Source organism: Somniosus microcephalus, chromosome 2 (assembly GCF_052327205.1).
Source record: "Somniosus microcephalus isolate GS21.2 chromosome 2, FLI_Smic_1.0, whole genome shotgun sequence".
NCBI classification, from domain to species: Eukaryota; Metazoa; Chordata; class Chondrichthyes; order Squaliformes; family Somniosidae; genus Somniosus; species Somniosus microcephalus.
Window position 1 is genome coordinate 336,149,173 of NC_140988.1, and position 114,350 is coordinate 336,263,522.

The following is a 114,350-nucleotide window of genomic DNA, read 5'->3' on the forward strand; positions in this document are numbered from 1 at the left end:
CTGCGTTGCAACTTTTAGTAATTTGTGTATTTGTACTCCTAGATCCCTTTGTTCCTCTACCCCACCTAGACTCGCACCCTCCAAGTGATAAGTGACCTCCCTATTCTTCCTACAAAAATGTAATACCTCACATTTATCTGTGTTGAACTTCATTTGTCAATTATATGCCCATTCTGCAAGTTTATTAATGTCCTCCTGTAAGTTGTTGCAGTCCTCATCAGTATTGACTATCTCCCCCCCCCCCCCCCCCCCCAAAAAAAAATTTTTTTTGGTGTAATCCGCAAATTTAGAAATTGTGTTTTTGATTCCCAAGCCTAAATCGTTAATGTAAATTGTGAACAGCAGTGGTCCCAGCACTGATCCTTGTGGAACACCACTACCCACCTTCTGCCACTGTGAATAGCTACCCTTTACCCCTACTCTCTTCTTTCTGTCTTGAAGCCAGCCAGCAATCCATTCTGCTATTTGTCCACTAACTCTGCATTCTCTGACCTTATTCTTCAGTATTATGGGGTACTTTATTGAAGGCCTTTTGAAAATCCAGATAAATTACATCTACTGCATTACCATTGTCTACTCTCTCTGTTACCTCTTCAAAAAATTCAATAAGGTTAGTCAAGCAAGACTTTGTTTTGAAATCCATGTTGACTATTCATTATATTTTTGGTTTCTAGATGTTCTTCTATTTTCTCCTTTGGTAGGGATTCCATTATTTTTCCTACCACCGATGTTAAGTTGACTGGTCTATAATTCCCTGGACATGTTCTATCCCCCTTCTTAAATATTGGTATTATGTTAATAAACGTACGTGAAGTTAAATTTATTGAATGCCTTCTGAAAATACAAATACAGGAATGACATATGAGGAGAGATTGGGTCGACTGGGTTTGTACTCACTGGAGTTTAGAAGAATGAGAGGGGATCTCATTGAAACTTATAAAATTCTAACGGGACTAGACAGACTAGATGCAGGAAGGATGTTCCCGATGGTCGGGGAGTCCAGAACCAGGGGTCACAGTCTAAGGATAAGGGGTAAGCCATTTAGGACAGAAATGAGGAGGAATTTCTTCACCGAGAGTGGTGAACCTGTGGCATTCTCTACCACAGAAGGCAGTAGAGGCCAATACATTAAATATATTCAAGAAGGAGTTGGATATATTTCTTAAGGCTAAAGGGATCAAGGGGTATGGGGAGAAAGCAGGGACAGGATACTGAGTTTGGATGATCAGCCATGATCACATTGAATGGCGGAGCAGGCTCGAGGGGCCGAATGGCCTACTCCTGCTCCTATCTTCTATGTTTCTATCCATTGGTTTCCCCCTTATCTATTCTGCTAGTTACAACCTCAAAAAACTTGTAACAGATTCGTCAAACACGATTTCCCTTTCATAAATCCTTGTTGACTCTGCCCAATCCTATTAATATTTTCTAGGTGCCCTGTTACCACATCCTTAATAATAGATTCTAGCATTTTCCCTACTACTGATGTCAGGCTAACTGGTCTGTAGTCCCCTGTTTTCTCTCTCTCTTAAATAGTGGGGTTACATTTGCCACCTTCCAATCCATGGGAACTGTTCTAGAATCTATGAATATATTGGAAATGCATCCACTATCTCTTTGGCCACCTCTTTCAAAACCCTAGGATGCAGGCCATCGGGTCCAGGAGATTTATCTCCTTTCAGTCCATTTATTTCTCCAGTACTTTTTTTACTAATACTAATTTCTTTCAGTTCCTCATTCTCGCTAGAGCCTTGGTTTTCCACTACTTCCGGGAAGTTTTTTGTGTCTTCCGTGAAGACAGGCACACAATGTATTTGTTTAATTTCTCTGCCATTTCCTTATTCCCCATTATAATTTCTCCTGTCTCAGCCTCTAAGGGACCCACATTTACTTTCAATAATCTTTTCCTTTTTACATACCTATAGAAGCTTTTACAGTTTGTTTTAATGTCTGTCGCTAGTTTACTCTGATTCTATTGTCCCTTTCTTTATCAATTTCTTGGTTCTCCTTTGCTGAATTCTAAAATCCTCAGGCTTACTATTTTTGGCAACATTATAAGCCTCTTCCTTTGATCTAATACTATCTTTAACTTCTCTTGTTAGCCAGGGTTGGACCATTTTTCCTGTGGGTTTTTGTGCCTTAAAGGGATGTATATTTGTTGTAAATTATCTATTCTTTAAATGCTACATTGCTTCTCTACCATCATACCTTTTAATGTAGTTTCCCAATCTACCTTAGCCAACTCGCCCCTCATACCTACGTAGTTTGCTTTGTTTAGATTTAAGACCCTAGTTTCAGATTTAAGTAAATCACTTTCAAACTCAATATAAAATTCTATTATATTATGGTCACTCTTCCCTAAAGGCCCCTTTACAACAAGGTTATTAATTAACCCTTTCTCGTTGCACAATGCTAGATCTAAAATAGCCTGTTCCCATGTTGGTTCCTCAACATACTGATCTAAAAAACTATCTTCCGTACATTCCATGAATTCGTCCTCCACACTATTACTGCAAATTTAGTTTGCCCAGTCTATATATAGATTAAAATCCCCCATGGTTACTGTATTACCCTTGTTATGTGCGCCTCCAATTTCTTGATTTATACTCTGCCCTACATTACTATTGTTTGGGGGCCTATAAACAACTCCCACCAATGTTTTCTGCCTCTTGCTGTTTCTTGGCTCCACCCAAACTGATTCTACTTGATTTTTCGAAGCTAAGATCCTTTCTCTCTCCTGTCTTTATCCCATCCTTTATTATCAGGGCTACCCCTCCTCCTTTTCCATTTTGCCTATCTCTTCTAAAAGTTAAGTATCCTGAAATATATAGTTCCCAACCTTGGCCACATTGCAACCATGTCTCCATTATGGCTATTAGATCATACCTATTCATTTCTATCATGCGCTATTCATCTATTTTGTTGTAAATGCTTTGCACATTCCGATATAGTGCCTTTATCTTTGACTTCTTTCTATTTTTCCCTGATGTCACCTTAGTCACTGATGCCTTATTACCTTTGTTACTCTCTCTGTCCCTTCCTGGCCCACTCTGCTGTACCTGAAACTCTGCTCTAGAGCCTTGACAGTTCTTTTGCTGCTTTTAAATTTACTCTTTCCTGAATCCTCCACCCCCTCCCCTCATTAGTTTAAAGCCCTGTCTACTGAGCAGAACCTCGTTCCTAGTTCTACCTATGTCGTTGGTCCTACATCGACCACGACAACTGGCTCCTTCCCCTCCCACTCCAAGTTCTCCTCCAGCCTCGCGATGACTTTAACCCTGGCACCCGGCAGGCAACACAACCTTCGGAACTCTCGGACTCAGCTGCAGAGAACAGTATCTATACTGTCCCTACCACAACTACATTCTCTTTCACTTCCCCCACTTGAATGGTCTCCTACACCATGGTGCCATGGTCAGCTTGCTCATCCACCCTGCAGGCCTTTCCCTCATCCACACAGGCAGCAAGAATCTTATACCTGTTGGACAAGGGCAGAGGTTCCTCCAGCATTGCACCTGGGGTCCCTTTACCTGCCTGAGTTGCAGTCACACCCTCCTGTCCCTGACCACTAACCAGACCTGTACCATTACCTAACCTAAGGGGTATGATTACCCCCTGATGCCCCGCAATGTCTACACCTCAGACTCCAGCTCAACAACTCTGGGCTAAAGTTCCTCAAGATGCAGGCATTTACTGCAAACCTGGTTGTCCGGAATCACAATGCTCTCCATAAACTCCCACATGCTGCAGTTGCGGCACACCACCTGCACTGCAATCCCTATATGACCCTGTTTTATTTAATTAAATTTGTAATTAGGTAACTTAGTTTACAGTGTAGTTTCTTGACTACTCACTTGATCTAGATTAAGTTATGGGTACTGAAATTAAACATCTACCTGTAACAAAGCACTACAAGTTGTGTAGGCAAAAAGCAGCAACTCCTTCCCCCTCTTCTCCGAATTCCCGCTCTTTCCAAATTCCAAAATAAAACATTCTGTTTAAGTACACTCCGTTTTTTAATCCCGCTCTGCAGACCTGTTTACTCTTAGAGGAGTGAGAGTGCACCATGGTCACAATCATAGAGGATGTCATTTGGGACTTTGATTAGGTCTGTTTCAGTGCTGTGACGGGCAGAAACCACAGATTGGGAGAGATTCAAATATGGAGTTGCTGGGAAAAATATGCACAGATTTGGGAGATGACAACGTAGTCAAAGACTTTGGAGAGGTTCGGGAGGCTGGAATTGGGTGATAGTTTGCAGGGACAGTAGGAGGAGGAGCCAGAAGGAACGGGAGCAGAGTAGGATAAAAGCGGCGCCAGCTAAGAGGCCCGAGACCAGAAGGAGTGGGAGCGGAGTAAGATAAAAGTGGTGGCAGCAAGGAGACAGACAACCGCCAGCAAAAGCAACTACTGCAAAACCGCTATAATGACGTCACAACCAGGGAATGAGTTGATTGGTGAGTAGCTGGTAAGTGTTTCTAGTTAATAGTCTACAAAGTAAAGGCATGGCAGGGCAGCTCAGCCCTGATAAATGCACATCCTGTTCTATGTGGGAAGGCCTGGACGCTTCTCACGGCCTGGACGACCACATGTGCAGGAAGTGTCGCCAGCTACAGCAGCTTGAGCTCGGGTTTCGGAGCTGGAGCCACTGCAACGCATCTGCGAGGCTGAGAACTTCGTGGATAGCACGTTTCAGAAGATGGTCACCCTGCAGCTTAAGATTGTGCAGGCAGAGAGGGAATTGGTGACTGCCAGACAGAGGAGAAGGACCAGGCAGGTAGGGCAGGAATCCCCTGAGTGCATCTCGCTCGCTAACTGGTTTTCAGTTCTGAATACTGGTGGGGGCGATGGTTCTTCTGGGGAGTGCAGCCAGAGCCAAGTCCATGGCACCATGGGTGGCTCAGCTGCACAGTGGGGGGGGGGGGGGGGGGGAGGAGGAAGAAGAGCGGAAGAGCAATAGTCATAGGGGATTCGATAGTTAGGGGAGCAGACAGGTGTTTCTGCGGCTGCAGACGTGACTCCAGCATGGTATGTTGCCACCCCGGTGCCAGGGTCAAGGATGTCAGAGTGGCTGCAGGACATTGAGGGGGGGAGGGTGAACAGCCAGAGGTCGTGGTCCATATCGGTACCAATGACATAGGTAGAAAGAGGGATGAGGTCCTGCAGGCTGATTTTAGGGAGCTAGGAAAGAGATTAAAAAGCAGGACCTCAAAGGTGGTGGTAATCTCTGGATTACTTCCAGTGCCACGTGCTAGTAAGTACAGAAATAGGAGGATAGAGCAGATGAATGCGTGGCTGGAGAGATGGTGCAGGAGGGAGGGCTTTAGATTCCTGAGGCATTGGGACCGTTTCTGAGGAAGGTGGGACCTGTATAAGCCGGATGGGTTGCACCTCAACAGGACCGGGACCAATATCCTCGTGGGGAGGGTTTAAACTAGCTTGATGGGGATGGGAACCTGATAGTAGATTCAGATGGGAAAGAAGCAAAGCTGGAAATGGAAAGCAGAAAACTAGTAAGCGAGTTTGGAAGGCAGAGGAAACAAAGGCTAGAAAATAGACAACAAGGGAGTTTGGCAGTGCTAAATGTATATACTTCAACGCAAGGAGTCTAGGGAATAAAACAGATGAGCTGAGGGCAGATAGACACGTGGGAGTATGATACTATCGCTATTACTGAGACATGGCTGAAAAAAAGGCAGGAATGGCAGCTCGACATTCTTGGTTACAGGGTTTTCAGACGAGATAGAGAGGGGGATAAAAAGGAGGGGGGTCGCAATATTGAGGAGGGATGATATGTTAGAAGGATCATCCAATGAGGCCTTATGGGTTCAACTGAAAAACAAAGAAGTGGCAATCACACTGCTGGGAGTGTACTATAGACCCCCAAACAGTCAGAGGGAGATATAAGAGCAAATTTCTGAGACGTGCAAAAATAGGGCAGTAATAGAGGATTTCAACTTCCCTAATATTAACTAGGATAAAATTAGTGTGAAAGGTATAGAGGGAGCAGAATTCTTAAAATGCATTCAGGAGAATTGTTTTAGCCAGTACGTAGCAAGCCCAACAAGAGAGGGCACGGTTCTGGACCTAGTTTTAGGGAATAAGAACATAACAAGAAATAGGAGCAGGAGTAGGCCAATCGGCCCCTCGAGCCTGCTCCGCCATTCAATAAGATCATGGCTGATCTGATCCTAACTGCCAATCTACTATCACAGAACCATCTCCTGAATCTAACAGAATTAGACACACGAAATAGGAGCAGGATCAGGCTACACGGCCCCTGGGCCCGCTCCGCTACCCACAGGGCCATGACCGATCCGAACCTAGACTCATGTCCAAATTCCTGCCCGCTCCCCATAACCCTTTATTGCTGGGCTGGGCAGGTATCAGAGGGAGAGGGAGAAAGCTGGGCAGGTATCAGAGGGAGAGCATATTGGTGGTAGTGATCATAATTCAGTTAGATTTAGGGTAGTTATGAAAAAGGACAAGGATAGACCAGGAATAAAAGTTCTCAATTGGGGAAAAGCTAATTTTGCTAAGCTGAGATGTGATTTAGCTGAAGTGGACTAGAGACAGAAACTTGAAGGTAAATCCGTGTCGGAGCAGTGGGAGGCATTCATAGAAACATAGAAGATAGGAGTAGGCCATTCGGCCCTTTGAGCCTGCTCTGCCATTCAATGAGATCATGGCTGATCATTGAAATTCAGTACCCTGTCCCTGCCTTCTCCCCATATCCCTTGATCCCTTTAGCCTTAAGAAATATATCCAACTCTTTTATGAATATATTTAATGAACTGGCCTCCACTGCCCTCTGTGGCAGAGAATTCCACAGGTTCACCGCTCTCTGGGTGAAGAAATTCCTCCTCATTTCAGTCCTAAATGTCCTACCCCTTATCCTTAGACTGTGACCCCTGGTTCTGGACTCCCCGACCATCGGGAACATCCTTCCAGCATCTAGTCTGTCCAGGCCTGACAGAATTTTATAGGTTTCAATGAGATCCCCTCTCAATCTTCTAAACTCCAGTGAGTATAAGCCCAATCGACACAATCTCTCCTCATACGTCATTCCTGCCATCCCAGGTATCAGCCTGGTGAATTTTCGCTGCACTCCTTCCATGGCAAGAACGTCCTTCCTCCGATAAGGCGACCAAAACTGCACACAATACTCAAGGTGCGGTCTCACCAAGGCCCTGTACAACTGTAGCAAGACATCCTTGTTCCTGTACTCGAACCCTCTTGCTATGAAGGCCAACATACCATTTGCCTTCTTAACCACCTGCTGCACCTGCATGCTTACCTTCAGCGACTGGTGCACAAGAACACCCAGGTCTCTTTGCACTTCCCCTTCTCCCAATCTATTGCCATTCAAATAATAATGTGCCTTCCTGTTTTTGCCCCCAAAGTGGATAACCTTACATTTATCCACATTATAGTGCATTTGCCATGTTTCTGCCCAATCACCTAACCTGTCTAAATCGTACTGGAGTTTCATGACATCCTCCTCGCAGCATACCCTCCCACCTAGCTTTGTGTCGTCTGCAAATTTGGAGATATTACATCCAATTCCCTCGTCCAGATCATCATGAATATATATTGTGAACAGCTGGGGTCCAAGGACCGATCCTTGTGGTACCCCACTAGTCACTGCCTGCCACTCGGAAAACGACCCGTTTATTCCAACTCTTTGCTTTCTGTCCGCCAACCCGTTCTCTATCCAAGTCAATACCTTGCCCCCAATCCCATGTGCCTTAATTTTGCATGCTAATCTCTTATGCAGGAGATCGTGAGGGTTCAGAGCAAGTATGTTTCCCTTAAAGAAAAAGGGTGGGACTAACAAATCTAGAGCTCCCTGGATGTCAAGGGGTATACAGGTTAGGATAAAGAAAAAAAGGGAAGCTTATGACAGATACCGAGGGTTCAATACTGCAGAAACCCTAGAGGAGTATAGAAAGTGCAGGGGTGAAATTACAAAGGAAATTAAGAAAGCAAAGAGAGGGCATGGAAAAAATATTGGCAAGTAAAATCAAGGAAAACCCAAAGATGTTTTATAAATACATTAAGAGCAAGAGGATAACTAAAGTAAGAGTAGCCCTATTAGGGACCAATTCTATTCAATTTCAATTTATTTTATTTGCCATATGAACCAGTACAAGTACAATGGAATACTTACTCCCCGTAGGGACACGTCAGCTATTCTTACAGCGCCGTGTTCAGAAAGTCAGTTCAATGGCTTCCAGTGGCAGTGGGAGCACGATGTCCCTCAGCCGCTCCGTCCTCCTCGTCACCGCGGCCTCCTCCTCACTGTCGCCAGCTCCACGGTCCGACGGCCCGGGGCCTGCTTCTCCCGCTCACGGTCCGGCCTCTGGCCGCCATGCTCGGCTCCCCTCCTCCCAGTCGGATTGCCTTCCCGCCGAGGAGCTGCCGGCCGACGTGCTCCAGCGGGTCGTCGTGGCTGCTGCTGCTGCTCACCGCGCTGCGCTGCCTCCGCCCGACTCGCTGAACACTTCGCTCCGGTTGCGGGAGCGAGCGACGAGAGCGGGCCGCCCGAAGCAGGGAGAGCGCGCTAGCACCGGACCATCTCGGCCGCCATCTTGACTCTCAGGTAACCATAAAGGTAACCTGTGAGTGAAGGCAGAAGACATCAGTATGGTTCTTAATGAATACTTTGCATCTGTTTTCACAAGAGAGGGGCAATGCAGACATTCCAATCGGAGGAGGAATATGAAATATTAGATGCAATAAACATAGTGAAAGAGTAAGTATTAAAGGGTTTAGCATCTTTGGAAGTGGATAAATTCCCAGGCCCGGATGAAATGTATCCCAAACTGTTAAGAGAAGTAAGAAAGGAAATAGCAGAGGCTCTGACCATCATTTTCCAATCCTCTCTGGCTACAGGTGTGGAACTGGAGGACTGCTAATGTGGTACCGTTGTTTAAAAAGGGAGAAAGAGATAGACCGAGTAATTACAGGCCAGTCAGCCTAACCTTGGTGGTGGGAAAATTATTGGAAACATTTCTGATGGACAGGATAAATCTTCATTTAGAAAGACACATATTAATCGGGGACAGTCAGCATGGATTTGTTAAGGGAAGGTCATGTCTGACTAACTTGATTGAATTTTTTGAGGAGGTAACAAGGAGGGTCGATGAGGGTAGTGTGTTTGATGTAGTTTATATGGATTTTAGCAAGGGTTTTGATAAGGTCCCGCATGGCAGACTGGTCATGAAAGTAAAAGCCCATGGGATCCAAGACAAAGTGGCAAGTTGGATCCAAAATTGGCTCAGAGGCAGGAAACAAAGGGTAACGGTCGAAGGGTGTTTTTGTGACTGGAAGGCTGTTTCCAGTGGGGTTTTGCAGGGCTCCGTACTGGGTCCTTTGCTTTTTGTGGTGTATATATCAATGATTTGGACTTGAATGTAGGAAATATGATTAAGAAGTTTGCAGATGATACAAAAATTGGCCGTGTGGTTGATAATGAAATAGAAAGCTGTATACTGCAGGAAGATATCAATGGACTAGTCTGGTGGGCAGAACAGTGGCAAATGAAATTAAATCCGGAGAAGTGAGAGGTAATGCATTTGGAGAGGACTAACGAGGCAAAAAAAGAAAGACTTGCATTTATATAGCGCCTTTCACTGCCACTGGACGTCCCAAAGCACTTTAGAGCCAATGAAGTACTATTTGAAGTGTAGTCACTGTTGTAATGTGGGAAATGCAGCAGCCAATTTGCGCACAGCAAGGTCCCACAAACAGCAGTGTGATAATGACCAGATAATCTGTTTTTGTTATGTTGGTTGAGAGATGAATATTGGCCAGGATACCGGGGATAACTCCCCTACTCTTCTTTGCAGTAGTGCCATGGGATCTTTTACGCCCACCTGAAAGAGCAGACGGAGCCTCGGTTTAACGTCTCATCCGAAAGAAGGCACCTCCGACAGTGCAGCACTTTTGAGTGTCAGCCTAGCTTTATGTGCTCAAGTCCCTGGAGTGGGACTTGAACCCACAACCTTCTGACTCAGAGGCGAGTGTGCCAGCAACTGGGAAGTTCCTCCCTGCCAAGGGAATGCACAATAAATGGTAGGACACTGAGAAGTGCAGACGATCAGAGGGACCTTCGGAGTGCATGTCCACAGATCTCTGAATTTAGCAGGTCATGTAGATAAGGTGGTTAAGAAGGCATACGGGATACTTACCTTTATTAGCGGAGGCATAGAATATAAGAGCAGGGAGGTTATGCTTGAAATAACAACAGAAAATGCTGGAAAAACTCAGCAGGCCAGGCAGCATCCGCGGAGACAGAAATAGAGTCAACGTTTCAGGTCGAAACCCTTCGTCAGGACTGAGAGAAAACACAGGCAATGAAACAGATTAAAAGGCCAGTTTTATGCTTGAACTGTATAAAACACTAGTTAGGCCGCAGCTAGAATACTGCGTGCAGTTCTGGTCGTCACATTACAGGAAGGATGTGATTGCACTAGAGAGGGTGCAGAGGAGATTTACGAGGATTACTATCAAGAAATATAAAAGCAGATTTTAAGAGTTTCTACAAGTATGTAAAAAGGAAGAGTAGCAAAAGCAAAAGTAAACGTTGGTCCATTAGAGACTGAGACAGGAGAAATTATTATGGGTGTAAGGGGTTTTCTCCGATACCGGTTCCCTGTTACAGTTCTTGGATATCAGGATTTATAAGAACAAAATACACATGGCACAGGGATTTGGCTCAACCTTTGATTCATTTGTTTATTGAACACACACACACAATTACTTCCCCAGTAGAAATCCCTACGATTTATATCAGGCTAACAACCCCAAAATACAAACCCCTACGCAAGGGTCATTTGCTTCGACACAATATGACACAGTTAAACCCGTCCGCGATTTGACTGTTACATATAAAGTTACCCAGACTCGATCATAAAAGCCCCCTCTATGATTTGGCTGAAACCTACAATCACCACTCCCGATCGGCTGTCTCTCGGAGTTGATTGTAGGCCTGAATCTTTCTGTTCGCTGTTCTGCCGTCGGCTTCCACACGCTGTTTTCGAAGTGATCTTACTTTAAACCAAAACCAACCTTCAGTATTTCCTGGCCCCTTCCTGAGCATATGATGGCCATATCAAAATGTGTGAATTGTTCCTGGTATTGTCCATTGATTTGAGAGATCTTTTTAACAATGCAACCCTCCCAAAGTGACTGCATGTGCGAAGTTGTTGGTTTCTGTTAGCATTCGTATTCAAAAGATTCAAGGCCCGGCCCATTGTCTAGGCCTGCACTGAAACTCGTTATTCGGGGGCCATAGTCTAAGGTGGACAACGTAACCCCTTAAGGCACATGAATATGCGGATGTTCTCGGTCAGACTTTAGATTCGCATATTAGATTGTCTGTGATCCAGTCTCTTGAAGGTTCATAGTTTCAGCTGCAATGTTTGAATTAACCCTTTATTGCCCAGCTCTTTTTGCGGGCTGTGCACTTCTGGGTTTTTATCTTTCATGGTCCAATATTTTTACCGTTGGGAGGAATTGATCCTACATGGGTAATAAGGAAATGGCAGAAATGTTAAACAAATATTTTGTATCTGTCTTCACAGTAGAAGACACAAAATGCATACTAAAAATGGTGAGGAACCAAGGATCTAATGAGGGCGAGGAACTTAACATAATTAATATAAGTAGAGAAAAAGTACTGGAGAAACTAATGGGACTAAAAGCTGACAAATCTCCTGGACCTGAAGGCCTACATCCTAGGGTTCTAAAAGAGGTGGTTGAAGAGATAGTGGATGCATTGGTTTTGATCTTCCAAAATTTCCTAGATTCTGGAATGGTCCCAGCGGATTGGAAGGTCGCAAATGTAACACCGCTTTTCAAGAAAGGAGGGAGAGAAAAAACAGGGAACTACAGGCCAGTTAGTCTGACATCAGTCGTCGGGGAAAATGCTGGAATCCATTGTTAAGGAAGTGGAATCAAGTCACTTAGAAAATCATAACATGATTAGGCAGAGTCAACATGGTTTTATGAAAGGGAAATAGTGTTTGATAAATTTATTAGAGTTTTTTGAGGATGTAACTAGCAGGGTAGATAAAGGGGAACCAGTAGTATATTTGGATTTCCAAAAGGCATTCGATAAGGTGCCACGTAAAAGGTTATTACACAAGATTAGGGCTCACGGAGTTGGGGGTAATATAGTAGCATGGATAGAGGATTGGTTAACGGAGAGAAATTTGAAAATGTACCTTTTAAAACTGAATATAGTTACATGTGCCCCTTTTTGACAAACAAAATGGTGTCCCGGTCCTCCCAGAAGCCTCTGCAGAAATGTCCTCTTCCTTCCTTAAACATGTTAACCTTGACTAAACACTGTAAACCGTTGCTTATCTGCGTTGTAAACAAAGACCATTTACATGAGTAAAGGGAACCTTATGCAAGCCACCTGGCCAGAGGCTTGGCCACCAGATAACAGAAGAAACATACTGTATGAAGTATCTACATTCCAAACAGTACTGATAGTCTTAATAAAATAGTCTAGAATAAATAACTACCCATTGTATTATCAATAGTCTTTCGCTACGCCAGACTTTAGAAATATGTAGAAACTTAGTTAAGGATTGAAGAACTCTTTGTCCCTTTGTCTGACTTGAAAGACACATGATGAAACCATAACTTGTTTACTTTACTGTATAAATATGTTAATCTGTAATTCTGGAGAGAGTCTCTGCTTAGCCCTTGACTCAGCGGGACGCTCTCCTTGCGGCAAGTAAAAGTTTATTAAAAGAACATCTACCGGAGCTGATCGTTTCAGAGTCACATTGAGAGTCGAGATTTCGACAGTTACTTCTTGGAGGTTCCACCGAGATCGCTTACTCTCTAGTCTGTGAGTGAACAGATGCCAGCATAGTGCCTCTTCAGTGAAGGGCTTAACTGGCCGGAATAAGGTGAGCCTTTTTGCTCACAAAGAGTCTCTTTACTGTTGAACCGCATATGTAATCTGTTGTCCGCAGCGGAGGTACTGCGATCTATGAGACTCGAAATCTAAGATCTAAAGTTATTTTTGTAATCATTTCCTTTTCAGCCTATAGGCAGAAGGGATCTGATCCTGAAAATATCCAGTCTTGAAACAGCCCGGGGAGATTTTCATTAGTAGAAGGTAAGAAGAGCGCTATAGAAATCGATTGATTATCCTTGTGTGATAGGATAATTATCCTTGTGTGATAGGATAAGACAAGTCCGTGAAGGGACAGGATCCTTGTTTGATAGGATCATAGAGATGAATAAGATTTTTTAATAAATTAGGATAAGTTAAGGACTTGGTCTGTAGTGGCGTACAACGCAGACTGAGAATTGACTCTTTGTTTAGATAGAGTTTAAGGCTATAATTTGTATACCCGCGTGGATGTTGTTTGTCCTAGTTGTCCTTGTTATACTGTTGTGTTCAATACTTTTGCGTGACATTGCAATTTAAGAAACGGGAAGAGTCACTAGGGAAAATTGTGATTCGGAAAAATATTCTTTGATTGAGAAAGGAAACAGTGCCTAATTGATCGACTATGGTTGGTTCGTGTCAACATATCTCACACCCAGACTGAGCCTGAATTAAGAGCCTTTTTAGGCCACGTGACGGCCAGTAGAAGTGGGCGTAGAGAACTCAGTTGACCGAAAAGGATTGAGAGATCAGAAACTGTAAAAACTCTCAATCAATCAGAATGGGTGCCGGAGCAAGCAAAACACCACCAAAGGGCACGCCAGCCTATTTTGTGCTCCGGAATTGTGGTCAGTCTTCAACTGACCACTTACAAAATTGGACAAAATGGACTAAGGATGGAAACAGGCCATTTCCACCTGATGGTTCCTTTAATTTAGAAAGAATAACATGTCTAGAGGAGTGTTTTATAGACAGAGACCCAGGCAGAAGAGGTAAAAAGAAAGTAAATTGGTCAGCATTTGGGGATTGGAAAAGGGAAGCTGAAAAACGACATGAGAAAAGCCTACAGGTCAGCAAGCAGTGTACTAAAGGGAAAAAGCAAGCAAATAAACGAACAGAGCAGGTAAATTGTCCTAGACATGGTAAAAACCCATTTATGATGGTTGCTAAAGAAACAAAAGGACATCCTCCAAATGCCCCTAAGGATCGGGAAAAAGATGAGGATGAGGATTGGGATGAGAATTGGACTCCCTACGGCAGGCCACCACCATATGTTCAGCATGCTCCAGACCAAAATGAAGGTGATCAGGCCGTTCCACCTGTAGTTCAAGCAGAGCCTGTACTTCAGGCTCTTGCACCTCCGGCTGGCCCACAAAACGGCGCAGTAGCAGGAGCACCTGTCACTCCTGACAATGATAATACAAATCGATTCCACGAAGGTCCGGCAGGGTATACACGGAGTCGGACAGAACAAAGGGAACGCAGTGAAAATAATACAGGATCTGATCCTCCACCCGCTCTTATAATGCCAGTGAGACTTTTTCCCAATCCAACTCCGAACGGAGATCCAGTTGGTGTTTATCAACCATGGTCACCAAGTGAGTTAAGAACAATTGTGGAAGGATTAGCAGACCCCAAAACCAGTCTTGAAAAGGCCATAGACCAATTAAAAGTAATCGTCATGTGCCTTGAGCCCAGCCAAATTCTGCTAAAAGCATGGTTAAAAGACACCAAGTTTGCCGAATTCGAGATGAAATTCCAAGATTTTAAAACACATCGTGAAACTGTCGGTGCCGCTCCTGGCGCCAGACCGCCCAATGACTAATTCTGGGGAAGGTGCTGGGAAGCCTTACACAAGGTGTTCCCAAAGAAAACAAATTGGTCTAAAATTATGGAAACCACACAAAGAAAGGATGAGGATGTTGAGGATTACATTGAGAGGGTGCGAGAAATTATGAGCCAATGTTCAGGCATGAAAACAGAGGAATTGGATTCTCCCATGCTCAGCACCGTTGTAAACGGACTACGACCTGAACTCAGGGATCCCTTTAAATTAGTTTGTTTCGGATGGCGACAGGAACCGCTATCCAAGGTTGTTTCTATGTTAAAAGACATACAAGATCGAAATAGAGAAACTAAAAGCAAGGTTACCGTGTTCATGGAGCGAGCAGCTCCAACGGCACCAGCCCCAACAACACCCACCTATTACCCACAACGTGGTAGGGGAAGAGGACCGGGTGGGGGAAGAGGAAATTTTAGGGGTGGAGGTGTAGGACGAGGACAGTTTCGGGGTGGAGGCGGTGGAGGTGTAGGACGAGGACAGTTTAGGGGTAGAGGCGGTGGAGGTGTAGGACGAGGACAATCCGGTGCCTGTTACAATTGTGGCCAGACTGGGCACTGGGCTAAAAATTGCCCATCAAAACAGCAGCAACCAAATTATAACTGGACTCAACAGGCTGGTAACGGGCCACCTCCTCCACCTCCAGAACCCAATCCGTATGTGACCCGAGCCCAGGTACATGCTAGACCTCAAACAAAATTTTCTGTTCAAAATCCATTTGGACCACAAAATCAAAATTCAAATCAATTCAGCCAAGGATTCAATTGTCCGTATAATCAATGACTAGTTGCTCCATATCCAAGTGCTGCAAGCAAACAATTACCTGTTGTTTCATTAAATGCCACAAGCGAGCCTGAAGTAAAAATACGAATACAGGGAAGGGATATTCCATTTCTATTGGATACTGGTGCCACCTTTTCGATCCTTACGAAACAGGATACACAGGGAATTCCTATTTCCACCAATCAAACCTCAGTAACTGGACTATCTGAGACAGCTCATCAAATGGTTTTCTCCAATTCAATGATTATGAAGACAGTCATTCATTCCTACTATCTAATGAAGTCCCACTGAACTTGTGTGGGCGGGACTTATTGTGTAAAATGAATGCCACTATCCTCTGTTCTCCAACCGGTATGGAAGTACGAATCCCCACGGATAAGTGTGGAGCCTATCCACTACTCCAATCAAGAACACCTATATTTTATGCCTGGGAAAATTCGGATCCCACACTAAGCAAAGCCCTAGCCTGTCTGGTCAGCTCATGTTGGTGTGTGACAAGATTAATTACAGACTACCTCAAATCTTTAAATATAGGAAACTGGCACGAAACGTTACACTGTACTGCATGCTATGACGAAACTGGATTAGATGCTATAACCCAAAATTTTTACCAACCATTCTTGCACCGGAAATATCGATTGAAGGTTGAACACATTTTTATCGGACCTGAAGGAATCGCGGCAGGAGTAGAATTATCCTCCCATAGCCAGACCTTGTTTAAGGTTAAAAGTAGTGTTCCACACTGCACCCTTGTGGTTGCAGACACACATAAACCCCAGGATCTAGGTCCAATGGTTAAAAGAATGCAAGGATATTTAGTGCAAAGGGAATGGCAGACATCTGGTGGAACTCTGGGTAGATATGACTGGGAGGAAGGCTTCTCTATCAAAATGGATAGGGAAATATGTTCCGATGCTGTCTTGGCAGAAAAGATACTTTCGGTCACCAGTTTTCTATTGCAACGCGAAACAGAAGAACTTCTTGCTAAAGTCCCAGAGCAGCTATGGTCTACTCACCCTAATGAAATAGGGAAAATGCTTACCGCACAACCATATAAGGTAGCGATCAATTCAACTGTACCACTTCCTACGAAACCCCAATATCCCTTGTCTCTAGCTGTAGAACAGGGTATCGAGTCAGTAATTACTTTGCTGCTGGCCCAAGGGATAATAGTCCCAACTAAAAGCCCTTGTAACACACCAATCTTTCTGGTCCAGAAACCCAATAGTGACAAATGGAGATTTGTTCAAGACCTACGAGCTGTGAATGAAGCTGTGTTTCCCAACTTATCCGGTCGTGCCCAATCCTGCGACTATACTTACCAGTATTCCAGTAAACTCAACGTATTATATGGTGATCGATCTATGTTCAGCATTTTTCTCAATACCCATTCACCCAGAGTCTCAATTCCTTTTTGCCTTCATGTATAAAGGACGCCAATATACGTGGACAAGACTCCCACAGGGATTTACCGAAAGTCCTACTATATTCTCAGTGTTTAAAGAAGGATCTAGAGGATGTGATTTTACCAGCAAGTTCTACACTCATACAGTATGTTGATGATTTATTGCTCGCCTCACCCTCCAAATCAGCCTGTGAAACAGATTCTCTTGTGCTGTTAAAAGCTTTAGCCTCGAAAGGACACAAAGTGTCAAAGGCGAAATTACAATTGGTCTCAGAAAGGGTTCAGTATCTAGGACATGAATTGGTACGAGATACAAGACAATTGACACAAAACAGAGTAAAAGCAATCTGCTCTGCTCCACTACCAATAACCAAGAGAGAAATGAAACATTTCCTTGGCATGTCAGGATATTGCAGACAATGGATTATGAATTATTCTGAAATAATTAGGAATTTGGAAAATTCACGGGTACCTGACCTCTTCAGGAACCACCATTAAGAATGCGGAACAGGTAGAAAATCTTCTGCGAGCCATTCAATGTCCTTTAAAACTTGCCATTATTAAATGCCAAGCACATACAGGCCACTTGGATGAGGTAGCACTTGGAAATGCCAGAGCTGACAATGCAGCTAAATCAGCAGCTCTGTCAGACAAAGGGGAACAAGTATCAGCGTTCCCAGTAAGGGAAAATAATTCCACAGATCAACCGCCCACTATTAATGTGCTGGCCTTTCAGTCACAGGCCAGTACGGATGAGGTATTAACCTGGGCAAGGGATCAATGTTGTAAAACTCAAGAAGGAAAATGGGTTTACCATGACGGCCGCATGGCGGCACCCAAATCCTTACTTCCATGGATTGCCCGATGTATTCATACATTCACACATGCGGGCAAAGGGGGGACGGCGGATTATATTTTGGCAACTTGGTATGCACCAGGTATTTCGGCAATTGCAAAACAAATTTGTGAAAATTGTGTTACCTGTCAGACAATGAATCCGGGTAAGACGGAAAAGGTAAAACCTGCCTCCCACCCAAACCCAACGGGACCTTTTGTACATTTACAAATGGATTTTATTGAATTACCTATGTGTATGGGATTTAAGTATGTATTAGTTATTGTAGATGTGTTTTCTAGATGGATTGAAGCTTTTCCTTGTAAAAAGGCCGATGCCACTACTGTTGCTAAATATTTGTTGAAAGAAATCGTGCCGTGCTTCGGAATTCCTGTTAAACTTTCAAGTGATAATGGGTCTCATTTTACTGGAACTGTTATAAAAGAAATGTGTAAAGCCTTACAGATTAACCAACATTTCCATTGCAGTTATCATCCACAATCAGCTGGACTTGTTGAGAGATATAATGGAATGCTTAAAAACAAACTGGTGAAACTATGCAATGACACTGGACTAAAATGGGTAGAACTGCTGCCTTTAGCCTTAATGCGATCTGCAACTAACAGAACAACAGGCCTGTCACCGCATGAGATAGTTATGGGACATCCCCAACGGCTACCTTTTACAGCACCGTTTACTGCAAAACAAATGGACATCCATAAAATGGAAGAAAATATGTTGAATTATTGTATTGCACTAACCAAATGTATTTCCAGCTTTCATTCACAGGTAAAAGAAGCTCAAGTCGAACCAGCAGAAGGGAAGTACCATAACCTGGAGCCCGGAGAATTCATTTACATCAAGATTTTTAAACGAAAAAGCAGTCTACAACCCAGATTTGAAGGACCATACCAGGTTTTGCTGACAACTAATACGGCAATCAAGATAAAAAGAAAGACCAACATGGATCCACGCGTCCCATTGCAAAAAAAGCACCCGATCCGGAGGAAAAGGAGAAGGAACCAGAGGGAGAGATAAAGATTTCCACAGACTATGGGGACTGACAGTACTCTGCTTAACAGGATTATGCTTTGTGTTACTGATAGCACCAGAGGTACAGACACGTGAACAAAGGGAACTACATATAAATGTATTCATGGCACTGAGTCATGAGTATGCACAAGAAAGAGATTTATCCAACTGTTGGGCATGTGCACATGTGCCCATTCACTCGAAAGGAGGCATCCCTCTAAGACCCATTCCCTTTAATGAATCAGACATGGCTGAGTGGATAATCAGTCAGAACGATACGCGCGGTAGTACTGCCCAGAAAAGGCGCACATCCTATAGGGGCACTACTAGTACAGAGGATTGGAGGTCGGAATGGGAATCAGCAGGCTATAATCTCACTGCCTTCCAGGGGTGGTACCAACCCAAATATAATTGGACTCGGCAGCCCCCATTCCTAGTTCTTACTAATACCTCAGGTATAGGGGCCCCAATGGGTAAAATATGTTTAGTAAGGAACATGGCAGGGGGCGAGAGCATGGGTAAAAGCAAATGTGCCCAGAATTTTACCATAACTCGACCCCACAACTGGCGCGATGTGGGTCGGTTTAACATGACAAATGTCCGTAATAAGACGAGTGGGGGTACCTGGACCGGTTCCAACCCTATGATGACAAAGAAGAAGTTGCAATTCACTTCTTATAATGGAACCTATTTTATCTGTGGTCATAAGGCCTACCCCTGGTTACCACAATCATGGACGGGATCCTGTTACTTAGGATATGTGATACCCTTTATTAGAACAACAAAGACCCTGAGGGACGCCTATGAAAGCCATCGACCTAAACGGGATTTGACATGGTTGAATGGAATGTTCAAGGTAATGATACCACCCTATGGGACAATGTCAAATGAGTGGGAAATACGGGAACTGGCTAAATTAGTAGAATCAGTAGCCAACGCAACCTCACAAACCTTCGAAAGGGTAAATGACGAAATGGTAGCCAGTCGGACAGTGGCTCTTCAAAATCGTATGGCCCTAGATTATCTCCTAGCCAAGGAAGGAGGGACAGGTGCTTTGATTGGTGAGGAATGCTGTACGTATGATGCGCTATCAATTACTCATAAAAGACTGTGAGTTAAGAGAGTAACACAAGGCTTTTATTAACAAAAGAATGAAGGTCTGCCTCGAGTGGTCGACCGGTCCAGAAATACAAAGGGCTGGGGAGCAGTCACCTTTATACTAGGACTTGTGGGAGGAGTCAGTCGAGGCATGTCCAGGCATGTACACAGTGGAATACAAACAGTGGTTTACCACAACGTACATCCCGGACCACTCAGAAAAGATCAGCAGTCTGGCAGAACTTATGAGAGAGAAGGTAATAGAGTACAAACAAATTACTGGCCTAGGCGGTACCACTTTGTGGGGTTGGGCATCCGGATGGCTAGGATCCCTGGGAAAATCCCTGGTACAGGGCCTGATCATATTCTTGCTGATAATCTTTTCCCTATACCTTCTGTTTGTATCAATCAAGTGCTGCTGTGTCAGAGTGGGAAAAACAGTGTTACCAACAGCAACCACTACTAAGGTTATGGTAGCAACAACTACTGAAGGATTCTGCGCGGAAATGGAAATAGAAAGACTAAGCAGGATTGGAATGGATTAAGTTGTCCTTGTGAAGGACAAAAGGGGGGAATGTGGAAATGTACCTTTTAAAACTGAATATAGTTACATGTGCCCCTTTTTGACAAACAAAATGGAGTCCTGGTCCTCCCAGAAGCCTCTGCAGAAATGTCCTCTATTCCTTCCTTAAACATGTTAACCTTGACTAAACACTGTAAACCGTTGCTTATCTGCGTTGTAAACAAAGACCATTTACATGAGTAAAGGGAACCTTACGCAAGCCACCTGGCCAGAGGCTTGGCCACCAGATAACAGAAGAAACATACTGTATGAGTGTATCTACATTCCAAACAGTACTGATAGTCTTAATTAAATAGTCTAATGTAGGAATAGGTGTATTCCTAACAAATAACGGAGATTGACTCGGAAGAACAACAAACAGGATTTTAATGTTGAATTAGATGAAGTACAGCAAACAACGTAGAACGATGCAGGAGAGTCGTGGAACAGGTCTTTCCCCAGTGGGGATGCCACGAGGACTGACTAGGCAGTCCGGAGGTTTGCACGATGACGTCATCGCGTTTGCGTCGTGGCGTCATTGCGTTGCTCGCGTTTTCCCGCGCGTGGGGCGTCACGTGACTTGCGACATCATCGCGTTTGCCCGCGCTTGGGGTGGTCACGTGAATTGCGTGATGACGTTTACCCGGCACCCAGCATTGGAGCTGGCCGTTGCGGCCGAAGTCGCGGGAGCGGGAAGCCGAGCTGGGCCAGCGATTGCCGCGGGAGCGAGAGGCCGAGCTGACCCGGCTTGCGTTTGCCCGCGTCATTGTGTTAGGTCGCGTTCTTAAAGGGGCAACGCCCCGTACAGGTAAACTATATATATACATCGTTAAGTTAAAGGGAATTATGTATAATAAGTAAGGGACACGTGGTGGTACCGCTACATGCGCTCCCCCCCCCCCCCCCCAGAATTCGCTTTAATGGACGTCAAAAGATGAGGTGGTCTGACGAGCCTGTCCGAACGGCTCCTGCAGTCTCGAGACGGAGACTGCTGGGTGGCTGGCGGTCCGGTGGCCGATCGTGCCTGGCCTGCCGTAACGACGATGGGTGTCCGATGGTCTCGGCGGTCGTGCTGTCTCGACTTGGCGGGTGAGGTCTAAAGGTGCTGCTCGTGAGCGGATCCTTGCGTGCGTCATGGCGGATAAAACGTATCCAGCCTTGCGAAGGACCGTGGCATCATGGCGAATAAAACGTATTCAGCCATGCGAAGGACCATGGAGAAGTGTGACCTCTACAGCCCGTGGTTCGAAGCGGGCGCTAGGGCGAAACACCTGGCCGCGTCATAGTGACTGGCAGGTTGGGCAGACGCAGACCATGGCTCCGTCATTGTTGGAAGAAGGTCCTCAGTCTGACGAAATCTGCAGGAACGCCGAATGGGCGATCCAGGAGGAAATAACGTGGGTCCTGGCAGGTCGGTGAACTCGCCGACAGGCGAGCGAACTCTTCGGCAGTCGGGAACGCATGGAACGGTGCATGCCGTTGTGCTACTACGGTAACACAGAAGTGAGTGAACCGTTGCTGCGTTGATCAGTGATCGGTGATGACAGCAACTTTCGCGTGGCCGATCGCGGCCGCGGGATGCCCGTTGGACTCGTCCTCGATGTTTGTAGCGTCAGTAGATGTTTGCGTTTGTTGAGGAAAACACTGTAGAGAGGGCGGCAACGCTTCTAGTTGTCGGTTTAGGGGAAAAACTGCCGGGAGGGCGGCAACGCTTCTAGTTATTGTTGATTGAGAGGGAAAACTGCCGGGAGGGTGGCAACGCTTAGCTTTCGCGCTGAAAAGCATGGTAGAAAACACAACCAGCAGGCTGACGGGCTGGTGCGTCATCGGCGGGGAATGAGTCTTCATGTTTCATGAAGGATGGGTCCTCATGGTTCGCGAGGGGTGCGTCCTCGTGGTTCGTGAGGAGCGAGTCCTCGTGGCATCTCCGCGGGGGCGCGCGCCGATCTTGTGGGCCCAAAAACCTGTGGAACCCGCGCTTGGAGGGATGTATACTTACTGTTGCGTTGGGAGATGTCGTGGAGGCGGACGATCCGTAAGGCAGTAGAGCTGACGAATACGGAGACCACGTTGGTCTGCGCCGCATCGATGTTCTTGGCGAACGGGGCTTCTACCTGAAGAAAGCACGAGGGCGGTTGCTGCTCCCTGAATTGCGGTAGGGCCAGCGAAATGGCTGATGCTTCCATGGCGTGCTTCTTTTGTGAAAATCGTTCACAAAAATCGGGGTCCGGCTGCGTTACGTTAGTGAAAAACGGGATCACCTCCAGGCTGCGCTTCCTTTGCAAATACGTTTGCAAAGACGGGGCCGCCATCCATCGTTGGTCAGCAATTGTAGGAATTGGTGTTCGTCGGTTGTTGCTTGTCAGATGTTGTTCGCCGTGCTCTTCCTCTGTGAAATCGTTCACAGAGATGGGGTTCAGGCTGTGCGCTTCGTCCGTGAAAAACGTTCACGGAGACGGGGTCACCAATGTAGGTTTTGATGAATTCCCGTCCTCACGTCGTTGGGTCACCAATGTAGGAATAGGTGTATTCCTAACAAATAACGGAGCTTGACTCGGAAGAACAACAAACAGGATTTTAATGTTGAATTAGATGAGGTACAGCAAACAACGTAGAACGATGCAGGAGAGTCGTGGAACAGGTCTTTTCCCCAGTGGGGACGCCACGAGGACTGACTAGGCAGTCCGGAGGTTTGCGCGATGACGTCATCGTGTTTGCGTCGTGACGTCATCGCGTTGCTCGCGTTTTCCCATGCTTGGAGCGTCATGTGACTCGTGACGTCATCGCGTTTACCCGGCACCCGGCATTGGAGCTGGCCGTTGCGGCCGAAGTCGCGGGAGGCCGAGCTGTGCCGGCGACTGCCGCGGGAGCGGGAGGCCGAGCTGTGCTGGCGATTGCCGCGGGAGGCCGAGCTGACCCGGCTCACGTTTACCCGCGTCATGTCGCGTTCTTAAAGGGGCAATGCCCCGTACAGGTAAACTATATATATATACATTGATAAATTATAGGGAATTATGTATAATAAGTAAGGGACACTCGGTGGTACCGCTGCACTAGAATAAATAACTACCCATTGTATTATCAAGAGTTTCGCTATGCCAGACTTTAGAAATATGTAGAAACTTAGTTAAGGATTGAAGAACTCTTTGTCCCTTTGTCTGACTTGAAAGACACATGATGAAACCATAACCTGTTTACTTTACTGTATAAATATGTTGTTAATCTGTAATTCTGGAGAGAGTCTCTGCTTAGCCCTTGACTCAGCGGGACGCTCTCCTTGCGGCAAGTAAAAGTTTATTAAAAGAACATCTACCGGAGCTGATCGTTTCAGAGTCACATTGAGAGTCGAGATTTCGACAGAAAACAGAGTAAGGATAAATGGATCTTTTTCAGGTTGGCAGGCTGTAACTAGTGGGGTGCCGCAAGGATCAGTGTTGGGGCCTCAGTTATTTACAATTTATATTAATGACCTAGATGAAGCGACCGAGTGTAATGTATCCAAGTTTGCTGATGATACAAAGCTAGGTGGGACAGTAAGCTGTGAGGAGAACACAAGGAGTCTGCAAAGGGATATAGATAGACTAAGTGAGTGGGCAGTAAGGTGGCAGATGGAGTATAATGTGAGGTTATTCACTTTGGTAGGAAGAATAGAAAAACAGAATATTTTTTAAATGGTGAGAAACTTTCAAATGTTGATGTTCAGAGATTTGGGTGTCCTCGTGCAAGAAACACAGAAAGCTAGCATGCAGGCACAGCAAGCAATAAGGAAGGCAAATGGCATGTTGGCCTTTATTGCAAGGGGGTTGCAGTATAAGAGTAAGGAAGTCTTGCTACAATTGTACAGGGCCTTGGTGAGACCACACCTGGAGTACTGTGCTCAGTTTTGGTCTCCTTATCTAAGGAAGGATATACAGGAAACTTTGTGCTATCCGGAGGTGAGCTATCTGGCAATCTGGAGCCACCGACAAAAATCAGCAGCCGTTTTTTATTCTTTTTGTTTGTTTTTTTTGCTTTGTTTGAACAGTCAAGCTGTGCAAGGTCTGTAGCTATAGCAACAGCTTCAGCTACAGAGCTTTAGGGCCACACCCGAGTGTTTAGAAGCTGTTGCTAAGCAACAGTGTTGTCAAATACGGAGATAAGAATCTCCGTATCTCTCAACATTAACTCTGGAGAGTACGGCAGTTTTGAGGCAACGGCAGCAGCTCGGTCCCGTGGGTGCCGGATAGCACAAAGTTTCCTGTACTTGCCTTGGAGGTGGTGCAACGAAGGTTCTCACTAAATTGATTTCTGGGATGAGGGCTGTCCTATGATGAGAGATTGTGTAGAATGGGTCTATACTCTCTGGAGTTTAGAAGAATGAGAGGTAATCTCATTGAAACATACAAGATTCTGAAGGGGATTGACAGGGTAGATGCTCCCTGGCTGGAGTGTCTAGAACTAGGGGGCATAGTCTCAGGATAAGGGGTAGGCTATTTAAGACTGAGATGATGAGGAATTTCTTCACTCAGAGGGTTGTGAATCTTTGTAATTCTCTGCCCCAGAGGGCTGTGAATGCTGACTCTTTGAGTATATTCAAGGCTGAGATAGATTTTTGGACTCTAGGGGAATCAAGGGATATGGAGATCGGGCGGGAAAGTGGAGTTGAGGTTGTCGAAATCTCGACTCCGAGTAAGACTCTAAAACACAAGCAGTACCGTCAGATTGTTAGTTTATTTTTACTTGCACAAGGGGAGTGTTGCCTTGTCAAAGGCTAGGCCAACAACTCCAAAGAACATCAGCGAATGCAGCATATTTATACACTCAAACAAGCAAGCGTTCCATATATCACGTGTAATGGTATTGTATCAGTTTGCACGAAGTAAGAGTTTGCACAAGGATAATCAAAAGGTCAGCAGGACAGAAATATCTCCAGACAAGGTTATTTAATCATATATCTTGTCAGGAGGTTCTGTCTGAATCTTGTTACCAAAATGATCAACTTACTCATGTCTGAATCTTGTTATCAAAATGATCAGCTTACTCAATAGTTTTGCTTCTTTGTCTAGCGACAATCATTAATAGTTTATCTATTCTATAGCCTTATGCCTCCCTTGTGCTAGTGAGTCAATACAGCTGTTATCACATCATCAATGTGGGTGGGTATTTTGAAAGGTCTCTTGGTCCTAGACACGTTGTGACACATTTGCTTCTATGCTTTAACTACAACCTAAGCAAGTTTGTTCTTTTAACCCCCTGATAGCTTATTTTTACTTGGTCATTTTATTCTACCCAGCATGCTAAGTATAATGTCAATTTCCACAAGGTCGATGATCAGCCATGATGTTGTTGAATGGCGGAGCAGGTTCGAGGGGCCGTATGGCCTACTCTTATTTCTTATGTTGCCTGGGCTGGGGAATTTTAGCTATGAGGAAAGATTGGATAGGCTGGGATTGTTTTCTTTGGAACAGAGGAGGCTGAGGGGAGACATAATTGAGGTGTATAAAATTATGAGGGGCCTAGATAGAGTGGATAGGAAGGACCTATTTCCCTTAGCAGAAGGTTCAATAAACAGGGGGCATAGATTTAAAGTAATTGGCAGGAAGTTTGGAGGGGATTTGAGGAGAAGTGTTTTCACCGAAGGTGGTGGGGGTCTGGAACTCACTGCCTGAAAGGGTGGTAGAGGCAGAAACCCTCAGCACATTTAAAAAGTACTTGGATATGCACTTGAAGTGCCGTAACTTACAAGGATACGGACCAAGAGCTGGAAAGTGGGATTAGGGTGGATAGCTCTTTGTTGGCCGGCACGGACAAGATGGGCCGAATGGCCTCCTTCTGTGCTGTAAATTTCTGTGATTCTATGAGTACCTGAGGCGAGGGAACTATTTCTAGTGTTAGCTAGCATGGGGCCAGAAAGGGAAGTTGGGTGGTCAGCAGGGAATAGGGTCAAGAGTGCTGGAAGTGGGTTACATGGACAAGATGAGTTTTAAGACAGTATGAGGGGAGATAGAAAAGAAACTGGAGAAAGACCTTGGGGGAGATTTGGCTTGGTGGCCAAGAGGAAGAGGGGACGAAGTAAAAGAGGCAACTGAATGGACGATCTCAGTCTTAGTGACAAAGAAATCCTCGCACTTGTTGGAGGTGAGGGTGGAGAGCAACGTTCCTGCTAAGCTAGCAATCACGACTCGTACCTCACAATCATAGCTTCACTTCACCTTCACACACTTACCACTGCTGCAAGCCTCACATCCATATCTTGCACACAATGCCAGCTATTCAGCTATGACCGGCACATCACCCAAACATTGCACCACATTCACTGACACATTTCCCTTTCTCTTGCAGGCCAAGGTGGCTCACAAGCGGTGGGGGCAAGCATGGCTGCAGAACCTGACCCAGCTGGAGGAGTCTGTGCTGGAGATAATTGGAGGGGCCGTCACTGAGGCCGTGGCAATCGACAAGGCTGAAAGCATTGATGATAACGGTATGCTCATACCTAATCCTTCTCACATCCCACTTCCCCCTCATCCCACAATCTCTTCTCACTTGCAAGCTGCTGATTGTGTAAGCATGCATAGCTTGCTTTCCCCCCCCTTCCCCTCACCACCCTGGTGCCTTTCACCTTTCAGATTCCCAAGAACTGCCACCAGTCCAGCCTGTGCAGGAAGAAGTAGAGGAGGAGAGTTATGGAGAATAAGAGACACCGTCGCTCAACCGGACACTCCCAGGCACCAGCTCAGAAAATGGCACTGCGCGAACTTTAGAGAGTAGTATAGAGGCGGGATCTGCATGTGGTGAGTCACTGGGCACAAGTGGGCTGCAGCCAGGCCAGGGGGAAAGGGTAGTGCAGGTGCCAGCTCCCCAGAGGGCGAGGTTGCACACAAGTTCTGCTGCAGAGCACTTGGATGAGGACTTCGATGGGGCAGCCTTCAGAAGGAAAGTGATGGGCATGCACACACAAGAGCTTGGTGCAATGGCAGGTCTGCCAGAGAGAGAGCGCTTCTTGTCACTGTCAAGGAGCGTGGAGGAGTCTGGCTCCAACATTGTACAGGGCTTTGTGCGGAGCTTGGAGCCCATGATTTCCAGGATGGAAGTGATGGCCAACTCCATTAGAGCACTTGTGGACCCAGCCATGAAGCTGGGTGCGATGGGCGATGTCACAGCTTCCATTGCAGCATAAGCGAAAGTGACCCAACATTTGAGTGCTGCCACACAAGCTCCGACTTCTCCCATGCAAGCTCAGCTTGCTGCCACGCACAAGATCAGACTGTTGCCATTGTGGCTGGGTTTATGAGTGTGGAAAAAGGCTTGCAAGGTCTCGCAGCAGTCCAGCAATCTGTCCTCCAACAGATGGCTAGGAATGCTGAGGCCCTGCCCCGGGGGAGTGACAATGGCTCTGTGGAGCACGAACCTGCTGTCCTCTCTCACTGCTGCCGCCCATGCTGAGGTGATGCAGACTACAGCCGAGCCTTCTAGGCCCAGAGCTGCTTGAGGTCGTCCTGCGAGGCCACCTGCAGCGTCCCCCATGGAAAGTCAGCAACCTTCCACCCGCCATGCTGCAGCGACCGGGTCGCACTTCGTAGGAGCACTAGAATAGGCAAAGGAACACGAAAGACAGACACTAAGGGTTTGCACAAGAGTGATTAGTTGACTTTCTTACGTAATATTGGATTTTTTTCTTATTCGTTCCTGGGATGTGGGCGTCACTGGCAAGGCCAGCATTTATTGGCCATCCCTAATTGCCCTTGCGAAGGTGGTGGTGAGCTGCCGCCTTGAACCGCTGCAGTCAGTGTGGTGAAGGTACTCCCACAGTGCTGTTAGGTAGGGAGTTCCAGGATTTTGACCCAGTGACTATGAAGGAATGGCGATATATTTCCAAGTCAGGATGGTGTGTGACTTGGAGGTGATGGTGTTCCCATGCGCTTGCTGCCCTTGTCCTTCTAGGTGGTAGCGGTTGCGGGTTTGGGAGGTGCTGTCGAAGAAGCCTTGGCGAGTTACTGCAGTGCATCTTGTAGATTATACGCACTGCAGCCACAGTGCGCCGGTGGTGGAGGGAGTGAATGTTTAAGGTGGTAGATGGGGTGCCAATCAAGTGGGCTGTTTTGTCCTGGATGGTGTTGAGCTTCTTGAGTGTTGTTGGAGCTGCACTCATCCAGGCAAGTGGAGAGTATTCCATCACACTCCTTACTTGTGCCTTGTAGATGGTGGCAAGGCTTTGGGGAGTCAGGAGGTGAGACACTCGCCGCAGAATACCCAGCTTCTGACCTGCTCTTGTTGCCACAGTATTTATGTGGCTGGTCCAGTTAAGTTTCTGGTCAATGGCGAGCCCCAGGATGTTGATGCTGGGGCATTCGGCAATGGTAATGCTGTTGAATGTCAAGAGACGGTGGTTAGATTCTCTCTTGTTGGAGATAGTCATTGCCTGGCACTTGTGTGGCGCAAATGTTACTTGCCACTTATCAGCCCAAGCCTGAATGTTGTCCAGGTCTTGTTACATGCGGGCATAGACTGCTTCATTATCTGAGGAGTTGCAAATGGAACTGAACACTGTGCAGTCACCAGCGAACATCCCCACTTCTGACTTTATGATGGAGGGAAGTTCATTGATGAAGCAGCTGAAGATGGTTGGGCCTAGGACACTGCCCGACGAACTCCTGCAGCGAAGTCCTGGGGCTGAGATGATTGGCCTCCAACAACCATAACCATCTTCCTTTGTGCTAGGTATGACTCCAGCCAATGGAGAGTCTTTCCCCTGATTCCCATTGACTTCAATTTTACTAGGGTTCCTTGATGCCACCACTCAGTCAAATGCTGCCTTGATGTCAAGGGCTGTCACTCTCACCTCACCTTTGGAATTCAGCTCTTTTGTCCATGTTTGGACCAAGGCTGAAATGAGGTCTGGAGCTGAGTGGTCCTGGCAGAACCCAAACTGACCATCAGTGAGCAGGTTATTGGTGAGTAAGTGCAGCTTGATAGCACTGTTGATGACACCTTCCATCACTTTGCTGATGATTGAGAGTAGACTAATGGGGCGGTAATTGGCCGGATTGGATTTATCCATTTACTGATGAGACCATTTAACCTATAGAGGTTCCCCTAAAAGCTCAGTGCCCAATGGCACGTCAAGTTCGTTTGTCTCAATTCTTAGGTAAAAACCCTCCCTCAAAGGGGTCTCGTGTCCTTTGCCAATTTATCTTTCCTGCTTTTACATTTTGAAGGTTCCTCCATTGGAATTCCTCTTATCTCTGTTTGTCCCTATCCTCCCTGGCACAGCAAGTACCTTGTACCCTCTCCATCAAGAGGCCCACGTCAGCGTTGTTTTGCTCATCCTGCCGTTGTCCAAACTATCGCCATTTAATCTAACAGACTGTTCCAACTTGAGATGGATAACTTAACCTCCCCTAAATTCCTTTTATTCTATGTGTTTTATACTAATTAACTTTTAATTATCTTCGCAAGCCGTTCTATTAAGCTAACTCTGATTCCAACCTTAGTATTATAACATGGTTATTAGTAATGATAGAAGAAACGTAGGCATTGGGCCTTAGTTGGTCAAATTAGAGATATATAAACAAAGTTGAAATCCTAACTGGAGAACAGCAGATAGCTAGCTTGATAGCAAGATTATTTATGTCCGTCACAGTGCAAAATGTTATAACATCCGCAGGGAACCAAAGCACAAGCAGATTCTAAGCATCTATCCAATTTATTCTAATACTAGTCTGAAGAGATTTTTTGTCTCCAGTACTAATACAATCATGTAAACACAGCATTATTCGTGTCACAATTTTATTAACATAACCATATACATTTTGGACACCACTAATTTCTAACATGACTGGATGTGGCGGGACTGCAGAGCTTTGATCTGATCAGTTAGTTGTGGGATCATTAGCTCTGTCTATAGCAGGCTGCTTCCACTTTTTAGCATGCATGTAGTCCTGTGTTGCAGCTTTCCCAGGTTGGTAATGTGCTCATGATCACCTAAACATTATGGTAATGCGTTTGCAATCATGGTAATGCGTTTTCTGATCGCCTATTGTCTGTATAACTTCTGCACACTGACTTATATTGTTCCTAACAGCAAGGTGTGACATTTGTGGGCGCCAGCCATATTAGCAGCCAAAGATCAGTTTAGCCTTTTTATTTTACTTCTTGCTGCCTTTGCAGTTTCTGGTTTCTATTTCCTTGACCTTGGTATTCTCACTGGCATACTCTTCTACATTCCTCATTGAATCAGGGTTGGTCGCCTGGCTTGATGGTAATGGTAGAGCGAGGGATATGCCGGGCCGTGAGGTTTCAGATTATGGTAGAATACAATTCTGCTGCTGCTGATGATCCACAGTGCCTCATGGATGCCCATTTTTGAGCTGCTAGATCTGTTCTGAATATATCCCATTTAGCACGTTGGTAGTGCCACGCGATAGAGGGTAACCTCAGTGTGAAGATGGGAATTCTTCTCCACAAGGACTTTGCGATGGTCACCGCTACCAATACTGTCATGGACAGATGCATCTACAACAGATAGATTGGTGAGGATGAGGTCAAGTAGGTTTTTCCCCTCGTGTTGATTCTCTCACCACCTGTCGCAGGCCCAAACTAGCAGCTCTGTCCTTCAGGACTCGGCCAGCTCAGTCAGTAATGGTGCTACCGAGCCACTCTTGGTGATGGATATTGAAGTCCCCCACCCAGAGTACATTCTGTACCCTTGCTACCCTCCGTGCTTCTTCCAAGTGGTGTTCAACATGGAGGAGTACTGATTCATCAGCTGAGGGAGGGCAGTAGGTGGTAATCAGCAGGAGGTTTCCTTGCCCAAGTTTGACCTGATGCCATGAGACATCATGGGGTCCAGAGTCAATGTTGAGGACTGACCCAGGGCCACTCCCTCCCGACGATATACCACATGTGCTGCCACCTCTGGTGGGTCTGTCCTGCCAGTGGGACAGGACCTACCCAGGGATTGTGATGGAGGAGTCTGGGTCATTGGCTGATGGGTATGATTCTGTGAGTATGACTGTGTCAGGCTATTGCTTGATTAGTCTGTGTGACAGCTCTCCCAATTTTGACACATGTCCCCAGATGTTAGTGAGGAGGACTTTGCAGGTTCTACTGGGCTGGATGTGTCATTGTCGTGTCTGAAGCTGGTGTCGATGCCGAGTGATCCATCCGGTTTTATTATTATTCTTGTTTCTTGTAGTGGTTTCTTACAACTGAGTGACTTGCTAGGCCATTTCTATAGTAATCTGGGATGTTATGATTAAGGTTATCCACCAGGTGGTGCTGTAGCCAATGCTGCTACTAAGGTCAGAGGTTTGCTTCCTGTATAGGTCAGCACATGGTGGAATGCCAGGATGCTGATGCAGGCTGTCTGTAAACGTGTTTCCCAGTTGTTAATAAAGTACTCGTGTTAATTCTACAATATCGCCTCTGAGTCCTTGTTCCACTTGATGGATTTATCACAATTTCAGAGGGCAGTTAAGAGTCAACCACATTGCTGTGGGTCTGAAGTCACATGTGGGCCAGACCAGGTAAGGACAGCAGATTTCCTTCCCTAAAGGACATTAAATTAATCATTTATCTATATATATAAAAGGATACTTCTGTCTGTCATTCCATCTGTCTGTCTGTCTTGAATTAACTCGAAAGTTATAGAGCGTACCTACACGTGCGTTACGTCGAAAGAAAGCTGACGATTCCAGAACCATCCTAAGCGTATTTACGTTTCGGCTGGACAAAAATTGCACCCGCGGTATCCAAAAAACGTTCAACATTCCGCTCATTATCCGCTCATTGGTCGACCTCGACGTCACTCGATGCTAATCGTACGGCGGGTTCCTGGCGCGTGCAGCCGGGCCCTCCTACGGTCGAGTGATGGGACGATTGACCAATCCTACGCTTCGATGACCTGACGGTCCACCAACCGGTGCCTGTGTGGGCAGGCCTTATCGTTCTGAACCGAGGTGAGTCGCCGCCATCTTGATTCCAAACTTTTCATTTCTTTTTCCCGCTTTCTGCGTGTTTCTTTTCAAATCTACATTTCCAGCAAAAAAAAAAGTTGCTTTTAAAAGACAAGGGCCTAGAAATTCATTATAGCCACTTTTGGGGCGGTAAAGTTGGGCGGCCGCTAAAGTTTGCGCCCGGCGCAAATTCGAGGCCACTTCGCCGATATTCATTAGCTTCGCCTTAAGAGTTTGCTCGCGCGCTAAAACTGGCGATGCACGGCTCTCTTTAGGCGCTAAGCTGGAGGTGCTGAGCGATACCGCCGAGGCCGGGCGCAGCACAGGTGCGGCCATTTCTTGATTGACAGCAGACACCCTGGCGCCGGCCAGCTCTTAAGGGGGAAGGGTCGACTTGGTCTGCTGCCACGCCCTGCACACTGGAGCCCTCCAGCTAGGCCTGAACACTGCTGGACCTATATAGCGCCTCAAAGTATGGAGAAGGCCCGTGAATGAGCGCAGCGCTTCTCAGAGCTTGATCTGAGGGTGCTGGTTAGCGCTGTGGAGAAGAGACACCATATTTTGTTCCCAGACAATGGGAGGAAGCCGCCGACCCGTGTCTACCGGAGAGCCTGGAGGCATGTCACCACCAGGGTGACATCGAACAGTGAGGTCCCCAGGAGCGCGGTACAATGCCGCAAGAAACTAAATGACCTCGCCAGGATTGTCAGGGTGAGTACCCTTTCCAGTGTCCTCCTCATCCTTGCATGTGCACCTCACATTACGGGCAAAGGGACCTGAAAGCCCTAATGGCCAGCCCTCATGCAGCAGCTATGGGTCAGTCATGAACATCAATTGCGCATTGTACACTTAACACACTGGCCAGGCTATTCGACCATGGGAGGCAGTGCACACAAGATCAGGGCTACAGACTGGCCAGGCTATTCGACCATGGGAGGCAGTGCACACAAGATCAGGGCTACAGACTGGCCAGGCTATTCGACCATGGGAGGCAGTGCGCACAAGATCAGGGCTACAGACTGGCCAGGCTATTCGACCATGGGAGGCAGTGCACACAAGATCAGGGCTACACACTGTACTTAGAGGCCGTCCTTTCTCTTGCAGGCCAAGCTGGCCAATAATAAGAGGAGCCAGACTGTGACCGGGGGAGGCGGACCCCAGATCCAGCCGCTCACCGAGCTGCAACAGCGCGTGGAGCGCATCATGGGTGCCCGGGTGATTGGCCCCGTTGCATCTGGAGATGCCGACCCTGTTCTGGGCACCAATGGTAAGGACATCATTTTTTGGACCTCTCTCGTCCCACTTGCGCATCAGATCTACATCCTTTGCCACTGTCCGACCAATGCGCTGAATGCCACCACTCATGCATCCCTCGCTGACGCCCTCTCCTCACTCTAAAGCTACTCTTGTGCCTTCCTGCTTTCAGATGGTGAAGAGGAGGTCCCTGAAGTTGCCAGTGACAGCCCCTCAGAAGAGGAGGAGGAGCAAGAGGAAGGCGGCCCATCAGGGGAACCCTCAGCCGCGGCAAGCCATGCCACTGTAGGGGAGACGTCTTCCCTGGAGGGGAGCATGGGGAAAGGGTTGGAGGGGAGTCCAATTGCTGGGCCCAGCGGCGTCCAGCAACGCAGGAAGGGTCGGCCAGTTCGGCGGCCTTCTCCCCAGAGGGAGAGTCCGGCCTCCAGTCCGGGGACGGTCAACGCCGAGGAGATGCGCCGCCTCGAGGACATGTCCGCGGACTCGGAGCGCCGGCACACGGAGCTCATGGGGGTAGTGGGACGGATGCCTGAGGCCATGCAGTCCCTGTCTCGGAGTGTCACCGAATTCGGGGCCTCTGTGGCAGCGACTGGCCAGGTGATCAGTGGTGCCGTGCAGCCACTGGCTGCTCTGATGCGGTCACTGAACAGGGCAACACGGGCACTCACTGCTGCCACACTCGCTGTGTCAGCCAGGCATCGCCAGGGCACCCGGTGCGCTGCAGCAGCACAGCGGTCTGTCCCTCGGCAGATTGGTGCGCATGCTGCAGTGCTGGCCCGGCCGAGTGCCAGTGTCTCAGGCGACCAGCGAGCGCCTGCCATCCGCCAGCTTGCCCCCATTGCTCCAGCCGCCACTGCCACTCCCCCAGTGGAGCTGCCACGAGCTGCTGCAGCGACTGATGCTGGCCAGCCACAGCTGCAGCATTCACCAGCCGGCCCCTCGAGGCCCAGACCTCGTCTAGGCCGACCCCCAAGGGCATCTGCCGTCACGACATGTGCCCCTCAGGAGCCGTCCCCCAGCCTTGCAGCAGCCACTGGCCTCACTTTGAGGAGGAGCAGCAGGGCGTCCGGGGCCGGCAAAGTTTGCAGAAGACATCGCCCTCGCGGGACACAAAGTAGAGGGTGTGTCCAAATGTGTTTTTTGGTATGTTTGTTTTTTGAAGGCCGAGGATGAGGCCATTTTTGTTGACATCTTTTGTTAATCCTCCCCAGGTTGTGGGAGTGAGTCATGTGTGTGTGTTTTTTTGGGGTTTCGTGTGTTATTGGTTTTCATGTGGGAAGGGCCCTGAGTTTGTACAATGTGGTAAACCACTTTTATCGTTACACTATAGTTATCACTGTTGTATTGTTATCACTGTTATCACTGTTGTATCACGATACGAGGTCGCCTCTTGTCGCGCTGTTATACCTGGGCTGACCACCTCCGACTCCGCCCATGGCTCCACCTACCTGCCCAGGTATAAAGGTAGTCGACTGGCTGGTATTCCTCCTTGTTGGACCCGATCACCCACGAGGGTGGGCTCTGTTATTTAGTCAATAAAAACCTTTAGTTACGTTCCTAACTCGTCGCTTTTTATTGGACGAATTGATAGGTATATCAATTTTATTGACTAAATTTTAAAGATGTCTACTACTGGCCAGCCAGAAGCCCTCCCAGAAGCACAGCCATACCAGCCGGCTTGGCTGCAAGCCCTCAAACCACCGTACCTGGATCTAAACCCACAGGCAGCAAACGCAGCCCTCAACTTCAAACACTGGCTGGACTGCTTCGAATCCTACCTGGAAGAATCCGGCGCCCCGCAGAGATCCAAACTAAGACTTCTGAACGCCCAAGCGAGCCCGAGAGTATACGCACTCATACAGGACACGACTACGTACGAGGCCGCTATCAACCTACTGAAACAGCAGTACCGCAGCCCGGTAAATTACATGTACACCAGGCACCTCCTAAGATCCCGCCTGCAACAGCCAGGAGAGTCTGTAGCTGAATTTTTACGGGCGCTAAGAGCACTCGGCAGGAACTGTGACTTTAAAGCAGTGACGGCTGTTGAAAATACGGAGGATAATATCCGCGATGCCTTTGTGAAAGGCCTACGGTCCGACTACTCACGGCAAAGACTGCTTGAAGCTAAAGACCTCGACCTGGACAAAGCTGAAGCCCTCGCTCTCTCCCTGGAGGTGGCCCATCAGGACCAGGAGGCGTTTTCCAGGTACTGCTCGCGACCCTGGGACTCGGGCCCGACCCCTACCGCAATACCCTTCGCAGCGCCGCCCCCGGGACCTACCTCAGCGTCGGCGTCCCGGACCCGACCGGGCCCGCCACCCCCGGTACCGGCTCCGACATCGGGCACCCGCGATCGGGCCGCCGGCTGCTTCTTTTGCGGCCAGGAGAAGCACCCGAGGTCGCGCTGCCCAGCCAGGAACTCTACCTGCACAACCTGCAGGAAGAAAGGCCACGTCTCTAAGGCCTGCAGGAGCGGATCTTCAGAGGCCAGCAGTGCCTCATGCGAACTGTGGGGGTGGCCATCTTCTTTCACGGCAACTGAGGCCAGTATCCCCACACGTGAGTCATGGGGGTGGCCATCTTTGATCAAGGCAACCGACCCCAATAGTGCCTCATGTGAGTTATGGGGGCAGCCATCTTCTCCGCCATTTTGTCCTACCTCGTGGGAGACGCCATTTTACCCACCACACCCGACTGCCACCGGGCCCCCGGACCCGACGACCGCCTCGCCCGCAGACGACAATGACTCGCTTACCTACACGCTAGCCTCCGTCACTCTGGATCAAGCCCGCCCACACCACCTGTCCAAGTCGATGATGGACATCAAAGTAAACGGCCACGCCACGACCTGCCTGTTCGACAGCGGAAGCACGGAGAGCTTCATCCACCCAGACACGGTGAGCCACTACTCCCTCCCTGTCCTGCCAACGTGCAACCGAATCTCGATGGCATCGAGGTCCCACGCCACGGACATTAGCGGCTACTGTGCTGTGACCTTGTCGGTTAAGGGTACAGAGTATAAAAACTTTAAACTCCTCATCCTCCCCCAGCTCTGCGCTGCCGTCCTACTAGGGCTGGACTTCCAATCCCACCTCCAAAGTGTAACCCTAGCATACGGTGGACCCCTCCCCCCACTCACAGTCGACAACCAGCGAAGGTTAAACCGCCCACCGCGTAACACCTGCAGCCTATCCACCCTCAAGGTGCCGCCACCTTCCCTGTTCGCTAACCTCACCCCCGACTGCAAACCCGTCGCTACCAAGAGCAGGCGGTACAGCGCTGGGGACAGAGCTTTCATTAGCTCTGAGGTGCAGCGTCTCCTGAAGGAGGGCATCATCGAGGGGAGCAACAGCCCCTGGCGTGCCCAGGTCGTGGTCGTTAAGACCGGCGATAAAAATCGCCTGGTCATCGACTACAGCCAGACCATAAACAGATACACCCAGCTGGACGCATACCCCCTTCCCCGCATATCTGACATGGTCAATCAGATTGCACAATACCGCGTATTCTCGACCATCGACCTTAAGTCGGCCTACCACCAACTCCCTATCCACCCCGAGGACCGCCAGTACACCGCCTTCGAGGCGAATGGGCGCCTATACCACTTCCTTAGGGTCCCCTTCGGTGTCACCAACGGGGTCTCGGTCTTCCAAAGGGAGATGGACCGGATGGTTGACCAGAAAGGACTGCAGGCCACATTCCCCTACCTAGATAACGTCACCATCTGCGGCCGCGACCGGCAGGACCACGACGTGAATCTGGAGAAATTCCTCCGTACAGCCCAACGGCTGAACCTCACCTACAATAAGGAGAAATGTGTGTTTAACACCTCGCGCCTTGCCATCCTTGGCTGTGTAGTAGAGAACGGACTCATCGGCCCCGACCCCGAAAGAATGCGCCCCCTCATGGAGCTACCCCTCCCCCACTGCCCTAAGGCACTTAAGAGAACCCTGGGGCTCTTCGCCTACTATGCCCAATGGGTGCCCAATTATGCGGACAAAGCCAGACCCCTCATGAAGTCCACATCCTTCCCCCTTACGGAGGAAGCGTGCGCAGCCTTCTCCCTCATTAAGGGAGACATTGCCAAGGCCACTATGCACGCAGTGGATGAGTCCATCCCCTTCCAAGTCGAGAGCGATGCATCCGACTTCGCCCTAGCCGCCACCCTTAACCAGGAGGGGAGACCGGTGGCCTTCTTCTCAAGGACCCTACAGGGCCCTGAGATCCGACACTCGTCGGTCGAGAAGGAGGCCCAGGCGATTGTGGAGGCGGTACGACGCTGGAGGCACTACCTGGCAGGCAAACGATTTACCCTCCTTACCGACCAACGTTCGGTCGCTTTTATGTTTAATAACAAGCTGAGGGGCAAAATCAAGAATGACAAGATCTTGAGGTGGAGAATCGAGCTCTCCACCTACGATTATGATATCTTGTACCGGCCAGGTAAGCTGAACGAACCCCCCGATGCTCTGTCACGAATTACATGCGCCAGCGCGCAAAGTGATAGACTTCAGACCCTCCACAACGACCTCTGCCACCCCGGGGTCACCAGACTTTACCACTTCATTAAGGCCCGCAACCTGCCCTACTCCATCGAGGAGGTCAGGACCATAACCAGGAACTGCCAGACCTGCGCCGAGTGCAAACCGCACTTCTTTAGGCCGGACAGAGCAAGCCTGATCAAGGCCACCCGCCCCTTCGAGCGCCTGAGCATCGACTTTAAGGGGCCCCTCCCGTCCTCTGACCGTAATGTGTACTTCCTCAACATTGTTGATGAGTACTCCCGTTTCCCCTTTGCCTTCCCCTGCCCAGACATGACCAGTACCACGGTCATTAAATGCCTGAACGACCTCTTCGCCTTGTTCGGGTTCCCAAACTATATACATAGTGACCGGGGCTCCTCTTTCATGAGCGAGGAACTCCGTCAGTTCCTACTAGCGAGAGGTATTGCAGCAAGTAGGACCACCAGCTACAACCCCCAAGGGAACGGCCAGGTGGAAAGAGAGAACGCGACGGTATGGAAGGCCGTCCTCTTAGCCTTAAAGTCTAAGGGCCTCCCAACCTCCCGCTGGCAGGAAGTCCTCCCGACAGCGCTGCACTCCATCCGGTCACTACTTTGCACTGCCGTTAACGCCACCCCCCATGAACGAATGTTTGTTTTCCCCAGGAAGTCGACTACGGGAACCACTCTACCAACCTGGCTGACCTCTCCGGGGCCCGTCTTGCTGCGAAAGCACGTGAGGGCCCATAAAACAGACCCCCTGGTCGAAAGGGTGAACCTCCTGCACGCCAACCCCCAGTACGCCTACGTGGCTTACCCAGATGGGCGGGAGGACACTGTCTCCTTACGAGACCTCGCACCCTCGGGCACTCCGGAGACACCACCTTTACCCCCCCCCCCCCCCACCACCCCCCCAATTCCAGCCCAGGTAGACGGCATGCCGGAACCCCACGAGCCTTCGCCGACCACGCAGACACCAGCACTAACACCGGATAATGCAGCACCGCCGCTGCGATGATCGGAGAGGCTTACGAGGCCTCCGGACAGACTGACATACCAGAACTGGTAGTACGCTTCACCCCGCCGGACTCAAATCTAAACAAGGGGTGAATGTGGTAAACCACTTTTATCGTTACACTATAGTTATCACTGTTGTATTGTTATCACCGTTATCACTGTTGTATCACGATACGAGGTCGCCTCTTGTCGCGCTGTTATACCTGGGCTGACCACCTCCGACTCCGCCCATGGCTCCACCTACCTGCCCAGGTATAAAGGTAGTCGACTGGCTGGTATTCCTCCTTGTTGGACCCGATCACCCACGAGGGTGGGCTCTGTTATTTAGTCAATAAAAACCTTTAGTTACGTTCCTAACTCGTCGCTTTTTATTGGACGAATTGATAGGTATATCATACAATAAACCATTTTATTTATTCACATTGTCCATGTTTGATCTTTGAAGTGTTTGTTGCCTTAACCGACTGAGGGCTTGCGGAGCGGCTGCAATCATGTTCTTTCATTGGCACAAGCCATTCCCTGACAGGGGGCCTAGAAGTGACGTTCAATAAGCTGCCGACGGGCGGCCCTTGGACCTTGTGCCTCCCTCCTGGGCTGGTACTCCTCGTCCTCGTGCTCCTCCTGCTCCTCCTCCTGAGGTGGTGGTCCAACGTGAGGTGGCAGTGCCTGAGTCCTGCGGATAGCCAGGTTGTGCAGCATGCAGCAAACGACGACGAATTGGGAGACTCGCTCCTGCGAATACTGGAGGGCTCCCCCGGAGCGATCCAGACAGCGGAACCGTTGCTTCAGGACGCCGATTGTTTGTTCGATGAGGTTCCTGGTTGCTTGATGGCTCTCGTTGTATGTCTCTTCAGCAGGGGTCGTGGGCGCGCGGAGCGGGGTCATGAGCCAGGTACACAAAGGATAGCCTTTGTCCCCGATAAGCCATCCTCTTGGGTGAGGCTGTGCCTGGAACATGTCAGCCACAGTTGTCTGTCGCAGGATAAAGGCATCGTGGCTGCTGCCTGGAAAGCGGGCATTGACAGCTAGGATGCGCTGCCTGTGGTCACAGACCAGCTGTACGTTGAGGGAATGGTAGCCCTTCCGGTTGCGGTAATCCTCGGCATGCTCCAGAGGTGCCCGCAAAGCCACATGCGTGCAGTCAATGGCGCCCTGCACCATGGGGAAGCCCGCTATTCTTGCAAATCCCACTGCACGCTGCTGCTGCTTGTCCAGGGTCATGGGGAAGGAGATGAATTGACGTCTCCTTCTGAAAAGGGCATTGGTCACCTGGCGGATGCAGCAATGCACGGCAAACTGGGAGATGTTAGCGATGTCCCCAGCAGCGGATTGGAAGGAGCCGGTGGCATAGAAGTTGAGAGCCACCGTCACCTTCACTGCCACCGACAGAGACGTCCTGCGCATCAGCTGTGGACGCAGATCTCTGTGAAGCAGCTGGCAGATGTCTGCAACCACCTCCCTTCTGAATCGCAGCCTCCTAACACACTGCGCGGCAGACATGTTGAGATAGGAGAACTGCTGGCGGTATACCCTGGGTGGGTAAGGCCTCACTTGGCGACGCCTGTTGCCCCCTCTGCGTCTAGCCAGGGCTGCCACTCTCTCACGGCGTCTGTAAGCCCTTCCGACATAAGGCTGAAACTCAGCGTTGGCACCCAATGCAGCCCCCATAATATGCTGGCAAACACTGAGATCTCAATGAAGGCAAAGAGAATTGCACAGCTCTGGCCTGAAGCCAAAAAGACCTGTCCTAGTGTTGGGCCAAAGCAGTAAGCTCTCTTCCTTGGTCTCTCTCCAAAAATCCGTTGCACAAGAGTGAATGCTGCAAAATGGCTGCCCTTTATAGTGCAGGGTACGTGCCCTTTAATTTGCGCTCCCCGCGGCCCACCTTGGCTGTGTACCTTTCCACTTCACAGTCGTTAGGGCCGCCCGGCGCACAATGGGGCGGCGTGAGTGAAGTTCCAGTTCCGGGCGCACAAAGGGCGTTGCACGACGAAATGACGTCATGATCTGCGCGCGCAGCTGAGCGCGCGCAAAGACTTTGCGCCGGCGCTAAATGTCTACTGAAGTTGGGGCGAGGCGCAGATCGCGCTGCGCCCGGGCGCTAAGCGCCTAGCGCTCGAGATCGGCTCCTCCTAAGGCGCTAACGCCTGGCGCAGCCAACTGAATTTCTAGGCCAAATTGTTTTTTAAAAAAGTTAATTAATTTGTAAATCTTTTGTCTAACCTCTATAATTTTCCTACCTTTCACTGTTTTTCCAGGCCTCAAAGCCTGGGCGTCTGTTGACCAGCCACGCCCGAGCTAGGCGCCTCCCATCGCGATCTTTGTGAAGGCTGGAGGGGGCGGGCCTGAGCCGAGCGTCGCCACCGCCGCCATCTTAGTAAAGGCGGGCGGGGCGGGAGTCAGCGTCCGCGTCATCTTCTGCCTGGAGCGCGACTTGAGTCCGGCCGGGCCTCACGCGGTAGGTTGCGCGGCGGCGTCTCTCTGGTCTTGAAGCTGGCTCGGGCGGGGACATCGGGAGATCGCGGGGGCGGGACATCGGGTGATCCGGGGGCAGGACATCGGGGGGTCGGGAGATTGGGGGTCGGGAGATCGGGGGGCGGGACATCGGGAGCAGGGCTCAGGGACTCCCCCTCTCCCCCCTCCCCTCCCCCTCCTCCCCTTCCTCCCCCCCTCCCCTTCCTCCCCCTCCCCCCCACCCCCCACCCTCCCTCCCCCCAGTCGCTGTCTCTCTTTCCCCCCCCCCCCCCCCAGTCGCGCGCCCTCTCTCTCTCTCTCTCTCTCTCTCTCTCTTCCAACAACAACATGCCCTCGAAAAAGCCTCGGCACCGCCGGGCACTCCAGCTAGTAAACTATGTTTGTATTGTGGTGGCTTTCATTTCAGATTGAGTAGATTGAACCTATACTATCTGGAGTTTAGAAGACTGAGAGGTGATCTCATTGAAACATATACGATTCTGCGGGGGATTGATGGGGTAGACGCTGAAAGGTTGTCTCCCCTGGCTGGAGAGTCTAGAACTAGGGGACATAGTCTCAGGATAAAGGGTTGGCCATTTAAGACTGAGATGAGGAAGAATTTCTTCACTCAGAGGGTTGTGAATCTTTGGAATTCTCTGCCCCAGAGGGCTGTGGATGCTGAGTCGTTGAGTATATTCAAGGCTGAGAGAGAGATCGGGCGGGAAAGTGGAGTTGAGGTCGAAGATCAGTCTTATTGAATTGCGGAGCCGGCTCGAAGGGCCGTATGGCCTACTGCTGCTCCTAATTTTTGTGTTCTTATGTTCAGCACTGTGGCCAAGAGGATGCTGTGATGTTCCACAACAGAGGGATGGTAAGGTGGGGACATGTTGAGCAATAGGGCTCTGGGGTTTCATTCAGGGGAACTGGAGTCTGATGATGCGCTCATGGACAGCCCGTCTGGAACAGAGATTTGCAGGCTTCCTCCTCCTCCGCCTCCTCCCTGAGGTGGTCACGGAACCCGTGATGGCAAAGGCTGCGCCAAGTGTTGGAGGAGACCACCACAGATAGGGACACCCACTCTGGTAAGTACTGGAGAGCTCCTCCTGAGCAGTCAAGGCAGTGGAACCGTTACTTGAGCACCCCGATGGTCTGCTCGATGAGGTTCCTGGTGGCAGCATGGCTGTCATTATATGATTGCTGCCACAAGTAGTGGGGTTGCAGTGGGGAGTTATCAGCCAGGTGTCGAACAGATAGCCCTTGTCTCTGAGCAGCCACCCTTGCGTTTGATGTGGTGCTGGAAGATTGCTGGCACAGCGGACTGACTCAGGATGAAGGCATCATGACCAACGTTCCCTCTAAGCTGTGCGGCTGCACGGCAATGCAGCTCTCTGCTGGTCCCGCGCAGCCAGGGACGAATGGGCCATGCAGCCCCCCCCCCAAAAAAATTACGGGGAACGTTGATTGTGACTGCTGCCAAGATACCGGGCATTCACCACCATGATGTGCTAGGCGTGGTTGCACACCAATGCACATTAAGGGAGTGGTAGCCTTTGTGGTTACATAGATGCATAGAAATTTACAGCACAGAAAGAGGCCATTTGGCCCATCATGTCTGTGTCAGCTGGAAAAGAGCTATCTAGCATAATCCCACTTTCCAGCTCTTGGGCCGGAGCCCTGTAGGTTACGGCACTTCAAGTGCATATCCAAGTACTTTTTAAATGTGATGAGGGTTTCTGCCTCTACCATCCTTACATGCAGTGAGTTCCAGCTCACTACCACCCCGCCCCCCCCCCCCCCCGCCCCAACCTTCTGGGTGAAAAAAGTTCTCAACTCCCTTCTAATCCTTCTACCAATTACTTTAAATCTATGCCTCCTGGTTATTGGCCTCTGCTAAGGGAAATGGGTCTTTCCTATCCACTCTATCTAGGCCCTTCAGCATTTTATACACCTCAATTAAGTCTCCCAAAACAACCCTAGCCTATCCAATCTTTCCTCGTAGCTAAAATTCTCCAGACCTGGCAACATCATTGTAAATCTCCTCTGTACTCGGTGCATCTCTGCCTTGATGAGCGGCATCCGCAAAGCCACATGTGTGCAGTCGATGGCGCCCTACACCATGGGGAAGCCCGATATCGTGGCAAAGCTACGTGGGCGCTCCTCCTGAAGACAATGAAGCCCCTTCTCCTAGAGTACAGAGCCTCTATGACCTCCCGGATGCAGCGATGGACACCGAACTGCGAGATGTTTGCTATGTCGCCTGTTCCAGCCTGGAAGGATCTGCTGATGAGAAAATTCAGGGCCACGGTCACCTTGTGGGCCACTGGCAGTGCCGTCGTCGCCCTACTGTGAGGCTGCAGGTCTGGTTCCAAGAGGTGGCGAGTTCTGTGCCCACCTCCTTGGTGAAGCAGAGCCGCTGAATACACTGATCCTGGCTTAGGTGCAGGTAGGAGAAGGGCTCACTGAAGACCCTAGGTGGGTAAGGCCTCTTGCTGAGAGCCGTCCTCCACCTCCTCCCTCTGCGAGCAGCTAGTCTTTGCTGCCTCTGCTCCATCTCCCTGTCATGCTGCAGCGCGAGGGTGACTGCAAGTATAGCCCCCATAACTGAGAGCATGTGGTGTAGTTCGAGGCCTCCTAGTTGCAGCCAACGTCTTCCCAATGTCCAGCAGCACTCCCTGCACACTTTAACATTATAAATGTCATTCAGCAAGCCAGCGGTCTGCACAGAGCCTGGACACTGCCCTGAAGAACTCTTACAGCGATGTCCTGGGGCTGTGATGATTGATCTCCAAACACCACAACCATCTTCCTTTGTACTAGGTAGGACTCCAGCCAGTGGAGAGTTTGCCCCCCAATTCCTGCAGGAGTTCCTCAGGGCAGTGTCCTAGGCCCAACCATCTTTAGCTGCTTCAATGACCTTCCGTCCATCATAAGGTCAGAAGTGGGGCGGTTCGCTGATGACTGCAGTGTTCAGTGCCATTCGCAACTCCTCAGATAATGAAGCAGTTCATGCCTGCATGCAGCAAGACCTGGATGACATTCAGGCTTGGGCTGATAAGTGGCAGGTAACATTCACGCCACACAAGTGCCAGGCAATGACTATCTCCAAAACACGAGCTTCTAACCACCGCCCCATAACATTCAACGGCATTACCATCGCCGAATCCCCCAACATTAATATCCTGGGGGTCACCATTGACCAGAAACTTAACTAGACCAACCACATAAATACTGTGGCAAAAAGAACAGGTCACAGGCTGGGTATTCTGCGGTGAGTGTCTTACCACCTAACTCCCCAAAGCCTTTCCGTCATCTACAAGGCACAAGTCAGGAGTGTGATGGAATACCCTCCACTTGCCTGGATGAGCGCAGCTCCAACAACACTCAAGAAGATCAACACCATCCAAGACAAAGCAGCCTGCTTGATTGACACTGCATCCACCACCTTAAACATTCACTCCCTCCACTACCGGTGTACCGTGGCTGCAGTGTGTACCATCTACAAGATGCACTGCAACAACTTGCCAAGGCTTCTCCGGCAGCACCTCCCAAATCCGCGACCTCTTCCACCTAACAACACTGTGGAGGAGGAATTCTTGGAGTGTATACGGGATGGTTTCCTGGACCAATATGTCGAGGAACCAACTAGAGATCAGGCCATCTTAGACTGGGTATTATGTAATGAGGAAGGATTAGTTAGCAATCTTGTTGTGCGAGGCCCCTTGGGGCAGAGTGATCATAGTATGATAGAATTCTTCATGAAGATGGAGAGTGAAGTATTTGACTCAGAGATTAGGGTCCTGAATTTAAATAAAGGAAACTACGATGGTATGAGGTGCGAGTTGGGTAGGATGGATTGGGGAAGGTTACTTAAAGGGTTGACGGTGGATAGGCAATGGCAAACATTTAAAGATCGCATGGATGAACTACAGTATTTGTTCATCCCTGTTTGGCATAAAAATAAAACAAAAAAGTTGACTCAACCGTGGCTAACAAGGGAAATTAAGGATAGCATAAGATCCAAGGAGAGGACACATAAATTGACCAGAAAAAGCAGCAAACCTGAGGATTGGGAGCAGTTTAGGATTTAGCAAAGGAGGGCAAAGGGATTAATTAAGAGGGGGGAAATAGAATATGAGAGTAAGCTTGCAGGGAACATAAAAACTGACTCTAAAAGCTTCTATAGATATGTGAAGAGAAAAAGATTGGTGAAGTCAAGCATAGGTCCCTTGCAGTCAGAATCGGGAATTTATAATGGGGAACAAAGAAATGGCAGACCAATTAAATACATACATTGGTTCTGTCTTCACAAAAGAGGACACAAATAACCTCCCAGAGATGTCAGGGAACATAGGGTCTAATGAGAGGGAGGAACTGAATGAAATCAGTATTTGTAGGGAAATGGTGTTAGGGAAATTGACGGGATTGAAGGCCGATAAATCCCCAGGGCCTGATAATCTACATCCTAGGGTACTTAAGGAAGTGGCCCGAGAAATAGTAGATGCATTGCTGGTCATCTTCCAAAATTCTATAGACTCCGGAACAGTACCCATGGATTGGAGGGTAGCTAATGTTACCCCACTATTCAAAAAAGGTGGTAGAGAGAAAACGGGGGATTATAGACCGATAAGCATGACATCGGTAGTGGGGAAAATGCGAGAGTCCATTATAAAAGATGTAATAGCAGAGCACTTCGAAAACAGTGACCGGATCGGACAAAGTCAACATGGATTTACAAAAGGTAAATCCTGCTTGACTAATCTACTGGAATTTTTTGAGGATGTAACTGGTAGAATAGATATGGAGAACCAGTGGATGTGGTGTATTTGGACTTACAGAAGGCTTTCGATAAGGTCCCGCATAAGAGATTAGCGTGTAAAGTTAAAGCACAAGGGATTGGGGCAAGGTACTGACTTGGATAGAGAACTGGTTGGCAGACAGGAAGCAAAGAGTTGGAATAAACATGTCTTTTTCCGAGTGGCAGGCAGTGACTGGTGGGGTACCGCAGGGATCGGTGCTAGGACCCCAGCTATTCACAATATGTATTAATGATCTAGACGAGGGAACTAGATGTAATATCTCCAAGTTTGCAGACGACACAAAGCTGGGTGGGCGTGTGTGCTGTGAGGAGGATGCCGAGAAACTCCAGTATGATTTGGACAGGTTGGGTGATTGGGCAGATGCAGTATAATGTGGATAAATGCGAGGTTATCCACTTTGGTGGCAGAAACAGGAAGGCAGATTATTATCTGAATGGCAGTAGATTGGGAGAAGGGGAAGTGCAACGAGACCTGGGTGTCCTTGTGCACCAGTTGCTGAAGGTAAGCATGCAGGTGCAGCACGCGGTTAAGAAGGCAAATGGTATGTTGGCCTTCATAGCGAGAGGATTTGAGTACAGGAACAATGATGTCTTGCTGCAGTTGTACAGGACCTTGGTGAGACCACACTTTGAGTATTGTGTGCAGTTTTGGTCGCCTTATCTGAGGAAGGATGTTCTTGTCATGGAGGGAGTGCAGTGAAGATTCACCAGACTGATACCTGGGATGGCAGAAATCGTCCTAAATCCAAGGAGCCCTTGAATTAAAACTTGAAGAGTAAAGTTAAAACTAGAGGCCATCAAGATGGTCACCAAGAAATCAAATGGAGAATTCAGGAGAGGCTTCTTTACCCAGAGTGCTGAGAATGTGGAACTCGCTACCACAGGTGGTTGAAGCGACTGGTATAGATGCATTTAAGGGGAGGCTAGATAATATGAGGGAGAAGGGAATAGAGGGTTACGCTGGTAGAGTTAGATGAGGAGGCTTGAGTGGAGCATAAATGCCAGCATAGACTGGTTGGGCCGAATGGCCTGTTTCTGTGCTGTATATCCTATGTGGAGAAATGTGAAGTTATCCACTTTGGTAGTAAAAATAGAAAAGCAGAGTATTTTTTGAATGGAGATTGCAAAATGTTGGTGTTCAGAGTGACTTGGGTGTCATTGTACAAGAATCACAAAGTTAACATGCAGGTATAGCAATTAGGAAAGCAAATCGTATGTTGGCCTTTATTATAAGAGGATTTGAGTATAAGTAAAGACGTCTTACTGCAATTATATAGGGCCCTGGTGAGACCACACCTGGAGTATTGTGTATAGTTTTGGTTTCCTTACCTAAGGAAGGATATACTTGCCATAGAGGGAGTGCAACAACAGTTCACCAGACTGGTTCCTGGGATGGGGGGGATTGTCCTCTCAGGAGAGATTGAGTAGACTAGGCCTATATTCTGGAGTTTAGAAGAATGAGAGGTGATCGCATTGAAACATACAAAATTCTTACAAGGCTTGACAGTGTAGATGCAGGGAGGATGTTTCCCCTTGCTGGGGAGTCTAGAACCAGGGCTCATAGTTTCAGAATAAGGGGTAGGCCATTTAGGACTGAGATGAGAAATGTGTTCACTGAAGGTGGTGAATCTTTGGAATTCTCTGGAGGCTCAGTCGTTGAGTATATTCAAGACAGAGATTGATAGATTTTTGGATATTAAGGGAATCAAGGGATATGGGGATAGACCAGGAAAGTGGAATTGAGGTAGATTAGCCATGATCTTATTGAATGGCAGAGCAGGCTTGAGCGGCCAAATGGCCACCTACGGCTCCTATTTCTTATGTTAAAGTCTGCCAGTACAAGAGAAATAATCAACTTATCTGCAAGTTGGATGTATCCCTTTAAATAGTGCTGGTGGGGGATCCCCCGTGCAGCCGAACAGTCAGCTGTGCCTGTTTTGAGAGGGAGTTGACTGAAACGACAACATCGAAAATAGGTCATGCATCAAATCAGTGTTACATGCTGACTGACGTAACAATCTGCCTAGTTTGCATCCTGCCCACACTTTAGCCCTCACCAAGATGGTGACCAGCACAGGCTATGCTAGAAGTGGGCAGCTGCCATTTTTCTCAACCTGCCTCAACTGCCAGCACTAAGGTGCTGAATTTCACTGTGTCCATACTTTACACCTCTAACCATGAAAGAAACGAGAGGAAAAATGTTTAATGTTTAAAGCTTTTTAAAAATAATTGGTTTAGGAGCCTTAACCTGGTTGGGATGCTTTAGCTATGTAATCCAGGTCAGCTAAGTGTAAATTTTATTGTATTTATTGATGTGATGTTGTATCTGACATCACTGTTAATGAAGCAACCTTTATGGCTGAATAAAAGTTTAACCATACTTATCTGACTCCTGTGCCTTATTGTGAGGGAGATCCATGGAGAGATATGCTTGCACCTGGATAACCTTCAATTCACCATCTGCAATCCTAGACTGTTGTATAAGTTTTCACTCAATTAACTATAAACTGTCCTGTCACTTCTGGGAATCCAATCTATTCTGTTGCTACAAGTCTCTATCACTGCTAGCCATTATGGTTTCAAGTCTCAAAGCAGGCAAGAGTTCCCCGCACACAATTGCCTATGCTCGACCCTAAATCAGCAATCTGACTGAGAAGGTATTGCAATGAGTGTAAATGTCATACAGATGCATTATGGGCAATCTTCAGAGGTCAGGATTAAGACAAGTGTGTGTTCAGGGAACTTTATTCTGCAACTAGTTTGTCCTATTTTGACTTGCAAGTGTTTGAGAAGGACACTGATTCAAACAAGTGGGAACATGAACTATCAAAGCTCTCAAAATACAGTGGTGCGAGGAAGATAATTCACCAACACGCAACACATAGCTTGAATGGGTTTTATTGTACTCTTTGGTTAATTTTTTTTGTTTCATGATGAAATTTTAAGCCACAGATGTTAAAATATGTTCCATATTGATTAGTCCCTCTTGGATCTTTACTTTTTTCTTTTATTAAAACCTGGGTTGCATTTCTGCTCTTCTTGGTGTGTAATGATTTGAAGATTAAGTGCTAATGTAGGCAAGACAAATACAATATACAAGATGCAGACAACGTTTTTACAATTTGTCCAAGAAGTTGTCCAGGGCTGGGACACCCTCCTTCAGGCCCTTACGTTTGCAGGTCTCTGCTATGACCTGGCAAGGGTGTGAGGTTGCTTCAAAAAGGGGTCTCCAGGTAGGATCTGCCAGTGATCGAAGACACACTGAGGGAAGGCCTGGCCACCGGTGTTGGACCTCAACTCAGCTGTAAAACCTGATTAGAAATGACAAAAATAAATAAATCTCCTGGTAATCCGCTTGAAATGAGCTAAACATCTCTATCATTCAATTACATAATATGAACAAGTACCTTCGCACCCCTTATTTTCAGAAAAATTACCACCCCCTCCCCATCTTACTCAGTTTTCTGCTCACTGACTAACACTAGGGTGTCAGTTTCAGTTACAAGCCACCTTCCAGATCCTTACTCAAGTGGTCATTCTGTGTTTGAGCCAAGTATTCACTGGTTATTTGATCAGGTGCAAGGGTGAGGTTTAACAAGAGAGGCCAATCACCTCTTCACTTGATGTTCAAACACTAACTTTCTGGCAAGGGTCACCTAATCAGGATCCAGATCCTTGTCTAACTCTTTCTCTCTTCCCCACCATCCTCCCACCTAACTCAGTACCAGGGACAAAACTTGGCATCTTTCTGGTACACAAGGCTCAGTACCACAACTATACCAGGCAGTGCCTTTGATCATTACATCCACCAGACTGGCCATGGAATTAGAAGCATAACCAAATAATGTAGACAGACAACTGCATATAAGAAAGGAAGTCTCACAAATTTAATGTTACTGGTTTTTGTAAGCTGTACATTAGTCTGTGCACATTATTTTCTCTGCAATTAGAGGAACACAGGAGCAGGCCATTCAATTAGAGCAAGACTGATCTGTAGCTCAACTCTATCCACCTTTCCTTCAAATCCCATGATACACTTACCCAATAAAAATCTATCTTAAATTTCAATTGACCTAGTATCCACAACCTTTGTGGGGGGAGGTGGAGGGGACTAGGGGCAGATTTTCACTACATTGCAAAAAAAGTGCTTCCTGATTGCACTTCTGCATAGCCCAGCTCTCATTCTGGATTTCAAGCAAGTAAAATGATAGCTACTGCAAGATGGCAAGTCTCATGTCACAAGTCTTTTCAAATGGACTCGAATAACTTCTCCACACACTATGCAAATTATCAACCACAGTATCAGTGATACTGCTTTAACCTTTAAATGTCACAAAAGTCTTTCAAAATGCCATGCAGAAGACAATACATGAGCTAGAACGGCCTCCCAGGCTCAAGGCTCAGCCATTTTGGTCTTTTATATATAACCAATACCACTAGTTCCCACCAACTAGTGGGAAAAATATGGAGGAGCAAATTTGCAGAGAAATTACAGAGGTACAAGAAATATAGAGTAGTGATAATGGGGGACTTCAACTATCCTAATATAGACTGGGATTGTAATACAGGTTGACTATCCCTTATCCAAAAACCTTGGGACCAGCTGTGTTTCGGTTTTCGGATTTCAGAAGGTATTATTTCAGACTGGGAAACTCTGAACATTAAATTACAGGAAACTGGTTTATCCGGAGGTTGTATGTCTGGAAACCTTGATCTAACGGCAGAAATCAGCAGCCGTTTTGGGTAGGTTTTTTTTCTTCTCCTAGCATTCTTTTCACAGGCAGGCTCTGGAAAGCGTCTCTGTAGCTTAGCAACATCTTCAGAGATGCTTCCAAGCCACGGGCCGAGTGTTTACAAGCTGTTGCTGAGCAACAGTGTTTGTTGTCAGATATGGCAGGCTCTGGAAAGAGTCTCTGTAGCTTAGCAACAGCTTCAGAGACGCTTCCAAGCCACGGGCCAAGTGTTTACAAGCTGTTGCTGAGCAACAGTGTTTGTTGCCAGATACGGAGATGAAAACCTTCGTGTCTGACAACATTAGCGCTGGTCTATCCGGAAGTTTGGATAGAACGGCAGCATATCGGACGGGCCGCTGTATTGTTGGGTTCACTCTCCCGGTACCTCCTTCACACTGCCCGGCTCGGCCTGCAATCTCCTACCCAGGAGGGAACTCTGTGACCCTCTGCCCTGCTCACAGGGAAAGGCAGAGCTCCCTCAGTCACACTTAGGCCGGCGTGTCGACAATCTGCAGGAATTCTTGTTCTGGGCCCTGGAGGACCACTCCTGTCATGTTTTGCGCCACTCGGGTCAGGTCGTGCGCACGACTTACGCTGAACGAAAAAACTTGAGGTTTTTGGAAGTTCGGATAAAGGATAGTCTACCTGTAGTATAAAGGGCAGGGTGGGGGAAGAATTTCTGAAGTGTGCGCAGGAGAACTTTCTTGATCAGTACGTTTCTGGCCCAACGAGGAAGGAGGCTGGATCTGGTTCTGGGGAATGAGGTAGGTCAAGTGGCACAGTAGGTGAACATTTGGGGAAGAGTGATCATAGCATCATAAGGTTTAGATTAGCTATGGAAAAGGACAGAGTTATCTAGAGTAAAAATACTTAATTGGAGGAAGGCAAATTTCAGTGGTATGAGAATGGATCTGGCCCGGGTAAATTGGAATCAAAGATTGGCAGGCAAAACTGTAGTGGAACAACGGGCTGCCTTTAATAAAGAGGAAATAGTTCAGGTACAGTCGAGGTACATTCCCACTAGGGGGAAAGGTAGGGCAACTAAAGTCAGAGCTCCGTGGATGACAAAACAGATAGAGAGTAAGATGAAGCAGATAGAGAGTAAGATGAAGCAGAAAGAGAGCACATATGACAGATGTCAGGTTGAGAATACAAGTGAGAATCAGGCTGAATATAGAAAGTTCAGAGCAGAAGTGAAGAAGAAAATAAATGGAGCAAAGAGAGGGTATGAAAATAGAATGGCAGCGAACATAAAAAGGTAATCCAAAAGTCTTCTACAGGCATATAAATAGTAAACTGGTAGTAAGAAGAGGGGTGGGGCCAATTAGGGACCAAAAAGGAGACCTACGCATGGAGGCAGAGGGTATGGCTGAGGTACTAAACGAGTTCTTTGCATCTGTCTTCACCAAGGAAGAAGATGCTGTCATAGACATAGTGAAGGAGGAGGTAGAGGTGATACTGGATGGGATAAGAATTGATAAAGACAAGGTACTAGAAAGGCTGGCTCTACTTAAACTAGATAAGTCACCAGGATTGGATGGGATGCATCCTAGGACGCCGAGGGAAGTGAAGGAGGAAATCGCGGAGGTACTGGCAATAATCTTTCAATCCTCCTTAGAAATGGACTGGAGAATTGCAAATGTTACACCCTTGCTCAAAAAAGGGTGAAAAGATAAACCCAGCAACTATAGGCCGGTCAGTTTAACCTCGGTAGTGGGGAAGCGTTTAGAAACAATAATCAGGGACAAAATTAACAGTCACTTGGACAAGTGTGGATTAATTAAGGAAAGCCAGCACAAATTTGTTAAAAGCAAATCATGTTTAACCAACTCGATCGAGTTTTTTAATGAGGTAACAGAGAGGGTTGATGAGGGCAATGTGGTTGATGTAGGGTACATGGATTTCCAAAAGGCATTCGACAAAGTGCCACATAATAGGCTTGCCAGCAAAGTTGAAGCCCATGGAATAAAAGGGTCAGTGGCAGCATGGATGCGAAATTGGCTAAGTGACAGGAAACAGAGTAGCGGTGAACGGTTGTTTTTCGGACTGGAGGAAGGTACACAGTGGGGTTCCACAGGGGTCAGTACTAGGACCACTGCTTTTCTTGATATATATTAATGACTTAGATGTAGGTGTACAGGGCACAATTTCAAATTTTGCAGATGTCACAAAACTTGGAAGTATAGGGAACAGTGAGGAGGATAGTGATAGGATAGTGATAGGCTAGTGGAATGGGCGGACACGTGGCAGATGAAACTTAACGCAGAAAAATGCAAAGTGATACATTTTGGTAGAAAGAATGACGAGAGGAAATATAAAGGGTACAATCCTAAAGGGGTGCATGAACAGAGAGACTCAAAGGTATATGTGCACAAATCGTTGAAGGTGGCAGTGCAGGTTGAGAAAGTGTTTAAAAAAGCTCATGGAATCCTGGGCTTCATGAATAGAGGTATAGAGTATAAAAGTGTGGAAATTATGAATCACCTGCATAAAACACTGATTCGGCCTCAACTGGAGTAGTGTGTCCAATTCTGGGCACCGCACATTAGGAAGGATGTCAAGGCCTTAGAGAGGGTGCAGAAAAGATTTACGAGAATGATTCCAGAGAATCATTGACTCCAGCACGTGAGTGCAAAAGACAAGGCTGAAGAGTTTGCAACCAACTTCAGCCAGAACTGCCAAGCGGATGATCCATATTGGCCTACTCCTCATGTTCCCACCATCACAGAAGCCATTCTTCAGCCAATTCGATTCACTCCACGTGGTATCAAGAAACGGCTGAGTGCACTGGATACAGCAAAGGCTATGGGCCCTGACAACATCCCGGCTATCGTGCTGAAGACTTGTGCTCCAGAACTAGCTGCGCCCCTAGCCAAGCTGTTCCAGTACAGCTACAACACTGGCATCTATCCGACAATGTGGAAAACTGCCCAGGTATGTCCTGTCCACAAAAAGCAGGGCAAATCCAACCCGGCCAATTACCACCCCATCAGTCTACTCTCAATCATCAGCAAAGTGATGGAAGGTGTCATCGACAGTGCTATCAGGCGGCACTTACTCACCAATAACCTGCTCACTCATGCCCAGTTTGGGTTCCGCCAAGACCACTCGGCTCCCGACCTCATTACAGCCTTGGTCCAAACATGGAGTCCGGAGGGCTGTAAAGTGCCTAATCAAAAGATGAGGTGCTGTTCCTCGAGCTTCATTGGTAGGAAGCCGAGGACAGAGCGGGGCAGAGAATTAAAATGGCAAATGACGAAGTTCAGGATCATGCAAGGTGATCATCCAATCTACTTTTGGTCTCCACAATGGAGAGAAGACTGCATTGTGAGCAGCGAATACAGTATACTAAATTGAAAGTACAAGTAAATTGCTGTTTCACCTGGAAGGAATATTTGGGCCCTGGATGGTGAGAAGGGAGGAGGTGAAAGAGCAGGTGTTGCATCTCCTGCACTTGCATTTGCCTTTTGCACAAGATATTTCTGCCCATTTTAGCTCAATCACCTAAAGGAATTAAATAGAATATCTTGAATCCCATCAAGTCTGCTACTTTTAAAATAATTTCAATAGATGAACAAGTAATGTAATTGATGGTACAATGCATTCAATTCAACAAAGCATTTCATGTCTCAAGTTTGCTATTCTGTGGAATGTCTTCTTCGCAGCTGATTTGATAGCAAAAGTAGTACAGATACCACAATTACTGTGCAAACCACTACCAATCAAGTAAATGAAAAGCTTCCACAAGATACTGAATTTTAATGATTAGTGATGTGTTTGTTCTCTATTTTGGGTTTTAGGTTGTCCACTATCTCAATGTATATAGAAAGGCATTTGCAACTATACTGATTTAGTTCCTGGAGGAGGGATCTTACCTGGATTTCTACCAGGTAGATGGGCTCCATAATTCTTGGTTGTGCAGTCAGTACACAGGCATACTCTCCTGGCTGTTGGGATAATCTGGCCACCACCACGGTGGATGGCATCAGCATGCAACGTCACGTCATGGATGTTGAACCTTGAAGCACACATATTTTCATCGCACAGAACGCCCTAGAAAACAGTTCATGTTACACAAGAAAAATACACTAGAGGCCCAGACTCCTGCTGCAGAACTCGAATCATTCAGCCACTCAGGAGATTACACATGTTTTAAATACAATACATACTGCATGTTGTAGTTTGACAGAAACATGAAAAATGCTCCCTCCAGACACAACTCAAGCTCAGAGGAAAGAATCTACAACTGTACTGATGGATATTTTTGGTAATTTATAATCCATTATAGTTGGGTAAAGATTTTTTTTTTTTTTTAAAACCCACAGAAATCTAGTTCTCTTTCCAAACAATTCCAGAGCCAGTGGGTATAATTCATTTTTGATATGTCTCAAACAATAACCCCGGCTGAGGAAGCTAAGAATTGAAATCTACATAATAAGAAGTGTACAAATGGGCATTTTCACAACTAGGTATAATGTGAAAATATCCTCAACTGATCATCACACTTTACTGAATTGGTTTGTGAAGTTAGAACCATCCCAAAAAGTGCCAGAAATGAATACTTCCATTTTCAGGGAGTGAAATGGGAAGAGTTCTCTTGCCAAGTTAAATTGTTAGAAGACTGACAAGCTGGACCCAGATTTAACAAATTTATTTTAAAATCCTAATATTTTGTTTGTAGCATATTATCATCCTCCATGTTCACAAGTCAGCACAGAGGCCCATGAGCTACATGTTTACTCTCAGCAGCCATTTTGGAGTGTAGACTATCACAGAGAATACACGGAAGTATACACGACTGCGTGGTCAGAATTTTAACCCACCCAGTACCCATTTCAATCTCCTCCATTTCTCACTGTCAAATGTGAAAATAAATTGTAACCCCAAATCTAGCTTCAGTTTATATTCTCCATTACAGTAACTTGCGCTGCTAGAACTTACTTCCTTGGTTGCCCACTGGAAACCTGCCACAACACTGTCCTTTATTTCATTCAGGTACTGAACTCCTGTGGTAACGTCAACCAAGATATTGGGGCCTGTGCCGTCAGGTCCAAAGCACCAGATCTTGCGAGCCTCGGAAACATCCCACTCATGTTTCTCAGCAAGGTACCTGGCTCGCTGCTTCAACTCCTGACGAATAGACACTTCCCCCTTGTCAATGTCCTCAGCCAGGCCATCTGGGAAGGGGCGGACCTTCATGTATAGCCTATTGTGCTTGTTTGGATAGACACAGCTGGCTTGACTCTTCACTTACTGTCTCACAGTAAGACACAACTGGGTCAGATTTCTGTTAAGAGAAAATGACATGGTCAGAAGACAATACAGAAAGTTAACAGATAGGTAATCCTCATTCAACAGTTAACATTCTACAATAGAATTGTAAATCAGTAACTTCGCTGTTCGACAGTCCAACTAACTTGTGTTAACAAGCCTGGAGCGCAGAGAGAAGAGAACAGTTAAAATACACTTTCACCCCACCCAAAAATACTAAAGCCCCTGGGTAACTGATTATCACTCAAGTCCATACGCAATGAGATTTGTCAACGTTCAATTCAAAATGGAGAAATTACTTTTTTTTTTGTGCAAAATAATCATCCCTTTAAAGCCTTTTCTCCAATTTCTCCTCATATTAGTTGAAGAGGTAACCCGCTGCCAGACAACTTCCTTTGATCCTTGAAACAAGCGGTTAGGTTAACAAGCACAGGCTTGGGATGACCTCCAACGTGTGAAGATACTGAAAAAGTGTAGAGATGTGAGTGAGAGCAGAGAGAGCGAGCCTGAGGAGAAACAGTGCGAGAGGCCAGCAGATAAAAGCGGGAGAACCGGCAGCAAAGAGCGCGAGGCTGAGGGCAAGTCAGAGTCTTGCACGGAACACGAAGAATTTCAAAAGTGATGTCACTGCTGCGGAGGGAGCGGATTGGTGGGTAACAGGCAAGTGTTCGTTTGTTTCATTAAATTGTTTTTTCACTTGATGGTAATTTCCATTGGTTTTTTAGATTGATAGATATCAATTCCAGTGCTTTTAGTTAACTATTTTAGTAGCTCAGCCTTTTAGAAGTCAGTCCCTGAGTTTTATAGGTCAGTTTCTCAGCGTCTTACATTTTTAAAAGTCCAGTGTCAAGTGTTTTAGTGGTCATGGTCTCCGTGATTTAGAGGTCAGTGGATTGACTACCATGGCAGGCCAGTGGAGTCCCAATGCATGCGCATCCTGTTCTACGTGGGAACTCCAGGACACTTCATGCATCCTGGATAACCATGTGTGCAGGGCGTGCCACCAGTTGCTCAAGCTCAGAGTTTCGAATTTTTTTGAATACTGGGGAGGGGGACGACTCCTTGGAGGAATGTAGTAAGAATCAACGCCCTGGCACCCCAGGAGATTTGACTGCACACGGGGGGGGAAAAAAAAAAAAAAGAGTAAAATTGTAGTAGCCATAGGGATTCGATAGTTAGGAGCATAGACGGGTGTTTCTGTAACCGCAAACATGATTCCTGAATGGTATGTTGCCTCCCTGGTGGCAGGTTAAAAAAAATCACCAAGCGGGTGCAGAGCAATCTGTGAGGGAAAGGGGAACAGCCAGAAGTCCTCCATGTTGGAACCAATGACATGGGTGGAAAACATGTTGCAGTCCTTTAGGCAGATTTTCAAGAGCTAGGAAAAAGATTTAAAAAAGGACCTCAAAAAAGGCAGTAATTGCAGGATTCTCAGGATTACTCCTGGTGCCACATGCTAGTGAGTATAGAAACAGGAAGATAGTGTAGGTAAATGCGTGGCTGGAGAAGTGGTGCAGGGGGTAGGGTTTCGGACTCTTGGGGCATTGAGACCGGTTCTGGGGGGGGGGGGGGGGGGGGGGGGAGAGATGGGGCACCTATACAAGATGGACTGGTTGCACTTGAACAGAGCTGGGACCAAGGTTCTTGCCGAGAGCTTAACGAGTACCGTTGGGGAGAGTTTAGACTAAATTTAGCAGGGGGGGGGGGGGGGGGGGGGGAACCAGAAAATAGCAGAAAGGAGCAGCAGTGAGATCGGAGGACAGGGAGATATAAGCAGCAGTAAAATTAGAAATATCCCAAAAACTGCAAGGACCAGATTGAGAAAAATAGCAAAACTGACGATGGAGGTATTAAATTGTACGTCATTGTCCATAGTGTAACTAATAAGGTTGGTGAGCTGCAGGCACAAGTTGCCACATGGGATTATGATGTGGTTGCGTTAACAGGGACATGGCTCAAACAAGGCCAGGAATAGGTTCCTGATATTCCTGGTTACCAAGTATTCAGGAATGATAAAGAAGGAAACAGAGGAGGGTGTGTGGCAGTATTGATTAAGGATGATGTTACAGTTCTAAATAGAAAGGATATGCTAGATGGTTCTAGGACTGAATCTACTTGGTTTTAATTACTGTACCCCAATTTAGACTGGGAAAAACAGTGCTAAGGATAGGGGAGGAGAGGAGTTTCTGAAGTCATAGAGTTATACAGCACGGATAGAGGCCCATCGTGTCCGCGCTGGCCATCAAGCCCCGTCTAATCTAATCCCATATTCCAGCATTTGGTCCGTAGCCTTGTATGCTATGGCATTTCAAGTGCTCATCCAAATGCTTCTTGAATGTTGTGAGGGTTCCAGCCTCCACAACCCTTTCAGGCAGTGAGTTCCAGACTCCAACCACCCTCTGGGTGAAAAAGTTCTTTCTCAAATCCCCTCTAAACCTCCCGCCCTTTACCTTGAATCTATGCCCCCTAGTTATTGACCCTTCTACTAAGGGAAAAAGCTCCTTAGTATCCATCCTATCTATGCCCCTCATAATTTTGTACACCTCAATCATGTCCCCCCTCAGCCTCCTCTGCTCCAAGGAAAACAAACCCAATCTGCCCAGTCTCTCTTCATAGCTGAAGCGCTCCAGCCCCGGTAACATCCTGGTGAACCTCCTCTACACCCTCTCCAACGCGATCACATCCTTCCTGTAGTGTGGCGACCAGACTGCACACAGTATTCCAGCTGTGGCCTAACCAGTGTTTTATACAGCTCCATCATAACCTCCTTGCTCTTATATTCTATGCCTCGGCTAATGAAGGCAAGTATCCCATATGCCTTTTTTACCACCATATCCACCTGTTCCGCCGCCTTCAGGGATCTGTGTACTTGCACACCCAGATCCCTCTGACCCTCCGTCTTGCCTAGGGTCTTACCATTCATTGTGTATTCCCTTGCCTTGTTTGTCCCCCCAAAGTGCATCACCTCGCACTTTTCCGGGTTAAATTCCATTTGCCACTGTTCCGCCCATCTGACCAACCCATCTATATCGTCCTGCAGACTGAGACTACCCTCCTCGCTATTTACCACCCTACCAATTTTTGTATCATCCGTGAACTTACTGGTCATACCTTTTACATTCATATCCAAGTCATTAATGTAGACCACAAACAGCAAGGGACCCAGCACCGATCCCTGTGGTACCCCACTGGCCACAGGCTTCCAGTCACAAAAACAACCTTCGACCATCACCCTCTGCCTTCTGCCACTAAGCCAGTTTTGTATCCAATGTGCCAAGGCACCCTGGATTCCATGGGCTCTTACCTTCTTGACCAGTCTCCTGTGCGGAACTTTATCGAAGGCCTTACTGAAATCCATGTATACCACATCCACTGAGTTACCCTCATCCACACACCTAGTCACCCCCCCAAAAAATTCAATCAAATTAGTCAGACATGATCTTCCCTTGACAAAGCCATGTTGACTATCCCTGATTAATCCTTGCCTCTCCAAGTGGAGACTAATTTTGTCCCTCAGAATTTTTTCCAATAATTTTCCTACCACTGATGTTAGGCTCACTGGCCTGTAGTTCCCCAGTTTTTCCCTACTCCCCTTCTTGAATAATGGTACTACATTAGCGGTTCTCCAGTCCTCTGGCACATCCCCTGTGGCCAGTGAGGTTCTGAATATATGTGTTAGAGCCCCCGCAATCTCTTCCTTTGCCTCACACAGCAGCCTGGGATACATTTCGTCCGGGCCTGGGGATTTATCCATTTTTAGGCCTGCTAAAACCACCAATACCTCCTCCCTCTCGATGTTAATATGTTCGAGCATATCACAGTCGGCCCCCGCCCTATTTCTATGTCTACATCGTCCCTCTCCATAGTGAAAACAGATGCAAAAAATTAATTTAGAACCCCTCCTACATCTTCCGACTCCACACACAGATTGCCAATTTTGTCCCTAATGGGCCCTATTTTTTCCCTAGTTATCCTCTTACCCTTAATATACTTATAAAACATCTTAGGATTTTCCTTTATTTTGCTCGCCAGTGTTATTTCATGGCCCCTCCTTGGATCTCCTAATTTCTTTTTTAAGTATCCCCCTGCAATTTTTGTACTCCTCTAGGGCTTCCTCCATCTTTAGCCTTTTGTATCTGCCAAAAGCCCTCCTTTTTTTTCTAATCCATTCTCGTATATCCCCTGACATCCAAGGTTCCCTGTGGTTTTTGGAACCACCCTTGACCTTTACGGGAACATGTTGCCATTGTATGATCTCAATCTCCCTTCTGAAAGCCTCCCATTGCTCCGATGCGGATTTTCCTACAAGTAGCTGATCCCAGTCCATTTTGGCCAGATCCTGCCTTATCCTATTAAAATCGGCCTTCCCCCAATTTAGAACCTTTATTTCCGGCCCATCCCTGTCCTTTTCCATGACCACCTTAAATCTCACCATATTATGGTCACTGTCACCAAAGTGCTCACCTACTAGCACTTCTTCCACTTGGCCGGCCACATTCCCTAGAATTAGGTCCAGTACCGCCCCCTCTCTTGTAGGACCTTCTACATGCTGGCTCAAAAAGCTCTCCTGGATGCACTTTAAGAATTCTACACCCTCTGTGCCTTTCACACTCTGACTATCCCAGTTAATATTGGGGAAGTTGAAATCCCCCATTATTATTACCCTATTATTTGCACATTTCTCTGAGATTTGCCTACATATCTGTTCCTCTATCTCCCCCTGACTGTTTGGAGGCCTATAGTACACTCCCAGCAAAGTGCTTGCCCCCTTCTTGTTTTTAAGCTCCACCCATATGGCCTCATTAGAGGAACCTGCTAATATGTCATCCCTCCTTACTGCAGTAATTGACTCCTTAATTAATATTGCGACACCCCCTCCTCTTATACCTCCCCCTCTGTCTCGCCTGAAGATTCTGTACCCCGGAATATTGAGCTGCCAGTCTTGCCCCTCCCTCAACCATGTCTCCGTGATAGCAACAATATCATACTCCCATGTGTTTATCAACACCTTCAGTTCATCCACCTTATTTGCAAGACTCCTTGCATTAAAATAGATGCCATCCAGCCTTGCCCTTGTATATTTGCCCTGTCTACCAAGCCGACTTGTTTTTTTCTCTATAATTGGCAGCACATCACCCCCTATTTCAGCTCCCCTCTGTATCCCATCCCCCTGCCAAGTTAGTTTAAACCCCCCCCAAACAGTGCTAGCAAACCTCCCCGCAAGGATATTTGTCCCGCTCTGGTTCAGGTGCAACCCGTCCGACTTGTACAAGTCCCACCTTTCCCAGAAGCAGGCCCAGTGATCCAGGAAACTAAAACCCTCCCTCCTGCACAAACTCTTTAGCCACGCATTCATCTATTCTATCCTCCTATTCCTATACTCACTAGCACGTGGCACTGGGAGTAATCCAGAGATTACAATCTTTGAGGTCCTGTTTTTTAATCTGCTACCTAGCTCCCTAAATTCTTGATGCAGGACCTCATCCCCCTTCCTACCTATGTCGTTGGTCCCAATGTGGACCACGACCTCTGCCTGCTCACCCACCCCCTTAAGAATGCCCTGTAGCCGCTCCTGTACAGGAGAACTTCCTTGATCAATGTCTCCAGTCCAACAAGGAAGCAGTGTTGGATCTGGTTCTGGGAAATGAAGTAGGGCAAGTGGAGTGTGTTACAGTAGGAGATTATCTAAGCAACAGTGACCACAGCATAATTCGGTTTAGACCAATTATGGAAAGAGAACAGAAAATATCGAAGGTAAAAGTGCTCTAGAAAACAGTTCATGTTACGCAAAAAAAATATACTAGAGGCCCAGAGACTCCCACTGCAGGGCTCGAATCATACAGCCACTCAGGAGATTACACATGTTTTAAATACAATACATACTGCACACCGTAGTTTGCCAGAAACAATGAAAAATGCTCCCTCTAGACACAACTCAAGCTCAGAGAAAGAATCTACACCCGTATGGATAGGTAGTTTTGGTCATTTATAATCCATTATAGTTGGGTAAAGATTATATATATTTTTTAAATTAAAAACACAAATCTATTTCTCTTTCCAAACAATTCTATAGCCAGTGGGTAGAATTAGTTTTTGGGGTGTCTCAAACAATAACCCCTGCTGAGGAAGTGAAGAATTGAAATCTACATAACAAGTGTACAAATGGGCATTTTCACAACTCAACTGGGCATAGTGTGACAATATCATACACTGATCATTACACTTTACTGAATTGGTTCATCAAGTTAGAACTATCCCAAAAAAATGACAGAAATGAAAGTTCTGTGAATGAAATGTGAAGAGATCTCCTGCCAAATTAATTAGAAGATTGACAAGCTGGATCCAAATTCAGGAAGTTTATTTTAAAATCTTAATATTTTGTTTGTAGCATATTATCATCCTCCATGTTCACAAGTCAGCACAGAGGCCCATGAGCTACATGTTTACTATCAGCAGCCACTTTAGAGTGTAGACTATCAGAGAATACACAGAAGTATACATGACTGCATGGTCAGAATTTTAACCCACCGATCTCCTCCGTTTCTCACTATCAAGCGTAAAAATAAATTGGAGAAGAGCTAATTTATTTAAGGGGGGACCTAGCACAGGTAGACCAGAAAAGGCGATTGCAGGGTAAAGCAGTAACCGAGCAATGGAGGGCATTCAGGGAAGAGATAGTTCAGGTACAAACTAGCTTTTATTCCTTTGAATGGAAAAAGTAGGGCATCCAAAGCTAGTGCGCCCTGAATGACAAAGGAAATAAAAGTTAAAATGAAACAGAAAAAGGAGGCTTATGACACATGCCAGGAGCAAGATTTGAGTTAATAACCATCAAGATTATGGAAAGTACAGGAGGGAATTGAAAAAGTTAATATGGGGGGGGCAAACAGAGGTTACAAGAAATGATTAGCATGCAACCTTAAATTGACCTCAAACATTTTATAAACATATAAAGTGTAGGAGGTTAGCTAGGGAAAAAGTTGGGCCTAGTAAGAACCCAAAAGGGAAATCTTCATGTAGAGGCAGAGGACATGGCTAAAGTATTAAATGAGTATTTTCCATTTGTCTTCAAAAAGCGGATGACATGAAGGTTACACTAAAAGAGAGGGAAATTATACAGGATAGTAATAGATAGAGAAAACATACTAAAAAGATTAGCATTACTGAAAGTTAGTAAGTCACCTGGTCCGGATGGAATGCATCCTAAGCTCCTGAAAGAAGAAATAGAAGAGATATTGGTCACAATCTTTCAATCCTCATGGGATACAGGAGTAGTGTCGGAGGATTGGCGGGCTACTAATGTTATACCACTATTCAAGAAAGGGAGAGGGATAAACCAGGAAATTACAGACCAGTCAGCCCAACATCGGTGATAGGGAACATGATGTGGAGATGCCGGTGTTGGACTGGGGTGGACAAATGTGAGAAGTCACACAACACCAGGTTATAGTCCAACATCTTTATTTGAAATCACCTGACTTCACCTGACGAAGGAGCAGCGCTCCGAAAGCATGTGATTTCAAATAAAGCTGTTGGACTATAACCTGGTGTTGTGTGACTTCTCACATTGGTGATAGGGAAGTTATTGGAAATCAGTATCGGGGACAAAATAAACTGGATTTGGAAAGGATTGGGTTAATCAAGGAGAGCCATCATGGATTTGTTAAAGGCAAATCATGTCTGACTAACTTGATTGAATTCTTTAATGAGGTAACAGAGGTTGATCAAGGTAGTGTAGTAAATGTATATATGGACTTTTGGAAGGCATTTGACAAAGTGCCAGAGTTGGCTTATTAAGAATATGCAATTAAAGGGAAAGTGGCAGTATGGATCTGGAATTGGCTCAGTGACATGAGGATGGATGTTTTTCAGACTGAGAGGTGGTTTGCAGTGGTGTTCCCCAAGGGACAGCTTTGGGTCCATTACTCTTTGTAATTTTTATAAATGACCTAGACTTGGGTGTAGAGAGCACCATTATCAAGTTTGCAGATGACACAAAATTTGGCAATGTAGTAGACAGTGATGAGGATAGTTGTAGACTTCAGGATAGCATTGACAAGATGGTGAAATGGGCAGAAGCATGGCAGATGGAGCTCAATGCAGAGAAGTGTGAAATGATGCACTTTGGGAGGACTAATAGGGAGAGTATACTATAACTGGCACAATTTGAAAAGTGTAGATGAGCAGAGATCTTGGTGTCTATATATTTCATTTAGTTCATATTGCCTCTCCTTATTCATCCTAACAAAATGTATTACTTCACATTTCTCTGCGTTATTTCATCTGCCATGTGTCTGCCTGTTTCACCAGTCTGTCAATATCCTCATAGTTTACTACATTTCCAAGTTTCATATCGTAAAACGTTGAAATTATGCCCTGTGTACCCAAGTCCAGGTCATTAATATCTCAAAAAGAGCAGTGGTCCCAATACTGACCCCTAAGGAACACCACTGTATACTTTTCTTCAATCTGAAAAACCGTTCACCACGATTCTCTGCTTTCTGTCCCTCAGCCAATTTTGTACCCATGCTGCCACTTTTTAAATACCTCCTCTTTATCTATTTTTATTCTATCCAATATTGCAACCGCATCCTCCTTTACTGCTACATTGAGAGCATCCTCTTCTATAGTGAAGACAGATGCAAAATACTCATTTGATACCTCATCCATGTCCTCTGCCTCTTTAAGAATGTCCCCAATTGGCCCCACCCTTTTATTATTTGTGTTTAACAGACTTTTGGGTTCCCTTTTATGTTAGCCACAAATCTATTCTCATACGCGCTCGTTGGGAGATAGCAATACTCCCTTTAAGTGGTGATCAGGACACATGCTGTATTTTACATCAAATTCAAACAGATCTACACACAGTCCCCCAACCAAAACCTGGTTAACTATTTGTAGGACAGATTTTCTTTTCAATTGTTAGCTCTCAAAAGAGCATATCCCGAACCATCTGTAACTATGCAGATGTGCATCACTTTAATAGGTACCTTGATGGGGATGCAGGCATGGTCTTCTTCAAGATCCTTCAAACAGATTTCCAAATGCAGCTCACCAGCAACGATGTGTTCACCAGACTCTTCAATGATGCACTACAAGATTTATAGAGTCAAGTTACTGAATTTCAAATCCTTTACATCAACCCCCTCCACAGCCATATAACCTGGCCCCTGACCCAAGCTTTACATCAACCCCCTCCACAGCCATATAACCTGGCCCCTGACCCAAGCTTTACATCAACCCCCTCCACAGCCATATAACCTGGCCCCTGACCCAAGCTTTACATCAACCCCCTCCGCAGCCATATAACCTGGCCCCTGACCCAAGCTTTACATCAACCCCCTCCACAGCCATATAACCTGGCCCCTGACCCAAGCTTTACATCAACCCCCTCCACAGCCATATAACCTGGCCCCTGACCCAAGCTGTTCTAACTCTCCAAGGAGATGCACAAGTGCCCCAGAAAGCGCTCTCTCCTCCCCCAGCCCCGCAAGAAAAGATTTGGCCTCTGGCCCAGTGCTTTTTAGATATCAGGAAACAAATTTACACTCCATGATGTACTCGTTGCATATCTGGAATCCGCATACTACAGTTAAAGGAGACGAAATTACAGGATTGTGAAGTATTTGAGATACTGCAACACCAAGTTGGTTCTAAATGATCTAACAAGTCCTGAAAACTCCAGGAGGAATCCCAGACCTAACAAATGACTGGGGCTTGCTCTGTGCACTGATTGTTCTTGTAATCAATACAGTTGACAAATATAAGTACAAACAGGCACACTGAGCAGCAGCCCAACAGAAGTAACAGGGTCTTTATAAAAAGGGGAATAGGCAGTGCTTTTACACTGATGCTCGTTTATTTTGGATCACAGGAAATAGACATTTGTGGAAGGGCTTCCTGCATTTACAATATTAAAACACTCTCCCATATTCTGGCGGCAGACATCAGGCCCCCACGATCCAAAATAAACAAGTGCCATGAATGAAGAGTTAGTGACATTTTAAAACAAAATGACAATGGACTGATAATGGGGGATCCATCAGGCTGCCAGCTGTTGGCCACTCAATGTGATTTATAGTGTTCGCCAAAGCCCTTTATTCGGAGAAAGACTTTGAGAATAAAATTCAACTTTGGCAGGGGCATAAAACAGGCGGTATCTGATCAGCCATCCGTTTTACACCCCGCCAACTTTTCTTTCCATCGACTTCAATGGAAAGGAAAATCAGGCGGGCGATCCACTTTTTGGACCCCTGCCGAAGTTGAATTTTACCTACCTTCTCTTTTCCCCCCAATGGTCAGGAAGATTCTATATTTCTTGCCACAGAATTACAAGAGCTCTGGGTTTAGTTAACAGAAGAACTGCATTGCAAGAGGTTTGGGCATACAATGTTCAGATTCCAGGGCTACTGTCTTCAAGTGAACAAGTTAGCAAATTGCATTCATATGATGGCTTAATTCTGCAACAATGCTTAAACAGTGCTCTCAAAGCCCATTATATTCTCTACGGAGTAGCGCAAATGATCTCTAGCAGAAAGTAGCAATCCCGTGTTTCAAGATGTATTCTGCACTGCTGAGGAGCACCACTCAGCACTCACCACCACTCATAATGTGCTGCTCATAAGGTTAGCGCTATAAAAATATTCGTGTTTATTTTGTTCCCATGCCCTCATCTCATTAAACCCACATTCTGCTCCCTCAAACCCAATCATTATACTGAGCACCAGCTTCCCTTCATGGCCCCCAGGTTGCTTGATACTACAAGTGATTCTCCTCAGGCACTGTCCCCCTCCCTTTCCAACACCCTTGCCCTCAAAAACCCTACCCTTAACCCCTCTGTCCTAGCAAACTATCACCCCATCTCCAACCTCTTTCCTTGAAAAAGTCCTTGACTGCAATAAATGAGTTACAAATTATGATCAGTAAATCAAGGTTCCACTGTTAATTAAGTTTAAACACACAAGATATACAATGGTGTCAATGAAATGTCTATAACTTGGTCACATTATGGTCTGTGGTCTTGTGTTTCGGATGGACCAGTTTCTATCCAGATCCAAGGTTCAGAATGAACAATCGTTCATTTTATCTCATTACATTAGTTTTGAGACTAAGATACTGGTGGCCTTGTCCTCTATGTATCGGATCTATATGACATGTGATAGTAGGTTTTAACTTAATCACCCCATATCCACTATCTAGACACAAACCTCTGAATGGGCTTCCGGTAAAGGTATTCCTTCTTGCCTAGTGTGTAGTTGGGTCCCATGATACGCACTCTCTGACCAGTCGATACAACACCAGAAAACACACGGCCAAAGGCGTAAAAGCGCCCCTTGTCTGTTGTGGGTACCATTTTAGAGATGTACATCATCAGTGGAGCCTTAGGGTCACAGTTCTTAATACCTGTAGGAAACAATAGGCTTTATCTGAGACTAGGCCATGAAGAAAAATACTTTAAAACTTTTCCTTTGATCTCTACCTCTAGTTCCCCATGATTTATTGTTCGTTCTCTCCCTTTAAGCAACTATTGCAGGAATTGTCAAAGAGCATGACAAAAGCAGGGCACCATACTGCCGATCACTTTGAAAATCTGTCCAACTCCATGATCACCAGCATACAGAATCTGTTCCACTAATCATGAAGACATCAGTTCATCTTGGATATGGTTCCGGAGATATTAAAAGCTCTTCAATGTTTTTAAAGAAACAGTAATTTCTCATTCTGAGGCTGGTTAGCAAATGTTGACAGATTATCTGACCATGGAGGTTATCACAACTGAGCACAATTGTCCATACTTTTGCACATTCTGGTAGGAAGTTACTGGATAGCAATCAGGAGTGGGAACATTGTCAATTGTTCCCATCTTTGGTCCAGGGATTTTGAAACCAACTGTATTTGGTCCCAATAAAAACAGAAAATGCTGGAACTACTCAGCAGGTCACACCTGACCTGCTGACTGACCTGAGTATTTCCAGCATCGTCTGCTTTTATTTCAGATTTCCAGCATCCGCAGTATTTTGCCTTTGTATTGGTCCAAATCCTGCCCTGGCTGAGATCAGCTATTTTAGGACAGTCCAGAGGCTGAATCTGTAGTCTTCTTTAGTCACTCCTCCTAGTATTGCCTTCTTGGCTTGGCGTCCATTTTTGTCTGATTATGCTTCTGTGAAGCACCGTGGGATATTTTTTAATTAAAGGCGCTATATAAATGCAAATTGTTTTTGTTCTGTTCTGCATGGTTTCCTACCACACCAGGTGCACATTTACCCACTAACCCACTTTAGGAATGAAACAAGTTACTATGATATGGTCTTCCAATAAAATTATGTTCATAGCTATCTAGTTTCCTCTCAAATTACCTACATTGTAGTTGATGGCTCTTTCATGGATGTACCTTCCATTAGCACAGGCATTTTCAGACTCTGTCCTTTTATCACATGGTCCCTTCATATAAATGATCTCCACACAACATGCCAACACTTTCCACTCTTTTGCTGAAGATTCAAATTCTACAGTCAACAACTTTCTACATGCTCTCAGTGGATACAGCCTTCGTTGTTCTTGCAACTCAATAGCTGAACACTACACCTTGCTCACTTTTACACCCACTAATAGGGCAATGAAAATCCTGTCTTTAAAAGAATTGAAAAACAACTTCAAGTCTTATAAGAATCGATCAATCACCTCTTGCCACATGGCTCCACACTTACATCTTTGTGAACTGACACTTTTAACCACTACTCCAAATGAAACTCCACATCGTTATTACGAAAGCTGATTCCACAAAATTTGGATTTCTCTTTTACCCTCAATTTTCAATAATTCTCCATACAAGGGCCAAGCCCAAGGTCTGAATGGCCCCATATCTGAAGCTCTTCTAACACCTTCATACTCCACGATATAAAAACAAAAAAAGTCAGTCAACTGATCACTTTTAGCCTCCAACATCCCATTTGCAACTTTTTTCATCTTTCTTTTAGTCAATATTTCTTTCACCACGCCCCTGAATTTTTCTTCCCTTGTCAACAACACTAGTAGCTTTTGAAATCAAAACACGGGGAAAAATTGGGTTGCGCCCCCCGTCGGGGCGCTACTTTTACTTGGAACACTCCCATTGAAAATTGTGGCGCCACATGCTGCAGCGCCACACGCATCAGCACGTAGCGCCGCGGCCCTACAGGCCTCCCACCCCTGATTAAAGGGGAGGGGCCTAGTGCAGCACACACCGGGGCCCTGCTGGACCACCGGGGAGTGGGGTGCCGGCAAAAGAGCCCGGCACTCTGCCGGGCTGACCGATCGCGGCTAGCACCCTGCAGGAGGCGGCGAAAGGGGGCAGGTGCTGGCAGGCAGCGCGCCCCCCCCCCCCCCCAAAAAAGGCTGCCCAGCACCTGCCCTTTAATTTGCGCCGCCCCGGCCGCAAACACGGCATCCTGACCCTGTCAGACATAGCGTCCGGCAGTAGGTCAGGGGGTGCGAGCGAAGTTTGCGGCTGGGGCGCTGTGCACGGTGATGACGACATTGCCGAAGGCGCAGCGCCGCTAACCTCCTGCTGAATTTTGCGGGAGGAGCTAGCGGCGCTGCGCCCGGGCGCTAGGTGCTTTGCGCTCAGTTAGCGCCCCCCTCGGGGTGTTAACGAGAGACACAAAGCAACCCAATTTCCCCCCCACAATCTCCTATTCAATCTCAAGATCATAAAAGCTCATCTCTCATTTTAACAGGTTCTACAATCTCAAATGTGGTACCACCCATTCGTTATTTCCAGAACTCATTCGAAAGCACGGTGGCATAGTGGTTAGCACTGTTGCCTCACAGCGCCAGGGACCCGGGTTCAAATCCGGCCTCGGGTGACTGTCTGTGTGGAGTTTGCACATTCTCCCCGTATTTGCGTGGGTTTCCTCCGGGTGCTCCGGTTTCCTCCCACAGTCCAAAGATGTGCGGGTTAGGTTGATTGGCCATGATAAAAATTGACCCTTAGTGTTAGGGGGGATTAAATATGTGGGGTTACGGGGATAGGGCGAAAGGGGGCAGGTGCACAATTTATTTGCATTCCACATTGACAACCCGTTGTGTGAAGGAAGATCGCCCGGATTGGATTTTAATTGGCTTCAGTTGAAATTTTTAAGATGGCGTCCCTTTGTCTTGATTGCACCATGAGGGAAGAGCGATTCCTTTTATACCCTGCCAAACCCCTCCAGCTTATTTTTAAATGCCTCAGTCAGATCAACAAACATCTCATCTCCAGGGAATATAACCCAAAATTTACCCAGTCTCTCATCATAGAGAAGCCACTTCTTCTCAGGTACAATCTGATGGCCTTGGCTATCCAGTGGCTAGTCATCATATTGATCTGAAGTTGGGGTGCCCAAAACTGAACACAATATTCCAAATGTGCTCTGAATAAGCAATAGTACTTCCTTGCTTTTATATTCTAAATTTTGTGATGAGGTCAGCATCCCATCAACCTTTTGATTAGTTTTCTTGCAGGTGAGAAAACTATTCATGAATGCATGTAACTGGACCCCCAAATCCCTTTGTTCATCTACTCCTCCAGGGCTTCCCCATTTAGACCACATTGCCATGTTTGCATCCAAAGTGTACCACCTCACAACACGGTTACATTAAACTGTACGATTCTTTCTGCTCATTTTATCAATCCTACGTGATGCAAAAGAAAAATCAAAACACATGCATAGTGGCTTTATCACATCACGATGTTAAGTGTTTGACACAATGAACTAACTTTTGGATTGCAGACTATTATGATTACCTCACTGTATCACACAGTTCTATTAGTTTCCACAATTGTTTTTTAAAAATCTGGTTGTTAATATTTTATTTTTACACCCACACAATCTTCTTGCTCCTGGCAGGCTCTATAAATAGTAAATGTGCTCAAGATTCTCAGAGAAGGCTGATGGTGCTTTTAATTTTAAGGTTGCCCATTACATGAGAGGGGGTGGAATTGCTTTCCTTACCTGATTGGAAGGTTGAAGACTATAAAATTAATCTCAGTAGAGTTATACCTTATACTGCGCATATAAATGCAACCCATTCCTCAGATATAAAGGGATTCAGGGTAAAAAAAGATATGTTACAAAGGTTATTAATTACTCACAAAGCTAGGGGACGAATAAGCCTACCAAGCCTTTAGTAGAAATGGTCCAGCTAAGTAGCCTTTCCAAAGTAACTGTATTTTGTTGTTTAAACAAAAAACAAAATTGAGGTAGGAAACAAAAAAGGTGTTAGTTGGAATGCTCATCTATTTCAACACCTTTCAATCTTTTACGAGATTTATTTCACAGTAAACTTCTGGGGCGCTGCATACCCAGAGCAGCCTCATCATCAAGTGGTCCTTCATAGAGGAGCTCACACCGATATCTCTGAGCCATGACTGGCGAAGTTAAATGGATGGCAATCATCTGCAGCAGGGCTTCTCCTGCGGGCAACCAACGGCGTCACAGCCTAGGTAACCAAACACTATATTTAACTTTATCCTTTTCCGCCCCAAAACACATTCAGGATATAAACAAAAAGCAAAAGAAACTAAAGATGCTAGAAATCAAACAAAAACTGAAAACATTCAGCAGGTTAGTCAGCATTAGTGGAGAGAACAGATCAGTTCTGACAAAGGGTTCACACTGTAGATGTTAATTTATCTGTAGTTCTCACATCTAAGATTCAACTACTCAAACTGAAATAATAGGAGGTGGAGCGGTTCAAGGATGGATTTCCACAGCTTGGGGCCAATACTGCTGAAGGCACGACCGCCAATGGTGACGCAAAGGAAGTGGCAGATTCACAAGAGGCCAGAGTTGGAGGAACACAGTTCTTGGGAGGGTTGTAGGATGGAATAGATTACAGAGATAGGGTGGGGTGAGGCCATTGGGGGATTTGAATACGAGGATGAGAACTTTAAAAATCAGGGCGTTGCTGGACAGGGAGCCGAAGTAGGTCAGTGAGCACAGGGCTGATGGGTGAATGGGACTTGGTGCTAGTTAGGATACGGGCAAAGTTTTGGATGAGGTTAAGTTTAAGCAGGGTAGAAGCTGGGAGCACAGCCAGTACAGCATTGGAATAATAGAATCTGGAGGTTAAAAAAAAGCATGATGATTTCAGCAGCAGATGGGCTGAGGCAGAGCCGGAGATGGGCGATATTACGGAGATTACCTTTAGCAAAGGTTTGCCTTCCTTGTCTTCAGAGTCGAGCTTGATATCCAGCTTCTCAATCATTTTTGCAGTCTCCTCCTTCTTGAAATTCATGATGGCATCAAAGATCTGTGGACAGACAAAATACAGATGCAGCAGACAGCACGGGAAGAATCATAAAATGATACAGCGCAGGAGGCCCTTCGGCCCATCATGCCCACTCTTCGAAAAAGCTATTCAACTCCTCTGTTCTTTCCTCATAGCCCTGCAAATTTTCCCCTTAGAAACATAGAAGATAGGAGCAGGAGTAGGCCAGTCGGCCCTTCGAGCCTGCTCCGCCATTCAATGAGATCATGGCTGATCATCCAAATTCAGTACCCTGTCCCTGCCTTCTCCCCATATCCCTTGATCCCTTTAGCCTTAAGAAATATATCCAACTCTTGAATATATTTAATGAACTGACCTCCACCACCCTCTGTGGCAGAGAATTCCACAGGTTCACCACTCTCTGGGTGAAGAAATTCCTCCTCATTTCAGTCCTAAATGGCTTACCCCTTATCCTTAGACTATGACCCCTGGTTCTGGACTCCCCAGCCATCAGGAACATCCTTCCTGCATCTAGTCTGTCCAGACCTGACAGAATTTTATAGGTTTCGATGAGATCGCCTCTCAATCTTCTAAACTCCAGTGAGTATAAGCCCAATCGACACAATCTCTCCTCATACGTCATTCCTGCCATCCCAGGTATCAGCCTGGTGAATCTTCGCTGCACCCCTTCCATGGCAAGAACATCCTTCCTCAGGTAAGGCGACCAAAACTGCACACAATACTCAAGGTGTGGTCTCACCAAGGCCCTGTACAACTGTAGCAAGACATCCTTGTTCCTGTACTCGAACCCTCTTGCTACGAAGGCCAACATACCATTTGCCTTCTTAACCGCCTGCTGCACCTGCATGCTTACCTTCAGCGACTGGTGCACAAGAACACCTAGGTCTCTTTGCACTTCCCCTTCTCCCAATCTATTGCCATTCAAATAATAATCTGCCTTCCTGTTTTTGCCACCAAAGTGGATAACCTCACATTTATCCACATTATAGTGCATTTGCCATGTTTCTGCCCAATCACCCAACCTGTCCAAATCGTACTGGAGTTTCACGACATCCTCCTCGCAGCTTACCCTCCCACCCAGCTTTGTGTCGTCTGCAAATTTGGAGATATTACATCTAATTCCCTCGTCCAGATCATTAATATATATTGTGAACAGCTGGGGTCCTAGGACCGATCCTTGCGGTACCCCACTAGTCACTGCCTGCCACTCGGAAAACGACCCGTTTATTCCAACTCTTTGCTTTCTGTCCGCCAACCAGTTCTCTATCCAAGTCAATACCTTGCCCCCAATCCCATGTGCCTTAATTTTGCACGCTAATCTTTTATGTGGGACCTAATCGAAAGCCTTCTGAAAGTCCAAATACACCACATCCACTGGTTCTCCCTTATCTATTTTACCAGTTACATCCTCAAAAAATTCCAGTAGATTAGTCAAGCATGATTTACCTTTTGTAAATCCATGTTAACTTTGTCCGATCCTGTCACTGCTTTCCAAGTGCTCTACTATTACATCTTTTGTAATAGACTCTAGCATTTTCCCCACTACCGATGTCAGGCTTACCGGTCTATAATTCCCCGCTTTTTCTCTACCACCTTTTTTGAATAGTGGGCTAACATTAGCTACCCTCCAATCCATGGGTACTGTTCCAGAGTCTATCAAGTTCTGGAAGATGACCAGCAATGCATCTACTATTTCTAGGGCCACTTCCTTAAGTACCCTGGGATGTAGATTATCAGGCCCTGGGGATTTATCGGCCTTCAGTCCCATCAATTTTCCTAACACCATTTCCCTACAGATACTGATTTCTTTCAGTTCCACCCTTTCATCAGACCCTATGTTCCCCGGCATCTCTGGGAGGTTATTTGTGTCCTCCTTTGTGAAGACAGAACCAAAGTATGAATGTAGTTGGTCTGCCATTTCTCTGTTTCCCATTATAAATTCCCCTGATTCTGACTGCAAGGGACCTACGCTTGACTTCACCAATCTTTTTCTCTTCACACATCTATAAAAGCTTTTAGTCAGTTTTTATGTTACCTGCAAGCTTACTCTCATATTCTATTTTCCTTTTCTTAATTAATCCCTTTGTCCTCCTTTGTTGAATCCTAAACTGCTCCCAATCCTCAGGATTATTGCTTTTTCTGGCCAAATTATATGTCCTCTCCTTGGATCTTATGCTATCCCTAATTTCCCTCGTTAGCCACGGTTGAGTCACCTTTTTTGATTTTTTTTTATGCCAAACTGGGATGAACAAATTCTGTAGCTCATCCATTCGGTCTTTGAATGTTTGCCATTGCCTATCCACCGTCAACCCTTTGAGTGCCATTCCCCAATCAATCCTACCCAACTCGCTCCTCAGACCATCGTAGTTTCCTTTATTTAAATTGAGGACCCTAGTCTCCGAGTCAACTACTTCATTCTCCATCTTAATGAAGAATTCGATCATATTATGATCGCTCCGACCCAAGGGGCCTCGTACAACAAGATTGCTAATTAATCCTTTCTCGTTACATAATACCCAGTTTAAGATGGCCTGATCTCTGGTTGGTTCCTCGACATATTGGTCCAGGAAACCATCCCGTAAACACTCCAGGAATTCCTCCTCCACAGTATTGTTACTAATTTGGTTGGCCCAATCTATATGTAGATTAAAGTCACCCATGATGAGTGCTGTGCCCTTATTGCACGCTTCTTTAATTTCCCTTTTAATGCCATCCCCAACCTCCGCCTTACTGTTTGGAGGTCTATATACCACTCCCACTAATGTTTTTTTCCCCTTAGTATTTCTCAATTCTACCCATACAGATTCCACATCATCAGAGCTAATATCCTTCATTACAATTGTATTAATCCCTTCTTTAACCAGTAATGCTACCCCACCTCCCTTTCCTTTTTGCCTATCTTTCCTGAATATCGAATACCCCTGGATGTTGAGTTCCCAGTCTTGGCCATCCTTGAGCCACGTTTCCGTAATCCCAACCAAATCATATTCATTTACCTCTATTTGCGCAGCCAATTCGTCCACCTTATTACAAATGCTCCTCGCATTAAGACACAAAGCCTTCAGGCTTGTTTTTTTAACGCTCTTAGAATTATTATTTACTGTGGCCACATTTGATTTAAACCGTTGATTTCTCTTACTGCCACTTTTGTTTTTCTCCTTCCTATCTTTTGCTTTTATCCCCGTTTCCCTTTCCTCTGTCTCCCTGCTCAATTCCCTTTTGAAAGTTACTATTGAATCAGCTTCCACCACCCTTTCAGGCAGCGCATTCCAGATCATAACAACTTGCTGTGTAAATTTTTAGTCTCTCCACATAAAACTCCCACATCCATGGCAGCATTCCAGTAAATCTCCTCTGCACACTCTCCAAGACCTTGACATCCTTCCTTAATCCTTAGGATTGGCCATAATACTCCAGCTGGGGCCTAACCAGTGTTTTATAAAGGTTTAGCATAACTTCCTTGCTTTTGTGACCTATCCCTCTCTTTATAAAGCCAAGGGTCCCGTATGTTTTTTTTTTTTTTTAAAAACAGTCTTCTCAACTTGTCCTGTCACCTTCAAAGATTTGTGCATGTACATCCACAGGTCTCTGTTCTTACGCCTCCTTTAAAATTGTATCATTTAGTTGATATTGCCTCTCCTCATTCTTCCTACCAAAATGAATCATTTCACACTTCTCTACATTAAATTTCATCTGTCATGTGTCTGCCCATGTCCTCCTGAAGTCAGTTACTCTCCTCACTGTTTACTACATTTCTGAATTTCATGTCATCTGCAAATTTTGAAATTATGTCCTGCATACCCAAGTCCAGGTCCTTAATCTATATCAAAAAGAGCAGAGGTCCCAACACCGACCCCTGGGGGACACCATTGTACACTTCCCTCCAGTCTGAAAAACAACTGTTCACCACTTTCTGTCCCTTAGCCAATTTCATATCCATGTAGCCACTGCCGCTTTAATCCCATGGGCTTTAATTTTGCCAACATGTTTATTATCTGATACTTTATTAAATGCCTTATCTAATTCCCCAACACCACCAAAAGGCTGACTGGCCTGTAGATGCAGGGTTTATCCCTCTCCCCTTTTTTAAACAAGGCTGTAACATATGCAACCCTCCAAGTCCTCTGGCATCACTCCCATAGCTAAGGAGGATTGGAAGATTGCGGCCAGAGCCGCCACAATTTTCACTCTTACTTCCCTCAGCAACCTAGAATGCATCCCATCTGGACCGGGCGACTTTTCTACTTTGAGCGCGGTCAACCTTTAAAAGTATCTCCTCTAACTATTTTTATCCTATCCAATTTCTCTACTACCTTCTCCTGGAAAACAATAACTTATCCATTATATTCTGAATTTCAGTACCAGGTGTTTTCACGAGAGAAAGAAATAGAGCGATTGTGCTAGGTGATCTTTTACATCCACCCGAGAGTGCAGATGGGACCTCAATTTAACAGCTCATCCAAATGACGGCACCTCCAACAGTGCAGCCTTCCCTCAGTACTGCATTGGCATGTCAGCCAACATTGTGCGCTCCAGTCCTGGAGTGAGGCTTGAAACAATGGTTTCTTGACTCAGAGGCCACAGTGCTACCCCACTAAGTCAAGGCTGGCACGTTTAAGATAATAGGTGCACTTAGACAACACATCGCCTTGATTGTTTTAAGTAGCTGAATGAAGAAGGTTATCCGAAAGTAGAAAAGGTCTCCTAAATTAGAAGAGTGAGATGCTTTTGCTAATATCACTCTTATGCCAGTTACCATGAGGTGCAGATTTTCCCTTCCACCCAGCAAAGCACTGCTCAGTCTCCTCATAGTAACTCATCATGTAGATGATCATGCCTTGTACCACCTTACAAGTTATCCTTTTGATTTCCTGCCAGGGTACAATTCCACAGGAGGCTGCATCCCTTTGGTACCTCACCCAAGAGGGCATAGTTCATGCAACAGGCTGAATAGTAACCATCAGCAGGCTTCTTTTAGGGGTCGCTAGACATTAACCGGGAATACGAGCTCAGATTCATTTTTCCCCTTCTTGGCCTGAAGGCACTACAATGCCACAGTGCTGCCCCAGCTGAGATTGGCTGCTAAAGCAAAAATTAGTTTCAGGGGCAAAACAAATTGGGCCGATAGCACAACACTTTTCTCTATATGGAATCTTGGATTCATTCTTGAAATTCTTAGAACCAAGTAAAAATCAATATAAAGTTTGTGATGTCACCCAAATCCCTAGGTCAGATTACAATGTAAACATTATTCAATTTGCATAAAAACAACAAACACCCCACCTTGAAGATAGGATCCAGGATGAGCTGGCAGAAAGTACGGGGCAGTTTCTTCCCTTCGGCATTTGTTGGACTCTTGCTGAATTTGCCTGTAGCGGGGTCAAAGAGCCTGGGAGTAAAAGGAAAGTTCATAGGCATCGGAGCAAACCACAGCAGTTGGTAATGGACAGTTTAGACCCCTCCCCCAACTCTAAGACATAGAAAATTATAGATATTGCAAATAAAACGACCAATTTCTGGCCACCCCAATGCCATGGGACATTGCTGCCCAACTCATCCAAAAAACAATAATGTTCTGTGAAAGTGCCAGATTACACGGTTACTGCGGATTACTCGATCTATGTTAATGAGCATTTGCCTTAAAAAGGGAAACTGAATTATACCCGACAGAATTACAAGAATTATTGACACTACTAAATTCACCACAAGATCTTCAACAAGCTCAGTTGTTTTGAGGCAATTATTTACAAAAATAGTTATTTCAAATAATGGCACTGTGCTCATTCAACACACCAATAACTAGACAGGCAGGAAACACTCATTTCCCCTCCCCTGCTCCCCTCAAACTTCTCTCCAGCAAGCATGCGATACTGAGACTCCAAAGCTTGGGCAATTCGGCTCTTGAACCCTATGAGGGTATTTGGGGACATACTGGCCCAGATTTTGCGCTCTCGCACAGCGTACGCCGTCGTAAGCCATCAGAAAGGCCCCGCAAGTTCCGGGTTTGCGCATGCATGAAAACCTGGAACTTGCGATCCGTCATGGTTTGCCTTGACAGATCTACCGCACCGACCTAACAATCACTTTCGCAGGCGCAGAGTTGGGCTATTTGCCGAACTACTGCCCAGCAAATGCCCACAAAACCGTACAGCTGGAACCACCTGCGTCCTTGGGATCCGCGGGCCTTTACGCAGGCGTATGCCTGCAGGCCCAGGACTCAAAATCTCTGAAGCCCGGGAGCCTGAAGGTAGATTATTATTTTTTTTAAATAATATAAATAGGGTCGACGGCATACTCTGGAGGTACGCCTCCGACCGCAAATCCCGGGCCATTATATTAAAAGCACTAAGTACGTGCAAGTTGCTGTACTTAGTACTTTACTTGAGACTAGTCAAAATCTTTAGCACAACTATCTTCAAGCAGAAACTGCCTAGGACAAAGTTGAAAGCAACTACATGGTGGTGAATGCCTCCCGCAGAGACATGGGGAAAGAAAATTGAGCCTTTTATTTTTTTTTATGCGCTTACCTATCTCCCCACAGTTTCTTCATCATGTCTTCTATTTTCCTGGCACGATCTGCTGCAAACAGTTGAGTTTTTTCTGCTTTGGCAAACTTGGTAACACACATCTCAGCAAACTGCTTCAGTGTGAAAGCCCAGCCATGCAGACCAGACCCAAACACAACGGTACCAATGATGGGATCAATCTAGGGAATCAGAAGGGAATGCGTTCTGAATCACACAGCTAGAGATATTTAAAAAATTAAGTTTTTACTAAAATATTTTTAAAAACCTTTTTAAAACTGCAATGTATATAAAATAATCTAAATAATGTGAGGATGGATGAAGCAGCCTGTTCTCAAAATACAAATTGAAACAAGCCAACTCAAATTATATTCACATTAACTCTTTAAAAAACGACATAATTAGCATTTGCCATTACCGAAAAGGATGGATGTATTTTAGAGCTCGATGCACAACAAAACAAGTCAGTGATCACTGCAAGAATTGCAACTCAATATACAACAGTGACTGAAAACTAGCCAGCAATTCCAATTTTGTACAATACACATTTCACACACTGCGGGAAACCTATGGCTCACCATAATATTGCTCATAGGCCCGGTCTCGCCTTCTCCATATGTGGAGATGACGACATTAACATTCTCCACAATACGCTGGAAAGTTTGGAAAGGGACCTCAGGGTCAAGCTGCAGCTCCAGGAGGGCACGGTCCATTTTGTTCATCATCAGCACAGGCATAATCCGCTCTGCGATGGCCTGACGCAACACAGTTCCAGTCTGTACACACACCCCTGAAAAATAAAGTCCAATCCAATTACTCAACAGGTCCCCCTCCCTTTCAAAACAAAAATCTTTCTTTAATGTTTTGGGGTTTTATTACAAGCTTGTGCTGCAGGATATTTAATTGTTTCACTTTTTTTTTAAATGATGGAAAACTTAGGTTTTTCAGCCATTTTGTTTTCCTCCTTCAAAATTATTTAATTATTGGGTGCAATCTGGGCAATCAATAACAACACCTTCTGCCCTCAAGAATAAGTACATGACCACCATATTAAATATATGATGACCATTTTAAATAAGCTGCAGTGGAATTTCAAAGTAGGGAAGAAATGCAGTAACATTTAAAATGCTGAAATTGACTAAAGTCCAACTGTGACCACTGAGAAATTAATTGATGGCTGGATGATCAGACAGCAAGAATTTCTCCACTTTTTGAAAAGTAAAAACACATAGCTCTCAAACTCTAATTTTACCTGAGACACAATCTACCACAACAAGAGAACCGTCAGTGACTGGAGAGCAGCTGTTACTTCAGATGAAAAGTCAACATGCCCTGGTGAATCAATCGGGTTGATCAGGAAGCCATTACCATCCTTGCATTGGTACGATAGCAAAATACTGCAGATGCTGGAAATCCGAAATAACAACAGAAAATGCTGGAAAAACTCAGCAGGCCAGGCAACATCCGTGGAGAGAAATTAGAGTTGACGTTTCGGGTCGAAACCCTTTTTCAAAACTGGAAAGGAAATAAAATAGATCGAAGGCAGGGCTGCGATAGAACAAAAGAAGTAAAAGAGACATTAAGAGGTATTCAAAACCAGACGAGATGCTAATAGGACAAGTGGAGACAAAAGACGGCCGAGATTAGGTGTGAAGTGTACTGGCAGGATGAGAAACAGCTGCCATGTGGGAGAGAGAAAAAAAGTGGGGGGGGGGGAAAGGGAAGACCCAAAACAAAGGGGTGGAAAAAATATAAGTAAAAATGTAATAGGGGCCGAGGTTATGATTTGAAATTGTTGAACTTGATATTGAGTCCGGAAGGCTGCAAAGTGCCTAATCGGAAGATGAGGTGCTGTTCCTCGAGTTTACGTTGAGCTTCCGTGGAACAATGCAAGAGGCCAAGGACGGTGAGGTCCGAGTGGGAATGGAGCGGTGAATTAAAATGACAGGCGACCGGAAGCTCGGGGTCACCCTTATGGACTGAACAGAGGTGTTCCGCAAAGCGGTCACCCAATGCGCGTTTGGTCTCCCCAATGTAGAGGAGACCGCATCGTGAGCAGCGCCTTGCATTGTTTGATGAAGGCCAAGTCATTTTCTGAAAGCTCGTAATACAGAGAGATAGCCCTGTAAGGAAAAAGCAAGAAAAAAATTGAAACTGGTTCGGAAGTACTTATGATTGTCTCTATATACAAAGATGAAACAGCAGGAGCACCTGGAAATATTTAATGGGAAACATGAGGTGTTAAGAACTTGACATTGAGCTGGTTGGTCAAGTAGACTTCACATTATGGCAACAATTCCCCACGAAATCTTCTTCATTTTAACCAGGTCACTGCTGGGAAAGAGCAATAGGATACAGTCACCTTGGGAAACTGTTCCATATTTCCCAGTAGCTGGCCACCGTGGGTCATCAGTCTGCCCTCTTGGCCAGGAAAAGAGTGTGTGACTTCATAAAAAGAAACGGGCAAATAAATCAACTGCACACATGCACAATTCACAAACAGCCCCAGCCAGCTCCTGGATCCAGGAACACAGTGCAAAGAGCAATCATTTCAGTTGATCAGAATTTACTAGTTTACTCCTCTTAATTCAAGGTAATTTTATATTAATTATTTGACAATTCAAGCACCAAATTCCTACTTTGTTGCGTAATTTATATGACTTCATTCAAATTACTGGATAATTCAATTTTTTAGTACAAAAAAATGACTGGTTTAGTAGACTGTAGTCCATCAGGTCGGTGTAAACGCTGAAGTTTGCATAAATAGCTGCAATGACAAGATTGCTGAAACACTCAAAGTAAATAGCTGTCTATTTTCAGTTGCTTGTTCCATACACTAAGTGTTGACTAGGTGGCTCATATAGAGAGAACATCGATATGGACTTGATGGGCTAAATGGTCTGTTTCTATGCTGTAACTTCCCACGTTTCTACATTTATACCAAGGTCACTTATTCTTAGTCTCACATATAGATTAGTTTCTTATCTTCCACAGATTACAGCCCTACCCTATAATAAATTCCCTGGATCTGGGTGTAGGGCTGCCACAGTGACACTTACGTAGACTTGATACACCTTTCTTGTTCATCTTTGCGGGTGCCTGTAAACCTCGTTTCTCCTGCACGGGCTGAAGCGATGATTCCTGCTTTGCACACCAAGGAGTCAGTTAAAGCGGATTTGCCATGATCGACATGGGCAATTAGACATATTCCTAATGTTGGATTTTCCATCCATAATTGTACATATCTGATCCACTGTGAAGTTCACCTATACAAGGAAATGGAATGCCAGTGTGTAAGAATTATTTTTAAATGGCTTTGTGATCTAAGTTAGCTTTTATAGACAAACAAACCTTACATAAAACAAGGGGATAGGACTGCCTTCTAAGTAGGCAGACTGTTCACACATTTTGTAATTACCACTATAAAAGTACCACTATGTTATATAAGTCATAGTTCCTAAATATTACAAAGCAGTGTTTAAAGACATTTATACATTTGTTTAAAGAAAACCATTTTACTACCAGAAGATTTCGCAAGGTGGGCTTTACAAGAAAAGCATAACAAAGCTGCAACTAAATGCCGCCCCCGCCCTGCTCTGCCTAGACTGCCAGGGAAACAGAATCAGCCTCCAGGTAGCCTGGAATACTTCGCTTCAACTCAAACACCAATGCTCAACAACATTCCTTTAGTTGTCACTTAAAGACCAGACTTTTTTTTTTTTTAAATAGATGCTACCAGCAACAGAATTCACCAATAACTTACTAGGAATATCCAAGAAAAGGAAGGTTAGCCCAAGTGACAACTGATAAATGAACTATTCTTGCCTTTCGAAAGCTATTTTTATTTCTTTGAACTTTTTCAGAATTCACTTAAAAATCACAATAGAAAATCATGGGAGGCCATTTAGCAGATGTTAGTTTATCCATCCAGAAGGACTCTACACTCCGACTGCAGCATCTTATTTTTTTGAGACACGTTTCCAGGGATTTGTCTCCACTGCTCTACCAAGAAGTCCATTCCACACCATTATTCTTTTGTATGAAGAACCTTCCTGACACAGTCCTAATTTGAACTGGTGTCCTCTTGTACTCTCACAATTTAGTTTGAACCTATTCCAGATTTACCTTTTTCATACCAGTTACTAAGATCACCTTTCAGTTTCTCCAGTCTTTCTTCACTTGACATTAGGGGTCAGACATGTGCCCCTTCTCCAAACCGCATCCAACACTTTGCAGGTCTCCTTTGCATGCTGGTGACCAGACTGGATACAGTAGTCGAGGTACGGTCTGACCAGAGCACTATGAAGTTTGAGCAAGACTTCCTCTGGCTTGCACATTGAGTTCTTTGTGTTCTAGGGGGTCAGTCTTGGCTCAGTGGTAGCACTCAGAAGATTGTGTGTTCAAGCTCCATTCCAGAGACTTGAGCATGTAATCAAGACCGATACTTTGTGCAGTAGAGGGAGTGCTGCACTGCTAGAGGTGCTGTCTTTCAGTTACACCGAGGCCCTGCCTGCTCTCTCAAGTGGGCTTTAAAGATCCTGTGGCACTTTAACAAAGAGTAAAAGGGATTTCTCCCGGCACGCAAGCCAATATTTATCTCAACCAACATCACTGAAAACAGATTGTGGTCATTTATCTCGTTGTTTGTAGGACTTTGCTGTATGCAAATTGGCTGCTGCATTTCCCTATATTGCAACCATACTTCAAAAGTACTCAATTGGCCATCAAGTGCTCTGGGACATCCTGAGGCTGTGAAAGGCGCTATATAAATACAAGTTATTTTCTTCTTTGTCACGAAGATTCCAGTCAGCTGCCTCCTCCTTCCCAACCAAGCCAAACCGCCCCAGGCTCTCCTGTGCCCTAGCCCTGATCGCGTACCTTCACTAGTTTTCCTCCCTCAAGTCATCTTGTCCATGAGACCCACCTGCTGCTCCTTGATCCCATTCCCACTAAACTGCTGACCACCCAACATCCCTTCCTAATCCCCATGCTAGCTTGACCTCAGGTACTGCACACCTCCCTTTCAAAACATCCATCATCACCCCCAATTCTCAAAAATCCCATCCTTGATCCCCTCATCCTTGCAAACTACCACTCCATCTCCAAACCGCCCCCCCACCCCCACCTTTGATATCCAAGGTCCTTGAACATTTAGTCACCTCCCAAATCCATGCCCATCTTTCCTGCACTCCATACCTGAACTCTCCAATCAGGTTTTTGTCTTTGCCAGAGCACTGAAATGACATTAATCAAAGCCACAAATGACATCCTCTGAGACTGTTACCATGGTGCATTTTCCTTTCTTGTTCTCTTCAATATGGTTGACCATACCATCCTCCTCCTCCAAGTCTCTCCATTATCCAGCTCAGTAGGACTGCCATCACTTTTGCCTACCAAATCGTAGCCAGAGCATTGTACCGTCACGTCTGGAATCTCCCAATGATCTGTCCTTGGCCACTTCCTCGTCTATATACTGCCTCTTAGTAACGTCATCCGCAGAAATATGGATATCTTGTCGGCTGCCTGCAAATTTCCCGAGGGCAGTGCTCAATGATGTGCTCCAGGGTCTGATTAGGAGCATGATAGGGATGCTTTAATCTTCCATCTACAGAGAAGGCGGCAGCAGCCACCATGACCAGTTCTGAGGCAGTTGATGATTGTCCACTGTTTGTGAGGAAGGTTTGATCCTTCAGGTTGTACTGTGGGGTTCTCTATAAGGAATCCATTCCCTTTGTCACAGTTCTTCCAAGCATTTCCCCATCGGTCATCAAGGCTGAGGGGAGCTCGCTGAAGGGCTTCGGCGACGGTCCAAAATGGCCTTCTAGATTTGAGACGGGTTGATGGTAGGCTGTTCAAGTTGGCCTGGATTAGCATGTCGTTGGAGACTGCATATTCGCGGCACAAGTGTGGTAGTGCGAAGTTTGCAAGCACGGGCAGCCATGGTGTTGGTGTCGATAAAAGCGTACCGGTGATAATTCTCATGATGACAGCCTTCTCGCGGCCCACCCCGTTACGTGATCTTAGATCACAACTAATGTCGTCTCAAAAGGACACTGAGCTTGTCGTTAAATCGACCTCCTGGTGACAGTAGCAAACCAAGCATGCTAGTGGATTTGTTGATTGCTGCTCTGAAGTGGTTGAACATCAGATCTACCAAGATCTTTACCCCTCTCTCTCTATTCATGGAGTACATGTCATATTTTTATCTTTATGTATAATACCGTATCTTTGTTCATATCAAATTTAATTTTTTATTGTTTTTCCACATACTAATTTTGCCCAACTCATTTGTATTTTTCAAGCTGCTGCCTAGTTTGAAATCATAAGAAATCACACAACACCAGGTTATAGTCCAACAGCTTTATTTGAAATTACAAGCTTTCGGAGCGCTGCTCCTTTGTCACCTGACGAAGGAGCAGCGCTCCGAAAGCTTGTGATTTCAAATAAAGCTGTTGGACTATAACCTGGTGTTGTGATTTCTTACATTTGTCCACCCCAGTCCAACACCGGCATCTCCACACCATAGTTTGAAATCAATGAGCTTTGAGTTTATGAATCAGTGTAAATTAGAAACATTGTAATCCCAATACAGGTAGACTATCCTTTATCCGAAAACCTCGGGACCAGCCGTGTTTCGGTTTTCGGAGAATTTCGGATTTCGGAAGGTGGGTCGGCAGGGGGTCGTGCGCACGACCCCCCGCCGACTTATGGTCGGGGTCGGCGGGGGTCCGCGCGGGGGGGGGGGGGGGGGGTGGTCGGCGCCGGCGGGGGTCCGCGGGGGGTCGCGCGCACGACTTACGCTGACCGAAAAAACCTTCGGTTTTTAGAGGGTTTCGGTTTTCGGAAGTCCGGATAAAGGGTAGTCTACCTGTACCAATCCTGAGGCACCACGCTCAACAATTTCCCCCGTTACAATATAATTCCTTTCACAAGTACCAGCTATTTTCTACACTTCAGTCAATTTCTTATCCATTCCCAAGATCTACCCTGAATCTCCATTACTAAAGGACTTAACTAGTTTTGTGCAGAACTTAATGTGATTTTTTGGAAGTCTAGGCACACCACGTTGCAGTGCTTTACATCATCCACTTGAGAAGTTATTTCTTCAAGGTGGTAATTCAGGCAGATCTCCATATGGAAAAGAACTACGGGAGGAGATACCCAGCTGTGAACCAAACATCCTAGGTCTGGACAAAAGAAAATAATGCAAATTTTATTTACGGGATGGTAAGATGGTGAGCAACTGAAACGATGAATGTGTGTCCAGATTCTCTTTAGATCACAAGACTGAAGTCCTTGTGACAACACTAAACAAGGATATAGGAGCAGGTCCCATGCTCTCAACTAGTGATGTTTCAGTTGTACAAAGCCTTGGTCAGACCCCATTTGGAGTATCGTCATCAATTTTGAGCACTGCACTTCAGGAAAGATATATTGGCCTTGGAGAGGGTACTGCACAGATTCACCAGGATGATACTGCAGCTTAATCATCCATACAATTTCACCACATAAAATTCAAGCTATATTAGTGAAAATTTATTATACCACAGCTAAGCATCATTTAAAAAAAATCTTAATACTGTATAGTACACATTGCAGTTTACTCCCAGGTGACAGATAATCACTTCCCACATAAACAACCAGAGCAAAGCTCAGATATTACTTAAACCCCATTTGGCCACTCAAACTTGGGCAAAGAAAATAAAATTCAACCATCCATAATTTTTTCTAGGCAGCCACTTTATCAAAACTTTTCCCAAATGGCATCTTTCTCTCTTTTATTTGTTCACATCAAGGTTCATTCAGATCAGGCATTCATTTAAAAAAAAAAATCCTTTGTATTAACTTGCACTTTAAGTGTATTTAACAGAACGGATGCATCATCTGTGATGCAGGATCACTGCAGTAAATCAGAGGCTAGTCAGGGCAGTCACAACATCCTAGCATTTCAAACATGCCAACACAGCTGCAGACTTTCTTTTAAAAAGTACTTCATACAATATCAAAACACAAAGAAAAAATGTTAAATGGTCTATTTAAAAATAAACGTTCAATGTATCTCGAGTTTTATTTCCAAAAAGGAAAACAAATTGATTGACAATCCAAAGGGCCAATCGGACGGTACGCAATCGAATGTCGTCATGAATAGCCAATCAGCACCTGAGAGAAGCGGGGCGAATGATGATTGGTTTAAGGGCAGGGAGATTGACAAACAGAAATTCAAAACTCAACGGCTCACAATTCACTGGTTTTTAAATTGGGAGGAAAACCGGCAACATAATCCCATGGGATAAAATGGACACTGGCAACACGGATACGAAATTGGCTAAGTGACAGGAAACAGAGAGTAGTGGTGAAAGAAAGCATCCGAAGTATTTTGCTATTGGAGTAGTGGTGAAAGGTTGTTTTTCGGACTGGAGGAAGGTATACAGTGGTGTTCCCCCAGGGGTCGGTACTAGGACCACTGCTTTTCTTGATATATATTAATGACTTGGATGTGGGTGCACAGGGCACAATTTCAAAATTTGCAGATGACACAAAACTTGGAAGTAGAGTGAACAGTGAGGAGGATAGTGATCGACTTCAAGAGGACAGGCAGGCTGGTGAAATACACGTGGCAGATGAAATTTTACACAGAAAAGTGTGAAGTGATACATTTTGGTAGGAAGAACAAGGAGAGGCAATATAAACTAATGGGTACAATCCTAAAGTGGGTGCATGAACATTGAGACCCGGGAGGTATATGTGCACAAATCGTTGAATGGGGAATTGAACGTTTATTGAACTTTTATTTTTAAATAGACCATTTAACATTTTTTCTGTGTGTTATAATGGGGAACAAAGAAATGGCAGACCAACTAAATACATATTTTGGTTCTGTCTTCACAAAGGAGGACACAAATAACCTCCCAGAGATGCCGGGGAACATAGGGTCTGATGAAAGGGTGGAACTGAAAGAAATCAGTATTTGTAGGGAAATGGTGTTAGGAAAATTGATGGGACGGAAGGCCGATAAATCCCCAGGGCCTGATAATCTACATCCTAGGGTACTTAAGGAAGTGGCCCTAGAAATAGTAGATGCATTGCTGGTCATCTTCCAGAACTCGATAGACTCTGGAACGGTACCCATGGATTGGAGGGCAGCTAATGTTATCCCACTATTCAAAAAAGGTGGTAGAGAAAAAGCAGGGAATTATAAACCGGTAAGCCTGACATCAGTAGTGGGGAAAATGCTAGAGTCCATTATAAAAGATGTAATAGCAGAGCACTTGGAAAGCAGTGACAGGATCGGACAAAGTCAACATGGATTTACAAAAGGTAAATCATGCTTGACTAATCTACTAGAATTTTTGAGGATGTAACTGGTAAAATAGATAAGGGAGAACCAGTGGATGTGGTGTATTTGGACTTTCAGATGGCTTTCGATAAGGTCCCGCATAAGAGATTAGCGTGCAAAATTAAGGCACATGGGACTGGGGGCAAGGTATTGACTTGGATAGAGAACTGGTTGGCGGACAGAAAGCAAAGAGTTGGAATAAACGGGTCGTTTTCCGAGTGGCAGGCAGTGACTAGTGGGGTACCGCAAGGGAGAGTTTGAAGACCAGGACCTCAAACCCGGCACTAAGCTCATGGTCTACAGGGCAGCAGTGATACCTGCCCTGCTGTATGCCTCAGAGACATGGACCATGTGCAGCAGGCACCTCAAAGCACTGGAGAGGTACCACCAACGCTGCCTCCGCAAGATCCTGCAAATCCATTGGCAGGATAGGCGCACCAACGTCAGTGTTCTTGCTCAGGCCAACATCCCCAGCATCGAAGCTCTGACCACGCTCAATCAGCTCCGATGGATGGGTCACATTGTCCGCATGCCCGATACGAGACTCCCAAAACAAGCGCTCCACTCGGAGCTCCGGCACGGCAAGAGAGCCCCAGGTGGGCAGAGGAAACACTTCAAGGACGCCCTCAAAGCCTCCTTGAAAAAGTGCAACATCCCCACCGACACCTGGGAATCCCTGGCCCAAGACCGCACAAAGTGGAGGGGAAGCATCCGGGAAGGCGCCGAACACAAGTCTCTTCGCCGGGAGCAAGCGGAAGCCAAGTGCAGGCAGCGCAAGTCAACCCAAGCACCCCACCCACCCGCCCCTTCAACCACCGTCTGCCCCACCTGTGACAGAGACTGTAGGTCCCGCATTGGACTAATCAGTCACCTGCGAGCTCATTTATAATGTGGAAGCAAGTCATCCTCGGTTCCGAGGGACTGCCTAAAAGAGAGAAGACCGCAAGGATCGGTCCTAGGACCCCAGCAGTTCACAATATATATTAATGATCTGGACGAGGAAATTGGATGTAATATCTCCAAATTTGCAGACGACACAAAGCTGGGTGGGAGGGTATGCTGCGAGGAGGATGTCGTGAAACTCCAGTACGATTTGGACAGGTTGGGTGATTGGGCAGAAACATGGCAAATGCACGATAATGTGGATAAATGTGAGGTTATCCACTTTGGTGGCAAAAACAGGAAGGCAGATTATTTTTTGAATGGCAATAGATTGGGAGAAGGGGAAGTGCAAAGAGACCTGGGTGTTCTTGTGCACCAGTCACTGAAGGTAAGCATGCAGGTGCAGCAGGCGGTTAAGAAGGCAAATGGCATGTTGGCCTTCGTAGCAAGAGGGTTCGAGTACAGGAACAAGGATGTCTTGCTGCAGTTGTACAGGGCCTTGGTGAGGCTGCACCTTGAGTATTGTGTGCAGTTCTGGTCGCCTTATCTGAGGAAGGATGTTCTTGCCATGGAAGGAGTGCAGCGAAGATTCACCAGGCTGATACCTGGGATGGCAGGAATGACGTATGAGGAGAGATTGTGTCGATTGGGCTTATACTCACTGGAGTTTAGAAGATTGAGAGGGGATCTCATCGAAACCTATAAAATTCTGTCAGGCCTGGACAGACTAGATACAGGAAGGATGTTTCTGATGGCCGGGGAGTCCAGAACCAGGGGTCATAGTCTAAGGATAAGGGGTAAGCCATTTAGGACTGAAATGAGGAGGAGTTTCTTCACCCAGAGAGTGGTGAACCTGTGGAATTCTCTGCCACAGAGGGCAGTGGAGGCCAGTTCATTAAATATATTCAAGAAGGAGTTGGATATATTTCTTAAGGCTAAAGGGATCAAGGGATATGGAGAGAAGGCAGGGACAGGGTACTGAATTTGGATGATCAGCCATGATTTCATTGAATGGCGGAGCAGGCTTGAAGGGCCGAATGGCCTACTCCTGCTCCTATCTTCTATGAAAGTGGCAGGGCAGGTTGAGAAAGCGGTTAAAAAAAGCATATGGGATCGTGGGCTTCATAAATAGAGGCAGTGAGTAGAAAAGCAAGAAAGTTATGAAGAACCTTTATAAAACACTGGTTCGGCCTCAACTGGAGTATTGTGTCCAATTCTGGGCACTGCACTTTAGGAAGGATGTGAAGGACTTAGAGAGGGTGCAGAAAAGATTTACAAGAATGATTCCAGGGATGAGGGACTTCAGTTACGTGGGTAGACTGGAGAAGCTGGGGTTGTTCTCCTTGGAGCAGAGAAGGTTGAGAAGAGCTTTGATAGGTGTTCAAAATCATGATAGGTGTTCAAAATCATGATAGGTCTGTACAGAGTAGATAAACTGTTCCCATTGGCAGAAGGTTCAAGAACCAGAGGACACAGATTTAAGGTGATTGGCAAAAGAACCAAAGGCAACATAAGAAATAGGAGCAGGAGTACAGGAGTAGGCCAATCGGCCCCGCTCCACCATTCAATAAGATCATGGCTGATCTGATCCTAACCTCAAATCTTCTATCTCTCCATCCCACCCGAACCCATGTGATCTCCCGGGAGAGGCGAAAAACCAGATAAAAAACCCAATGGCCAATTTGGGAGAAAAAAATCTGGGAAATTCCTTTCCGACCCATCTAGGCGATCGAAACTCTTCCAAGAGATCACTCTGTCCCTATATTTTCTACAGTACTTACCTTCTGTAAAGGCGATCTCCACCCCAGCCAGGAACAGGAATAAAACCATCTCCTGAAATCTAACACAGAATTAGAACACAAGAAGTAGGAGCAGAACCAGGCTACACGGCCCCTGGGCCCGCTCCACTACCCACAGGGCCATGACCATTCCGAACCTAGACTCATGTCCAATTTCCTGCCCACTCCCCCTAACCCTTAATTCCCTTTACTTCTAGGAAACTATCTATCATGAGGAAAAACTTTTTTTTTTAATGCAGTGAGTGGTTAGGAACTGTAATTCACTGCCCGAGAGGGTGGTGGAGGCAGACTCAATTGTGGCTTTCAAAAGGGAGTTGGATAAGTATCTGAAGGAAAGAAATTTGCAGGGCTAGGGGGAAAGGTCGGACTGGGGAGTGGGACTAGCTGAAGTGCTCTTGCAGAGAGCCGGCTCGACGGGCAGAACGGCCTCCTACGGTACTGTAACCATTCTATAATGTGCACTTTAAAAATAAACAAACCGCAGTGATGTAACTTTTTAGGTAGGTAAAACGCGTTATGCGCGCAACAGAAGGGGATCCAAGGATATTTTTTAAATTTCGAACTGTACTTCATCCCGAGACTGACACGTTAAGAAAAGTCGTTAGAAGCAATTAGCGCTACGACAGCCTAAGGCTCCCACCCACCTCATGATCGATTAATAAATACCCATCACCAGTTTCTAGTTATATCCACTAACTCCTATTTAGTGACCAAGAAATATAGATGTGTGACGGTAGGCGGGACGCTGCCCGAGCTCTCCCCGCTGTTGCCGCCGGTAACCACTCACCATGTTTGCAGATGCCGAGTGGATTGCACCTCGGGCGGCGGTAAGATGCAGCTCTCGGGTGGCGGGCTGGTGACAGAGGCCGAGCACGACCCGCTGCGTCTTGACGTAAGGACAGGCAGCCGTGCCCGCGCACGTTCACGTCGACTTTGCTTTGAGCCCAGTTTGGACTCGGTAAGTGTTGTGTTTGCACCGACTCTTATTTTTTGATTATAATTGGTCAGGTTATCTGCCCTGTCAATTGCAATAATCTCTTCTCCAGGAAGAGCATTCTGTCTACCGCTGTTCATAATTTAGGGACACTTGCAATACTCCTTGCTTTTTTGTTTTATTCGTTCCTTGGATGTGGGAGGTTGCTGGCATTTATTGCCCATCCCTGATTGCCCGCGAGAAGGTGGTGATGGTGAGCTGCAGCCTTGAACCGCTGGGGTCCCTGTGGTGAAGAACTCGATAGACTCTGGAACGGTACCCCTGGATTGGCGGGTAGCTAATGTTACCCCACTATTCAAAAAAGGTGGTAGAGAAAAGGTGGGGAATTATAGACCGGTAAGCTTGACATCGGTAGTGGGGAAAATGCTAGAGTCCATTATTATAAAAGATGTAATAGCAGAGCACTTGTAAAGCAGTGACAGGATCGGACAAAGTCAACATGGATTTACAAAAGGTAAATCATGCTTGACTAATCTACTGGAATTTTTTGAGGATGTAACTGGTAAAATAGATAAGGGAGAACCAGTGGATGTGGTGTATTTGGACTTTCAGAAGGCTTTCGATAAGGTCCCGCATAAGAGATTAGCGTGCAAAATTAAGGCACATGGGATTGGGGGCAAGGTATTGACTTGGATAGAGAACTGGTTGGCGGACAGAAAGCAAAGAGTTGGAATAAACGGGTCGTTTTCCGAGTGGCAGGCAGTGACTAGTGGGGTACCGCAAGGATCGGTCCTAGGACCCCAGCTGTTCACAATATATATTAATGATGATCTGGACGAGGGAATTGGATGTAATATCTCCAAATTTGCAGACGACACAAAGCTGGGTGGGAGGGTATGCTGTGAGGAGGATGTCGTGAAACTCCAGCACGATTTGGACAGGTTGGGTGATTGGGCAGAAACATGGCAAATGCACTATAATGTGGATAAATGTGAGGTTATCCACTTTGGTGGCAAAAACAGGAAGGCTGATTATTATTTGAATGGCAATAGATTGGGAGAAGGGGAAGTGCAAAGAGACCTGGGTGTTCTTGTACACCAGTCACTGAAGGTAAGCATGCAGGTGCAGCAGGCGGTTAAGAAGGCAAATGGTATGTTGGCCTTCGTAGCAAGAGGGTTCGAGTACAAGAACAAGGATGTCTTGCTGCAGTTGTACAGGGCCTTGGTGAGACCACACCTTGAGTATTGTGTGCAGTTTTGGTCGCCTTACCTGAGGAAGGACGTTCTTGCCATGGAAGGAGTGCAGCGAAGATTCACCAGGCTGATACCTGGGATGGCAGGAATGACGTATGAGGAGAGATTGTGTCGATTGGGCTTATACTCACTGGAGTTTAGAAGATTGAGAGGGGATCTCATTGAAACCTATAAAATTCTGTCAGGCCTGGACAGACTAGATGCAGGAAGGATGTTTCTGATGACCGGGGAGTCCAGAACCAGGGGTCATAGTCTAAGGATAAGGGGTAAGCCATTTAGGACTGAAATGAGGAGGAATTTCTTCACCCAGAGAGTGGTGAACCTGTGGAATTCTCTGCCACAGAGGGCGGTGGAGGCCAGTTCATTAAGTATATTCAAGAAAGAGTTGGATATATTTCTTGAGGCTAAAGGGATCAAGGGATATGGGGAGAAGGCAGGGACTGGGTACTGAATTTGGATGATCAGCCATGATCTCATTGAATGGCGGAGCAGGCTCGAAGGGCCGAATGGCCTACTCCTGCTCCTATCTTCTATGTTTCTATGTACTCCCACAGTGCTGTTAGGGAGAGAGTTCCAGGATTTTGACCCCGCGATGATGAAGGAACGACGAGATATTTCCAAGTCAAGATGGGGTGTGACTTGGAGGTGATGGAGTTCCTTGCGCCTGCTGCCCTTGCCCTTCTAGGTGGTAGAGGTCACGGGTTTGGGAGGTGCTGTTGAAGAAATAGATCCTCGTAGAATTTCAGAATATTTTACTGCCGCATATAGGTTTACAGCACAGAAGACCATTTGACCTATCATGTCTACTCTTTTAAGTGCCAATTAGCATGACACTAGTTTCATCAATAGAAATCAAATTAACAAAAGTGCCCCCTTTTTAAAGGGGCACAAACAATATGACGTCTGCCTGCTTTTTGTTAGCTTGATCCAAAACGATTCCCATTTCCCCATGCTCTTCCATAGCTCTGCATCTTCCTCTGCTTTATATATTGACTAGCTGGAGTGCCCGGCGGTGCCGAGGCTTTTTCGAGGGCATGTTGTTGTTGGAAGAGAGAGAGAGAGCACGACTGGGGGGGAAGAGAGAGCGCGACTGGGGGGGAAGAGCGAGCGCGACTGGGGGAAGAGAGAGAGCGACTGGGGGGGAAGAGAGAGAGCGACTGGGGGGGAAGAGAGAGAGCGACTGGGGGGGGAAGAGAGAGCGCGACTGGGGGGGAAGAGAGAGAGCGACTGGGGGGGAAGAGAGAGAGCGACTGGGGGGGAAGTGAGAGCGACGGGGGGAAGAGAGAGCGAGCGACTGGGGGGAAGAGAGAGCGCGACTGGGGGGGAAGAGAGAGCGACTGGGGGGAAGAGCGAGAGCGACGGGGGGGGAAGAGCGAGAGCGACGGGGGGGAAGAGCGAGAGCGACTGGGGGGGAAGAGAGAGAGCGACTGGGAAGGGGGGAAGAGAGAGAGCGACTGGGAAGGTGGGAAGGAAGGGGGAAGGAGGTGGGGGGAAGGAGGGGGGGAAGGAGGAGGGGGGAAGGAGGGGGGAGGAGGAGAAGAAGGAGGGGGGAGGGGGGAAGGGAAGGGGGAGGGAGAGCGCGACTGGGAGGAGGGAGAGGAGGGGGGAGGGGAGGAGGGAGAGGTGGGGGGAGGGAGGAGGAGGGGGAGAGGGGGGGAAGGGAGGGAGGGAGGGAGGGAAGGGTGGGGGAAGGGAAGGGGGGGGAAGGGGGGGAAGGGAATGATCTAAAGGCCCAGCAGAAAGGGGTAGCAACATCGCTCAGAGCAGTGATTGAGAAGGCAAGCAATACATTCCCAAACACTAGAATCACTGTTTCCACAATATTGCCGAGAACAGACTTTAACAGCAAAACAATTCATGAGATAAATGCCAGCATAGCAAGAGACTGTGAATTAAAACACAACGTGCACCTGGCCCAACACCCCACCCTCGATATGGAATGTCTTCACGACCGCGTCCACATCCACAAGAAACGAATATCGATCTTTGCTAAAGCCCTGAAGGACGTCGCTTTTAACCGGGTCCATACCCAGACTCCAGGAGGACCCCCCCCCCGACCACCAGAGATCAGCGGGGTACATACCAGGACTACTACAGAGACCACCACCACACCAACCGGGACTAGAGAGGATCCCCATGCACAACAACATCAGACCTGCACCACTCCTGTCCTACAGGGGAACAGGACCGCCCCCAGCCAGACAGAGGGAGAGATGCACAGGGCGTACGCAATACCTCAGGCAGAGACAATCCATTAAGAGACACTAAGCAGATGTGCAATATCATCTACTTCTGCCTTATGGATCAGAAAATTAAAAAAAAAAAGGACTAATTACTAGAATGAATTGTAACCAAGTAGTATTAGCATTTATAGACAATTGAGATGATCTTTTTTCCCCCCATTTATACACGACAAACACATATCATTCTTTAACCTATCATAGTAAAAGATCAAACTTAACATGAAATCCTTATATATTTCGACCTGGAATATCCAAGGTCTACGCTCTTCGGTGCTCGACGTGAAGAGTAGGACCCCAGAGTTCATAGATGAAACTAAAGATCTGGATATCATCATTTTACAGGAAACTTGGTATAGAGGAGAAGGACACACTGGCCGTCCCCAAGGGTACACAGAGCTGGTGGTCCCCTCCAATAAATTGCCAGGAGTAACCCAAGGCAGAGACTCCGGAGGCATACTGATTTGGTTTAAAACAGAGCTTAAGAATTGCATCAAATTTATAAAAAAGGGCGAAAACCACATGTGGCTCAAAATTGAGAGGGGGATTATCTCTAACCCCCAAGATGTTTTCATTTGCGCACTCTATATCCCCCCAATGGAATCCCCGTACTTTAAAGAGGACACCTTCTCCAACATGGAGAGGGAGATTATCCAATTCCAGGCCCAGGGGAACGTGTTGATCTGTGGTGACCTCAATTCAAGAACTGGCGAAGAACCAGACTTCACCAATAATCAGGTAAACAATAACATATTCGGGAATAACCACTTCGATATCCCTTCCCATCCATACGGGCATAACTGCGACAAGCAGACAAATACCAACGGAAAACAGGTCCTGCAGCTCTGTCGAAGCCTGGGTCTGTACATTGTCAATGGTAGGTTCATGGGAGACCTCCTAGGAAGATCGACCTTATTGCTCACCTCTTGGCTGTAGCACCGTAGATTATATGATTACGGATTTAGACCCATCCTCTTTCAGAGCATTCACAGTCAAACCACAAACAACACTGTCAGACCACAGTCAAATTACTATGTATCTTAAAATGATAGAAACAACCAACACAGAAACACAACCCAGTAAGCTGTACAACACCAAAAAATCGTACAGATGGGCCAAAAACAGCACGGAAAAATACCAGAAAGCAATTAGCAATGAATCAACTCAAGCTCTATTGGACACCTTTCTAGATAACATATACACACAATAAAGAAGGCGTAAACCGGGCAGTGAATAACCTAAACAATATTTTTGATAATTTGGCAACAAGGTCAAACTTGAAAGCTCGCAAGAACAAACCCAAAACAAAAAACTATAAAAAATGGTTTGACCCAGATTGCCATAACATGAGGAAAAAACTTAGAAAAATATCAAACCAAAAACACAGACAGCCAGAAAACAAGGAATTACGCCTTACTTATTGTCAGACACTAACACAATACAGAAACACACTCAGAACCAAAAAAGAGCAGTATATTAAGAATACACTCAGCTCCATTGAGGAATCCATTGATTCCAATTGTTTCTGGGACAAATGGAATACATTACACAAAAAACAACACGACGAATTGGCCATTCAAAATGGAGACACATGGGAAAACCACTTTGAAAAATTATACCAGAAAAACACACTAAGGCCAGAGCAACACCAAATATGCAAAAAACTGGAAAAGCTCGAAATGGCCATAAAAGATAACCAAAACCCGCTAGACTCCATAATAACAGAAAAAGAACTAGTTGAAAAACTCAAGGACCTGCGACCAGGAAAAGCTTGTGGTGCAGATGGCATACTAAGCGAGATGATTAAACACACAGATGATAAAATGAAACTGGCTATCCTAAAACTCTTCAACTTGGTTCTGAGTGTCGGTTACTTCCCTGATATCTGGAACAAAGGACTCATAACGGCCATATACAAAAGTGGGGACAAAGTCGACCCAAATAACTATCGAGGCATCTGTGTAAACAGTAACCTGGGGAAGGTATTCTGTAGTATCATAAACAAAAGACTTATAAACTTCCTTGAGGAGCACAATGTCTTGAGTAAAAGCCAAATTGGATTCCTGCCAAACTATAGAACATCAGATCATATCTTCACCCTACAGACCCTAATTGACAAACACGTTCATCAAAACAAAAGCAAAATCTACGCATGCTTTATAGATTTCCAGAAGGCTTTCGATTCCATCTGGCACGACGGTTTATTCCTGAAACTTATCGAAAGCGGGGTAGGGGGAAAAACATATGATGTAATTAAATCAATGTATACAAACAACAAATGTGCAGTTAAAATTGGAGACAAACAAACAAAATACTTCCCACAGGGGTGGGAGGTGACGCAGGGCTCGCCCATCTCACCGACACTCTTTAATATTTACATAAATAAACTGGCAAAACTACTTGAACAATCTACAGCACCCGGCCTCACCCTATATGAATCCAAGGTTAAATTCCTCCTCTATGCAGATGACCTGGTTCTGCTGTCACCAACTAAGGAGGGTCTACAGCAGAACCTGGATCTGCTGGAGTTGTTCTGCCAGACCTGGGCCCTGACAAATCCCCAAAAAACCAAAGTCCTTGTGTTCCAGCAAAGATCCAGACATCAGGGACCCAAAATAAATTTCACACTAGGAACAACCAAAATTGAACAAACCACTAACTACACATACTTGGGCTTAAAAATCAGTTCTATGGGAAATTTTCATCTGGCTGTGAATGAACTGAAAGAGAAAGCAAGAAGGGCTTTCTATGCCATTAAAAAATCAATCCAAATAGAAATCCCAATTAGCATTTGGCTAAAAAAATTTAAATCAGTAATTGAACCAATTGCACTCTATGGCAGTGAGGTGTGGGGACCGCTAACACAACAAGAATTTGCAAAATGGGACAAACACCCAATTGAGATCCTCCATGCAGAATTCTGTAAAAGTATCCTCCGGACCCAAAGGAAAACCGTAAACAATGCATGCAGGGCAGAACTAGGCCAATATCCATTAATAATCACTATCCAAAAAAGAGCCACCAAATTTTGGAAACGCCTAGAAATGAGCAACCCCCAATGCTATCATTACGAAGCCCTGAAATGCCAAGAGAGGACCATAAAGAAGAATACCCTCAGTCAACTAGTCCTGGGACTCAGTGAAGTAACTACTAACACTACTAACAATAACCAGCCCCAGGACAGTGACAGCGTAACACAAAGGAAAAATATCTGTCATATTGGACAGAAACAACAAAAACCCAAAGCAAACTCAATTGCTACTTGGCCCTAAACAGACAATACAACATGGCTGATTACCTGACCATGGTAAAGGATAGCAAACTGAGAAAAACCTTGACAATGTACAGACTTAGTGAACATAGCCTGGCGATCGAAAAAGGTAGACACAGGCAGACCCGGCTACCAAGAGAGGACAGGATATGCTCTCACTGCAGTCAGGGAGTGGTGGAGACAGAGATGCACTTCCTCACAGCTTGTAGAAAATATCAGGGCATAAGGGAGAATTTCTACCCAAAATTCACAAAAATATGCCCGGAATTCAGAAATTTGAATGACGACCAAAAACTCCCATACCTACTAGGGGAAGAGAGAAATTGTGTAACCTTAGCGGCACACTATGTTACAGCTTGCCATAAACAGAGGGACAACCACTAAATATAAGAAAAGAGTATATACAAATTATATGAATGTATATTTATACACTCGGGGATATATCTGTTTATACACTGTATGGATAGATCTGTATTTTTGTGTACAACCATGAATGTTTTTCGATGCTTTGGCAACATAAGATGTACCTTGTCATGCCAATAAAGCGATTTGAATTGAATTGAATTGAATTGAAGGGGGGGGAGGGGGAGGGGGAGGAAGGGGGGGAGGGAGGGAAGGGGAACGGAGTAGGGGAGGGGAGGGGGAGTGGGGAGGGGTGGAGGAGGTGGGGGAAGGAGGGGGGTAGAAAGGGAGTGGGGGAGCCAGCAGACCCTCTCCCCACTGCTGGCGATGGCTCCGCTGAGCTCCGTGCCGCCCCACGCACTGACATGCCGAGCGCAGCGCCCCGGTGAGCCCCGCCCTCCCGAGACCGGGCCTGAGACGGTCGATTATGGCTGGCCGGGCCCGGTTGCCTTGGTAACCCTCCTCCCCTCTCCGCCTCCCGATCTCTGGGCCTGAGCGGCCGATTGCGGCTGGCGAGCCCGGTTGCCGGGGTAACCCTCTCCGCTCCCCCTCCCCTCCCGAGCCCCGCCCCCCCCCCCGAATGAAGCGCGAGGAGGTTGCAGTGAGCCCAGCCAGCCTTTACCAAGGTGGCTGGCCGCTGGTTCGGAATCGGGCCCAGGGTGGGGGGTGAGGGGTGGGAGGAGCTTGACACAAAACAATTGCCTAGGGTCCAGCATGGCTGGCAACAGACGCCCAGGCTTCGAGGCCTACCTGCAAAAACGGGGAAAGGTAGGAAAATTAATGAGATTAGATAAAAGATTTAGAAAGTAATTAACTTTTTTTAAAAACAATATGTGTTTTAAAAGCAACTTTTTTTTTAAAGACGCAGAAAGCGGGAAAAAGGAATGAAAAGTTTGGAATCAAGATGGCGGCGACTCGCCTCGGTTCAGAACGATAAGGCCCGCCCACACACACACCGATTGGTTGACCGTCAGGTCACCGAAGCGTAGGATTGGTCAATCGTCCCGTCACTCGACTCTAGGAGGGCTCGCCCGCAAGCGCCAGGAACCCGCCCCCGCCACGCAGCGATTGGTCGACCATCGGGTCGCTCGACCGTACGATTGGTCGACCTCGACGTCACTCGATGCTAATGAGCGGATAATGAGCGGAATGTTGAACGTTTTTTGGATACCGCGGGCGCAATTTTTGTCTCGCCGAAACGTAAATACGCTTATGACGGTTCTGGAATCGTAAGCTTTCTTTCGATGTAACACACGTGTAGGTACGCTCTATAACTTTCGAGTTTCTACAATACAGACAGACAGACAGACAGACGGAATGACAGACAGATGTATCCTTTTATATATATAAATATATATATTATATATATAGATAGATAGATATTTATCCATTTTTCTCTGCCACAACTATGTAAAGATATATATTTTATCTGTTAGTGAGACAGCAATAAAAATGATTATCATAATTTCTCATCAGACAGTATGATGGAGACGCACATATATTTTATGTGGGCTCTCAATTAATGAGAACATTTGAACAAGATGGTGTAGAGTCTCCGCTCATTTCTGCTGGTGATATCAGCGCAATCCAAGTGGAACCAGCTGAACCAATGCAAAAGATTGCGAAATTTTAGACGTAAGTGAGTTGAGCCCCAAATCATTTATATTCATATTTTCTGTGATCTCTTACGCAGGTTCAAAATTCAATTCGTCCAGATCAGGCCCTGCCCACAAAACTGGCCACGCAACCAAGCCAAAATTGCGAGAGTGCGCTGGTTAGGGAAGGCTCTTCAATCTGTGCTACACTAATAGGCTCATTTTAAAAGTTTTTTTCATATCAAAATGGATTTAATTTACTAAAAAAACTAGTAAATGGCTCAGTATAATTTTTAAAAGTCATTTTCAATGATTTTTAATTCCGGTTACTCGCAGGTGGAGGACTGTTAAACATTCTTCTTATTTTTGGTGATAAACCCATTTTCAGCTGTGTTAATAACTGCAACAGGTTTCCACTCTTATATACATCAAGGAATACTTTTCAATGGAAAGAAAAAAAGAAACGATTACGTTCAATAACGCTGCCTGATTGCGCTGGTTCATGGAAGATTTTATGTTTGTGATTATGCAAATTAATTTTGGCGGACATTTGAACTGTCATCTCACCAGCGCATCTTGGGTGCAATTTCCTGATTGCGCCCAAAGTGTAAACTCTGCCCCCAAGTGCTGTTGTTACAGCACTGGCTACAGTTTGTCATTTTTTTTTGGTATGTATTTGCCTACCAGCAGAGAGAGCTATTAGACCACAACATATTCCTCAATGAAAAGTCATGGGGTATGTTTCGCCATGGTCATTTTTAGTAAAATCAAGTAGATTTTTTTTAGGTGCAATTTTGTTGATGAAAAGGGACATCCACCAATGGCTCAGTGGAGTATAGACAGTAGCTGAAATATGTTGCATAGAATCTACAGCACAGAAACAGACCTTTTGGCCCAATTGGTTTATGCCAGTGTTTATATTCCACAAACGCCTTCTCCCACTCCAATTACCCCTTCCCATCCTGCCTCCCTATCCCTCTATTCCCTTCTCATGTATGCACCAAAGCCTCTCCATAAATGTATCTTTGCTATCTGCTTCACGCAATGTGGCACCAAATTTCACATTCTCACCATTCTCTGTGTAAATAAATTCCTTCTAAATTCTTTATTTGATCTGTTAGTGGCTATCTTGTAATGAAGGCCCTTGTTTTGAACTCACTTCCAGGTGGAAACAATTTTTCTACATCCACTCTATTGAACCCCATTATAATTTTAAAGACCTCCTATCAGGTCATTTTTTTAAATGTATTTATTTTCAGGAAGCGGATGTCATTTATTGCCAATCCCAAATTCCCTAATAAAGTGGTCGTGGGCCGCTTTCTTCAATGGTGAGCGGTTTGATACAACCAAGTGACTTGCTAGGCCACTTCAGAAGGCAGTTAAGAATCAACCACATTGGTGTGGGACTGGAATCACATATCGGCCAGACCAGTAAGAACAGCAGCTTTCCTTCCCTAAAGGACATCAGTGAACCAATAGGGATTTTATGACAATCCGACAGCTTCATGGTCACTTGTATTGATATTAGCTTTTTACTTAAAAAAAAACTGAATTCAAATTCTCAAACTGACTAACTTGCATTCTCTGGATTATTAGTCCAGGCCTCTGGGGAACTAGACCAGTAACATAGCCACATACTACCCTAAGAGGTCATCTGTTAGTCTTCTCTTTTCCAGAGATAAGAGCCTCAGTCTGCTTAATCCTTCCTGATGGTTGCATCCTCTCAATTATGGTAACAACCTTGTAAATCTTTTCTGCACTTTCTCCAGTACTTCAATATCCTTTTTGTAGTACGGAGACCAGAACTGCGCACGGTACTCCAAGTGTGGTCTAACCAAGGTTCTATATAAATTTAACATTATCTTCCTGGTTTTTGTATTCTATTTCTCGAGAAATGAACCTCGGTACTTTGTTTGCAGTCTTTATGACCTGTGTTGCTACTTTTAGCGATTTATGTATCTGCATTCTTGGATCTCTTTGCTTCTCTACCCCATTTAGTTTCTTACTTTCCAAGAAATAAGTGGTGTTTTTATTCCTTCTACCAAAGCGAACCACCTCACGCTTTGTTATAGTGAATTTCATTTGCTGTTTATCTGCCTACTCTGCAAGCCTATTTATGTTTTCCTGTATTTTAGTGCAGACCTCCACATTATTAGCTATAACTACCCCCCCCACAACATTTGGTATTATCTGCAAATTTTGACACCATACCTCCAATTGCTGAGTCAAATTAATTTATTTATATGGTGAACAACAGTGGTCCCAGCACAGATCTCTGTGGGACACCACTTCCCTCTTTCTGCTATTCAGAGAAACCTCCTTTAACTCCTACCCTTTTTTCTTTCTTTTGTAGTCATCTGTCAATCCATTCAGCCCCTTGAGCCTGTTCAGCCATTCAATTCATTAATAACTGATCCATACATCAGCTACATTTACCTACCTTTGCTCCATATCTCGTGCTACCCATGCATAACAAAAATCTATCAATCTCAGTCTTGAAAATTTTAATTGACCCCAGCATCCACAGCCTTTTGGGGAGAGAGATCCAGATTTCCACCACCCTTTGTGTCAAAAGTGCTCCTGATTTCATTCCTATATGACCCAGCTCTAAGTTTAAGATTAAGCCCTCTTGTTCTGGATTCCCCCACCAGAGGAAATAGTTTCTCTGTACCTACACTGTCAAATCTCTTTATCATTTTAAAGACTTCCATTAGATCACCCCTCAACCATCGAAATTCAAGGGAATACAAGCCATGCTTACGCAACCTGTCCTCATAATTTAACCCTTTAAGCCCCGGTATCATTCTAGCAAATCTACGCTGTACCCCCTTCTAGGCCAATACATCTTTCTTGTGGTGCGGTGCTCAAAACTTAACACTGGACTCCAGATGGTGTCTGACCAACTCTGTACAACTGAAGCATCATTTCCTCAATTTTGAATTCCAGCTGATGACTGCATAGTGTTCAGCGCCATTCACAACTCTTCAGATAATGAAGCAATCGATGCCCGCATGCAACAAAACCTGGACGACATTCAGGCTTGGCCTGATAAGTGGCAGGTAACATTCGTGCCACAGAAGTGCCAGGCAATGACTATCTCCAACAAACGAGAGTCTAACCACCTCCCCTTGACATTCAACGGTATTGCCATCACCGAATCCCCCACCATCAACATCCTGGGGGTCGCCATTGACCAGAAACTTAACTGGACCAGCCACATAAATACTGTGGCAACAAAAGCAGGTCAGAGGCTAGGTATTCTGCAGCGAGTGTCTCACCTCCTGACTCCCCAAAGCCTTTCCACCATATACAAGGTACAAGTAAGGAGTGTGATGGAATACTCTCCACTTGCCTGGATGAGTGCAGCTCCAACAACACTCAAGAAGCTCGACACCATCCAGGACAAAGCAGCCTGCTTGATTTACACCCCATCCATCACCTTAAACATTCACTCCCTCCACCACCAGCGTACCGTGGCTGCAGTGTGCACCATCTACAAGATGCACTGCAGCAACTCGCCAAGGCTTCTTCGGCAGCACCTCCCAAACCCGCGACCTCTTCCACCTAGAAGGACAAGGGCAGCAGGCGCATGGGAACACCACCATCTCCAAGTTCCCCTCCAAGCCACACACCATCCTGACTTAGAAGTATATCGCCATTCCTTTATCATCGCTGGGTCAAAATCCTGGAACTCCCTCCCTAACAGCACTGTGGGAGTACCTTCACCACACGGACTGCAGTGGTTCAAGAAGGCAGCTCAGCATCACCTTCTCAAGGGCAATTAGGGATGGGCAATAAATGCTGGCCTTGCCAACGACGCCCATATCCCATAATCTAATTTTTTTTTAAACCTTGAGATAAAGGCCCACATTCCATAGTCTTTTTGATTATTTTTTTGTACCTGTGCACTAGCTTTTAGTGATTTGTGTACACCTTTTCTCCTCCTCAGCTCCCTGTCCCTCACTGTAAAGAAACTATTTTGTCTTTCTCAGTTCCAAAGTTGATACCCTCACACTGCCCCACATTGAACTCAATCTGTCATAGTTTTGCTCACTCACTTTGCCTTTGTCCCTTTGTAACTTTCTGCTCCCATCCACACAAATTACTGTGCCTCCTAACTTAGGGTCAAAGTTGGATATAACAATTCTCTATTCCTTCATCCAAGTCATTAATATATTTTATATGGTGAAAAGCTGAGATCCCAGTACAGATTCCTGTGGAATATCACTTGTCACATCCTGCCAATCAGAGAATGAACCCTTTATCCCTACAGTCTGTCTCCTACCTCCCAACCAATTACCGACATGTGAAGGATTTTGAGCTTTTTGATACGGACTTTCTGGTGCCTGTTCTTGAGGCCTATGGAACGGGAAGTGTCAGGGTGACCCGTGCCCGGGAACCGTGAGGTGGATAAAGGAATGGATTTGAAACCCTGGATTAACCAGGTAAATACTTGGAAAAAGAGCATAATGGGATAACGTATGAGCAGTAAAGGAACAATAATTCATGTGCAGCCAATGCAATCAAAACAAAATTACAAGTAGACTAATTTAGGATTGATAGCCTAATGACAAAAGGATTGGTTGCAACAAAACATCAATCAAGCAATGGCCTCTGGGTCATAATTGCCAACTTGACCAAAATCAAAGAGAATGATTGTTTTGTTTATTGCTTAAGCTGCCATGAGAGAGAATGTATGGCAGACTAACTGGGGCCTGTTCAAGGACAGAGCTTACTCAGTCTGCTGACAGTGAAAGGTAAGGAGAAGTAACAAAGGAAGAGATAAGACAGCTACTGAATTGTGAGAAATGGAAGAAAAACAAGTCTATACATAGTATTCTACCCAGCAACAGACTCAGGAAGATGGTATAAAACATCCAAACCTGCAGTGATTAGGAGAATCACAAATGACATTCGAGGAAGATGTCGAAGAAGAACCTCTTTAACTCTCCCAGGACAAGGACCTGATCACCCTCAGAAGTTACTTCTCCTCATTCTTCTGCTTGGGCCACAAAATTCCATTGGCCAACATATTTTTTAAAAAAACAACCACCATTAACAGGCTACCAGCATCAATTTTTTAAAACACGACTAGGCGGCAAACAAACAGCTATTTGGCAACCCTAGTAAAAAACCTGTCCCATTTCAAAAATTTTTGACCCTGTTTCCACAGAAAGGATTTTTGGAAAAAAATGTTACTTCTAAATGTTGGGTTTTTAAAATAAAGTGTAGGCACAATAAAATTAAAAATCGCAGTTAATATGCTAAGGATTTAGGCATTGACGTTGTTTTCCCCAAATCCTGTAAACAGTAAGCAAATCTTTAGCCTGTCTCAGTAATTGGTAAATACCTCACACCCGTTGTGTTGGAAATCTCTGGTCCTGGACACTTAGCAGGGGTTGTCTGCTAGGCCTTCCTTTGTGGCTGTGAACACACAGAAATAAAAATAGAAACATGAGCACCCACCGATAGTCAGGGCTAGCAAAGTCAGTGAAGAGATAGCTGCGAGTGCAAGCTTTGGTCAGGCTTAGAAGGAGAATGTAGGAGGGTAGCTAGTGGTTATTTTGTTTAAGCCAAGCAAGGTTATCGATTTGAAACGTTGTAACTCAGTTTCTCTCTTCACAGATGCTGCCTGACCTGCTGAGTATTTCCAGCATTTTCTGTTTTTATTTCAATACGACACTGATGTGGGGAAGCATAGCTAACCATCATTTTATATTCAGAAAAGCTAAGTTGTACTGATTGAATTAAATGAGTCTAATCATAACTGTTGCTCTGTATGTTCACATGCTGTGAAATAAAGCAGCTTAACAATTCATATCTGGTCTCATCTTACCACGTGTTTTCTCGGTCTGCCTTCAAAACGATTGGAGACACAGGTGAGGGGACCTGTGAAAAATACACACATTTGCTTTCATTGTTCCCTCTCCCTCTGTCTCCTTCTGTCACGCTCCTATTTTTCTCTGTCTCTGTTTTTCTCTTTCTGCCTGTCTTCTGCTCTCTATCTCATGTGTGCCATACTAGAAAACTAGCAAAATTTAAAAATTTTTTTTTATTCATTGATGGGATGTGGGCGTCGCTGGCTAGGCCTGCATTTAGTGCCCATCCTTAATTGCCCTTGAGAAGATGGTGGTGAGCCGCCTTCTTGAACTGCTGCAGTCCATATGGTGTAGGTACACCCACAGTGCTGTTAGGAAGGGAGTTCCAGGATTTTGGCCCAGCGACAGTGAAGGAACGGCGATACAGGTCCAAGTCAGGATGGTGTGTGGCTTGGAGGAGAACTTGTAGGTGGTGATATTCCCATGCGTCTGCTGCCCTTGTCCTTCTAAGTGGTAGAGGTCGCGGGTTTGGAAGGTGCTGTTGAAGGAGCTTTGGCGAGTTGCTGCAGTGCATCTTGTAGATGGTACACACTGCAGCCACAGTGTGCTGGTGGTGGAGGGAGTGAATGTAGAAGGTGGTGGATGGAGTGCCAATCAAGTGGGCTGCTTTATCCTGAATGGTGTCGAGCTTCTTGAGTGTTGTTGGAGCTGCACTCATCCAGGCAAGTGGAGAGTATTCCATCACACTCCTGACTTGTGCCTTGTAGATGGTGGAAAGGCTTTGGGGAGTCAGGAGGTGAGACACTCGCCGCAGAATTCCCAGCCTCTGGCCTGCTCTTGTAGCCACAGTATTTATATGGCTGGTCCAGTTCAGTTTCTGATCAATGGTAACCCCCAGGATGTTGATAGTGGGGGATTCAGCGATGGTAATGCCATTGAATATCAAGGGGAGATGGTTAGAGTCTCGCTTGTTGGAGATGGTCATTGCCTGGCACTTGTGTGGTGCGAATGTTACTTGCCACTTGTCAGCCCAAGTCTGAATGTTGCCCAGGTCTTGCTGCATATGGACACGGACTGCGTCAGTATCTGACGAGTCTCGAATGGTGCTGAACAGTGTGCAATCATCAGCGAACATCCCCACTTCTGACCTTATGATGGAGGGAAGGTCATTGATGAAACAGCTGAAGATGGTTGGGCCTAGGACACTGCCCTGAGGAACTCCTGCAGTGATGTCATGTGATTGAGATGAATGACCTCCAACAACCACAGCCAACTTCCAATAGCTGACCAATAGCTCCTATAGGAACAGCCCTGACATGTGAAAACAAGTAGTACATGAGCTTTGTACCTTAAGCGGTAGTATATCCAACACCTCTTCACTTGTATTGGAGAAATAAAAACATAAATACATAAATGAAAGTCTGAAGGGGAAATCCAAATGTCAGCCTTGACTCAGTGGTAGCATTCTCATCTCCGAGTTAGAAGGTTATTGATTGCAGTTCCACTCCAGCGACCTGAGTACATAATCCAAGCTAATCAGTCTTCTTTCTTCTTAGGCAGTCCCTTGGAACCGAGGATGACTTGCTTCCACATTACAAATGAGTTCTCAGGTGACTGATGAGTCCAATGCAGGACCTGCAGTCTCTTGTCACAGGTGGGGCAGACGGTGGTTGAAGGGGCAGGTGGGTGGGGTGCTTGGGTTGACGTGCGCTCCTTGCACTTCTTGTGCTTGGCTTCCACTTGCTCCCGGCGAAGAGACTCAAGGTGTTTGGCGCCTTCCCGGATGCTTCTCCTCCACTTTGTGCGGTCTTGGGCCAGGGATTCCCAGGTGTCGGTGGGGATGTTACACTTTTTCAAGGAGGCTTTGGGGGTGTCCTTGAAGCCTACCTGGGGCTCTCTTGCAATGCCGGAGCTCCGAGTGGAGCGCTTGTTTTGGGAGTCTCGTATCGGGCATGCGGCCAATGTAACCCGCCCATTGGAGCTGATCGAGCGTGGTCAAAGCTTCGATGCTGGGGATGTTGGCCTGCGCGAGAACACCGACGTTGGTGCGCCTATCCTGCCAATGGATTTGCAGCATCTTGCGGAGGCAGCGTTGGTGGTACCTCTCTAGTGCTTTGAGGTGCCTGCTGTACATGATCCATGTCTCTGAGGCATACAGCACGGCGGGTATCACTGCTGCTCTGTAGACCATGAGCTTAGTGCCGGGTTTGAGGTCCTGGGCTTCAAACACTCTCTTCCTCAGGCGACCGAAGGCTGCACTGGCACACAGAAGGCGGTGTTGGACTTCGTCGTCGACGTCTGCCCTTTTTGACAGTAGGCTCCCGAGGTGCAAGGGTCAAGGATGTCTCGGAGCGGGTGCAGAGCATTCTGAAGGGGGAGGGGGATCAGCCAGTTGTCGTGGTACATGTAGGTACCAACGATGTAGGTAAAAAGAGGGAGGAGGTCCTACAAGCTGAATTTAGGGAGTTAGGAGCTAAATTGAAAAGTAGGACTTCAAAGGTAGTAATCTCTGGATTGCTACCAGTGCCACGAGCTAATAAGATTAGAGAGAGTAAGATAGATAAGCTAAATACGTGGCTTGAGCAGTGGTGCAAGGGAGAGGGATTTAAATTCTTGAGGCATTGGAACCAGTTCTTGGGGAGGAGTGACCTGTACCAAGGGGACGGTCTACACCTGAACTGTGAGGGAGCCGATGTCCTCGGGGTAATATTTTCTAGGACGGTTCGGGAGGATTTAAACTAATTTGGCAGGGGGATGGGAACCTAGGTAGTGGAAAAGAGGGAAGTCATATGAAGTCAGAAATAGATGGTAGAAAGGTGAGAAGCAATAAGCAAAGGAGAGAAACACAAAGGGCCAAACTAATTCATAATGAGAGTGTGAAAAAAGCAAGCCTGAAGGCTTTGTATCTTAATGCTAGAAGCATTAGGAACAAGGTGGATGAATTAGTTGTGGAAATAGAGGTAAACAAGTATGATTTGATTGGGATTACAGAAACGTGGCTGCAGGGTGGGCAAGGCTGGGAACTTAACATCCAGGGATATACAATATTTAGGAAGGATCGGCAAAAAGGTAGGGGAGGTGGGGTAGCATTGCTGGTAAAGGAGGGGATTAATGCAATGGAAAGGAAGGATATTAACTCGGATGAAACGGAATCTGTATGGGTAGAAATGAGAAATAGCAAGGGGAGAAAAACGTTAGTGGGTGTGATATATAGGCCTCCAAATAGTAATATGGAGGTGAGGGAAGGCATAAAAAGGGAAATTAGAGAAGCGTGCGATAAGAGCACAGCTGTCATCATGGGTGACTTTAATTTACATATTGATTGGACTACCCAAATTAGTAAAAATTCTGAGGAGGAGGAATTCCTGGAATGTTTTCGGGACGGTTATCTGGACCAATATGTCGAGGAGCCGACTCGAGATCAGGCCATTTTAGACTGGGTATTGTGCAATGAGAAGGGACTTATCACCAATCTTCTTGTACGAGGCCCCTTGGGTCAGAGCGATCATAATATGATCGAGCTCTCAGTCGAGATGGAGAGTGAGGAAATTGAATCAGAGACTAAGGTCCAGAACTTAAATAAAGGGAATTACGAGGGTATGAGACGGGAATTGGGTAAGATTGATTGGGTGGTGTTTCTGGGGGGATTGACAGTGGATAGACAATGGCAAGCATTCAAAGATAGAATGGAAGAATTCCAGAACATGTTTATACCGGTTTGGCATAAAAATAAACCTAAAAAGGTGACTCAACCGTGGATAACGAGGGAAATTAGGGACAGCATAAAATCAAAAAAAAGGGCATATCAACTGGCAAAAAAAAGCACCAGACCGGAAGATTGGGGGCAGTACAGGATACAGCAGAAGAGGACAAAGGGATTAATCAGGAAGGGGAAAATAGAATACGAAAGTAAACTTGCAGCAAAAATAAAGACAGACTGCAAAAGCTTTTATCGGTATATCAGGAGGAAAAGACTGGTAAAATCCCAAGTCGGTCCCCTGCAGTCCGATTCGGGAGAATATATAATGGAGAATAAGGAAATGGCAGACCAATTAAACTCATACTTTGGTTCTGTATTCACAAAGGAGGACACAAATAACCTCCCAGGAATATCGGCAAACATAGGGACTAATGAGAGGGAGGAGCTGACAGAAATTAGTATCTCTAGGGATATGGTGTTGGGTAAGTTGAGGGGACTGAAGGCCGACAAATCCCCGGGGCCTGATAAACTACATCCTAGGGTACTTAAGGAGGTGGCCCTGGAGATAGCAGATGCTCTAAGGATCATCTTCCGGAACTCCATTGACTCGGGAACAGTACCCGTGGATTGGAGGGTAGCTAATGTTACCCCAATATTTAAAAAGGGAGGTAGAGAGAAAGCAGGGAATTATAGACCAGTAAGCCTTACATCGGTTGTGGGCAAAATGCTAGAGTCCATTATTAAGGATAAAATAGCGGAGCACTTGACAAATGGGGAAAGGATCGGACAGAGTCAACATGGATTTACAAAGGGTAAATCGTGTTTGACTAATCTGCTGGAATTTTTTGAGGAAGTAACTGGTAAAATAGATGGGGGAGAGCCAGTGGATGTGGTGTACCTTGACTTCCAGAAAGCCTTCGATAAGGTTCCACACAAAAGATTGTCATGCAAAATTAAGGCTCATGGGATTGGGGGCAAAGTATTAACGTGGATAGAGAACTGGCTGGCGGATAGAAAACAGAGAGTTGGAATAAACGGCTCGTTTTCAGAGTGGCAGGCAGTGACCAGCGGGGTGCCGCAAGGATCTGTCCTGGGACCCCAGCTGTTCACAATATATATAAATGATCTGGATCAGGGAATTGGATGCAATATTTCCAAATTCGCTGACGACACTAAACTAGGAGGAGGGGTGGGCTCTGATGAGGATGTCAGGAGGCTACAGTGCGATTTGGACAGGTTGGGGGAATGGGCGGATACGTGGCAGATGCACTATAATGTGGATAAATGCGAGGTTATCCACTTTGGGGGTAAAAACAGGAGGGTAGATTATTATCTAAATGGCAATAGATTGGGAGATGGGGAAGTGCAGAGGGACCTGGGTGTTCTTGTGCACCAGTCACTGAAGGAGAGCATGCAGGTGCAACAGGCGATTAAGAAGGCAAATGGTATGTTGGCCTTCATATCAAGGGGGTTCGAGTATAGGAATAGGGATACCTTACTACAGCTGTACAAGGTGCTGGTGAGACCGCATCTGGAGTATTGTGTACAGTTTTGGTCGCCCCATCTGCGGAAGGATGTTCTTGCCATGGAAAGAGTGCAACGGCGATTCACCAGGCTGATACCTGGAATGGCGGGAATGACCTACGAAGAGAGATTAAATAGTTTGGGCTTGTACTCACTGGAGTTTAGAAGATTGAGAGGGGATCTCATCGAAACATATAAAATTATGGCAGGCCTGGACAGGCTGAATTCAGAGAGAATGTTTCCAATGGCCAGGGAGCACAGAACCAGGGGCCACAGTCTAAAAATAGCGGGCAAATCATTTAAAACAGAGATGAGGAAGAATTTCTTCACTCAAAGAGTGGTGAGCCTGTGGAATTCCCTGCCACAGAGGGCTGTGAAGGCTAATTCAATAAATATTTTCAAGAGAGAATTGGATATATTTCTGAAGGCTAAGGGGATTAAGGGTTACGGAGAAAAGGCGGGGACGGGGTACTGAACTGGTAAGATCAGCTATGATCTCAGACGAGGATCAGCCATGATCTCATTGAATGGCGGAGCAGGCTCGAAGGGCCGAATGGCCTACTCCTGTTCCTATCTCTATGTTACTATGTATGGAAAGTGGTCCACGTTGTCCAAGGCCTTGTCGTGGATTTTGATAATCGGGGGGGCAGTACTGTGTGGCGGGGGCAGGTTGGTAGAGGACCTTTGTCTTATGGATGTTTAGTGTAATGCCCATGCTCTCGTACGCTTCGGTGAAGGTGTTGACGATGGTTTGAGGTTCGATCTCCGAGTGAGCGCAGATGCAAGTGTCATCTGCATACTGTAATTCGACTGTACAGTGCAGCACTGTTGGAGTGGCCATTTTTCGGATGAGATATTTAAACAAGATCCTCTCAGGTGGACAAAAGATTCCCATGGCACTTTTTAAAAAAAAATTCAGTCCCAGGATGTGGGCATCAGCATTTATTGCCCCTCCCTAGTTACCCTGCGAAGGTGGTGGTGGGCCTTCTTGAACCACTGCACTTTTTTGTAGTAGTTTGATACAACTGAGTGGGTTGCTAGGCCACTTCAGAAGGCAGTTAAGAGTCAACCATGTTGGTATGGGACCAATGTACTCTTTAAGCTGTGTGGCCATGTGGCCGCGCACCACTCTGCAGCTCCTGTGCGGCCGGCTCACCAGCTTTTAAATAGGAAAAGCCATGCATATTTAGAAATTAAAGGGAACATTGCATGGGACTGGAGTCACATATAGACCAGACTGGTTAGGAATAGCAGGCCAAATTTAACATTTTTAAATGTTTTTCCTTACTTTTTCTTTTGTCTCCTTTTTCTCTCTCTCTTAATCATATTTTTCTTTTCCTCCCTTTATTTCTCTTTTAGTACTTGATTTGACTCTAATTCACCCACTCTAATTCGCCTTCCTTAACCGTCATTCCTCTGTTTCTTTCGCAATCCTTAAATCTCATTGGTTAAGGAGATACACTGTTGGTCCCACCGCTCACTGAGGTCCCATCTGGTTCACTAATGTCCTTTAGGGAAGGAAATCTGCCGTCCTTACCCGGTCTGGCCTATATGTGACTCCAGACCCACAGCAATGTGGTTGACTCTTAACTGCCCTCTGAAATGGCCTAGCAAGCCACTCAGTTGTATTCAAGAAGGCGGCTCACCACCACCACCTTCTCGAGGGCAATAAATGCTGGGCTTGCTGGCGACGTTCACATCCCGTGAATGAATTTTTTTTAAAAAGCCCCGTTGCCGGCGCCATGCCTTTATCAGCTCATACTACCAGTAAGATACGGCGCAAATTTTTTTCGAGCTGAAGGGTGTGGAAAAAACCCCATCTTGGGCACGTCGTGCAAATTCTGGCTCAATAATATTTCCACTGAAGTCGTCTCCTTCTTCTTAGGCAGTCCCTCGGAACCGAGGATGACTTGCTTCCACATTAAAAATGAGTTCTCAGGTGACTGATGAGCCCAATGGGGGACCTACAGTCTCTGTCACAGGTGGGGCAGACGGTGGTTGGGTTGACGTGCGCTCCTTGCGCTGCCTGCACTTGGCTTCCGCTTGCTCCCGGCGAAGAGACTCAAGGTGTTCAGCGCCTTCCCGGATGCTTCTCCTCCACTTTGTGCGGTCTTGGGCCAGGGACTCCCAGGTGTCGGTGGGGATGTTACACTTTTTCAAGGAGGCTTTGAGGGTGTCCTTGAAGCGTTTCCTCTGCCCACCTGGGGCTCTCTTGCCGTGCCGGAGCTCCGAGTAGAGCGCTTGTTTGAAGTAACATGCAGGAAATGGCATAGGAAGGCATTATGTGGAGCCCATGAACATCGGCAGCAGTAATTTCTAGACTATAATGCACTATAGCGTATTCATACATATTTAATGCAGTCATA

The 114,350-nt window shown here is 46.1% G+C and overlaps 1 long non-coding RNA gene, 2 other non-coding genes and 2 pseudogenes across 4 annotated transcripts; 2 read left to right on the forward strand and 3 right to left on the reverse strand.

The window, feature by feature from the left end:
• The first annotated feature begins 18,453 nt into the window (after positions 1-18,453).
• Positions 18,454-20,713, forward strand: LOC147123611 (uncharacterized; annotated as a pseudogene).
• A 28,618-nt stretch (positions 20,714-49,331) lies between these two features.
• LOC147123612 (elongation factor 2-like) lies at positions 49,332-84,557 on the reverse strand (annotated as a pseudogene). Its single transcript, XR_015073476.1, has 16 exons — positions 84,513-84,557; positions 82,288-82,494; positions 81,291-81,351; positions 80,481-80,600; positions 79,807-80,018; positions 79,232-79,410; positions 77,988-78,093; positions 72,610-72,725; positions 71,776-71,906; positions 67,661-67,856; positions 66,015-66,039; positions 65,444-65,545; positions 56,124-56,469; positions 55,058-55,235; positions 54,647-54,686; positions 49,332-49,760 (listed from the first exon to the last, which is right to left on the reverse strand). The product of XR_015073476.1 is annotated as an elongation factor 2-like (transcript).
• On the reverse strand, positions 55,852-55,985 carry LOC147123613 (small nucleolar RNA SNORA5). Its single transcript, XR_015075156.1, has one exon. It is a non-coding gene; the product is annotated as a small nucleolar RNA SNORA5 (small nucleolar RNA).
• Positions 62,830-62,961, reverse strand: LOC147123614 (small nucleolar RNA SNORA5). The gene has a single exon (XR_015075157.1). It is a non-coding gene; the product is annotated as a small nucleolar RNA SNORA5 (small nucleolar RNA).
• An 18,765-nt stretch (positions 84,558-103,322) lies between the features above and the next one.
• On the forward strand, positions 103,323-106,759 carry LOC147123615 (uncharacterized). The gene is made up of 2 exons (XR_015080552.1): positions 103,323-105,386; positions 106,567-106,759. It is a non-coding gene; the product is annotated as an uncharacterized LOC147123615 (long non-coding RNA).
• Positions 106,760-114,350: the final 7,591 nt, after the last annotated feature.